The following is a 107,725-nucleotide window of genomic DNA, read 5'->3' as shown; positions in this document are numbered from 1 at the left end:
TTATTTCGTTTTCAAATTGCGTTATTAAATCGCATTTTTAAAATCGCACTTTTTTAAAAAAATTGCGTTTTTAAAATCGCAATCTTTTGTTTTTAAATTGTATTTTTAAATTGTATTTGTTTTTTAATTGCATTTTTAAAATCGCGTTCGTTTGCTTTTTTAAATTGCGTTTTTAACTTGCATTTTTTAAGTTGCCTTTTTTTTTTTTTAAATTGCATCTTTAAAATTGCATCTTTTGGTTTAAGTATAATTTTTAAATCGCATTTTTGTTTTTAATGACATTTTTAATCGCTTTTTAAAATTGCATTTTTAATTGCTTTTTTAAAGCGCATTTTTAAAATTTCATTTCTTAAATTGCATTTTAAAATGCCATTTTTTTAAACTGCATTTTTAATTCTTTTTTTTTAAAAATGGTTTTCTAAAACCACATTTTTAAAACGGTATTTTAAAATTGCATTTTGAAACAATGCAATTAAAAAGATTTATTTATTTATTTATTTATTTATTTTTAAAGAGAGGCATGCCTGTTTCCATCACTCCTCCTTTGGGTCTTCTCCAGGGTGCTACACGTGGTTGTCTCTGGTGACCCCTCCCCGTGCCACCCCGGCTCGTTCTGCTCCATCTCCCACATCTTCCAAACCCGAAGCTTGCCCAAACTGCAGGGCACGTGGGGGAAGAAAAGATGCGAGGCCTGTTTCCAGATGAGGCAGGGAAGCCTTTAGCCCCCGACACCTAGGAAATGGAAATGAAAACCCAGCGGCCCATCTGAGCTAGAAGTGATAAGGGCAGCAAGTGGCTGTCCCTAATTCCAGCTGCAGCTGCTGCAAATCAGCTACTGGGGTTTGCTGGGGCTGGAAACGTAACCGAGCCCAAGTGAAAGCATCAGGATCTGCCTCGCCTCGCTGCTCTGCCAGATTAAACAGGCCTCGTACATAAAAATAGACAAAATGAATGAAGAATTTACAAACATCTATATTTTGTGTTAGGAAATGTGATAAAATTAGGAAAACAGCTGAGGACACTGATTTATACAACTCTGACTATTTCAGGCAATGAGAGGTTTACATAGCACAGTTTAACAAGATAAAAGGTCTCCCACGAAGTACACGGATGACAGACAGCTCATCTGGATTCGACACAACACAGCATCAAGTACACACGTAATGTGATGAACAGTGCCAGGTCATTCCCCAGTTAGGTAACATACAACCTCTTGAATAAGGCAATTCAAATGTAACTCGGAAGTCAAATCACAACATACCCAGGCAGCATGCAGGGAAAAGTCATTTATTTTGTACATCGGAATGACACACCTTGCAACAGGTTCCCATTTTATGCAGTTAGAGCAACAGGATATAAACCATTCAAATAATATATATATGTCAACAGTTGTCTGTACTGGAATAAAGATTATCTGGTTTCCTTTTTTTTTTTTCTTTTTTTTTTTCTTTTTTTTTTTTGGTAAAAATAAAACTATTTGAATTCACTAATTAACAAAATGCACAGTGATCAGAAACCCAATTCTTCTCACGGTTGCCATCCCTGCTTTGCTCACCTGTCTTCACGATGCCGTGGCACCGTAACCCTGGCTTCAGGGGAGCGCTTTGCACGCAGGAGCCAAAAACTTGCAGCTCCCATGGCTGCAGACTGTGCCCGGGGCTTTAATCCCGTGCCTTGGCTCCTGCAACATCCCTGCCTCCCGATGCCCACAGCCTGCATCCCGTTTCCTTATTACCAATCAATTCCTCTGGCTCTTTACCACCAAGAAATATAAGAAACTGTGAATCTGCTCAGAAGCAAAAAAAAAATAATAAACCACCACCAACAAAAAACCCCACACCCAAACGACCAAACAACAGAAACCTGAGCCCAAAGTCTCTCTGATGTGGTGGAGCCTAAAGGATGCAGCCGAGGAGGGATTTCCAGTGCAACAGGTGTAGGGATCACTAAAGATAATGCCTTTTTTTTCTTTTTTTTTCCCAGTGTTAAAAAGTTCTTTCAAGAGGAAACTATGAAGAAGGGAAATAAGACTTTTCCCTACACAAAAATAATAAAATAAAATTCTGTAATTTCTGAACAGACCCATCTGGGCAGCTTCTCCCTGGTAAAGACCACTTGCCTGTGTCCTGCAGTGGCTGGGGCTCCCCTGGGAATCCCCTCCTGGGATTTTGGGGTTGATTTTGGGATCCCCAGGGAATGGCTTTTGGGGGTCCCTGAACTCACTTTCCTCTGCTGGGTCCTGTTCTTCACCTGACCGCTAAAAAGTGATCTCGCGCCTCCCTGCTACGCCATTTACTGCTCCGGTTAAAATAAAATAATTAAAAAAAAAAAAATCATTGGCATCTTTCATTGCCCTTAAATATACAAAAAAAAGCAAATCTTCAAAAGAGAGCGGGGAGAAAGGTGCTTTCACAATGACATTCAGAGCAAAAAGAGAGAAACGACATTGTACAGGTCATTAGAGAGCTATCTTTGGCAGAATATTTCAAATAAATTATTATTACAAACATTTTCTGCAGTCGTATAGTTACTTGGAACATTTCACTTTCAGCTACGGGGTTACTCGTTCACTACTCTCTATCAATAGGAAAACACCACGAATATATAAAAATAGATGAGCTTAGCACGACTTTTCGGGCTACCACGGCCGCCTCCGATGGTCTCGAAGGCAGCAGGGAGTGGGATTTTGGAGCTCACACCGCCGGGTGGCCGAGCAGCGGCCGTGAGCGGGGATGGCAGCAGTGCTGGAGACCCCAATTCGGGCCCTGCCCTGGTTTTGATGCCAGGTCCCCGTCCCCATGTCCCCAATCACCCCATGGGATGACTCAGTCCCGACCATCCCCCCCAACCCCTTCTCCATGAACATTTAGGTTTAAATACTTTGCTTTTTTTTGTTTGTTTGTTTGTTTATACAGCATGTACAGAATATACAGCACCGGGTGATTATCTCCCAGTTCGACTACGAGCGTCTCCCAAGATGGCCTCTTTTATCAACAAATATATATAAATCGACAGTCATAAAAGAGTCGTACCAACAAATAGTATGGCTTTTCAAAGAGTGTAGCTGCATTGTGCCGTTGAGCTCACAAGGAAGAGGAAGAGAGATGGTGGGGAGGGAGGCTGGAAGCGCGAGCCGGGGGGGGAGCCGTCGGCCCCCAAGGGCAGTGCCGGGTGCTGGGGGTGCCGGGCGGCTGTCACGGGAGAGCAGGAAAGCGCCCACCTCGCAGGGTCAGCCCTTCCCCTGGCTTTTTGAGGGCCCCCAAGTCTCTCTGAGCTGTTTCTCCTGCCCTGACATTAGGCCCGAGCCCGCCTCGCTGGTGGAGATGAGAGCGGGATGGAGAAGCCGCTGGCTTGGCTGGGCCTCGGCCGAGAGGGCTGCGCCGCTGTGTCCTCTGCAGGCTCGTGGCAAGAGGCTGCTTTCTGCTTCAGAAAGAGGAGCTGTTGCTTTGCTTTCCCCGTGTTTCGAGTGTGCGGAATGGCTTTTGAGAGCTGGAGTGGTCACTCGAGCATCGAGATAACCGGCCCGCTCCGTTACAAGGGGAAAATCACTCCTAAATCCCTGCTACAGCTGCTTTTCGCCTAGCTCCTGTCTCATTTCCCACTTTGTCAGAACATTGTGGTCATTCCCTCAGGCCTCTCCGGCTGAAATCAGGGCTGATGAGAGCACGGGGAGCCCAGGCCTCACCCTTGGCTCTGCCGGCAGGTACCTCTGTCTGGAGACAGCAAACCTCTGCGCCCTCTTCTTGCTAGGCTAAGAGCAGATTTGGGCCTGGTGGACAACAGGGACCTCTCCAGGCAACCCATGGGCCGTGGGAGGTATGAAGGTGCCCATCGGGAAGTCCTGGTTTTGACAGCACACCTCATGCCACATCTCTTCATCACAAAGACCCAGGAAGCAGAGGGCTGCATCCTACCAAACCCAGCATTTTGTGGCTTTCACCGCCACGCAGCAGCACGCTAGAGTTATGATGTTTAGGAGAATTCGGCAGCTTCCCTGCCCATCCACAAACAAAACTGTTTTGTCAGGTTGCTGAGCCACATCCTCAACGGGCAAGCTTAAAAGCTGGCTTATCTGCAGAGCTGAGCCTCCTGCTCAACAGCTGAGGGCTTAATGCATTGTGGAAAAAAAATAAAATAAATAAAAAAAGACGAGCTGGACAAGCCTTGTCAGAAGCAGAGTTGTCATCAGGGAAAAAATACAGGGAGTTTTCTTTCTCGCTAACGCAGCAGCTATCGTGTCAAAGCGTTATCGCAGCCTTTTGCTCTCTGGAGCTGCTGGAAGGAGGATGAGCAGTGCTCCCGCCTGGCTCGCTGCATGAACGTGTTTGCTCACGAGCTGTGCAGGCAAGGGGAGCCACACGGAGCCAACAAAGGAAGGCACAACGGGTGCCTGTTCATTTCCTTCTGCTTGGGGGGAGTCCAGCCACGGGGCATCTAGTTGTGGCTCTCATTGCTCAGCGAGACCAAGCCAACGCACAGGGCTAGGGCTGAAGGCAAGGAGCGATCCAGTCGTGCACCTCCCTGCATCCCTAGGAGTCACTGAACTAGAAATAGAGAGGAACTAAATCCGGCCTTTACAGAGAGGTCAAGAGGTGCAGGGAGAGAGCCCCGTGGCTTTCCTCCGTGCCCTGGTAGAGTTTAGGAGCTCTAAGTGTGGCCAAGCATCCCAAGTCATCGTGACTGAAGGCTTCACAGCAAGAAGGACATTGTCTCCTGCCTGCGCCCTCCTTTGAACATCCTCATGCCATCACGACACAGCTGGGCAGGGTCTTAATCAAACTCTGCCCACTTTAATGGGGTGAATATTTTTTCAGAGCACTGAGAACAGGCGCTGTTTTGAGGTAAAGGAGTTGAGACGGACCTTGAACCCCCCGTTAAAGCAGTTTGCTCTGAAGTGTAGAGCCAGGCTTGGGTTTGGGGGAACTCGAGCGTCTGTAGGCCTTGATAATGGTGGAAATTCAGCACAAATGATTAATCTTCAGGGCAATAAGAATGAGCAGGAAGGGCTCAGCACGCCCACCCTCTGTCCTCCTCAACCTGGAAACTTGCAGGTTCCTTTGCTTGCACAGCCTTGAGTCTGAGATGCCGGGGGTACGGTGCCGATGCTGCTTCCCACCACCAGCTGCACCAAGACCCACAGCCGCAGCAGCCGGGGCAGGGGTGCCTGCTGTGGCAGCACCTAAAATGGGGTTTCCAGTTCTGTGTGGGACCCCCTGGTGCTCCCCCCATCCCCGTGCTCCCTGATGCTGGACATCCCACCGGCAGCGCCCACCTTGGCAGCTTTCCCGTCCCTCCGCACGAGGGCTGTCGCTGGCTGGCGAGAGGCTCTCGGCACCTCGGCTTCCAAAAGGAGGGAGGCTCAAGTCCTTAAAAGGTGAGGAATCCGGCTGTATTTATTGTCCCCCGGGGGCATTTTGCAAGAATACAGATGCCTCTGGATGCTTTCCTGCGCAAGTCAAGTTTTTACAAGATAAACAGGCTTTCCTGCAGCTGTGCGTGTGCGTGTGGTCGGTCATCGGGAGAGGCCGGAGGGGTTCCTGGTGCTCTGCAAACGTGTTTCCCTGGATGGCGCGGGTGCCAAAGCTTATGGAAAAGCAATGCAAACGCCCTCTGGCATGAAGTTTTCCCTCTTTTCTCTGCCCCTGGCACACCGACACTTTCCCCTCAGTAAGGCAGCTCCTCCCTAGGTATGGATAAGGTCCCCAACACCGCTGCGCACGGTTCTTACCCGAGCACTTAAAAATAACCCTAACAATAACACACGGCCTCTGCTCTTCTCCTCCCCGCCCGCGGCAGAAATAGCACGGCAAGTTTACAGACCGCATCCAGACTTCTGACATATCTGAGGCACGTGGCTACCAGAAAGGGTCCAAAGCCTGCCTCTGCCCTCTTGTCCTTGAAGGAAGCGATGAAAACGGGGAGAAAAACCCACAAATGCCGGCACTGGGGACCTCCAGAGTCAGTGTGTATCGAGGAGGAGTGCAGTTTACAGGCAAACGGGCATCACTCTTTGCATAAGCTCATTGCAGATGCCAAAAGCACGGGGCTGGCGGAGAATAATTGCACAAACAAGGCTGGTGTTAGCCGTGTGATTTAGGCCTTGTCCTGAGCGAGCAGTGCTCCATCAGTCCCGCTGGAAAGCTCTGTGAGCAGAACGCTTATTTACTGCCTGTTAAACCGCGCCGCTACACGCATCCCGTTTGACTACTTAATGACTTCGGCGACTGTGATTCATCCCGGAGAAGCAAAAGGATGATGAGAGTGAAATACCAGCATCACCTTGCGGAAGATGTAATTACCAGATCAGGAGAGGTGCTTCGCTCTCACAATTCACTGCCTGGGAGAGGCACACGGGCGTGACCGACTGCGCTCGGCTGGGGCTTGACAAAGGCTGGCGGCTGAGCTGCACTCGTCCTGGAGGATGCTGAGCAGGGAGAGGGTCAGTGGCTCGGATGGCAAAAGCAGCTTAGTTTTTTTTGGGGAAAAGACCAGGCTCGTGCAGCCCAGCGATTGCATTAAATCCTCCGGCTGTGGGGGAACATCATTTACCTGCTTTGGAGCTCCAAAGCCAGGCGCTGCTGCTGCTGCTGGCCTCACTGTGCAGCCCCATCCTGAGCCTGCAGACCTGAGCCTGGTCCCCTGCAAAGGGACACATTTTAAAGGTGCGGAGGGGACCCGGGCTCTTTGCAGCTCTGAGCATCCCTCTGCAGAGCCCTCCACACATGTGCACTGCCTGGAGGGGGCCCTGCCAGCCGAACCACGAGGCTGGATCAAGACCAGGAGCAGTTCTGTGCAGCTGGGGAGCACGGGCAAAAAGGGCTGCTAAGTTCCTCGCAGGCAGCTGCGTGACTCTCCCTGAGTCTGGGGGCAAACCAGCACTGACGGGGCGCTCAGCACAGGAGCAGCATCTGGCCCCAAATGGGCTTCACTTGCAAGTTTTGTCCTTGGGCGGTTTCCTGCGTCCCTCTGAGAGCCGCCGCTGCACCCCAGCACGCTGAGCCCGAGGCGTGACGGCGATGGAGCAAGAGGAAAGCTGTGAGATGGGGCAGGAAGGTGTGCCCGGAGGCCCCGATGCCCCCACCAGCAGCAGAAACACAACGAAGGCAAAGCGATGGATAAATAAGAGATGGGTGCAACGTAAAGGGAGACAAGGAGAGGGAAGGGGAGTGGTGGGGGTCCATAGAGAATATGCAGGAGCACTACTGGATCCATGAGGAATCATTACAAACTTTATTTGTCTGTGCATTGTGTACCATTGATAAGGATCATCACAATTAGTGGACTCACTGCCTATAGTGGTGGGCAATACACACAAAGAAAAATCAATGAAGCCAAACAAAACGAAAACGAAATCATTGTACATAAAGGTAATCACAGACCTGAACAACCTGCATTCGTGTTCAATTCCTCCCCCAAAACAATGAGAAACCAAAAAGAAAACCCCAAGAACCCTTCCAAAATGAAAAAAAAAAAAAAAAAAAAAAAGCTTTGACAAGGGAAAAAAATATATATATCTTTAGACTCTTGGAGAAAATCTTACAACAGGTTAATTGAAGTTTCCACAGCTTGTTCAAAATGAGTACAGATACCCCAGCCAACTGGTTGTGGTACAGAGGTGCTTCTCAGCCGGGTCGGAGGAGCTCGCCAGTGACGTGCAGGCTGGGGGTTTGCCTGGCTGGGCCACCAGGTGGGTGGTGTGGGGTGAGGAGACGCCCAACACCATGCACAACCTTATCCTGGAGATATGGGGTGGTGCTGAGCGACACCTGCCCCGTCTCACCCTTTCCAGAGGGGAGATGCCCTGCTGGACGCATCCCCTTTGCTCTGCCTCCTCTCTGTCACCCTGGCCAAGGCCACCGGTCCCCACCTCACCTCCATGCCGGGGCTGTGCCCCGCTCGGCACCGAGCTCGCCCTCGCTGCATGCTGAATGATCGATCCCGGAGGCAGTGCCTAGTGCTAAGCGCTGCTGGCGGTGCAAACGTGTCCTTTTTTTTTCCTCAGGGAATGCTTCACGGCTACCTTCAGAGGTGTGGGAGACCTCGTTACGGCCCTTCAGCTCTCACACCCAACTGTTCTGCCTCCAAATGGCTGTGGGGAAGGAGCAGCCCCTGAGGACTGATCCCGATGGCTTAGCACTCAGAAACAGGGGCTGTCTCTTGGCCCCCGAGGACACAGAAACACCCGCGTGGCTGTTATTGCTTCTCAGGGACCCGTGTGCGGAGCAGTGAATGGTGAAAGCTTTCCCTCCTTTCCCCCACCCTCCCCGTGAAGAGGAAACAAACAACCAAATGAAAAAATTAAAAAAAAAAAAAAAGCACACAAAAAAAAAAAAAACAACTATGGGAGAAACTAAACTACCTAAAATAAATAAAACCAGGTGAAAACACTTGTATCTGCAATGCTCAACCCACATGGCTGGAAGGACTATCGCTATAGGATGCTATATACAGGTAGGGTTCGTTTCAGTCATGCAAAATGTTACTAGTACCACGACAGCATGCCCGGGGGGGTGGACGAGGCAGGGGCCATGGGCTGGGCAGAGGACGGGCGCTGCGGGACCTCAGCGTAGGACACCGGACACGAGGCTGCGTCCCCAAAGCACGGAGGGTGGGGGAAAAGGGGAAAATGGGGGGGGGGGGAAGGGAGGAGAAATGCTAATTATACACACATCAAAATGAGAAAAAAAAAATCGGATGACGAAAATGGTTGTGTTCTATCCTTAGAAAGCTCCCAGTTTCCCCTTTTTCTTCAGTCTGGTCTCTCGCTTCTTTCTGCCAGGGCCAGAGGGGACGTTCCCAAGTGGCGAAGGCGGATGGAGGATGCTCGGAGGTTCAGGACCCTCGCTCGCCTCTCCTTCCCTTGCCCACCGGCTCCGTTTCTCACCAGCCGCTCCGGCCTTCCCCGTGCCAACGCGCCCCGGTCGCCTTCGCATCCATCCATCCTCCTGGGGGGGCGGTGAGAGCGATGGGACGGGGCTCGGTCGCTGCCGGCTGCTCTCGCTGGTAGAGTTGCAAAGAGGGGACCCCTGGGAAGGGGGTCCGGCCGGCTTTGGGGTCCCTCCTAGTTCAAAGGACGCTCCAAAGCCGCTTTCCGTCAGCAGGTGTGTGAACATGGCAAATCTCTTTTATTCTTTCTCTGTTCATTATACACAGCGTTATATCTATATCTATACCTATATATTGCTCTATATAGATACATATAGATATATATATATTTACTATCTCTGATTGTTCCTTTAGAAGCCCTTTATGTGGCAGTAGGCTTCCAGAGATGAGAAGAATATGTACAAGAGCCACAGGAGGATAAAGAGTGAGGATGTGAGCAGCTTGGAAGTCCGCGGCCCGCCCAGCTCACCTCCAATTTCGGGTCTCCGCCGATAGAGCAGCACACCCACACTGATAAAAGCAAAAATGGTGAAGAGGGTGACGGAGAAGGCCAGGGTGCCAGGCGAGACTTCAAAGGCTTGTCCGTGTGCCGCGTGGTAGATGGCCGCGATGGACCAGGCCACCCCGATGCCCAAGAAAACGTTCACGGCATTGCTCCCGGTGACGTTCCCGATGGAGGCGTCCGCGTACTGGTCCTGTGTCGCTGCTACTTTGCTGGCAAATGTGTCTGCAAGGGGAAGGCAGAGAGAAAACCTCAGGGAACAGGCAGGTAAGGAGGGATGGTGGCGGGCAGCGTGGGGATAGAAGTCAAAAGCATCACTGGGGGAATGAAGAATTGGGTAAAGGTACCCAAGGCTCTGCCTACAGGCACTCCTGAGGAAGGACAGTCAAGGTACAGGAATGCCCAGGAGGGAAATCTCAAAGTCCAGAAATATGGGGCTTCCCCCAGTATGGCTCGCAGATTCCCCACGGTGCTTCAAGCCAGAGACAGCCCTTCCCAGTACTACAGTGTACTGGCCCCTTCCCCACATCCACTAATATGCTGACTTGTACAAGAAGATTGGGAGAGTTTTGTGGGAGCTGGAACGGTCTGTCTCCATCTATCAGGTCTGCTTAAGTTTTGTATTTTCATTTCTGCGTTTGCTCTAATGATTTCTCTCCAATGCTTTTTGCCTCATTAAAGTCCGATGTCCTTTGAAGACCCTGACACTTTGGGAAAGAAGCACACAACTTTCACCCGTGTAACAGGGGAGAAAAACCAGGCAGGTACGTGCACACTTGCCCAGCTACTCCAACAGCTTCAAGACCAGCAACAAAAGATAAAACTCTGTGATAAAACATGCCTGGACTTTTACACTGCTGATCTTGTGGCTAGTTGACCAGCATGATGCTGTCCTCTGCCATTGAGAAATGTTGGCTTTAGATCCAAACCCAGCAGCTCAGATAATGCCCAGATAACACTACACCATCTGTGAGTGTCTCCCAGTTGAAACAGGAATAGCCAAATATATCCCAAAAGGTTTTCTCTTTTTCTCTTAAACGTTTCCTGAAATGTCAACTTTTGTCAACAAAAACAGAAGGGAAGACTTTGGCTGTCAAGGGTATGAGACAGTGCTACAAAACTTGCACCTAAAAGTTCTAGTGCCAGAAATCTAAAAAATGCCTCTTCTTTTGCCCAAACATGTTCTCCCTTTTAGTTCTGTTGCTTCCTTTTGGGGCTCTGATAGCGTTAGGCCAGTTTCAAGGTCTTTGCGCACCCAAGTGCTGACCACTGGAAGTCTGGGACTGGTGAGAAAATGTGTAACTGAAGCTGGAGGTGGTCTGCTTGGGTTACAGCCCCATCTCCAGGATCTAGACCATGCCTGGTCAGCACAGTGTTGATTGTGCCATTCTTCAGTCTCTACTCTCTTCTGAATCTCGGTGGCCATTTGTTCATGGACACATCTCCAAATATCTGCAGGGTAACAGCCTTCCAGCAGCTCCACAAGTGGCATTTCTAGCAGCTTCCCTGGCTCAATAGCATCTCGATCCACCTGAACCAAAGCTGAATTTGGACTCATACAGAGGTGTCTGTGCTGGGTAGAGCACCCTAAGTGTGAACAAGCTCCTACCTCACCTGGGAGACAATGTCAAAGGAGAAGACTTTCAGAAACTGTCAACACAGGCAGCATTTTAATCAAAGACTTATTTCCTACTCTGAGAGCAAACGCCATGGAGGCTGTCCACAGAAACAGATACAGCACAGTCTGGGCAGAGATGGACCTTTACAACAAACTGCTGTTGCCCTTACCTGGCACCGATGTCCCCAGCGCGACAAACACGACGGCAGTGACCGAGTCCTTCAAGCCAATGGTGCAGCCAAAGTGGGACGCCAGGTCGCCGATGAAAGCTGTCAGGATGCCGATCATGAGGATGGAGACGACGAAGCAAGCCCAGCCATTCCAGTAGTCTGTCGGGGGCACGAAGGCAAAAAGGACCTTCCAGAAGACGGTCAGAAAGTGCATCACGTAGTCAAAGCAGGAGGGCAGCTTCTCCTCCCCACATTCGTCGTCGTCATCGTCTTCCCCTGGAGAAAACCACCAGCGCCTGGTTAGTTGCTCATTCAATTTGGCAAAGCCGTTGTGCTTCCTGCAGCCCCCAAACATCACCTCTCATGGCTTGGGCCCTGCAAAACCTTGACTTCCAAATATCTCATTTTCTGGGCAAAGTACAGGGAGGCACGAGGACCTTTCCTGGCCCCTCTCTGTTGTACAGAGACCCTCCAGAAGCATCAGTCTTGAAAACTGACCTGCACATCAGAAAATACAGAGCCTCATGCCAGCACCTGCGCCTGGGTTTGACCACCAGATGCTTTCTGAGACTTGGCCCCTGCTCAGTAACCCTTTCCCCAAAAGGGGCTTTTTTTCACATCCTCCTCCACAACGCAGATATTTAACTGGATAAGAAAACGTACAAAATCTTCCTCAAGGAGAACAAGTGGTCTTGCTATATACCATGTACCAATCTGTAGGTGTTGATTAATCCCACACTTAAATGGGGGCTCCACGCCGTGACAGTGGAGCTACTGGGGAAAGCTGCTCGAGTGCTGCTTGCTTCGTTATTGCTCTTAACTACAACTGTTTTCTGTCTTGATGCAAAGGTGGCGATGAAAAGCCAAATCGGGGACCAAATGGCATACTTCCTAAGAAGGTGGCCAAACCCTGAGCACTGAAGTTTCATCCCTTTGTGCCCTACCAGAAAGCACACAGCATGTGGGAGAAAGAAAAGGAAAAAGCCCAGATAATTCAGTCCTTCACGAGGGTGTTGGTAACCTGTAAAGGGAGCCAACCTGCTCTTGGTTTGCTCCAGCTCCAGTGCATGTAAACTTTGCTGGCATCCTGGGGGATGCACAGCAGAGATCAAGCTGCAGAGGAGAGGGCATGGAGCCAGAGAAAATGTCTCCTCCAGGAGGGTGGTGAAGCCCTGGGACACCTGGGTGGTGGACATTTCCATCTTTATGTGTTTCCAAAATTTAGCTAAATAAAGCTATGGGAATAAACCTTGTGGAAGTCCTACTCAGCACCCTGCTGGGGTGCAACGTTGCACAAGTATTGTTCGGCTTTGAAGAGCCTTTGCAGATCAAGATGTAGGATGGAGGCAGTGGGAAACTTGGTGTCTGTACAATAACGTGATGGAAAATGATGTGTTGGTTGGCTTTAAGGCATTGCACTCATTATGGCAGAAACAGTAGCTAATCGGAAGCATGGTGTTATTATTTTGGCAGACATAAATGCCCCGTTCCTGTACATTGTGGTGGAGATAAGGAACATTTTTTTCAGCCTGGGAAGCCTAGGCTGGACTTTTGCTTTTTGCACAAAGGCTGGTACTGGCAGGAAACACTGTGCTGACACTGTAATTTTGCGGCAGGTATTTTAATCCTCTTCCCAAGCTACTTGGCAGCAGGACTGCTGTGGATCTAGATCTTTACGGAGATGATAAAATAGACTGAAAAATGAACATGAGCACCACTGTCACAATGCTCATCCACATCTGTCTATCATTTTGTTAAGCAGGAATAATGGCCCTCTTTCCAAGAGCTGGCCAGATAACTGTTAAGGTGAATTGAAATGCAGAGCAAAGTTGGACAGCGACCCATTCAGGTACAAGCTCACAAACTGCAGCAAGTTCTTGCTTGAGGAGCTAAATCCTAGCAAAAACTTAGGTTCAGAGCTCAGAGACAAACTCATCTTCCCCAGCTGCAAGGGACAGCTCACGCCCACCGAATTATGCCACATTTATTAAATGTCTGTTAATCATCCTATTAGCACTGATGGTAGTTGTGTATTCAAGGAGTAGCGGTGATGGGGCTTTCATGTAGCTGCAGTCTTTTACATACTTTGCAGAGATGAAATCCAAGCACCAGTGATTAGCTTTGCTTTAATATGGGATCCAATTAAATAATTGATTCTGGCATAGATTATTTTAGCTGTATTAGCTATGAAACCTGCAGCGAGGATTGTCTTGCTTGATATGTTCATGCTGTATCCGAAATAATGGGAGGCTCTTGGCTGGAGGCTCTAAGAATAACTATGCTACAAAGAGAGGGATGGCAATTTGAGGGCATAGCCGCTGCGCGATGTCCTGTCCTCGTTTTCAGATGCAAAGGGTAAATGGTACAGCCATCACTTTCAATTAACTTGTACTGGGTAGGGGTTGCCATGTACAGAGGAGCTCGAGGTAGGAAGTATGAGTGTTCCCTCATGCATTTCAATGCAAAATTAGCTGGGTGGGCTCCGATTGCCTTCTCCGGTAATTTAATCTAGGCTGGTTGATTTTGCCCTAATGCTTGCAGATGCAGGGCCCAGGCTGAGCTGTAAGGCTGCAACATCTAGCCAGTGAGTTATAACATCTCCAGCTGTTAAAACCACATTTGTGAGAGACCTTATTCTACCTACAACAGAAGTGGGAGTGCTAATACATCCTATACTGGGCATACTGGTAAATGCGGCACTGGTCCCAGTGAGAGCAGTACAGGAGGGTATTTCTGAGGGAAAGGCCAGTTCTTCAGGAGAGGGGGAGATATGATCAGATATGATCTGATATCAGCAGAGATAAGATGTGTGCTGTAGCTACTGGGCAGCTGAGCCATAATCTACTGCTGAACCATAACCACAGAGGGCTGGAAGAGCAGGAGCATTCCTGTCCCGAACACAAGGGGTCAAGGGCAAATTTTGGCTATCTGGGGGGGGCACAGTGACTATCTTCAGGGTTGGGCGCCCTCAGCCTAGCACTGTCCCCACTGCAGGGAGCACCAAAGGTGGTGAGCACTGCCAGTTCCCACCAGCACCTTCCATGCTCTTCTGACTTGAAACACTGCGATTTCCCCCCAGATCTCTCCCGCTGAAATGAATTTTCCCCTCTGCCATCTGGTAGCACCCAGAGCGTTTCTCTGCCGGGCGCTACACACTTACTGCAGGAGGTTTCCCACGCATCAGACAAGGTGATCTCACGAAAAGATTTAATCAGCTGTCTTATTTATGCAGATGCTGTAAATAACTCCACCACCTGTTTTTCCTCCTGCTGCCTCACTACGATCTGTGTTACTGGTACGGCCAAGCCGAGACACGAGCAAGGTTGATCATAATTCACCTGGAGCAGCAGTTTAAACTCACCCGCACTGACAGTAATAGCCTCAATAAACTGCTCCCTCCAGCTGTTTGTGCCAACCACCAGGGCCAGGTTCGTCTTCTTAATGAGCTTGTCCACTGTGTTCTGCAGATGGAGACGCAGAAGAGAGAATTAGGGGCTATCGGACTGGAGATGCTGGGCTAACACCCACTGGCACTGGTGCTTACAGCTGTACGCTTATGGAAAAAGCTTAACAGACACTAAGCTGAGGTCAAGCGTCCCGGCAGTGAAAGCAAATGTAAGTATTTCCAATTCCCCTCATTACCACTCAGAAAAGTCTTTTGAAACGTGCTCACGATGGGAATTTGAGTAGTCTCGATGGAGGTTTAACAGCAAATAGCACCGAGGTGCTGCAGCTCCTGTTTTTCACAATGCCTTGGGAGGAATTTTTACCGGGCTGCTTCAAAGCATTGTAAATAATTGGGACTTGAGCGAGGCTCTGCCTCTGTGCACTGCTCAGGAGCTGAAGCTCAGTGCTAGTGGGGAAGGCACTGTGGCTGCAGCGGGCAGGGGATGCTCCTGGGCAGGCTTCACCACAAAGCCACAATGGCTGCTTACATTTAGGGTATAAGAGCTTTGCCATAGGAATCCCAGGGTCAGGGCTCACTCAAAACTGCCTTTATGTAGGCTATAAAGCATCACTGTGATAGCAAGGTTATATCTGAAAGTAACGTGCAGCATTTTGGAGCCCAGTGAGCTCTCAGGCTCACCTGGTTGCTGTGTGTGTGTAATAACCATAGGCAATGGTCTGAGACCTTGTGATGCCAGTAGCTGCCCCACTTTGCTGCAATGCCGTTAGCCTGTGTTGGCCAATGCTGTGCAAAAAGTGGGTCCCCAAGCAGAGGAGTAGAAGGATGGGGATGCAGGTGGTACCTTGAACTCATAGGATTCCTCAATGATGACTTCGAGCTTGGTGTGCTCCCCCAGGACTGGGCGCCCCATCTCCGCAATTCGTCTTTCTTCCTCCTCCTTGCTGGTCAGTGGCTGCTTCTCCTCGTTCTCCTCTGTAAAGCAAAGAGCCCACCTGTGAGCCAGGTCTGGCCGGTCACTCTCTGGAGTTGGCTTCCCATCGGAGGGGGAGGTCAGGAAGCCTCCAGGCAGGAGCATGAGCGACAGAGCAGAGGAGAAGAAGAAGGAGGTCATGGAGCGATAGACAAGGTGGTTTTGCTGGGGAATGCTGGCAAAAGAGGTCTGCAGCTCGTCCAACTTCAGGAAGAGTCTAATTCACCTTCAGGGCTGGGGAGTATCCCTGGTATCTGCTGCCTCTCCCAGAGGGTTGCTGGGGGGAACAGATCACCACTAAGGCTGCTCCAATTCCCAGCCCTCCAGCTCTGCAGCCAGGTGTGGTTAGGACACTTCCATCACCCCATTACAAGCAGAGAGAGCTGTCAGCAGCCCCAGGGCTGAGGAAGGGACGAGACCCTCCTGAGCAGGGCTTTACCTTTTGGGGAGCGGGCTGGCAGCTGGAGAGCATGGGGCTGGAGGAAAAAGCATGGCCAGGAGCTGTCCCCAGGGCATGGCTTGGCCCCAAACCCTGAGAGAGGAGGCAACAGTAGGACTACAAGAGCCATGGAGCTGCTCTGCACTTCCACCAATGTATGTGCAACCTCAGGGTGGGGGAACATTTTGTCACCCTCTCTTGGTGTGACAGCCCACCCTTGGGGATGAGCAAAGACCATCAAGGTTGAGAGGGGATGGATTTGGTGGATAGAGGAGTTAATTTGCCCGGGTCAGTAGGTAAACACGCTGGTCAGTCCGTGTTAGACCGCCACGACCCATGGGTGCCACGCTGCAGGTACCTCGGATGGTGACCACGGTGCGGGGAAGAGGACGCTCTCTAGCCTGGACCTTCCTGAAGACGGGTTTTCCTATCAGAGCGACCAGCAGGAGATCAGCAGGAGGCACCGCACACCCCATGCACACCCTCGTTGTGCCATTAGTAAACTCTACATCCTACTGCACACGGGGTTAGCGTGGCTCCCGCCCGGCTGCCCCCCTGCCTGAAGAGTTGTCACCACCACGGGGAGCTGCTCAAAGGGTCTGGCCACGTGGCCAGAGCCTCGTCAACCTCAAGGATCGTTTGCAGTGCTCCTGAGAGGCTGCTCTGCGTCCCGTCAGGCCGTGTCATGGCCGCCATGCCCCGCCGAGGGCAGCGGCCATGACGGGTGTGCGGCAGGCTGGGCGTGCTGTGAGAGGACGCGGTGTCAGCGAGGGCGGCCCTGCCGCCTGCTTACCCTTCCAGAGTTTCCCTCCAGGGCGGAACAAAAGCAAAGAGGAAACCGAGAGAGAGGAAAGAGCAGGATGAGCACACGGCCATTAAGAGGAGAAGGGGTGGAGGGGGTGGGCAGGGGGATAGCAGAGATCCATACCTGTGATGGTGAAGCCACCTAGATGAAACCAAAAATGAGAGAAAAAGAGAGAGAGAAAGAGAGAAAGAGAGGGTTAGCATCGTCACAGCAGCCCCCCGCAGCCCCCGGGGACATGGGAGTCCTTGCCTGCCCCACCTGGGGCTGGGGGCTGGTCCCTGACCTGCACCCTAGGGATGGTGTGGGGACACCCTGCCCAAACGTGAGCTCTTCAAGCCACATCAGCCACCCCCCAGCACCTAACATAGGCTGCAGAGCCAACCTGGAGGCTGAGGGTGCTTTGCTTCCCTCCCCGGCCTGAAAACACAGAGGCTGGGTTTGGCTGTAAATGCTGGAGGCACCATTTGCACCACCTCTTCCAGTTGGGTTGGCCATCTGTCCCACCTCTAAGTCACTATCCTGTCCTCTTTTTGCCATGCCAGCAGAAGAGGTGGTGGGTTAATCTGCACAGCATGGTTTTGTAACCCGGCATGTCGGTGGGTTTGCTACGGCTGTAACAACACCACTCCCCAAAAAATGCTCCTCGCCATGGCGGGTTACTTCTTGTTAGCGGTAATGAGTTTGGGGTTTTAATCTGAGGGCTGTTGGGGCATCAGGTACCTGATCTTACTGAAATAGTGCTGACCGCCCTAAAAGAGAACATTGTGAGCAAAGAAAAATGTCAAACAAAATCAATCGTCTTCCAAAAATATGTAGACAAACTGGAAAAATGGAAAAGAAAAAGGAATGCGCGCTTACCAAGCTCATTCAACAACAGGGCTGTGAAGGAGACAGACAGAGACAAACACAGAAGAAGAAAAGTAAATGAATAATGAAATCAAAAGGGATATCCACAGAAAGACTCCAGATCCCAGGGCAGAGATTTCAGATCTGTAAAGCTGCAGGATACCATTAGTGTTGAGAGTGATGCACTAAAAATAAAGGAACAGAAACATTTCATGGGACTGTAGATTTAAAATAAAAATGAGTGCAAACACGGGGTGGATATGAGTTAAAAGGCACACTCCAAAAATTCATTTTTCCCCTTCGAATCATATGTGCAAGATCTTCCATTGGTCTCGGGGGCAGTTCTGCCTCGGGGGAGGACACAATACGTCCCACGTGCAGTGGCTACTGGCTTTGACCTCCTCCAGCTGCCTATTGGGGAGCAAGGACTACACTTGAAGGCTGCACTTCTGACATATGGAATGAGAGAAGAAAAGTCTGGAGCAAGGTTTGGCTCGGGGATCTGGTCACTCAGCATTTTAGGTGTCTGAAACAAAAGAAAAAGGCTCTCCCTTGGTGCATGGTGGGTTTCCTGCCCCTGAGGCACGGACCTCACCTTGGCTATGTGGCCCAAGGGTGACGTTTCAGGGATGCTCCCACCTGCAGGGTGCCGAGTACACAGCTCACCCCACTTTCACAGCCTCTTGTGAAAAACCAAGCACAAAAACCTAACTTAAAAAAAAAAAAAAAGGCGAACACACAAGAAACCCCAGCACGGTCAAGGCAGAAATAGCATCCTTTAAAATCTTGACTTGCCTTCCAGCTACTGAGTTTGCAAGCTGAACATCCCTCAGGTTTTCTAAATTATCTTTGTGACCAGGAGGGTGAGAAACTCTTTTTATTTATTTATTTATTTATTTATTTATTTATTTATTTATTTATTTATTAAGCCTGGCTCCTGCTAGCTATTCATATAACCCAGCAAGTCACAAAAAACACCAGGAAACCTGACAGAGGGGAAGGTGCAGCTGACCTGCATGACACCCGTTCTGAAGGGGAATGTGGCATTGCGGCTGGACGTGATTTGAGGCTGAAATGCAGTGGCACCTCCCTGCTCAGCATGGGGACTGCTGGGGACCCTCTCGGCCCTGCACAAGTAGTATGTGCCAGCCCCATGTCTGCTGAAGGGAGAGCTTTTGTCCCAGAAATGAGAAAGCCAGAACAAATGCTGCTACCAATTTGTTACAAAGGCTTTAATAAGGGGCCGTTGTAGGGCAACTAATTATCTTAAGTAGCTCTAAAACCGCTTCTTGCTCGGCCACCAATAGGGCACAGGATTAGCTGTTGCCATTAATTTTTAGTTAATTTCCTGGGGCAAAAACAAAACAAAACAAAACAAAAAAAAACTCTTGGAAAACTAAGTGAGCCATGCCTTTTTGGGAAGGCTTTCAGTTAGTTTAGAAATGTTTTTATTTTATGTGATGAAAGAGGAAATTGTTTTTATTATTCCTATGAGAAGCTATTATCCAGTGCAGAGCCATGAAACTTTATTTGAGTGTAACCTGATTTCTCCTGGATTGATTGCATCTTACGGCATTACCTGCTTGTGCCGTGATTCTCAGCTATTTCCAGACCCTAGTGCCAGCATAAGAAAGGCTAAAATTACTGCTCTGGCCAGGCATTTTACTTCAAGCAGAGGCTATTTTATCTTCTGATAAAAATGATGCAGTGTCGCTTGCTTCTGGAGACCGAATTTTCTACGAGATTGAATGAAGCTGCGGCTGCGGTGTGCTGAAAACATCCCTAGGAGCTGGCGATGCTCATCATTCCCTGCCTGGGTCTTCCAAGGGGGCCCTCGTGAGCGAGACGGGGTGCCCCCGAAACAAAAGAGAAAAGAAAAACAGAGCAAAAAGCTGCAAGGGGCCAAGCTTCGAAGGAGGGAGGGCAAAACGGCCGGGAGCCAGAGCGCGAGGAGAAAGGAGTGTGAGAGTAGGGAGACACAGAGAAAAGCGGACGGCAGCGTCTCGAGAGCTGGTCTGGTGTTACTCTCACACCTTTCACTCCTCGTCGTAGCCACACCGGGTCCCCAAGCACAAGGAAGAAACTGCACTCTTTCTCATACTCCTCACGGTCAAGTATTCTAAGGGTAATGAATTTCCTGTGGGAACACAAGACAAAGGCAAACACATGATTGGCATCGCACGCGCATGCAGTTCACGTCCGCCGTGGTGCCGAGATGGTCGGGGAGGGAGGGAAGCGGCTGCACATCACCCTGTGGCGGACGGGGAAGGGCAGGAGCGTCCCCACCAGCCGGCCTGGGGTTTTTGGGGGGCCCCTGCTCCTGCCCTTTCCCGCAGGCGCTGGCGATGTGAGCTCGGTGTTGCAGGTGCCAGGCATGAGTGAGCCAGACAGGGACACACAGGCTGGGCTCAGCCCCGGAGCACGTCCCCCACCTTTCTTCTCACTCATCTCCACCAGCCGGGGCTCCCCGATCTCTAGGTAGAAGGTCTTGTTTTTCTCATACTCCTCATCATCTATCACCTTGATTGATATCGTTTTGCTGGAACAGAGAAGAAGAAATAGAGATTCAAGAGTAAGGGGGGAAGAGGGAGGAGGGAGACAGGGAGAGGAGGAGGAGGGTGGAAACGCCAGGAGGAGGTGGCTGCGGAGAGAAAACAGTGGGTTCGGTGCCACAGCCGGAGGGGCAGCACAGCCGAAAGCAAAGGGCAGGAGCCGAGAGGCTGAGACAACGAGCACGGACTGTGGGGTCAGGGTGCCTCCCAAAACCCAAGGTGCAACGCAGCCCCTCGACGACTTGCTCCCGCTTACCCCAGCCCCTGCCGGGGGCTCTGCCTCATCCCGACACCGCACATCCACGCACAACACGCCCCTCGGCTGCTCCCTTTGGGCTTCGCGGGCTCCGACTGGCAAGGGATGCTGCGGTCCCATCCCCAGCTCCTCCGCACGCTGCGTGGCGGAGCCCCTCCGTGCCCTGACAAGTATTTGGCAGCAGAGGCGACATTTTACTCTCACTCGGAGCAAACAGCGCCAAGCACTCAGAGGAACAGCCAGGATGATTCCTTGTGCCATTCGCTATGAGTCAGAGGTGTATTAAGTTTGCCCTTCATGCTCATAATGAAACCGTTTACTCAAGAGCGAGCGATGGCTGTGAAGAGTGCAACAATACAGCGCGGCTCGGTCTAATTGTATTTTATAATGAATATCTGTAATAATTTCTTCGGTTGGTAATTATTGCTGCAACGGGTTTGTACGTAGGAAAAATGGGTACCGAGCGCGCAGCCGATCTTGCTTTGCATTGACGAGTTAGGTGAAATTATTGTGTATTAAAAAACTAATGAAGGATGCAAAAATGCTCACAGCCAAGCTATCCGAGGGCCCGGCAGTATTAACAGAATGGCACGATTTCAAAAATATTACTAACCAAATCAATAATTTTCCTGACAAATCCCATTAAATTGCATCCCGCGCGTCCCCTCCATGTATGAAAAAAAAGCCCTTCTCGGGAAAATTAATTAAAAAAGCTGCGTTCAGCAATACCGAGGGCAGCAGAGGAATCGAGACGCAAACTGCCTATGGGCGTGCTCTGGCTTTCTGTGTGCGGCATTTCTAAGCTCCGCACAATAATCCTCTCTTACAAGAAGGACCCTGGGTGCCCATAAAATACAAAAAGCAGCTCCCGATGCTCAGACTCAACACAAAGAGGACCAGAACAATGGGGCCGCAGGACTGAAAGTGCCCCTGCCAGCAGGTGCTGCTGTAATGCAGCTTTCCAGGTGGTCTTCCCAGGGTGCAAGTGCTCTGTGTTGGGTAGACAGGAGCACTGCTGGTTTTTGGTAAAAGAAAGCGCTGGCATCAGCCCAGCTGGTGCCACGATGTGTCAGGGGCATTTAGTGCGTGGATTCTCCTCCTGCCTGTGTCCAGGCAGGGTGGATGAAATACTGGGGGAATGTGCTCGGTGGCTCCACTCAGAGCTGCCAACCACCCATGGGAACCACCTGGCTCCAGGCACCCCCTTCCCCCCATGTGCTCACACTGACAAAAAGTTGGGCAAAGTGTTGCCAAGGAGAAAGCAGCCAACTGTCTGCATGTCTCTACCAGAAACTGCTCGTCCCCGAGTCCGTAGCCAAGGCAATCGCTGAGGGAATGAGTTTCAGCTCATTTCCATGTACCAGCAATCAAAGAATAAAACAAATCTTGCAGAATTGCAGCTCCAGCTCTTTTCCTCTCACCGACACCCAGCAGCAAGGGAAAGAAGGGGATCTTCCTGAACACGGCGTACAAATTCCTGCCCTTGCTCCAAGCCCCACGCTCTTCGTCGGGGTTAGAGTCTTCGTTTCAAACTACGCCATTTCACTCACAGTGCAAAGACCTTTCAGCAGAGCGTCCCCACACAATCTTTGGCTTCTAGAACCCATGGAGAAATCCCTTTGGTGGGCGATGCTCCAAGGATGGTGCAACGAGGGAACAGCCACCATGCCCGAGGGCCACCCGGCACAGTTTCTGCCAAGTGCCAAGAGCACCTGCCTGTAGGAGGATGTATGAGCAGGACAGGCATACAGACAATATTTCCAACTGAAGCATTCCCAGCCCCCAGATATCCGTGTCTCAGGGTTTCCAGCCAGCCCAGGTTTCTATGTATTTAGCCATGCTCTGCAGGTTTCTCACGTTTCGCTCTGAGCTTGGGTAAACTTCTGGCATTTGCAGTATCCCGGGTGCCTGGGAGAGCAACGTGCTTGCTAACGCCAGCTCGGTGTCACGGGCAGCAAATTGCTGGTCTCGTGGGGTGATGTGTACCTGGTACGAGCATGCCAGCCCACCCACGCTTTCTGAACACATCCCTGGGAAGGGCAAGAGATACCTCAGCCAGACGTTGCTCTCTTGCAGGCTCAGGAAGCACCAGGAGCGACTGGTGGCAACCTACCCAGGCATTTTGTGAAAGGTGGTTTTCATCGCCGTGCCCAGATCACACAGGAGCTGGGGCTGAAATAACCAAGTCCTGCATGCAGCTAGCGAAGGCGTGCCCAGTGGGCCACGAAAATGAACATCTCTAAACACACAACCAGCTGCTACAGCAGTCAGTGAGTTGCTTGCCCATAGCATGCTCTCACTGCCGGGACAGACAAACATTTATTCCTGAATCAATGCAGGGAATAATGCTCTTATGCAGCTTGTCACCCATCCGACTTCCACTGAAGGCCCTGTTCCTTCTCCTAGAGATGCCAAAAAACCCCTAGCTGCTCCTGTGCCTGCCTCTGCAGCACGCAGCTCCTCAGACCCGGGCACCGGGGAGTGCTTTTATGCACTTAGCAGCTTCATTGCTCAAATTTCTGACAGCTACTCGAGGAGGGAAGTTGTCTTGTTGCTGGGAAGGAAAAGGAGGAGACGAGGTTTTTCTTAGACCAGTTGACAAGAAAATTGCACCTGATAGCAGGGAGGTGACAGCGGTGGGAGCCCTCATCCCGGCTGCAGGTGACGTGCGCCTGGCAGGGGGACGAGCGGGAGGGCAACGTGATGCCTGCCCTGCCAGCACAGGGTCACTCCCTCCTCGGGGACAGAAAATGCTCAAACGTGGGCCGGATTGTGCAAACGACCTTGTCACGCACAGTTTTATCTGTTAAACAGCGGGCTCTGAGAGATGAGAGGGTTCAAGAAGATTTCTGTCCCTCCCCATGCTCTCCAGAGGCCTTTACCAGCCAAGGGTATGGGGAAGGCAGCTGGAAAGACACTGGTCTGGGGCCCAGTCTTGGCTCCACTCATGCCAACAGGCTGGAGACGTCTTCTCTGTGGGCATCTCATTTCACTGCCAGCTCCCAGCCAGCGGTTCAGGATGCATAAAGGCCATAAAATGTCTTCTGGGTGACCCTGCAACTCAGAGAGCTCAGATTCAGCCTCTTCTCCGGATGCATAACCATTAAAATCCAATAAAAGACAGGGGGAGATATCCCAACACCCCCAAGCACAAGCAGAAGGGCAGACCAAACCTCCCCAACACAGACACTGAATGGCTGAGCTGTGGGAACCAGAGAAGGTTTCTGGCTTGGTACAGACTTGGCTCTAGCAAATAGGAGCATCGGTGTGCACAGTTTGCAGGTGGTTGTCAGCGTGACATGTACTTCCTTGCAGTTGGTTAATTAGTCCCCCAAACAGCATAAATTGGCACTACTGACACCATGGGCTGGACATGATGGTCAAATGGAAATGGGAGCGTGAGGAGAGATCGTGGTGTTGGCCATCCTTAACCCCATGCCGACGGGGTCCCGTGCTTGTAAGATGCCCCGTGAGTCACCCATAAAGGGCCCTTTGCAGATCCCAGGCTTGCTGACGTTAAATGTCTGTGCTTGATGAAAATTTCGCCTAAAGCATGCTGCCAACATGACATGGAGGGCAAAGGAAAACCTGCCTGAAGCTAAGCCTGACACATGCTTTCGGGAGGGTAAACGTAAGCAGATTTGATGCGGCAGCTCAGTTTGCTGGCCCAGCAGCCCAAATCTGAATGGGGCTGCACAGCCCAATGCCTGCCAAAATGGTGAGCACACCAGCCTGGGCACTGCAAACTGGAAAGGGAGGGGAAATTGTCCTTCTCTCCCCACCACTGGAGCCAAAATTAACGTGGCCACTTTTATTTTCTTGGTTGCCCTCTCCTTCTTTCTCAGAGAAATCAGTCTTGCTGAATCAATCTCTGTGAGAGCACAGGGCCGTGCTGTCATCTCCGTGGCAGCATGAAACAACTGCTCCTCTGGCCTCAGGATGCATTAAGTTTAAATGACAACACACGGCTCAAATACATAACTTTGTCTTGCTTCAGAGCATCGCTACCAGGAGAGCCCTGGAAAAGCCTCGTCTATCCAGCACGCTCCTCCTTGGCCTTGTGGAGAAGCAAGATGTGGGAGGTGGTTTGCAGAGGCAGCAGGACCGAGGGCTGTTGCTGCTTGAATAGCTGGGAGATGACAGGCACAGCTGATGCTCAGTGCCTCAGAAAAGACTTCTGAGGAGCGACAATCGCCAGGTAAGATATTGCACATGCTAGGCTGAATGCTGCTTGACGCTCTCCTTACGAAGGCTGTATTGGGCAGGATTTGTCAGACCAGAGATGATGCTTTTCTGGGGAATCCCTGATGTTTGCTCTGAGCTGAGTGTGAATTTTGCACTCTGGTTAATCCATGCCTTCACTCATCTGCCAATGTCACATTGCACAAAGGGCTGGCTGGCCAAAAAATGCATGGTATTCTCTTGAGGTGCCCCAAAACAGGGCCTGAGCCCTTGGTCATGCTTAAAAGTTTCCCCTTTCCAGGACAGCTGAAGGTGTGACTGACTCTTGGCTCTGGATATGGTAACACCAGGACAAACCAGTGTTTGCTGTTCTCTCCCAGTCCCATTGCCCTGCACACCCAGGTGTGGTGACCCACCACTGAAAGCTCACCGAGTGCCTGCTGGAGGCAGGATCGCGGGGAGGGATCACCCAGGAGTCACTAAGTCTAGATCAGTGTCTGGATCTCCAAGGACAACACGCATAAACAGTGCAATGCAAGCGACGGCTAGGAAGGAAAACACATTTGATGTGAATTTGATCAAAACCACCCCAGCAGCAATTGCTTAAGGCGCCTGGGAAAGCTGACAGAGTAGAAATAACTCATCCCGTGGCTTCACACAAAACTGCCGTTAGTCCCAAAAAATTCAGCCTGTGCTGCAAGCAAGGGGTTTAGTGCCCGGGACTCTTCCCAGCCTGAGACCCTTCCTGCATATAAACCCTTGTAAATGCCATTACGAAGAAGCTGCAGAGTCTGGAGCCAAAATCTGGTATTTCTGCTCTTCCTCTGCCCATCTACTTGGTTGTTCTCATACACATCTTCCCCAAGGGAAAACAACTGGAAACTCATACAATTGCTTCCCACTTCTCCGCGCACCCAAGTACGCACATGGCTTTTCTTCACAGACAGGTTCCCTTTTATGAGAATAATTGCTCCAACCTTTCCAATAAGTACGAGTTGCCCTTCTCTGTGTGCACCTGACATAGTTGCCATGGCAATGCTCCTCAAACAGAACACATCACTCTTATTGAAACGGCTTTGGCACTTCCCAAAACGAACTGCAATAAGCAACTGCCAGCGGAGGGGACGTTTCTGCAGCCTTGTAAATTATTTAGCAAACTTTGCTGAGTTTCAGCTGAGTAAACAAAACAGAGGACAGCATGTGAAACTTAGCAGTGTGCCTTCAGCTTCAGGAATCAGGGTTGAAGGAAGCCCAGAATATGTCTGCTGTGCAATGGCATCAGCTGCTCCAGTGCCTCCCAAAGGAAGACACATTTCAATCTCCCCTGGCACGGGTTTCAGATCAAGAGAGCCTCTCCCTTGTTCAGGAAGATGCTACAATAGGGGTCTTGGCTGTGCCCTGCCCTTCCCTCTATATGGGAAAAGAAGTGCTGGGAGGACGCAGGGATGCTCAGCGACAGCAGAGGGCATGCTGCAGAAATTCAGAGGAAAAACATCCGTACTGAATGTGCAAGCTGCCTTTCAGGAGCAGTATCCTGCCTCATTTTACCTCTGCACTGAGTCAGAGAGATGCATCTGGTGGCCAGCCCCAAAAATCAGCCCCTTTTTTTCAAGATGGGAGGTAGAGACACTCCCCCAAAATCTTGGAATGGAGACTCAAATGTAGGATCAGAGACTTCACAGAAAAAAACACTTCACCATCACTACTTTTATCATCTTTTGTCTAGGGATCAAGTGACTGTCTTTGAGACTAAGAAAGTGCCTGTAGCCGAAACGTTTTCTGCTGTGCTGCTCACACCGGCGTGCTCTGCTGCTCCTGACAATGCTTGACACTTACCAAAACACGTGTGCACATACATGCAAACTGCAGTCAAAGTGCCGAGCAAAACAACATTTGCCTTGACCAGTCGTGTGTGCACTTGTGTGCAGATGTGATCTGTATCTGCAAGTGCAGCACAGAGCACACACCCTGCCTCCTCTCCCTGCTGGGGCCCTGCAGATGCTAATAGGCTCCTAAGCTACGGAAGAACCTTTTGATCTTTTATTAGCTTGTCACTAAGTGTCACATTGAACTTTTATTAGGAGAAGTTGTAAGTAATCATCTGTCAAGGGATGTTCCAGCGCAAAGCTCACATTTTAGCAATTTAAATGGCTGGCTGCAGAGTGTCCCCCTGCTCCAGCCTCTCTTGGGCAAGTCACCTGTGCTGGACCAGCACCAGGGTGCTACCTGGCTACAAAAAACATGAAGCCTCTGGGTGCCAGCATATGGGATGCTGCTGTTGTGCAGGCTCAAAGCATCAGGGATACTCATTTCTTAAGACCAGAACCCAGCTGGTGAGCTACACCCTGGTGCCACGCAATGCCATCGCTTCCCAGCCTTTTTAAACATTTTCAGGACTTTGGGAGCTGCTAAGAATTGATGCTGATCTCCTCACAGGGACCTTTCTGAAACTGTCCCAAGAAGAGCAGAGGATCCTCACGGTCTTCTTGGACTCGAGGTCAGGGGCATGTGGACAATTTCACTTACCACTCACTGACCGACACGCCGTTGATTTGCTGCCAGATAAATTAAATTGTGAAATACAGCCCTCTCCACTGAAACTCAGGGTAGAGAAACCCTTTGAAAGAGACACCGGGGGATCCTGAAATCCCCAAAGATACACGGGGTTAAAATCTGTGGTGGGAGCACAGATGCAAACATGTGTTTGCTAATGAGGACATTTGTTCAGGAGAGCTTTCGTGCTTCCTCCCGGTGCTGAGATAGGCAGGAAACCAGCCCCAGGAGGAGGACGAAAAAATTCTGCTTCTCCCTCCTGTTACCAAGGAGATTGTTTAAACAAAGCTAAAATAAGAGGAACGGAGTGGCCGAGAGGAACGTGAGCGTGGGGAAGCACTTGAGCGCTCAGTGACAGCTTGCTGCTGCACGCTGCGATGGGCCTGACCTCGGCCAGCGGCTCTTACTGGGGGGACACATCCACATTTCGCCTGGGTGAAAGTGGCAAGGAACATCTAAGAACGGCGATAGAGAAAAGTCCTTGCCCACAGAGGCCTCAGCTGTGTGTCAGGGCTGTTTAGAGCAATGGTGGCAGCAGGAGGCATCATTCGGTGCCATTAGCTGAGACCTGTTGGTTGAGGCCCTGGGAGGAGGCCTCGCTGTGGGAGCAGGTTAAATCCAGCTATATCTGCTGCTAAAAAGCCTCCCCTTCGCGGCCATCTCTGCACCTCCAGCCCCCATCCACATGCCCAGAGGGCTGACAGACGTATCAAATGCTGGATGTAAAATCCTACCGCGGAGCCCTGTGGAGGCACACGTGCTGGGTTGGCTCCTGTGCCAACCGCAGGCCCACCACGCTTCGCGTGAAGGCAGGGCTCCTCCAAGCCCCACATCACACCCCCCAGCTCCAGCTGGAAACTGCCGACATGACGTGGGAGCGGCGATTCCCACACAAAAACACCAGAGCCCAGGAGCTGGTTTCCATCCCGCTGCGATCCCCTGCCTCAGACAACAGGAAGGGAACAGTTCCCAGATGCTGTTTCTCCAGATGATCCGCGTATCTTACACGTGCTCATCTGGATTACTGATGCCCTCAGGGCTTGGAATTAAAGGCAGAGCATGCTGAAGTGCCTGTCGTTAAACTGGCCCAGGACTTTCCACGGAAACTTTGCCAGGCTTTAGCTATTGAGATGGAAACTTTCCATGTGGGGTGGCCACTGCAGGGAGAGTTACAAGAAGCCCCCACCATCTGGCTGAGTGGTTCATCCGCCAAAGACTCGGTTTAGGGAAAAAGTATGCTGCCTTGCCCATGATTTTTTTTTTCTTCTTTTCCCCAAACACCATGCTGAGTAATTCTCTCTTCCTTATGCTTTGCTGCAGAGAATGAAACTTAGCAGAAGGATCTCTCCAGCGCTTAGGATGTGCCAATCCCATAAAAATTCGCTTAAATTAGACCAAGTTCTAAGACTCAAAAAACTTGCAAAATGCGTAGGCTCCTTCGAACTGGCAGCTCAAGGTCTTGGAGGATTTCATCTGCTCTGGAAACGCTCCATCCTCTCCCGGTGCCAACCTGACGTTGCAGATGCTGTGCCCTCAGCAGGGCTTTCCCTGTGCCTGGATGCTGCTGAGGAGCTCTGACCGTGACCAGCTCTCCTTTTCTGACTCATTTTTTTTTTCAGCTGTCCTGATCCTGAGCTCAACTCTGTGACAGCCTGGAGTAGGATCGTGCTCCAGCCTGCCCCTGGCAGAAGAGGGCTCATCACACTGGATAGCTGCAGGTGCTACAGAAGGAGCCTGCTGCCTTTGGGAGGGACCCAGGAACATCTGGTCAATTTAAAAGAAGAAGACCTAGAGGTATTTAAAGCAGAGACATCACTAAGGAGTGTCCTTGGGAGCTTCTACCTAGCCTGGGCCAGGTGGGAACCACAGGCATGGTTTGGAAGTTGCTGGGTAGAAGGAGGGCATGTGGGATGCTAAGGGGGTGGCTGCCCAAAGTCCTCCCAGTGTAAAGCCTGGTGGCCAGGCAGGGAGAAACAAAGCTATCCTTAATTGCTTTTGGCACCAGAAGTGATGGCATGCTGGTGATGGCACTTGTATTCACACCAATTCACACCACCTCATCTCGATACCTGCTTTTTGACTGAATATCAGGATCCCAGACTGACTGTATACATGTTTATTTGTTACTGCTAGGTGGGGATCCTCTAATAGCCACGCACACCTGCAGCTCTACTTTCTCGGTGGAGATTACCTTTATAAAGCTATTTAGGCATTTAAGGTTAAATTAAGCCCTAACCACAATCACTGCAGCAGGGCCCAAGCATGGTTGGGATTTCTGGCCACGTGCCTGCAGCCTCCAACCCCAGCATGTATCAAAGAACACACTTTTTTTTTTTTTTAAATAAAAAGAATCCTTAGTAATTGTCCTTATTGTTTTCCAATTGATAGCTGCTGGAGAGCCTGGAGGATTATTTTGCACAGAGCTGTAAATGATGCCCCATGTTAATGATTGCTTTCGCTGATCTTTGCAGGAAAATTCCAGGGTGAATTGTGAAGAAGAGATTTTCCATTTCTATGCTTCAAATAAACAGCTTCATGTCCAAAACCTAGCAGACAGGCTTCAGAAAAGCATGCTTCCAGGCTTCCAGAAAGCCTGAAAGCAGAAATGCCCAAGGTGTATTTATTCCAAGTGGGTGACAACCGATGTGCAGGGGGCCCTGCCAGCGCAGCCGAGAACAAACCCCATCTCCAGCCAGCCAGGTTATGTCCCCGGTACACATATGGTGCCCCACAAATAGCGGGGCCATGTATATTTAATAGGCACTTGCATACACACACACACATACACAAGAGCCCAGAGGCACGCAGGCAAAGCTGCTGCAGACTCGATGCTGGCTCGCATTGAGAGGGTGATGCCGCAAGCAGCGGAAACCTGTTTGCTGACGTGATGGAGCTATATCCACCATGAATTTTGTCCTTTATTAGGCCTCTGTTATTCACTCTATTATTCATGAGCTCAGCCTCGTTTCCTCAAGCCAAGAGCTAATCGGGATGAGTAATTTGGGGATGGCTGCTTTGTCACCGAGCGCTCACGCCAGCTCCCTGCCTGCTGCCTGCTGCTCCCTCAGATAGCGATTGTCTCTGGAGTAGAAGGAGAAGCTCAGTGAGGTTTTCCATCAGGAAAGGGTGATGCTCAAAGCTGGACGTGTGCACACCCCTCAGTTTAGGGCTTTGGCTGCTGATCCAGATGAGGTCCCAGCCCGAATTGCAGTGCCCACGCAGGCACAGCAGTGCCTGGCTGCTCCAGCCCTGACTGCTTTCAGGCGGTCTCAGGGGATACAGGATTTCCATCCCAGGGCTGTAACGAGTGTTAGGAAAATTAGCAATATCCAGGCAAATCAAGACCAGCTGCGAAAGTCACTGGAGCCGTTGGGAAATATTTGACTGGCCCACAGGGCTTCCCTTTTTCTAGCATGTTGATAGCTACAGGAAACAGACACTTTTTAAAGTTTTCACAACTGGGTTTCAGGAGGACTCGTCAGCCTTATTAAATATAGTATTTCACTCTGCGAGCCCTTATTTATTTATTTGTCTTGGCCCTGCCATCCCCATGAAGCTGCCTGGAAGTGAGGAAACATGGCCTCACTGCGTTTCAGGCTGAAGCAGCGCTATGGATCTGCAAGCCAAAGAGGAACAGAAGCCAAGTTAAAAATATACATTCATATATATTTGCAATTATTCTTTGTGGCAAGGGTTTGGGAATTTGTTTTCTTGCTTTCATTGTGTTTATAGACCTTCTTTCCAGATCTGATACTCAGGGAAACATATTTTGCTGCTATATCCAGCAACCATGATGGCATTTTGATTTGCAGTGTGACAGGCTATTCCACAAACTGGGCTCCAGACAGTCCCTGGTAAACAAGAGGAACAAGGCTGGGAAGCGAGCTCTGTGAAAGGCTTGTTCGTGTGGTTTCTAGCTGTTTATTTAACAAAGATCTTTGCACGGGCTGGATTCCATGTATCGCTGCAGCTCAAACTGATGCTGGGCAGCGTGTGCTTCCAGGCGGATTTTGCCCTCGCAGAGGGCACCCTCTCTGTGCTTTGGGGTTCAGCTGCGTGCTCGCATCTCAGGCAGGTTCATCCTGTTCCTCCACACGAGCACGGAAAGAGCCTGAGTGCCTCAGAAAAGAAAAGTCCCCGACTTCAGAGCTGAATGTGCACAGCAGAGCTTTGCACCGATTTGCATGTGATTTGCGTTTCGTCCCTAATCGCTGCACAAATGTGCGGAAAATACCATTTTAATAAGCTGACTGTGGGCCAGCCAAGCAAGCTCACTCACAGTTTGGAGCCAGCCACAGCATCAGCAGTGGTGCAACGTTGCTGCTCAGATAGCCATGGCAAGCCAGGCTGCCATCCCGGGGCCACCAAGACACCATGCCACCCACTCAAGCAAGATTCTCCATGCTGTCCATGAATTTTTTTTTATTTCAGCGATCTACTAGCATCTTCAAGGTCACTCCTGCAAGCAGAAGCTGGAGGCACTGAGGCAAAGAACTCATCCCATACCTGCCCAAACCAAGGGGCTTGCTCTCAGCAGCCCCCCCGTCACCAGAGATACAGACGCCTGCAGAGGCCACAGTTCAGGTCATGGGGAGGCCAGATGCTGTGAAGAACGAACTGTCACAGCTGTGACAGGCAGTTCAACAGCAGCTTCTCCTCCTGACCCATCATTTTACCCTGCCCATGGGCTTTTTGGTGCTTAACCACGTGCAAACTCCATGTGCAGCTCTTTCTGCAGCAGGGTCATGCCTGGTGTCCTGTGTGGGAGAACCAAACCTTATCGATCAGCCGAGTAGCAAACCAGGCCCTGCTCACACCAGCTCTTGCAGAATGGCTGGTTTTCCTCCCCGAACCTCTCAAAACCTGTTTAATTCACCTTTTAAAGGCTGGCTGTTGGGTCAAGACAGAGGATGAGAGGTTCTGACCCACCGAGGAAACCCCCGGGGAAGCCCGTTGCATCTGAGCTTCTGTAAGACAGAAGTGGATGTTCGTGATCCTGAGGCTGAGACATTCAGCAGAGAAATCCCAGCTCCGCTCGTGACCCACCGTGTGAGGTCTCAGGAGGACGAGTTAGGCCAACAATCTCAGCACAGCCTTTGAAGGAGGATACTGAAGTCACCCAGTCAAACTGGCCCAGTGCCCGGTGGCCGGTGTCACCCCAGTGGGCAACTGGCCAGTTCGGCAGCTCTGTAAATAATGCGGCCTTTTTAATGAAAGTACGGAACTGGATTTGGATGCCTGGCCCTAGCAGACCCAGATTAACCATGGGCTTGCTCCACTCTGCTGCTATTTTTATCTCCAAAAAATAGCCTGACCATGGGCTGCCCAGCACCCTCTGCTTGTGAGCCCTTCCAGTGTGGTTTGACTCAGAAACTGGTTCGACACAAGTGGCCTCCAATATGCCCACGGTGCTGGTCTTTCACCCCTTTCCACATCACTCCTGCTTTGGGATGAATTTTGATCCATGACGTGTGGATGTGGCACTGAGGGACATGGTTTAGTGATGGGACTTGGTAGGTCAGGTTGATGGTTGGACTCGATGATCTTGAAGGTCATTTCCAGCCTGGATCATTCTGTGATTCTGTGATTCTCTAAAAATCACTCAGAGGGGAAGAGGGCCAGGCTGGCCAGGTGTCAGGAACGGCTCAGCCACGTTGGATGTGACTGAGCAGCAGTGCTCGTAGGTGCGGGCTGAAACGTCCCAGCCAGACGGTGGCACAGGGAGGGTTGCTTGTGCGTCAGGACGTCCAGATCTGCTGCAAAACTTGTGTCCCGCTGGGTGGAAGCCAAGCAGATATGGCCCCGTCTGCCTTTCTCTCGACACCTCCAGGGCAGCAGTGCCACATACCTCTTCCCAGATAGGCAAGGCACGGAGAAGGCAGAACCTGGCTGATACAGAGGTGTGAAAACCAGCACTGAGCTCATGTTTCGAAACGGAGATCCTTCAGGTCTCCTTATCTCTCCTGCTCCGTGACAGCATCCAGGCGAGGCTCTGGAAAATATGTCACGGGTTTTTTCCCCCCACTTGTGGTCCTCAAAGAAAGACGGAGTCCTTAAACACAAAGGTGGTTATTAGTGCTCTGGCTCTATTGTTCCCCAGATCTCTGGCCATCAGAAGAGGATGATTAAATTTTGATCTGGAAGTCTTTTTTTTTTTTCTTTTTTAGTAAAAAATGAACCACACTGAACTCCCCCACCTCAAATCCCTTGAACGTGAGCTAGAAATCCTGCCAGACAAAGAGCCGCTCCTTTCTAACCACTGGATTTTATACGAAGAAGGAGAAACATTATTCTGCAATTCACTGGGGATTTCTTTTTTATCTTTTCAGTCGGAAGGTGAGAGATGAACACTTATTAAAGGTCAGTATTTCCCGGAACCCAGATGCGGCCTGGTTGTGCAGATGTGAGCGTTAAGCCTTATCTCCATCGCAGTTTCCAGGAAGCTGCCTGCTTTAATTCGCTGGTGAGCCGTAGCACAAAGCCCACATCCCACGGTGTGGACACGGCTGGTGTCATCTGGCTGAGAACTGTGGCCACCAGCGAGGCTCAGCTCTGTCCCTGGCTCAGCTGAGGGACGGAATAACTCAGGGTGGGATTGGTAGCCTAAATCAAGGTGTCCTTATCTCCCCCTTTAAACACACGTTGGTCCAAAAGCCCAGCAGATCACAAAGCTATTTGGACTTCTTCTGGCCCAAACCAGGAAATCCAAATGCCTTTCCCCACGACAAGGCTGAACTGTGGGATTCCCACGAGTGTCACACCGCTCGTCACAGATTTTCCAAGCAGACGGGGTTCAGCTCCACCAGCTAATTGCGGAAAGACTCGGCAACTCCATCCATGGCATGACACCTTCAGAAAGACGTGGGTGACCTTGAGGTGCCCTGGAGGATTTTTATGCTTCAAGCTGCTTCTGCCATGTTGGGAGAACTCACGGAGTGACTTTTCACCAGGTCTCTCTCCTTTTCCCCGTATTTCCCTCACAACTTTAATACTTTTTTGCAGTGAGGGAAGCCTCTTCTCCACTTGCATCCGCTGTCAGCACCCCTGTGAGCAAAATGGGGCTGAAGCTGGGTGCCGGGAGGTTTGGCACAGCGAAACCTGGGGCTCAAGGAGGGATTATCATGCGCCTGTTGCGCGCAGGACCTGATGTCCAGCTAAGTTAATGCCTGCTTAATCGCTTATAAGCCACTCGGTTCGGAAAGAGTAATAACAATAATCGAAAACCCTCTTTAGTCTCTTTGCTTTGTTTTCCTGTTTGTAAATCCCAAGGCCTTCAACCAAATACTGTCACTGCTGCGTGAACTTAACCGTTAACCTACAAAGAGCCGCCGGTGATTATGCCTCTGAAAATAGATTTTATCCCTTCCCTCCACTCTCCTTTGCTGATCGACACACAAAAACGCTTAGTGATTGTTACTTGGCAACCATGGTAAAAATGTACCGAGCCACAAGTGGCTACAAAGGATGAAATCACTGTCATGAAATTTCCAAAATAAGTACCGTAACACCAGAACTCTTATTCGTATGGGGAACAAATACCTCTCTTCCTGCCTTACATGCCTTACATCTTTTTTTTTTTCCCCCAATTCTTTTTTTTTTTTTTTTTTTTTTAAATTAGCAATGCAAAATTTTCCTTCTTGCTTCTCTGTGAAGCAGGGGCTTCATTCAGATGATATTTCTCCACTAACACATACATTTCTACACCTATCTGGGCTGATGGGGTTTGGGAAAGTGCATACACACTCTCTTGAAGTCTGATCACAAATGCACTGTTGTAAAGGGTTTGGGTGGGCAGGGTCCATGCTCGCCTCAAATCCAACCCCAAAGCTAGCTCAGGGTGCTCATGTATGTTCCCATATAGATGTGTGTGCATGCACATCATCTAGGACATTTCTGAGACTTCCAAAAGCAAGCCCAGACAATATAATATAAGGTTAATCCATCTGAGACTGCTTTAAAACAGACATCACCACTGAGAACAAAAGCTGGGATGGATACCAGTTATTGATTTCTCAACTGCCTGAGCCTACAGTTGTCAAAGGTCCAACTCGTGTCTCCCTAAATCCATCCTTTTCCTATGGCTCAGCTCCTGTACTTAATGCCAAGGAACCCCAGGGACTACAAAAGGAAAAAAAGAAAGGGGAAAAAAAAACAAGGAGGAAAAAAAAAAAGAACAGAGATGCAACCTGTGGGAGATACTTTTCTAGGTAATAAATATCTGAGCTTTAATCTTTAATAAAATATTTCACCGCAAGAAGATGTATGTGTCACAGCTCTTGTATGGAAAATGCTGTGCTTTTACATCTGATTGCAAGCAGTCTTGGGTCGCCTTTGATTAATAAATGTTTCTCTGTTGGTGTCTCAATAAAAATGGGGAGGAATTAATGTTTTTATGTCTTGTTCGGAGACAGAAAGTTCAAAATGTTCAGAGGCTGGCCAGCTTCTGGACAGACTGAACTCTGCACAATCGGGGAGATCTAAAAGCAATGTACACCGGGCTTAATTTTTCAAACAGGAGTCTCTTGGAGTTGTCTAACTTCTCACCAGGGAAATATTTAATTCCAGAGATTAAACACTCTGTCTGGAGACTCAGAGGCAAAATGTAATGCTGATTAGCATTTGTCTCAAAGCCTAATTATTCACGCTGTTCCCCGTTTAGGGAACATACTTCTTTCAAGATTGCGCATAAATTTGTGCCCACAGATGTCTTTCCTCCTCTGATCGATACCCATTAGTTGCAGCTTTCCCTAGATCTCAGCAACAAGGGCATCCTTTGCCCTGCAGGCCATTGCTACGTGGGACCAGCCCGGTGAAATCAGCCTCACCCCAGTTTTCAATACACCCCAACCCCAAAGCTCCTGCATACCACATTGGTGCTTCAGGCAAGGACGAGGAGCACGAGGAGGTACCTGTCCTCATGTCCTATCTCTCTCCCTTCTGCCTCCCCTTCCATGCAGAGGAATGTGCTCCCTAGCTCAGAGGGAGATGCTTTCACCAGCATGAATCAACACCAAAGAGGTAGGTGGGAGATCCATGGACACTGGGCATGTTTTTAAGTAACCTGCCTGGACCAGCAAGACAAAACTAGAATAAAAAATAAAATAAAATAAAATAAAATAATAATAATAAAAAAAGCCCTATAAAACTACACACAGCATTTTGCATCTGTTTCCTGGAGCTTGTATTCAGCTGGGCTCTGAACTCCCCCAGGAAATATTCCTGCTGCCTGCAAGCACTTTAGGAATGGCTTTGGCCACTGGCTTTTTAACTGGCGAGAGCTGCCGAACTGCATCACATCTCCCTTACTTAACCGCTGATTTTTCACAAGTGCACATTTAAAAGGCTCTTTCAAAAAATCCCATGGCCGGCTAAATTGCATCTGCTCTCTAAATGCATGGTGCAGACATGCAGAGCTGTGGGTGACTAATAGGTATTTAAGCTCGCTATTATTTTCTTCTGCAAACAGTGGCAAACCACAAACGCTAGTCACACGGGATTTCATTAGCTCACGTGCAGAAGACTTAGCACTCCAGACGGCTGAGGCACGGGGAGAAATTCCAGCTCTGCATCTCCAACACGCGAGCCCTAAATAGGCTGGTGTGGCCTGCAGCCTTCCCATGTGCTGCCCTGCTTCAAGCGAGCACCCTTCCAGCATCACGCCATGTCCTCGGTGGTGTGCTGCACTGAGATGCTGCACGCATGGGGAGCTACGCTTGCACCAAGCTGTGGCCAAGACGAGCTCAGTAATTTATCCTCTGATTTTGGACAACATCCTACAAGAGGTGATGAATCGCCCCCCGCTCCACGGGTGCTCACATGTGAGCACCAGACAAAAGGATGCCTTGCCTCCATGGCTCTGAAACCGCCTGGAGATAAAGAAGGAAAGGCAGGAGACCTCGGGAAAGCAGCAGGAGCTGTCGGAGGAGCCAAGGGACGGATTAGTTTGCATAATTCATTCCCGCACTTCAAGGGGAGGCTCAGGAGCCAAGGTCTCCTCTTGCTGAAGTTGCTCTCCGCCGTCAGCGTGCAGCGGAGACGCGATCAATCACGGCTGCTGCAGCTCCCCGGTGACATTTCTAAGTGCTCCTCTGAGCGGAGATGAATTAGAGACGGTCGCAGCGCAACCGGGGGGTGCCCAGGTCTCCCTCCTGGGCTCCATCCTTGCTCTCCTCCAGACCACGCTTCCCAAGACAGATGGGATCAAGGCGATACGGCTTGTACACGGCGGCACCGATCCTGCTAACAAGCTATTAACAAGAGGTGCTTTCGGACTGCACCACCTTTAACGGGAGACTGACAACGGCAGAGTAAATCACGGAAAGCAGATAAAACCCAAGTGCTTCTCCATCTGCACAAAGCCACGGGGCAGCACTCCGACGGCAAGCCAGATGCTGGAAGATGCAGCCCTGTGGTATGACCCAGCACACACTGCCTCCACCTCCACCTTTGCCTGCCTCAGTTTCCCCTGTCTGCATGATATCAAAGGCTTTGTGAAGCACCTGGGGAGCTCTGGGCTATATAAGACCACAGATATTGCTTTGAATTTCTGAGCTACTGCACATTTACACTGATGGCTTCCTCGGGATGAGTACAGGAGGCAGACAGCAGCATGGCCAGTTGGGATTTGGCCCTCTGAGCCTAAACGTGCCCTGAATTTCCTGCATGCCCATTGCCTCCCTGTCTGTAGCAGCTGCCCTCTGTCAGCAAGGAGAAATCCTCCGCCAGGCTCGTCTCCACACACAGCGAGCTCCCGGGGGCTGCAGCCTCTCGTTGCTCCCTGCTCGCCCAAGCATCTCCATCTCGAGAAGAAAGCCTCCAGCTGCACAGCCTTCCCTCTCAGCTCTCCTCAGAGCCTCAGATCCTGCAACAAAAGGCCTGGAGAGCTGCCTGCGTCCTTCTCTCCCACCGAGGGCAAGGACTGCTCCCTCCTGGAAGTGCCTGCTCGTGGCAATGCTTCCCTGGGGGGGCACAGTCCCCAGTGCCAGGCACAGCTCCTATCTGCAGCTACTTTTTAATTTTATTTTAATTTTTTAAACTGGGTTGCTATTTGTGCCTCCTGCAGATCTCAGGACCTTCCGCTCAGCCCAAGGAGCTGTCAATCTGCCAGGCAGCTGTTGGCACATCTGGGAAGGACGGACGGAGCCCGTGGGCTTGAACAGCCCTGGGATGGTGCAGCTTGGACGCGGTGCCCTCCGTCACCCGCTGCATCCACTCCCCCCGGCAGCTTGAGGGGACCTTTATTTGTCACCAGCGTTACCAGGGCCACAAACCTGGCACACAGCCGCGGCACGGAGAACTAAAAATACACCACTCTCAGCACGGCCCTGGGAAAGAGCGGGATTCCCATGGCACGGCCAAAAAAGCAGGGAGCACAGTGGCACCAGGGCTGCCATGCAAACCTGCCTTCACCCCCAGGGGCATGCAGACAGGAGGCCTATAGGAGTTTGTTTTATAGGGCCAGGGAGGAGCAGCGTGTTTGGGATGGGGGGAAAAGTGGGGAGAGGGAAGCCTTGGGGGTGGCTTCCAGAGGGAACACCCGGCTCTGCTCTCAGCTCAGATCAAGGGGTTTCATTGCCGAGCTGCAGAGCAAGGAAGAGAAAGGGGTGGCATCTATCAAATAGATGGTGATGATGTTGCTAATTGGGGCAGAGGACTTGAGCTGGTCTCTTGAGAGGAGGAAGCAGGGGCAGGGGTCACAGGCGGTGGCGTTTTGGAGAACGCACACTCATTGCCCAGCCGCTGGGTAGGCACGAGGGCGTCTGCGCTGGCCAAGCCTTGCTTTGTTCAGAGGCAATGTTCTTGCCAATCTGAGCAATGCGGGATGATGTAAGTGTATCATCCATTATTGCTATTTTCATTTTTGACACATGGAAAAATTAATTTTCTTTTAAAAAGTGATGTATGAAGAACCCAGATTTGCCTGAATAATATACGAACCTCTAATCTGGCTGTTACCCTTTGTCTGAAGCATTAACATTAGCAAAAGGCAATTTAGGATGATTGCTTTTAAGTTGTAAAGCCAATGTTCAATTAGAGCATGAAATGAAAGACTTATCACTAGTACTGGCACAAAGATTTATTCTCAAAGTATTTCCTTTCAGCCATAAAGATGCTGGTTTTGTTGAAAGTGACACGTTTAGAACAAGCCACTCTTGTCTAATGTTACTATGAAAAATGGTTTGGAATCAAACATTTTTTTTTTTCTATTTAGGATAATGAGAGCGTTTTGTTAAAAATTTCAACATTGCACTTTGAATTTTACCTACAGAGCTGAGTCTGAGGAGAATCCCATTGCCATGGTGGGCGTGCGGGCTGGAGGGGATATTGTTCACCTTCGGCACTGATACCGTTAGTGATTTAATGACCAAACAGAGCCCCCAGCAGACTGCCAGGTGTTTTACAATGGCAATTCCCATTTTGTTTGCTCCTTTGGATGGCCAACATAGCAGGCTTTCTAGTGAGCCCTCACAGGAGGCATGGGGAGGGAGGGATTTGTGAAGATGAAGCAACTTCGGCAGGAAAAACTGCGTGCAACACATGGGGCTCCACTGGGGAAATGAAAGAGAAAGCAGTGACAAACAGCCTGCCGGTATGTCGGGTTGTTACACGTCACACAGGGCTCTGCAAGTGATCACTTTGTCCTGGATGTTGCTGATTTTCTGTCCTGCGAGCCCCCTAGGTATCCATTCAGCCCCATGCTGCCCAAAGGGAAGCAGCACATGGTCGAGCCAGACTTGGGGTTTGTCTTGAGCTAGGCACAGAGAGTGACCACTGCTGAAATAAGAAAAAAAAATAAAAAAAGGAGCATTTTGGTGCTTGCTGTGCCTCGAAATAGCTGGAGGGCGGCGATGGGGACAAGAAAGCCCCAAGCGACATGCTGGGGGGCAGCGGTGATCCGCCCAGTCCCAAGGAAGCTCGCCAGTACGCCTTGTTCCCACTCAGCACGATTAATTTGGCTGAGCAGCCAGAAGTGGTGAGCCGTCTGCGCGGAGCCCTGCGCTGAATAATAAGCCCCAACGTCGAGACGCGAGGCACGGCCAGGGCAAAGCGGCCAGGGATCTCTGCCAGCTGCCCCTCACCGCCCTGCCGTGCTGTGCCAGGGGTTTGGCACCGCCACGCTCCTCTCCCCTCCGAAACGCATCGTGGTCTGCTGGTTTCTTCCATGGAAACAACATGCACGCGAGCGATAACCCACGGGTCAGCTCTCTGCCAGTGTAAAATGGCCAAATTCATCATGCTCAGCGGACAGGCACTGATTTTACGCAAGGCAAGGGCCTCGGACTGAATCGCCACCAGGATCCTTTCCTCTTGGAAGTGAAGTTGGTCCGCTGTGCTTGGGTTGGCAGTGGTTTAGCTTAACGCTATCATACAGCTAGGATTTGGAAAGAGGAGGTGAAGCAAGCCAAGCGGGTATCTGCAATCAATCTGTGCCTGGAATGGACTGAAAATGAGCAACACAGCCCGATTTGGTCTTAGGGTGCTGGTCTGGAAAGCACAGGGAAAAGATTAAAGGAGGACAAGGACATAATATCTCCAAGGGGAATTTATTCCCACAACAGAAATCACTGAGTTCATTTATACAGAACTATTTCTCAAGGCTGCAGCGATTATCACCTCGCTGAGATATTTTCCAGCCGCACTTTTCAGAGGCCTGGATGGATCAGCATTACACCTTGGTTCTGGGCAGCTTCTGGCAAAAGTTTATATTGCATCAAGAAATGGAAAAAAGTACTAGAAAGTTTCTCGCAATGAGAACATTTGTCACTAAGATGTTTCACGGAATAAACCCTGGGCATGGGACCAAGAGAAGTAATTGGACTGGCCTTGCTCCATGTTTAAGATACTTGTCTTGGGCGTTTGAAATATGAAAAGAATATCAGGTCTTTCTTCCAGAGAGCGGGGAAGAGAGGGGCTGATGGCATTTGTTTCTCGGGCTTTGAAGGCTCACATATCCTAAAGCTGCTGAGGACGCAGCGACAAGGAGCTGACAAGCCGGTAGATAAGTGCATGATGTGTAAAGGCAGCTGAAAGCTGACTTCCACGCTGGGAAACAGTTGTTCTTACCTGCCTGCTCTGAGTTACAGCTCACTGTTGAGACAGGCTCACTGCTGTGGTGGAAGGAGATGTTACCAGCAGAGCAGGCTCCCCGCGGTGGCCAATGCATCCTCCTTCCTAACCCCTGCCGTTTAGGGGCTTAGTCTTTTTAATCAGGTTTGGCCTTTTTAACCAGGCTGCCAGATTTGCTCCCCCAGTTGGTTCAGCAGGGCCTCAGGGGGTGACAAACCAGACTCCTGATGGCATGGGGATGAGCCTGGAGATGGGTGGAGCCACCAAATGAGGCCAACGTCACCCCAAGTTGGGCACAGCCCCCGAAAATACTGCAAGCAGCCTGTCCTGCCCCGTCTACCTCCCTGCTGACCATGGATGAGTGGTTTTGAAGAACACCACAGCTTTGCAGGCAGCACTGAACCTTGCCCCCTGCCCTTCAAACTCGGTGTGCGGTCCCAGCTCTGAGAAATGCATCATCACAAGCTCAGCAAAAGTAAGCCTGGACGTTGCAGCCAACGTCACCCTCTCTGGCATGGGAGGGATGAAAACCTGCTGGCCTGAGAGCCCTGAAATGTGTGTTGCTGGAGCAGGCAGGAGCAGCCCAGTGTGCCATGTGGGAGTCACACTGCAGCACGCGGTGATGCTCGCCTGGGAGTCGTGCAAGGACACTGTCTCCAGAGAGGCACCTCTCTGCGTGCCTACAGCCCGGGAGAGACGACAGAGATGTTTCCAGCATGCCTTTTGTTGGCTGCTCCTCTGGGCCATCCATCTGCCAGCTCGGTCCCGGAGGAGCTGCTGAGGCAAGGACAAAGCCCAGCTCTTTACGCACAACCCCCTTCCCGAATTCCTGACGGCTTCCGAGGGATGCTGTAAGGATCAGCATATTAAGGACCGTACCTCGTTGATGTTGCATTGCCAGGTAGGCAAGTCCTCAAGCACAGATTAATTGCCTACCTTCTGGAAGTAATTAAAGAGTATATAAGCCCTGCTTTCAGCCCAGATAGTACAGGCCACAGGCCTCAGCCCATGAGGCTGCAACTGCACAAAGCCTCTGCCTCCTGAACAGTGCCAGCAAGCCGAGGAGGATGGGTTTACACGCTATTTGTTTGCCAACAGAAGGTCCGCCATCAATATTTAAAGCTGAATGAGTCTCAAGAGTAGGGATGAAGAGCCCTTCATAAGGCAGCATCCATCATTTTGGTTTTTAATTTTGCGCTTGCTCACTTGCTGCACAGCATTATATGCACATCGGATAAATGAATAAAGGATAAATAATTCATCAAATTGCTCAACCTCTTGATTCTCCCAATCATCACTGAGCTTGGGCATCCTGCACAGGGATCTTGCCCCCACAATGAGTTTCGGGGGGGCAGTACCTTGCATTATTCACATCGATACATTGCTCAAGGCTTCCGAAATAACCCTGCTAACAGCATAACACTGCAGGTGCCCAGCCGGATCTGCAGAGGCACATCAGTGACACTCGTCCTGTCGATGCCTCTTGGAAGCTCTGAGGACTTCCAGCAGCCCGAGCCACGTCTCTGCTCTCTCAGCCCATGCAGCCAGCCCTGGGCTCCCATCCTGGCATCCCCAGCAGTTACGGGGGATGTCAGCAATAGCAGTAAGGAGGGTTTGGCATGTTACATGGACACAGTCAGAAATGCAGTTTCAATGGCAGGCACCACACACACAAAGGCAATTTCCTCCCTCAGAGGTTTTCTGTGGTTGTTTCTGAAGAGCTGCACTGCTGTGCTGCACATTCGGCGCTGCAGGATCATTTGCTGCAGCACCCAGAGTGCCCTTATCTGCAATAAATCCTTCCCTCCTCTTTCACCCAGACAGCAATAACCTCTCCCGATGCTCAGCTGTGCCCTGATGTCCTGCCTTTGGTTTGAGGGGGGTCTCTCCAGGCTCGGAAAGGCTCCACCTGCCTGAGTTCACTGCGTGCTGCCTTTCCCACAACAGAGCTGCTGAGCTCCTCGGGAGAACCTCGCTCCCAGGTCCCACACCAGGATTTATGTCACCATTTACGGTGACAAATTGTAAACCGCCTTCCTGGTTTTGGTGCAAAGAGCGTAGCACTTTCTGCTGGAAAATGCTGCATGCACAAGAGCTGAGTTTTCCCAGCAGCACTCAGCAGGCCCTGAACCTCTCTCTAAAGCAGCTTGTTTTGTGCTGATGGCTTTACAGCTACGGCAGGACTTCTGCAGCCTCTGTCCCCAGGGGGCTAGGCAGGCAGTGCCACCTGCTCCGGTGCAATCCCAGCCGCTCTCCGCCTGCAGAAGTGCTGATCTGACGTGACAGCCACAATCCAGGTTTGCTCTGGCTTCAGCCCTGGTTTGTGAGATGCCTCCTCACAGCTTTGCACATTCCTGGGTCACTCCAGGCTGCTGAGATGTGGGAGCTCAGCAGCTCCATCTAATCAGGGCCAGCCAGTGATGGCGTGTCTTAAAGCTAAGGAACCAGACCCTGCGCACCCAAGTGGGAAAAACCACCCCAACGGGAAAAATTTTCACCCTCTTCAAGTCCTGGGAGCCAGAACTAGCTCTGATGGTGCCCTATCACTGCAGTTTTGGTGATGGTTTATGCAGAGGTGAAACACCCAAGGGCTCAGTGGTAAGGCGAGGAGCAAGCTGGCATCACAGCAAGAGGGGATGATCTCTCAAACCCTGGTACAGCCTGGCTCTGAAATGCCAATGGTCACACCATCAGGAAGCTCTGTGCAGCCTCAGGGCTTTGCAAGCCTTCTGTTAATTTGACAGAATTTATACTGTCAAATACTGTTTGTACTTCATACTGGAGTACAAGGGGGTACAAGCAGAGATTGGGGCAGTTCACTCCTTTTCCCTATGTCCCCCCCCTCATCCCCAGCTCCACAAAGAGAAAGGAGAGCCCAGCATCAAAGCAAAAGGTGAGCAGATCGCTCTGCCTCTCCAGTTCATTTTGTGATGACCTTTAATAATTGCAGAAGGGGAAATGGGCTGGTCAGTTTGCATTAGAAATGCACTGAAGTGTCTGGTGCTTTCTCTGGCTTATCAAATCCAAGCCGCTTGGATGAGCCCAGTGAGCAATTAGTGCTACAACCTACAGCCAGAAACTTCAGAAGCCTATTTGCATATAGTTAGGAAGGAAAATGTTGATTAATTTGTTCTGATACACTCCAGTAAAAAAAAAAAAAAAAGCTCCAATAGCACCAGGGAGCTCAGGCAGATATAAATTGCTTTGCTCAAGATTGTAAATATTGCATCCATGCCTCCCTGTGTGTTTTAAAGACATCTTCATGGGCTATGCCTGTGTGGAAGAGATTTGTATTAATATTTTACCAAGGAATGCATATTTCATCCGTGAGGTGCTTGCAAGGGAGTGATTTTTTATTTTGAAAAGCTTCTTCAGCTGTGAGATCAAATGTGGATGATACACAGACATGCAACTGCAATAAGCCAGGATGCTGCAGCTGCCCTGAGATTAAAAATTCACAGGACAGGAGGGAAAAAAAAAAAAAAAAAAAACAGAAAAGAAGAAAAGATGGAGCAGACAATGTCTCAGTGATGAAGGAAATAAGGCATAAGCACAGCACCGAGCCTAGAGCTTCTCATCACATCCCCCCAAGGCAGGATGACAGAACTGTAAGGCACCTGGACCAGCTGATGGCCTCTTGTGCAACATTAGCAGCTGATATCACATTTTCTCTTTTCCTCTAAGGCAGGCAGCTTCAAACTTCAATTAAATTTTTGACCCTCAGGGGGTAGATTCAAGCTTCCTGTCCTCACAGAATGATCTTCACAGACCACTGAGAAGTTACCTGTGGGCTGTCCCAAGTTGCAAATGTTTGTGCTCAGCACAGGATTTATTTATTTTTTTTCAGGATTTTGTTTGCAGGACTCTGTGTGGTGCTAGGTAATGATACCCAAAGGTATGGTCTCCTTGAGCTTGGAGGCTATGGTAAAGTTTACATTCTTCTTAAAACATAACCAAGTTTCACACACTTGCAGAAAAACTGAAGGTGTGAACCAGGTACAACCTAACAGCCCCAATGGCCAATACAGGAGAGTCCCTATTTACAGTTCTTGTCATCAAACCAGCTGTCCTGTTAAGGAACACTTGGACCCAGGAAATTTCTTGCAGAACCAGGTCTGCTTGAGTTGATATTCCCACCCTGAGCTGTAAAAGCCAGCTCTCAGGTGGGCTGCAGCGCCATGTGCTCAGCAGCCTGCACAGCCAGCTCACAGGAACACCAACAGCATCTTTTCTCAGGTGACAAGCAATAGGATGAGAGGAAATGGTAATTCTGTGATTCGTTGTTTCTCTGATCATCCATGGTGAGATGACACCCTGGTGCAGGAGGGTGACAAAACCACACGACACCCTCCCATGGCTGCAGCTGTGAGCGCCAGCAAAGCTGCAAACCTGTGCTGCAGGGCTAGGAGACAAAGTGGACGACCCTGTGCAACCAGCAGCATTTTAGGGGGAAAGTCAGGAAGGCAGATTGAAAGCAGTGCCTTGTAAAGATCTGGCAACATTTAAAATCTGTCTTGAAGAATTTCCTCTATTTTTTTTTGTGAGTTGAGCTCTGCTGATCTAAACCCAGTTCAGCTACACTTCCACAAACACGCCTGCTCTGTGTTCAGCTTCATTTAGCTCTGCACAAAACCTGGCCTTGTGTCCTTGGGAAGCATAGCCCGCTATGAAGATGGGAAGAAGCACTTGAAGGATAACAACGCTATGTAAAACACAGGGAGTTCAGTCCAGGAGCTTGAAGGGTGCAAAATCCATGTGCAGAGAGACAGCTGAGAGAGCTGAGGATGTTCTGCCTGGAGAAGAGAAGGCCTTGGGAAGGCCTCATAGCGGCCTTCCAGTACCTAAAGGGGGCTACAGGAAAGCTTGAAGCTTAATGGGGAGTGTACTGATAGGACAAGGGGTAATGGTTTTAAACTAGAAGAGGGTAGGTTTAGATATAAGGAAGAAATTCTTCACTATGACGCTGGTCAGGCTGAGCAGGTTGAATCAGGCTTTGAGCACCCTGGTCTAGTGGGAGGTGTCCCTGCCCATGGCAGGGTGGTGGAAACCTTATGATCTTTAAGGTCCCATCCAACCCAAGCCATCCTAGGATTCTGTGACATCTCAGCACACTGTCTGGAGAGGTTAAAGGGGCTGTGAGCACGAAAGGTCTCACAGGGTACAAGGCCCCCAGGCCAGAGCAGGCAGCTAGGCCACAGCAGGGCCTGGAGGGAGCTGCCCTCACCTCTGTACCACATCACCCCCAGCTTGTCTGGAGCAAAGAAACTCTTCGGCACATCCTGCATCTGTCGGACAGCTCTGCCCCCTCCCCGACGCTGATTTATGGTCTTCTTGTCCAGCTGCCAGAGGAGCCCTTTATACCAGATAACTTTTATCTCAAAATAAGCCCTGGAAAAATACCACAGGCTTTATTTGTCATTTGCTCTGGGAAAGTTTTGAGCTAATAAATAAAGCTAAGTTATTTTAAAGAGCAGCAGCTTTCCTGAAAACTTAGCTCAGGGCTCTGACAGATACAACAATACCTCCATTGCCTAAACACCCGTAACCTCAGTTCCTGCAAAATTAGGTTTCTTAGGCTGCAAAGAACAAAACTTTGCAAATCAAATTGCTTCATATTCATGTAATTAGCAATTATCTCCTTGGTGGAAAATGATTCCCCCACACAATATTTGGGTGAATCATACCCAGTATATTTTTTTTCTTTTTTTTTTTTCTTTTCCTTTTTTTTTTTTTTTTTTTTTTTTGTTGGCATGTGCACTCGCACAAACATAGAGGCACATCGGGATCTTGGCCAAGTTTCCCCCTCCTGTTTTTTAATGTCCTTCATTTCAGTACAATTCAGACCAGACGTCTCAGATCTTAAGCCACAGGACATTTCCAAGTGCTAGTGCTGGTGCTAGCAGTCCCACTGCCTTACTGACACTGAAAGAAAAGTCATGCATCGGTCAGGAATGTGGTCCTGCTCTGTGATGTGGTCAAGCCAGGACTCCTGAGGGCGGCTGAAGAGTTCATGTGCAGTTTTGCAGAGCTGTTTACAGTGCTTGGGCAAAGAGGTGAGAGCATAGCTTCCCTGTGGAGGTATGGACATGCAAAAGGCCACTCCATCATGCAGGATAAGGACCCTTTGCCAGGGTTTTGGACCCTCATTTTTGCACGATAGATCAGAGCTGTCACATCCTCTGCTAGGAGCTGCTTTTGCTTCAACCTTGCTGAAGCAGCTGTTGTGTGAGACTCCCCTGTAGGAACACCTCCATATTTCTCCTTATTCTCCTAGCTTTGTGGCAGCAGATGAAGCCTTTCATCATTCTCCCAGCTGGAGAAGTTGGCAGGATGATTAAAAAAGGAATGGACCTTGGTAAATTTGCCCAGTGGTGTTGGCCAAGGTTAATTGAGTCCCCTTGCTCAGGATGCTAAGACAAACACTCATTGCAGCCATTAGAACAATGTCTATGTATGCACATATCTATACTCTGGTGGCAACCTGTGGAGATTTGGGCTTCAAAGCCATTTAAACTCTTGAATTGGTTCAGCTCCTAAATCATCAAGTAAAACAGAAAAAGCTAGACCATGTGCTAGCATAAAATACACCTGCCTCCACCAGCCTTTGAAATGCATGGCCTCAGGACTTCGCCCTGAAAGTGAGGGTTTATATAGACTTTGGATCTAATCCAGACTCTGTAGTTACCCCTCAAAGACAAAATCCCTATGATCCTGTGAAGCAGCATCGCCTACATGCCCACAAGAGAAACTCAGAGGGGTTCTTATTTTCTTTTTAGACCTGCTGAGACAGGGACCTGTGGGAACAGCTGGAAAACTGCCTGCCACCCAACAGAGAAAGTAAATACAGCTCTGGCAGGCAGGGCTGGAGGGTGCTTGTAGCAGGATCACTTTACATGCAGAGCTGTCCCCAGGCTTCATTTGTCTGCAGACTGCACTGTCCCTTTCCTATGTCACTTCAATACATGGCTTGACCAGCCCAGCTCGCTTTAGGATGCTGCCAGAATTTCTGCTTCCTGAAGTGAATGCTTCACTGAATACCTAGTGCTTTTCAGTGGGACTGGTCTCCCAGTTTGAAGGGAACTGTGACTATACTGAAATGTAGAAATTCCGAATTCCACCCCCAACACACACATTGCAATGCTGCTTTGGGATAAAAAAAGCTTATAGTCTGTTTTTATGTTCTCTTTCCCCTTTACACTATTTAACATTGTTTCAGAATGGCTCAGTGACAGCATGCATGATACACTCCATTTCTCGCAGCATAAAGCAGATTTTTATTTACAGAACCATTAAGAGAGCAGCTCCTCGTGCTGAATGAGATACCAGCCCTTGCTAGAGCAAAACACTCCTCCCCTTGCCTTGTCATCAGATAATTTGTCACAAAGACACTCAGTGAACATGAAGCTAGCTTAGACTTTTTGTGAAATCTTCATAAAATGAAGGAACCTGGATCCTCTCAAGGTAAGTCTAAAGCTGAAAGGCTACAACACAAGGCGAGCAAAGGCAGTAGCCCTCATCATGTTCACTGAAGGGGCTGCCACTTATTTTAATTCAGGTTGTGTAACAGTGGCCAGCCATCTCTGCTGCATCACGTAAAACTTGCTGCTGTTGTTTCTGGCCTCCTTAAGGACTCCCTAATATGCTGTCTACCCTCTGCTGATGGAGGCTGTCTGGATCTGCAGTGGTGGAATCATTTCATGGTCCACCTGGAGAAGTAAGAGCTGGCCCATCAACAGCTTCACTGGCTTCAGTGGGCAGTAATGGTTTACACCCTGAAAGAAGCTGGCTCTTTGCTCCCAGGAGGGTTACCAGAGGAGAATTAGATCTGCTTTCATGTTTGCTTATTTGGGTTTTAGAAAACGTGGCTTCAAGGCTAAGACTTGCCCAGTGCATCAAGCTAGGCAGCTGGTTTGTGGGATGGATGGGCAGCCGATGGTGCAACCTTGAGCCCTGGATCTGCTTAGCCTCATGAGCTCTCTGGCAGAGCGATATCAGGCCTTAGACGTTTTGGCTTCCTCTCCTGCCTCCTTGCACAACAATTTCTAACAATTGCTTTTTCAATGTACAAAGTGGCTTTGTGCAGTAACTGGATTAAGTTTTGAGAGAGGGTGAGCCATCACTGGAGGCGTCTGGTGTCAGAGCAGGAAATTTGAGGATAAACATCTAAGAGCACTCTGTGCAGCCCTATCTGGTGTGTGGCTCAAACAGCTTCAACCTGGTCCAGGCCGTACGAAATGGTGGCAATGACAGGCAGTGATCGATAGTTAAAGAGAGCTGAGAGAGGTCAAGGTTTCAAAAATAGCTTGGAGGCAGAAAAGAAGGGGGAAGAACAAATGGTCAGTGTTCAGGAGGACATGCTCAACAGCAGGGTGCCATACAGTTGCATGGAAGGATGTACAGGGGTTCATAAATTCTTTAAAATTTTAAGAAAAAACAAAACAAAACGTATATACATGTACATATCTCCATATACATGTATGTATACCTACACATGCATATATGCATATATATGCAGATTTGACTTAAGGTCAGAGAAGACTGTGAGAAACTTCAAAGGTACCCACAAAGGGCAAGGAAGTGGAAAGACAAAGTCTGCAGAAATTAATGCAAAGCAATGCACACACTGATGGAAACAAAACAAAACAAAACAAAAACCCTGCACCTTCATGCTCCACATTGCAAATAAGCTGTAACCGCTAGTGAAAAGCAGTCAGCCCAGTGAAGAGCTCCTCTCTGAAAAGAAACCCTTGGACATGGAAACAGTGGATTGAAAAAAAAAATAGCATCAAACCAGCATGATGGCATTTGGTACATCTGCAGGGAGGGCACATATTCACTTTCTGTCATTCTGCCCCAAAAAGGGACAACAGCAGTATCAGGGTGACAGCTAATTAAGGGGTGTAGACATTTCCATAGGAAGACAGGCTGCACAGAGTGGATTTGTTTAGCTTAGAGATAAAGCAATATATAAAAGGTCTGCCTGACACTTCTCATTTATCCTTCCTTAACAGAAGAGCAAGTGATCTCCTGGAAAAATTAAAAAGTGATGGATTTATGAGCAACAAAAGGATTTTTCTATTTTTACTCACAGCATGAAAAAGTGTGGCAATAACTGACAAAGTATTTCTGAGGTCGGCAGATTAGTAGGATTAAACAAAGAATTAGATGTTTAGGTGGAAAATGAAGTTACTTTAAATGCAAGTTTAGAAAAAAGCGTGGCTGTTACAGTGCCCAATAAAAACTGAAAGCAAGTCGAGGTCTGGAAAACTCACCTGGCAGACTGTACCCAGAGGAAGGAGGAATTCCTCTGCTCATTTAGCAGAGGCTGATCTAACCCCAGTGGCCAACAGCTGAATTTGTTCTAAGAGAAGCCTGAGGAATCCAGATGCTGATTGCAATTTGTAAATCCATGCAAATAATTAAGAAAAAAAAAATTGCTATGTCTGCAGACAGAAAAAAAAAAAAAAGAAGTGTTGAATTTGCTGGATAAGGGGAATGACTGAATTTGCTTTCTCTGGTCTGTGTAAGACTCAGCATAACCCTCTGAGGAGGGTTTCCCCTGGCTCCCAGTGGATAGGATTTCAACCATCAGTGTTTTTTATCCTATGGCAGCCCTATTTCCCTATCCTCCCTCCCTGGATTGACTGCTCTCAACCTTGTGCTTTGTGGCTGGGCATTTCAGCCAGAAGCGATGGGTTTGGAAAAGAAATTACTTGCAAGCTGCAGAGGGCAAGCAGGCAGCCCGTGGCATGCTTACAAAGGTCACATCTTCCTGGCCTTTCCTATGGGAAAGTGCTCTCTAAACCTGCTCACACCCATGTCCAGCAGGTTCAGAGCCTGAAGAAACAGCTTGTCATAGCAGGGGAGTGTTTCCAGAGTAAAATAGCCAGGGCTTGGGCAGGGCCATTTCGGTCCAGCCACCCGACTGGGGAAGAAATAATGCCTGTAATATGGCCCTGTGCAGGTCAGTGGGGCCTGGGGAGCCCCCCCTGCGTCTCCTGCCTTTGGGGCAGGAGCATCAGCTCTAACTTTGCATCCCTAAGCACATCAACACGCATCGGCCACGCTCTCCTAGAGCCCCAGCTGCTATTTCTGTCCTCGGGCTTGCAGTTTCTTCCAGCGATGCTGCTGTGGTGTCCAATTAACTCATCAGTCGCAGCTCTCTGAGCTTTGCTGGTGCAAACTCTCAAACGCATAAATAATAAATAGGAAAATTAACATGTTGTCTCTGTTCCTCCGCTCCTTTCAATTGCAAATGCATCTGGTGCAGGCGCCTTGTTGCACACACGCACACGTGTGTGTCCATGCACGCAGGGTAGCTAAGTGCCTGCGCTCCGGTTTGATTAATTCTGTGTTTGGTGAGGAGTTCAGTGGCAAGGCTGCACACACCGCTAGAAAACACTGGCTTTAACAGAACTAATTTTCATTAATCTTGCTGCTTCTCTTTCTGCCTCACCAAAGAAAGAACCGAGGTTAATCAGAAAGAAAAAAAAAAAAGGAGTCTCCTTCGCAGAGATGGTGGGAGTTCACAAAGGCCTGCGTTGGTTATTTTCCATATTCCCCCGGGGCCCATGTAGGAACAGACATTTAGTCCAAACTATATTACTTGGCTAACAAGATTTACAAGCAGTTTGAGATAATGCAATCATTTCCAAAATGAAGGAAAGGCATTCTCTAAAAAGTAAAGCGGGGAGGAGGGAGCCGAGGGCTCATTTTCTCAAAATCCATTATGTGCAGCCTGGGCTTTGCGTTTGTGAGCGTGTGTGTTGCTTTCAGGCTCTGAAGGCTGATTTAAAGACCAGCTCTGTATATTCATCAGTAGCCTTTATCTGCAACGTCATTTTTCATCTTCATCTGGCTTTTTCCCCTCCCTCCTATCTCCCATGAATCTTCCACAAGCAAACAACGAAATCGAATCAGGCTGCCCGGCCTCGCCTCAGCGCTGCTGCGTGTTGCTCCACGCGCTGTCAGCAGCAATGCAAGAGCAGAGGATGCATCAACAGGAACAGAAATGCTTAGCTAATGCAATAACGCCCTGGCAGACGGATGCCTGCTTTGCAGCGTGTCAGATCCCCGGGGATCGTGCCCGCTCCTTATTCACCTGGAACCGCGGAGTAACGCGATTAGCTCTCCAAAATGATCGATGACCATCGAGTCGCAGAAAGCAGAGATGGAAAAGCCAACTGCATCGTCCTGCTGCCCCCCTCCTCGCCTACGTGCGCACTCATGCATGGGCACGCAGTCTGAGCTAGCCGACCAGGTGTCACCCATTGCACTGACAGTGCCTCCATCATCCCTGTCATGCATCCTCCTATGTCCCCTGCCAGAAAGCGACCTTGTCCCAGCTCTGCCAAGCTCTGCACTCTCATCATTTCCGTGTTTTCACTGCTCTCTTCATGCTTGTGCCCCCAGCCAGGGTCTGGCAAAGCCGTGCCCTGAGCTGTCCCCATGTAGGCTGCTGAAGGAGGAGGAGATGGTGGTGGTCGTGGTGCAAGGAGGAGCTCCAGGTCACAGAAAGGATGCAGTCCAGTGCAAGGGAGGATCCAGCGAGGTGTGGCAGAAGGAGCAGAGGGAATAGCAAGGGAGTAAGCCTTGCTTCTTCCCTCTGTCAAAGGAGAGTGGCACACCAGAAATTCTGCCTGGCTTTAAAGACAAACGGCCTTCATGCTCTTCAGATCTCACGTGCTCAGTGAGGCTTGGTAAGCGCAGAGGCTGTTTAATATTAATCTTGCTATTTATTATTTACGCAGCAAAAAAGTGCATGCTAAGGAGTGCCTCTAAGATAAAGACTTGCCTAGCCTGGCCCCAAAAAACCCTCCCTTGCTCCTCCCAGCGAGGCCAAGAGGAACAAACTCTTTAAAAAAGTCTGGGAATACGTCCACCACCGGCGCGGGTGTATGTAGGTCACGGCCATGCAGCGGGGCCCGGGGCCGTGGCCAGGCTGGGTCATGCTGTTTCAGACCAGCACCGTGGCTGTCCTCATCCTCTAAGCTCTTTCTGAACATGCAGGCTTACACTTGCTGATGTGCAAATAGATACCACAGCTCCAGAAAACACACACGAAATCAAACTGCCCCCAAGCACCCTGCAGAGGCTGCACCTCCTCATGACCAAAAAATGTGTGGTTAACCCCCAAAACCAGCAGCAGAAGTCTACCAAGTGGTTTACAAGGGGCTTGGGGAGTAAGCCAGCCGAGCCTCTCGATCACGCACCGGATGGGATCATTTCATTCCTGTGCTCATGCCGCAGCGCATCTGTGCGGAGCCATCCCTGCTCCTCGTGTCTCAGGGGACGCAGATAAAAGGATGAGAATAGCTGCTAAAACCTGGCGACACAAGGCAAAATTTTCACTCACTCCTGAAAGAGAGGAGTTATTCTACGTGCCTGTCGCTGGGGAGCATTAGATATGCGCAGACGTGAAGGACCCTGAGTGGTCACACAACTGTGGATAGTTGTGCCCCCAAATTCGAACACAGACTCAGCCTGAGATGCTGCCCTACTCCTTGTAAAGCCGTGCTGATTTACATCCCGTGCAATGCTGTTGAAATTCAGGGAACAAAACATCTGCAGAGGGGCTCCAGCACTCGTCCCGTGGTGCAACAAGGCCCTGTGTGAACCCACATGCTGTGGGGTGCCGAAGCTGCAAGCACCCCCTCCTCTGACCCCATGCAGCCACCACCCCCAGTCCACCCGTGCTGCTTCCTCAGCAGAGCCTCCCTGGCTGTCCGCCCGGCTTCTCTCATCTCCCAGGATTTTTCCCCAGGCTATCTCCACTCTGGTTTATCTTGAAAGAGCCACAGTCGCAGACGGGTCCCCACGTAACCTGCTCCCTACTTTGAATTGCATGAATTATGCAGACACACGGATAAGCCAACAAAAATCTTGCCTTGTTCTCCCGCGGGATTTGGGTCAGCATCTTTGAAGTGTTTGCTTGCTACGTGGAAACTTCTGCTGCACACGCAGGATCTGCCCCACGTGTGCAGTAAGTCTCAGGCACCTGCTCCCTCGCAGTCTGAGACACCGAGACACCGAACGGAGCGCAGCCACCCCCAAACCTTGCTCATCAAGGCAGTCTTAATTAATGATTTGCATTTCCAGCAAAACGTACGGATGTGTGGAGCTCACCAGGGGAGCTGAGGCTTTCCCGGGGGTGCCATGGCCGGGATGTGTGTGTGACTCAAAGACCAAACAGCCAAGGCGTTTCCATTCTGAGCCACATCTCCCAGGGTCTCCAGCACCCGTCTGCTTTCCCAGAACTTGCTTTAATTTCTCAAGAATGAAGCACGGCTGCAAGGAGACCTCCTTTCTAGGGGCTTCTTTCCGGCACTACAACGGTGGGCTCTCAGCTTCGAGGCAGTCCCAGCAGCAAGGGAGTCAGGGGCACAAGGGCTCCTCCTATTCCTGCACCATCAAACCCCAAACATGTCAGGCTCTCCAGCTCTCTTTATTTCCTAGTTTATTCTCCCAGGCATTGCCTGGTTTGCTCTGGAGTAACTCCTCTCCGAGGCAGGTTGGGAGGCTGTCCCAGCTTCCAGCATCTGGGTGATAAACCAGGATAATAACGTGCTGTGGAACAGCAATTAGAAGGCTGAAAGAAAGGAAAGCAGAGCGAGGGAACGAACATGAATGAAAAGCCCTCGCTTTCCTTGAGACAGGTGTGTGCCGCAGGTCTCTGAAGCACAACTGTGTCCTCACCTTTTGGGTGATCTCCATTTGCACTGGCACCCACAGGCTTGCTCTTGCCTTCTTCCCTGGAAGGTGCCAGCAGCTGACCAAAACCAGCAGTCAAGATAACAGAGAGCTGACATATTTCTGCTCTGTCTGGATGCCCTGCCATCAGGAACAGCGGGAATTGCAGGGGGATGCCAAGGCCATGGAGAAATCAGGCTTCACAAGAGCCCAGGACAGAACCTGCCAGGCCAGGAGCAAACCAACACCACCCTCCTGGAAGGCTTTGTCCTCCTGGAAGGTTTCATCCTGCCTGTGAGGCTGATGCTGGCGTGGCCGTGGGGTCAGCAGGACTGCCCGTTCTCATGGCTGCAACAAGTCCCCAGGCGGTGACTCCAGGCTGACGGCTTGGGATGTTACAGTGGGTTGCACAGCTTCTTGCTCCACTTAGCACACCCCCTGCAGTGCCGCAGAAGAAAGAAGCTTTTGCTACGGTCGGTAATCAACACTTCTTCCAGCTCGCAGGACCTCCTCAGGATGCGGTGCCCATCGTGTCCCCCTGCTCAGCAGCCACACATACCCTGATTGCCTTTCCTGGAGCCGTGCTGCACTCGGCAGTGCTCAAAGTTACGGTGGTAAAAACTTTCTTTCCCATAGAAAACCAAGCTGCTTCAGAGAGGTGCATCCCAAACTCTCCCCAGCTGGAGTCTGAACACCAGCTGGATCTGTTTGTGTGGGAAGCAAAAAAGCAAACAGGGAATTTCTCCCTCTTGCACTGAGGGAGACCGCGAATATCTCCCTTGCAGATGGCAAGCTGCCAATGACTCCCAAACATGCTGTGGTCTGGACCATGCTCAAAAAACCATCCCGTCACATTAATAGCTTCATCAGCTATCAGTCAGCCTTTTTTTTTTTTTTTTTTTTTTTTCCAGTCCTGCCTTTAGGTCATCAAAGTGCTGAGGGCTGGTGCTGCTCATGAGGGACCGATTTCCTCGCACAGCTGTTTTGCACCCATCTCTTCTCCGCACCTTGCTTGTTTCTTCCCCATCCCCAAAGGTTTGTGAGACCTAATTGTCCGATTAGGTCTCACAATGGCCAGAACCAGCAATTTCTGACATCCCACATTTTTGACTCTGAACAGGACACGCTGCAGCAAAACCAAGTGAAGAACCCTGGCTTCACAAGTCAAAATCTTCTTTGGAGCAATGGAAAAACACCTCTTTCCATGCTGGACTAGGGTTTGCGCATCTGTCTTCGGCGCCTCGCAAAAGGAATTATGGCTGCCTCATCGGCAGGATTTAGGGCTGCAGTCAGCTCCGAAAGATCACAAGGCGGAATTTACTTTCTGACAGAGGCACTATTTTATTACACCCTCTGCCTTGAATACATATGCCCTTGAGTATATATGCACCCAACGTCTCCTTGGGCAGAGCTCAGAGAATACAACGGAGAGAAGATCTTGGCCTTTTCCCGAGCAGTTAAGCTTCCTGTCCAAGCACAGTAGGATTGATGGCATAAGACATGCCGGAGAATGAGTTTCCTCAGTTGTGCAATGTACCAATTTGGGTCTAATTTGCCCCGGCTGCCAGCTCCTAATATGACGAGTACTTTAACCAGACATGTTCTTAGAGTGCTTCCCTTGCTCATGCGTGCTGAGCTAAATGGTTGCACACTGTGGTTGTGCATCTGAAATTATGGCAGCTGATAAACTGAAGGCAGAAAAGGAAGTTAGAGCTTGAGCAAAAGTCTGCCAAGTTTCTAACAAAATTCAAAACACAGCAATATTTAAGAGTGTACATGAAGCCAGCATTTGTCTGTGTTTCAGTCTGCCTTGAAATCCCCTGAGCAATCAACCCACGTGGAGGCAGCTTAAGGAATGGAAAAATCAGTCACTTCTATTTCTCATGTCTTTTTTAGTCTGCAAGGTACAATATGCAGTGGGAAAATGAGATCCAAACCACTTACTCGGGAACAAAAGCAATTTTGGTTGTTTTCAACTTGCGAAAACCAATGATGCATCTTCCTAGGGCCTCCCATGACAGAAGCCCCATGGATGCTTGACCAAGCATGCAGGCTCACAGGTAAAATCCCCCATCCTCAAACACAAAGGTTTCTCAGAGGAGTGCAGTTGTTCGCTAGCTCCCCAAATGGTCCCTCATTTCCATTCTCCATGGGCACGCATGTGATCTGGGAGACATATTCACAAGTCTAAGTAATAAAAAAAATCACTTCCTTCCACCATTACAGCTGCAGTTCGAGCTGCTCACTGCTGCGCTCAATTTACGCCCAAGATTTTAGTCAGTTCGTATTAAATATCAAATGGAAGAGGCCCAGTTCTTCGTGGTGGTCTGTGGTTGTGTTCTCCATCTTGTACAGACAAGGTTTGTGAGATCCCAGCTACCAAGGCCCTCGGACCGACCAGTCTTGTCAGAAAAAGTTGGTCTGGTGGGGGAACACATACAAAGACAGCCCAGACAAGTTTGGAAGTGAGGGTTGTATTTATCCCTTGTGTATCACTCTGAACATCCGTGTGCTCTGAGACAGGCCTGCAAATGTGATTTCCTCCTGGTTTCCCATCCTAGAAACATCTCAGTGAGGATGTTTCTCTTCCAAGCAAGGAAGGCAAAGCAGCTCTCTCCAGCACAACCAGTGTCTTTGCAGGTATTGCTGTGGCCTGGAGCAGGGCTGGCATGAGCTAGGGGGTCATCTGCACAACTTGCTGCTGTGCCGTGGACACCTCTGGCATGGCTGCACGAGTCTCCTAAGCAATCAAAACCGGATCAAGAGAGCAATAAGGCCAGTTTTCTACATACACATTTCACATTTCTGCTGCTTGCTTTTATCAGCTGCAGTATCAGCTCGTGTCATCTGAGAAGTAGTGCCCTACAATCAGATACCTCTGCTTGTGACAGTTCTGGCTTTAAATATTCTCTCTGAAGTACTAATTGTCCTTATGGAGGGCGTTTTTCCCAGCTTTCATATTGAATCTAAGGGATCCTGGATCCTTAAGCGAGGCAGAGTAGATCACTGCATTTGTGTCAATCCACTTGCTGCTCTGGCTTAGGGAAAAAATCATTATTTCCTTTAAATGTCCAAAATTTTCTTCAGAGGAATAAGGTTACTATCAGAGCTGTCCAAAAATGTCTTGTTAAAAACTTTTTTTTTTCCCCATGGAAGTTATCTTGAAATTCTTAGCTAAAAATTTCAAGCCCTCACCATCCTTGAAATAAAATGTTTAAGAATCACATTTTAGCTGCCTATTCCATTGCTTTAAGTCCTCATTGTTTCTCTTTCTTACCTATTTCTTTTACTTCCACCTTCTCATTATTTTTTTAAAACTGTCAATAATGGAGAGAAAAAAAAAGGGAAAAAGTGCTCTCTCACTTCTTATAGCTAGAGACCTTCTAAAGCTGAAGAAATTCTGAAACCATATAAAGTTACAACAGAAATGGTTTTACTTTACATTTGCCATATCAGAGATTTCTTCCCACAAACCCAAGGAATTCTGGAACAGATTAAGAGTAGAAAATGAAAAAAAAAAAAGTTTAAGGAAGAATGAGAATAATAAAAAAATAAAATAATAATAAAAAATAAATTTCTTCCCTAACCTTCCCTGTGACTTGACGGTCACCTATCATCCTGTCTGGCAAGATGGAATAATAGCCAGAAAGTGAAAATGTGAAGTATCTAGGTTTTAAGTTGGTTTAGGAATTTTTTTGGGGTTAATCTAGCTTTTTTTTTTTTTTTCCACACTGTGAGGTTTTGTATTTTTTCAATTTTCTTTTCTCCCTTTTCAGCCAGCTCTATCCTTCAGACTGCATAATAATTTTGCCTGTTTAATATTTCTCTAGCTCATCTTGCATTTGCTTCCAAAAATAGTCTCAGCACTAATTATTTCTGGTTCTGGGAATAATTAACTCAGACAAGAGCCCTCCCCATACGCAACCTGCCTTGCTCCTGCCCACACATCGCATTGTGTCTACATTTATCACGTCCGAACACAGTTCCACAATCCTTTGTGCAACGAAAATCGTTAGAAGCAGGGTGCCATCCCCTGCCCTGGTATTTTGGTGGCCCTCAGCTCCAAAAACATCCCAAAGCCTCCACCCTGGTGAACTTGTGCCTCTCGGGACACACTACCTTATATAAATATAAGAAGGAAGTCTAGTGGTGGGCAGTTTCCTAGTTACATGCTATTTGTCTTCCGCACCAAGCATCCATTTACCGCTGGTGAGATACGGAGAACGAAGGCTCTGGGGCATTATCAGCCTAAGTCAACACACACTATTAATAATCATTACTTCTGCACTGCCTATTGCTCGGCACCCCCAGCTGGATTAGCTCTGGTTTTTGCATCCCAGCTGCACACATGCTTATTAGCACACCGTCTTTACAACCAATGCAATTACTTGGCAGATTAGTAAATGCTGCATATACGGCAAAAAGACTTTTCTTATCTCGTGAACCATCACAAAACCTCCAGGGCTAGAAAACAATAATAAAGTAATTGTCACGGAGATTAACTAATTTTTTCCTCCGTACGTGCTTGAGTGTTTGCTTTTTTTCCGGTTTGCACATGGAATTGCCCCGATTGTTCTCGCAGCACCAGTGCCAGGCACTGTTTTGTATGGCAAGAGGAGCAGCAGGCGAGTGACTGCCTGGGGACAGATCCTATATGCAGGCACGGACATTCAGGGAAGGACTGGAGAAAAGTGCATGAGCTCAGATAGGGATGGATGCAGCCCCAGAATCGCCAACTCCTGGCTATTTTCAGAACTTGACGGAATAAGTTTGTCTGCTTTTAATTCTGAAGCATAATATTTACGAGTCCTTTAAGCTCTCTGAATTAAGAAGGAAAATAGAAAGAAAGGGAAACCTGGAATAAGGACAAAGCAAACAAAAAAGGTTTCCACAGAAGCCTCCTGATACCTCTTAATGTCCCATGCCAGACAGAAAGATAAAAGCTAAAATCTTAACGCTTCCTACTTCCAGCTGCCCAGGGAGGTGGTGGAGTCCCCACCCCTGGAGGTACTTAAGAGACGTGTGGACCTGGCACTAAGGGACATAATTTAGTGATGGGACTCAGTGGGTCAGGTTGATGGTTGGACTTGATGATAAAGAAGGTCTTCTCTACCCTAGATCATTCTGTGATTCTGTGGGCAGAAAATCCTGGCTTTGAAAGGAGACACCAGGGGTCCCCACTGCTGTGGGCCACTGTTTCTGTTGCCCAGTGCCCTGGCTGTCCCGTCTGATGAAGACGGATCCTTGTGAGGCTCAGCAAACAAACATCCACAAGTTTCTGGAAAGCCCCATATCTCCTGGGTGCATGGTTTGGGGTCACCAAGCTCCTGAGACTGGAGGCTGCCTTGTTTTTCTCTTTATAATGCACATTAAGATATGGGCTGACCAGAAAGAGGCATGATACGGCTGTTGTTTCTCTCCTCTTTTGTGACAGCACCACCAGTGGGGAGCTGAAAGGCAGAGGGCCAACCCCAAAGCCCCCCAGCTGGTGCAACGATGCACACCAGGATCTTCCCATGGGCTGGTCCCAGATCCCTGTGCCTCAATTTCCACCCTGTAAGATCAGGAAGGCAGGATCTGTTTTTATGTTTAGGCAACACACAGAGGGACACTTTTGGGGCAGGAGCCCCCCATACACTCAGGTTCATTCCCATTCACAGAGCATCAGGCAAATGGGATATGCTGAATGCTGTCTTGAGCTACACACAGCAGGGCAATGATTTTCCTCACTACCCTGACATCTATTTTTAAACTATTGCATATGTTTCCTTTCATTACCAGTCACACTCATTTGCTTTGAAAGGAGGTTACAAATAAGGAGAAAGCCCCTCGTTAATTAAGTGACTGGATGGGTCCATGCCTTTGGCTGAAGTGATTTATTGCCTCCTCCCTCTCTCAGCAGCCACACAGACTTAAAGGCTGCACGAGGAAGAGCTGCTCAGCTCTGGTTTTGGAACAAACTGGGCAAACACCAGTGTTTAAGAGACAGGATTAACCCAAGCTGTTGGCTCTCTGCCTTTTAACCTCTTGGTTCCTTGGAATTGGACAATCCCAGAATAGCTGAGGTAGGAAGGGACCTCTGAGGCCCTCTGCTTGAGGCCCCTGCTCAAGCAGGGCCACCCAGAGCTGCTCGCCCAGGACCACATCCAAATCCCCAAGGAGGAGACCCCACAGCCTCCGTGGCACCCTGTGCCAGGGCTCCGTCACCCACACAGTTAAGAAGAGCTGCCTGATGCTCAGGGGGAACCTCGTGTTCCAGTTTGTGCTCACTGCCTCTTGTCCTGGCACTGGACAGTGCTGCACAGAGCCTGGCTCTGCCCTCTGTGCACCCTCCCTTCAGGGATTTACACACACTGATGAGATCCCCCCAAGCCTCCTTTGCTCCAGGCTGAAGAGCCCCAGCTCACTCAGGCTCCCCCCATAGGAGAGGTGCTCCAGCCCCTTCATCGCTTGGTAGCCATGGACACAGGCAGAACAAAGGCACCGACGTTTCCTAAAATCTCATTCTACAGGCATAGAAAATCACGGAAATTACCCCATCTTCTGCTAACCCAGACGATAATGTCTGCCATCCTCAGAGTCAGCCCCAGCAGCTGACTTACAGACAGGTCTCTGGCTGCTTCCAGGGAGAAGGCCAGAAAGTGCCACCAGGAGAAAAACAATATAAAGGAATAACGCAATGGAAAAAAAAAAAAAAAGTTTTAAACAAGCTTCAACAGCCATCATGGAAGCAGAAAATAAGATCCTGGCCTCCAACAAGGTGTTCAAATGCCTTGGTTCTGCGCATCAGAAGAGCTCAGGCAGGCAACCAGAAGGATGTTATTTGGAGCAGCTTGCTGGCTTTCCCTGGAGTTTAATAATAGCAACTGTATTTATAAGACTAAAATGTTTTTGTTAAAAGGCTAAGTAGTGGTATGTCACGCTAGTCACTTTAATTTAAAATAAATTCTAAAAGTTCTCACTGGAAAGGCTTGCAGCAAACTATAAATACATGCAATATGCAGATGGAGTTTTTTGAAAGCAGATTTATTCTTCTTCAGAGACACTAAATTGCACAAGAGCACGGCATTTCTGTGGCACAAATTTCCAGAGGCCCCGGGAGTCAGGATTTCTAACTGATCTCGCTGCAGTTATATTCTTTTTAGCCCTTCTGCGTGGAGTAGCCACGAATCCCTGGATTCCCATCGCACGGACAGAACCCGTCCCCAGCTTCGGGAGAAGCCAGTGAAGGATGCATGCGACCCTTTTCATCGCATGCGTCCATCTCCTTCGCAAGCCTGGAATTTTGGATCCCAGTGGCTTCCCCTCTCCTGGTGCTCGCAGGGAGCCTCGCAGCGCTGCTGATGGTCTCTCTTTGGCTCCTGAGCGCTGCTGGAGCGCGTGATGCCAGACGTGTGTGTTGCCCTAGCAGCAGTCCCACAGCAAAGCAACAGAGCTGCGGCATGGCACGGAGGGCAGAGGTCCTCCACGGCCATGTGGGGCCTCAGCCCCCATCCCTCCAGCACACCCTGGGGATAAGCAGCTCCGAGGCACGCTCCCCTCGAAAGCCCTTTGCCAGGGGCAGCAGTTGTAAAAGACAATGCCAGTGAATTCCTTAGAAGGGGCTGAAGTTAGCCTGCTACCAGATAGCGGGAAATATTTATAATGATCACTTCCAACTGCAGCCTTTCATCTAAAATCTAAACAGAAAGCTGAAATCCCCAGGCCTGTAAGTTGATACCTTGGCTATATATGGTCAAAGAAAAGGATGCTAAGTTCCTAGCAATGAGATCCATTAACCTCTGTTAAAATTAACAAGCCCGCATCGTCAATCAGCTTTGAGGCATGATTGCCACGCGGCGTGCGCGAAGAGCTCTGCTTTCCCGGGGATGTCTCAGCGTGCTGCGCTCACCACCATATCTGCAACAGCGCCTGGAAATGCACAGAGACGCCCCCCTGCCTCATGCTGTCCTGAATTATCAAGCTCTATTAACTATTGCAAAGTCATCGGGGGACCCACAGGGCTCTGGAAGAGCAGCACCGCTGGGCAGAGGCAGGGCATTTTGCATGATGCTCACTGGCAAGGAGCGGTGGTGTTGTTTTTTTTTCCTTTTTCTTTTTTTTTTTCTTTTTTTTTTTTTTCTGGTGCTCAGGTTTGCAGAAACAGGATGGAGGTGTTTCTTGCTGCTGCCCTCCTCTGCTCCTAGCTGAGGCTTTGCTAATGTAACACCCCAGATGTCAGCATTGTCTTCCCTTCCTTTGGCTGGCCAATTTTTGCCTACCTCCCAGCTTTTAGGTTTAGTGTGAGACTGAAAGAGGTGCTGATTCTGGCTGTGCTGTGCCACTGGGAGGGCAAGGCCATCACCTCTTGGGTGAACCACAGGGTAGGGATGCGTGCTCAGGTAGGACTGCAGACACATGGGCTTGAAAACCAGCGTGGCAGATATGGGGGAAGAGAATGGGTCCATAGCCCTTGAAGAATCATTAGCTTTGGCCTGAGATATATCAGCAGCTTTCCCCGTCACGCTGCTGAGCCCATGCACACCATCACAGAGATGGTTTTGTGCTCAGAAGCTGGCACCCCTGCTCTCAGTCCGCTACGTGGAGGCTTCCAACAGCTCGCCCATAACGTTAATGGTAAACCAGTCAAGTGGGCTTGCCAGCGTGCATTCGTCTGGAGCTGGAGCCCACGACACTTGGTTCTCATTGAGAGATCAGTGACTGCGCAGGGCGTCCCACAAGGCAGCCCGACAGGCAGATGAGCTCCAGTCCCGCCGGGGCAGGCTGCTGCTTTTTCACTGCGGCTGGATGCCTCCCCTGCTACCAATTAACTTCGTGTAACTCCGTTTTGAGAAAACAGCAGTGAACATCTGAATTTCTGAAACAGAGATTATAAAAGAAAATGCATGCTTCCTTTTCTGAGACCTAACGTGCTGCCTCAACCTGCTTATTGTTACCGGGCAAACAGCAGCAAATTCATTTCTGCATATGTCCTGCCATATGCGGTGACAAAACCACGAGAACCGTTTCTATTTAAACACAAGCCCTCTTTTGTTTCTCTTTCTGTAACTCACGCTGCATCTCAGCAGAGCACAGTCACAAAACCACCAACCACCCAGGTTTTGCTCTCAATCAATGCCAAAGTGCCGCTAAAATCAACTGGCTTTGCCACAGCAAACGGCGAGCTCGCGGGGCAGAAGCAACCATCAAACATGACGAGCCTCTCTGCAGTGACGGCGAGGGAGAAGAGGCTGGCTTGAGAGCTGCAGTTTAAAATAACAATAAAAAAAAATTAAAAATAAACCACCACAGCTTTTGCTGGTAATGATTATGTGGGATGTATCTCGCAGTGCATATTTGGCCACAGAAACATCTTGAGATGATGAAGGTGAAGACAGTAATTCTGATATGCTGCTTTTTGTCTAGTTCTGAGCATGAGAGTGGAGCTCTGGGGCAGCCCCTTACATCCTCCCCAGAATACTATAGAGGGGTCATGCAGGGTGCAAAGCACCCGACAGTGGCCCCAGGCTGCTCCCAGCTCCTGCAATATGACAATGTCCCTGTGAGGTCCCCTGCTTGCAGGGTTCTGCATTTATCCTGGCACCTCGCAGCAGATCTTCCAGGAAACCACCTGGTCAGGGTGCACAGCCTTCAAGTGCTGGCATCTCCACCGCACCTCGAGACAGGCTGTCTGCAAGTCACTTCTTGCTGCTAAAAATACCCTTATTCTATATATCCACAGGTTTGCAGATGAGAGCTTATGGTTTGGCAGCTCCCCCCTCACCTTACCCTGCTTCTCCAGGACCTGGGAGGGGCACAAGGCCATGAAACTCCGAAAATGAGCAAGGGAAATGGGGGTGGGGGGGACAGAGGGGAAGCTGGGTTTGGACACAAGGTCAATAGGAGGAAAAGCAAGAGATGACTATGGGAAGAAGGTTGAATAGTGTTTTCCAACCCCAGAGGAGCAAAAATAGGGTTATGGCGTGGTGACACCCTGATGCCTGCTGACCCTTCCCAGCTTCCCCACTTGCTCCAGAGCCATTTTGCTGTCAGATGTGATCTTTTCTGCACTCCTCTGAAGCCTGGTTACCTCTGGTCACTGGTTGGATTAGTAACTGTTGGATTTTCTCTCTGAAATTTCAGCAGATAAAACCCGGGGGTTTAGCTACAGGGGAAAGCAAAATCCCCAGGTTTCTCTTCTTTTATACTCAACTAGAGTTTAAAAAACGAGCTGCCTTTGTCTGCAGCCGATAGCTTTGAGATTTCCAAAGAGCTCCTTTGCTGAAGGAGCAGCTGTGGAGCCTACAAATGAGAACAGCCACAAGACAAGCCACAAGCCTTCCTGCTTGAAGGCATTTCCAGCTCTGGCAGTCGCTGAGCTGGCTGGCCCCTGCCAGGCTGCACCACCCTCACACCTCTTCTGCCAGGGATGGGAATTCATCACCTGCCAGGAGCTGAAACCCTGGCACCCCCGTGTACAGGGCAAAGAGCGAGCAGGCTCCCGTTCCCCTGCCGATATGTTCTCCTTCCTCCACTCTGCTCCCAGCTGACAAGATAATGAGGAAGAAGAAGTACAAGGCTGAAAAAAAACACATCTCTGGTGAGAGCATTTCAAAAGGCAGCCAGCTTCCAGCAGGCAAGAACTATTTGCCACCACATCAATTACGTACGGAGATGAGAGAAGGTGGTTGACAATGAGGAATTAGATAATGAAAGCTCTGACATAACTCATACCTCCTCCTCCACCACATTTGAACCCCAGCCGGTGTGACTTCACCTCTACAGCGGGACCCTGGCACGGGGCCTGCCCAGCTCAGGAAATTCCTACAAGTCACTGTGTGTTTCTGCCACTGAGAACAGGAGTAGACATTTTATTTTGCCCCAGATGTCTTCTCTAAAAACAAATCAAATACCCCCATAAAATCTCTGTGATTCCTCTTTCTCTAGATTTTTATAATGAAAAACAAGCGAACTTCTGTGATAAGTTTCCAGTTTTCCTCATTTTCACTGAGAGGAGAAATTGTAGTGAGGAATCTCTGAGGAAATACCCACAGTCAAACATTTCCCCAGGCCCAGCTGTTGTAGGACTGAAAACCTACATGCCTGTACAATGCCTGTCCCCCAGGGACGTAACTGAAATGACCTGTGCAGGCCACCTCGAGCAGCCTCCACACACGGAGCTGTGACACGTTCGTGGCTTAGATCAGCTGTGAGATGAAGCCTTTCTTCGCAGGCTGTCACTGGCTTTAAAAAACTGATGGCCTCCATCTCGACACGGCCTGCCTGCAGCCAGCAGCCTGATCCCACCGTGAAGAATTAAACCTCGCTCAGGTGTCACTTGGTCTGCTTGGACACACCAGCAGGCAGAGGAGATCCTCAGGAGACACGAGGTGGGCTTCCCTGGGGGATTTACCAGCGAAAGGAGAGAAATCTCACAGGCAAGGGGAAAGCTCACAACCTGCTCGGTCCCTGCTTGCCTGTTTCATGCAGTAGGCTCACACCACCCTACCGCATTAATGCCACTCGTCTCTTTCCGTGTTAGCAGTCATTAGTGCCGTGGTGCCGGGGAGCTAACTGCTGCCAAATCAAGGCCCCCGCTCACAGCAGCTGGTGCAAAGAGAACATCATTTTTGCTTCATTTTTAATGATCCAAATGCAAGCCTAAAGCTACCCGCGCTCAAATGCGTTAGCAGAGCTCACCAGTTCCCCTCTAATTAGTACATGTGCCGAGGCTCAAGAAGAGATAAACGAATAAAGCTCATGCCACAAACCAAAGGGCTCTGTGCCCTGCTCCCCGCAGCTGCTGCTGGACATCACCACACTCAGCTCTGGATGCAAAGCAGCTCTGCAACTCCTCCACGCTCCTTTGCAGGATTTTCTGTCACGTAACGAGGGTGCTAGAAGCAACTCACTGCTTGCAAGGAGCTGTCGCACAAGCTGCATGACATATATACCTTTCAACCTGCTTTTTTTTTTTTTTTTTTAAAGACATTGTAATCCTGAAGTGTTACTGCTTTGACTTTTGCCATTTTTTTTTTTTTGTTTGTTTGTTTTTTCTTTAAAGCATTTGCCTGAAATTCAGACCCCGCTTAAGTTTCCAGAGTCAGTGAATGAAAGCTTGGTGCAAGCCGTAACTTGAATTTTCTGTGAAGCAATAAATTAAAAATAAATAAATAAATCACAACTCCTACTTCAGTTGGTCTCTCCAGACTGCCAAACTAATTTATGCACTTGCAACTTTCCTCAAAAGTGGAGCTTTCTTCCCTAAGTAAATACTATTCGCAAAAATCAGTATTTTTTCCCTGATTTACAGCAAAGTAATTTTAAACCTCTGCTCTCATTGGGACAGAAGGCATCGACACAATGACAAATACGGAGCTTTTCACGCTACCTTTCTCCTTTCTGTCTCTTACGGGTACATGGACCTAGCCACCCACACAAAGTGTTGCTACCTTGGCACCAAAATGCTGATCACTAACAGGACAGTTCAGACCACTTTAGCTCTCCCTTCTCCATGCACCATTTGAAATCGAGTTGGCCTTGACGGTGATTTTTCTTGGCAAGGCCCGAAGAATTCTCTTTTCCTTGTTGCTTTTACTGTGGCTGCCTAGTGCCAAGCCAGGGCTCTCCCTGCAAGCACACTGAAGCTGAAACTCGTGCAATACCGGCTCAGTGAATTTAAGACATGGATGTCAAATTCATGCTGTAGCAAGAGCCCAGCAGCTTTTCACAACTGGCCATCGCAAACACCAGCAGCCCAGCCTTGCTCTTGGCTTCAGTGGGACGAGGGGCTTTTGGACATGAACCCAAACATATTGCAGCTCTGCAAGCACTCGCTTGCAGCTGTGGGGGAAGCACTCATACAAATGCGATTTTTCCTTTTTTATCATGTCTTTTCCAGGTCTCTGCTTTGTACCAAGCGTGTGGCAAAGGGTCCAGGTAGGCTGCTGTGGTGCTGCCTTCACCCTGGTGCGAGACTCTCCTCTCCTCCACTGAGCACCCAAGACCCTGCCATAGATGGTCCCAGCGTGGTATCAGCATGCAATTAGCCTGGCCATGAGGTTATGATGATCAGGGCTGAGAATCAAAGCCGCCCTCACCAGCACAGCCTGGCACGGAGGCAATCGATGTCTGCTCTCACAGGTCTCCTCCCTGTGCTGCCAAAGCTCTCCAGCAGCTTCCCAGGATCTCCACTAAAAATGCACTGCTTCAGCAGCGTAACGAGCTCCCCAGGTTAAGTCTTTTACTGACTCCCTGCAAATCACTGAGAGGACAAACTGCTGTTTCAGTTCATTAGCAAGTGCTTTGTAGAAATCTGTTTGTATATTCGCAAGAGACCAAGGCACTCATTCATTCTAGGCCCAGGAAAACTGGCACTGAGGAGCCTCTCACCTTCCCTTTCAGCTCTGCAGGGTGGAGAATAGAGAGCAATTCTCCCCCAAGAAACACAGCAAATTCTCCCCTGGCACAGCAAGGGCCAGACAGGGCTCTCTGGAATCTATTCAGCATTTTTCTTAAAACCCCAACCCTGGGAGCTCTGGGATTCAACAAGAAATTTAATTTTCACCTAAAACACAATGAGTGAAGAACCCCCTGAGGGTTTAGCTCTTGGCACTGCAAAGGAAAACAGCACCAGAAACACTCAGACAAATAAAATAAACCTCATGGCATTGGCATCGCTTGCAGCTCTTGTGAGATTTAAGCAACCAAACCACCAGGGAAGCTGTCTGTGACAGCACTGCAAATGTGACCCACAGGTTCTGCACATGGACCTGGAAGAAACTGGGGATAAAGACCAGGCCAGAGAGAGGAATACCAGGAGACGAGGATGCAGGAAAATGAGCTCAAGGCTTTTGCTTGTGCTTTTCAAACTTACTGCCTTCAGGCACTTTATATTTGCTAATTAAAGCAGGCACCACCTCCTTTCACACCCAAGGCTGAGCTAAAGCCTTTCTTAAGGGTTTGTACGTAGTTGCTGAGGGAGAGGATTTTTAGAAAACTTCAGGTTGCCTCTGCAGTTCTCTGCTAGATGATACAGATCCATCCAAGCTTTCCGTCCTCATCTTTTTTTACTACATTAATACCCAGAAGCACCTTTGGGATAAAAGCTACTCTTGACGCCCACAAAGCTTGCAGGCTCTGCTAGCCCAGAGCACAACAAAAAACGTCTGAACACAAGGCAGGCACTTTGCAGGGAATGCAAACTGCCTCCCTAGCATGGAGAGGGCAAGGTAAAGGATCAGAGGTCAGGGGCTATTTGTGCTCTGAAGGCGAAGGAGCAGGGAGGGGAAGGAGCTGTGTTAGTGGCTACAGCAAGCTCGTGGGAAAATAACCTCAGAGAACCTTGCAGAACTGTGGAGCAAAGGGAAATGTCAGCATGGAGCTCCCTGGAGATGCCAGGAGGCCCTGGCTGGCAGGCACAGGGGCAGGAGCTTTGTCTCCTGCAGTTTGGTTTCTCCTGGGCATTGGGAGAAAAGGCCACAAAGGCTGTTTCTCTGCCTCAGGCCAAGTATACCTGTGATCTTCTCCAATTTCCATTATGTTTTTAGAATAGCCTTGTCTCCTGTTCATCACGTTTCCATCGCTCAGTGTTTAGGTGTCAGAGGAGCAGAGCAATCCCCACATTTAGCCCCCCAAAGGGATCAGGTTCCCATTACCCACTATGGCAAAGGGAGTACACCACGCAGAAATAAGGAGCTGGTATCCCAGTGGAATTTTCCAAGGTCTTCTAATCAGATATGCTTGCCAGGTGAAGTTTCAAATGCGTAGCCCCTCATCCACCACCACCACCTTCAGATCTGTTCATTAGCACCTTCGGGAAGGGCTCTCCAAGACCGCCAGTTCTCAGGGGGCTGACACGCGGTGCTTTAATTGTATATAATTAAATACTGCTCCCTTATCTAGATTTCAAAGTTGGCTGTTGGGGCTTCAGCACCAATGCTCTCTTTCCTGCTAATTAGCTTCCTTAATCCGTGCAGCCTTGCTTCTTCCCCCACGGGGACAGGGCTCTCCTGCAGGGAAGCCTGGATTGCGACTAATTATTAGCAAAGGAGAGAGCCGGCAGGCGAGCACCAGCCCTGTCCCAGATAGTTGTTGTGAGCAAAGGGCCCAGATGGGGTGGCCACAGGGAAGCTCTGAAGGTTGCGTGTGTGTGGACGCGTTCGGTCTTTGCTCCATCTGTAGGTTGCTTTGCATGTTACCCCACCACCCATTCACAGCAGAAGATCACGCAGGATGGAAGCCACCTGCCTGAAGTGCAGCTCACACCATGGTTGCTTTTGCCTGGCTATCACAGGAAAACAGGATAGAGAGAGAGTTCCCAAGACCTCGTCTGACCCAATCCTGTCCTAAAAGAGACAACACGCTGAGCATCTCTAGTAAATCTTCAACCAGTGCCTCTATGTTGACCTCTGCTGTTGACAGAGGTTACCCACTCCCCCAAGCCACGCCTGGGTGGACCCGTATGTACTCGGAGGAAATTCCTTCCTGTCTGATTTGAATCGTCTCCACTGCTGCCTCAAGACCCTGCAGACATGGATTGCCCTTTACATAGCTCAAGGCTTAGCTCTTCCCTAGGCTGCTGTCTAAATTAAACAGTCTGAGTTCTCGCAGCCTCTCTCTGTGGGTCACATTTCTCAGACCACCAGTCATTTTCTGCACTTTCCTCTGGACTCTCCCCAGCTTCTTCTGGAGTCGGTGAATATCTCCGGGATGACGTCGGCCTCATTCATTGCAAAAGCATGACATGGTGAGCTCAGATTTGGCTGCTGGGTCACGATGGCAGCCCCTGCCTCACTCACTCCCCTCCCACTTAAATTTGTGCTTGGGGCAGTTCTTGCACAAGCGCTTGTCTTCACAGCATCCTGCTTCCTCTCGGCCCATCTCTCTAAATCCTCATGCTGGCTTTGATAATGCTTCCAACCTGTCCACGCCACCTGCACACTTCAACAACAAACATTTCCTTTCTGCTCCCAACAAGTTCCAGTTCAGGACGAGCACCTGCTGAACGCCTTTTCACTCCCATCCAGTGCCATGTTTCTCTTTTCAGGCAGGTTTGACCCCATCACCCTAGTGGCCCATTTAGCCAGCACTTCTTCCCAGCAGCACTAAGCTAGGAAACATGAAAAGCCCTTCTGAAGCTGAGTTACGTGACAACTGCTGCTTCTCCTGCACCCAAAAACCTGGCATAAAAGGAAATTAGGTTGGCTTGATAAGATTTGTTCTTGACAAATCTCTGCTGGCTGTTATTCATCTCCTCGTTATCTTCAAGGTACTTACAAATAATGTGTTGATTTATTCGAAGCTCCTCCAGGTACAGAAGCAGACATAATCTGGCTGAACTGCTGCTGAAGGCAGCTCTGGAGCTTGCCCACAGATCTCACCTCTCACCCAGGAAAACTTTCAAGGGGACAGCAAGCAGCTCTCCCTTGGGCATTTCCTGACCAACACAAGGCTTAATGTCAGTATCCACACTCACTCTGGGGACAGGTGGGTTAAATTATCTCCATCCTCCACCTGTGGGCTTCCTGGAGGTTGTCTCCTGATGCCTCCATGAGCACAGACCGAAGCACATCCAAGCAGAATTATGCTTCTCAGTGGGGTGTGATGTTCAGCTCCCTTCCCCTCCTCCCTCTGCACTAAGGTGTGGGCAGGACATCTTCTCCTCTAATTCTCGGCCGGTTCCTGCCCAACCTGACTCTAACCTGACACACCCACGCTGCTCCGTTACACTCTTCCCTGCTCAGCCGACCTATTTTCTGTGGTTTTTATTTTTTTTTTGGTATGATTCTTTCCACGTTCCAGGTCACTGGAGAGCTCGTGAGTCAGGTAAATCTCCCGTTACACTTCCCTCCCTTTCCCCTGTGGTAGGATCATTTGTGCCTGGGCCATTAATACTGACTTTGTTTATATTATTCTTTCCCCGTGTAGGAGTGATAGCTTATCCCCCTAGGTCCCATCACACATCCAGTCACTAAGGAGGAACATAAATTTCAACAAGCAGGCCTGAAGTGTGAATGCAGATCTCCTGAACTAAGCGAATGCAAAGCCCTCTGCAGGCTCTGGTGCCAGGCGAGCCCTGCTCCCCACCTGCATGAGCCAAAGACATCTCATCTCAGATCTTCATCGTTCCCAATGAAACCAGTGCACCTTGGAGCACAGCATCTGCAATCTCCAGGCACGTTTCTTGCCCTTATCTCTTATGTGCTCAGGGGGCAGGTGCTGGGGAGAAAAGGCAGGCATAAACTCAAGGGCTGAGAGCATCTGCACTGGGAAGACATCCTCTGGAAAGGGCTTTGCTCTGATCGCGGGGATTCCAGTCCATGCCCTGGTTCTTCATCAGGGCTCTGTTTCCCACTGCCAGGCGCATTTAATTGTCACTCGGATTGTGTAGGAAGGCATCCAGACACTATGGAAATGGAGCCATATAGGGACTGGACGGCGGCGGCACATGCTGGTCACCCTCTCACTCGCACAGCAGTGGGAATACTTTTTCCCTTACACTGGGATATTTTTAAAGCGGAGAATGCCGTTATTATTTGTTGTCGCCCAGCATCCAGCATCGCCATTCTTGGAAGCCAGCACAGAGCCACCGATGTCAGTGTCAGAAGCGTTATTAGCAGATTTTTTGATATCTCCCCAGATGCCTTCAGGCTCAGTGGTGTTTGACGTGGAGAGGGCTGACCTTCACTGCAACCATGCCCGTGACAAAACAGAGAGCATACCCACCACTTCCAGCGCAGAGAGACCTTCACCAACACCGTGGCTGTGAAAGACTAACCTTTAGTCAAAGCTCCTGCTTTTTGTTCTGTCAGTCTTGCTTCAAGCCCACAAAACTACTTCAGTGCCATCAGCTGAGGTCAGGCCTGGAGGCAAGGTATCAGGGGGAAGAAGGCTGATTCCCAAGCACAACTTGAACTCAGAGCTTGTGTTGGGGTCCTGCACACTTTTTTTGGGTTGCATTTACCTTTCGTTGCTCGAGGACTTGCCATGTGTGCACAGGAGGGAGAGGGATGGGTCCCTGCTCTGTCGATAAAACCTGCGTGCCACAGCTGGTGCAGTGCCACTGCCAGCAGCACTCAGGCATGAGCCAGGGAAGGAAAGGAGACTGCAGAGAGGGACAGGGCTTCTCCTGCCCCCTGCTCTCACCTCCCCGGCAAGGAGCTAAGGAGCTGTGCTGTTCTCCAGGATAACTCTTTCCCACGCCAACAGGTTTTGGTGGGATTGCTGCTTTAATTTCTTAAAACAAGCCTAGATCCTGCGTTTTATAAATTACTACAATGCATTTAATAGGTAGCCTTTTCATAAAGGAGCACAGCGGATGTGTACGCAAGCCCTGATGAAGCTAATAACTGCCTCTCAATGGCTTTCAGAGAGTTATTACATATTTAAGATCCAAGCTCCCTTAATCAACCACAGAGATGCAGCTGGCAGCGGTAAATTGCCAACAACAGCTCATTACAAATAAGGAAACATTGTTTTTTCAAGGACAAAAACCCTATCAGTTCTACAGCTAACCACTCCTGTCCTCACCCCTCTTCCCCCATGTCCCCCCAAGTGACGTGCTGGCACAACTTGCTTCATCCAGTAACATAGCCTCGCTGCCTAATCCCCTCCACAGGGGACGCCATCAAATCAAGTTCCTAGATCTCATGCACACGCAGAATGACTTATTTGGGCAAGCAGCACAGACTGCATCCCGCGCTCACCCTCCCCAGGCAAGCCACAGGCAGGGCTTGTCCTACAAGGCTGTGATGTCTTGCCGCAGGAGCACACCCACTGGCTTTACTCTGGGGAGGACCAGATCAGCTCATAAGACACATAGACACACAGTTCTGAGAATGTACATTGCAGGCTTGAGACGTGGGAATGTTTTTTTTATCAGCCCGTGCATATACACATGGTGTCCACATCACTCCATGCCTGCATGCACAGGACAAGCTGGGTCCAAACGTGGCCATCCAGTGTGCGGCTGGAGGCTCACCACTGCACGTGCAGTTTCCAAGCTCAGACCTTTAGTGGTTCTCCTGAGGCATCTGAGAAACTGAAATCCAGCACCCAGCCCTGTACATCACAAGGTTTCAGCTGCAGGCAGCATCTCCTGATCCTTGAGGCCCCAAGCAGCATTTCTTTGTCCGTCCTCTCTGCGACGCGCAGTAGAGGAGTTGCTACCCTCAGGGATTTTCCATCCTCAGACCAGACCAGGCTTCCTGATTGATGAAGCTGTAGGTAGTGTGGGCACTCACATTTTCATCTTGTGATAGTGAATTTCCTTTTTTTTTTTTTCTTTTCTTTTCTTTTTCTTTTTTTTCTTTTTTTTCCATGCCAAACAACCTAGCCCCAAACTGCTTTGCTTTTCTGCTTGATGTTGGAAGGCTCAGAATGCCCTAAACACAAAGGGAAGCCAAAATTCAGGTCAATCCCCCTGAAGAAAATAATTCAGGCCTGTTTGATTTCTTCCTCATGCATTGAGGTATCAACCATAAGGTGCAAAGCAGCGAACACCACAGCGTGGGGTCACCATTTGTGGTTATTCTTCAGTTATGCACCCAAGAATTAGCCTTTAAGCACTTGCAGGCGGCTGGGAGCAGGGGAAGGCCTTATTTCCCTGGATGCAACTGAGACAAGAGCACAGCAGTTTAAAAGAGACACCCATGGGTGGAAGACATTAAGACTAATTAAGAAAGTTTAGGAGTGCCCAGGAAAGACTAAACATTGTGTGAACAGAGAGGAGAAATAGCAGTGAGAGCGCACCCCATTACAGCTGCATCTTTCCCTCCTGGGACAACCAGCTCTTGGTGGAAGGGGAATGCTTGCTTGCTTCACCTTCAGCCTAGTTTACACCAGTCTCTCTGCCACATTGGGATGCTCCCCTCTCCTCCACCGAGTCCTAATACAAGGCTGGCTGTGCTGGAGGTTTCATTTTTCCTTTGAAGCTGCAAGCCATGGATGCAAAACCGAGCTAGAGAGGTCCCAGGGCTGAGTCAGGATTTTATTTTTTGCTATTTCTGTAGAAATACCTCACCCAACTTCTTCTGGAAAAGAAAAAGGGAACTTAAAAAAGCAGTACTGCTTGGTTCCCCCCGCCACAATCTATATTTATTGACATCGACATTTTTAAAGAGCTCTTGGGAGGGAGGCTGTGTGATCTCCGGGGACATTTTCCATAAAAAACATACGATTTAGCTGGTGTTTGTGTCACTGCTAGCATTTGACTCCTAGAACTATGCTTCCTGAGAAATGCCAAAGCTGGCTCGGACGAGTCATATGTGACGGGCCAACAATTTCACTCCCTAAACCTGCAGCAGACACCTTGTATAAAAACAGCTAAACTATGTGTTTTATGTATTAATACGACAAGATGGATTAACGTAAGATTGACGATGCATTTACAAGTGTAACCTTATAGGTGAAGTAACAATACAATTTGTTAGCTGTATGATTTTACATAACACCTTCCTCACTGACTTTTTCATGCGGTAAAAACTTTTCTGCTCGTGGTGTGTGGGGGCAGACATCCAGAGTGCAGGTTGTAATAGCTCGCTAGCTGCGATGTCAGCTCGAGGGAAGCTGCTATTTCTTGACCACGAAAGAACACACAGTTTTCATACCTCTTTGCAGTCATCTCTGTAAGAGATGCACCTCCTGATGTTTCAAGACAGCAAGGAGAAGAGATACCATCAGCTGGGGTAAAGATTGCTTCCTCCTCCGAGACAGGAGGATGGACTCCTTTTGAGCTATTTGGCGTTCGATCAGGAGACAAAAACACACTGGCCAGACAAACCACTGACCTCTTTTATGATTACGGCACCTGGGGCAGATGGGTGGGCAGGAAGCACCTGTAACATCTTAGTAGTTCATCTTCTCATCAAGAAATCTGTAATCATTAACAGAGATGCAAGGCAAAGCCAGAATCACCTTGCTAAGGATGGTCCCAGAGGAGAGGGTCTCTCTTAAACTTACATTGTAGCACCTATAGATGTCTTGGAGCCCCAGGTGCCTATGCAGCATCACCAATATGCTGGCCTTGCTGGGACACAATTTGGATATCTATAGCTTTCCCACATAGCTGTCAGGATAGAGTATTCCACAGGGGGACCAACATCTTCTCCACTGTACATCTCTGTTTGGACATCTCTACAGCACTTACATTGCTATTTTGTGTATTCAGGGAAAGGAGACATCAACAGATTGATTGCAAAATGGGAAACTCTCTCTGGACTCTGTGAACAAATAGCATGTTATGTAATTGGGCCTTTTAGGAAGTGGAAGAAGGACTCCAGAAGATCAGCGTCCTCCCAGCAGTTCCTAATTTTACTGGGTCTTACCAGCAAACAAGCCCTCTAATAATAGAGACTTGCACAGTTTTCTTTCATCTTTCTGTCCTCCTGCACTTGCCCTACCTTCATTGTTAGAGTCCCAGAGAAACATATCTTGCTCAATTTTATAGAGCTGATCAATACAGCCTAGAATGGCAGAGCTGAAGAGTCATTGAAGACCTTTAGAAAGGGCAGCAAGGCAATCTCTTGGCCACCACAGCACGGGAAATATTGAAGTTTTAGAACTTTATTGAGTCAAAGATGCTGCAGAATTGCACAATTCTACATAGCTAAGATTTAGCTGAAGCACAACACTAACAATGACGTGGCAAACAGGCTTTAACTCTATAGTCCACATATTGTGCTAGCATATCTTTATTCCTATCAGGAACAGGAGGCAGTTGCAGGGAGGCAAGTGAGGATGCCCCTAAGCAGCACCTCAGCTTCAGGACCACCCTGCCTTTGTGCTGCAGGGCTGTCCTGAACTTGCACCCTGGCAGATGTGGACTTGTGGGAACTCTTCTGCAAGTCAGCCCACACCATCCAACACCTGAACAGGGTCTGTAGCAGCTACCCGTTAAATGGGTGCCTACTACCTGCCGGACACGTGGGCAGATGGAAAATTGTAAAATCACTGCCATCCTTCTCCCAAAGTACTAAGGCACGTGTGTGTCTTCTCCCACCTGAATCGAACAAGCCCCTCGGTAAACACATGGTCCTGCAGCTGCCACCTCCTCTCACTCCATCCACCGATCTCTCTTCTCATCCAGGCTGCCAAGTCCTAAAGTGCACGCTGGTGCTTCCCATGTACTGTCCCTCCCTCCCAGCAGTACCAGGGGGAGATGGTTTAAAGACAGTAGAGATATGATGGCAATGCCCTGGCATCTGCACGCAAAAAACCATGCTCAGTTTTCTAAGAAAGCTGTTTTCCCCATATCTCGCTTGGCGTGCACATGCAGATAGCTGGCTAGAAAAGGAAGGGAGAGGCTTGCAGCGGGGAGAGCACACCAGCACTCCCCGAGAGGCCAGGGCACAGCCCTGACAGGATGTGGCCAGCCCAATTCCAGCACACCCCCTGCTTACTACGCTGCTGACAAACATTGACAGCAAAGAGTTCAGTGGAGGAAAGTCCACCAGCAGCAGCACGGCGGGACCCGGCGCCGTGCCGGCAGAGTGAAAGCAGCACCGACGCACAGCCCAGCCCCACATCAGATATCTCAGATATCTCAGCAAGAGTGCTGGCTGCAGGACAAGGGGGAAGCCCGAGCCCCACTGAGTACTGCCTCAAAGCCACGTAATCACGTCACATCTCGGGGGAACTGAAATCAAACATCAAGGTCTTCCTGACGGCAGCCCAGTTTTGCTAGCAGCGAGTGACCTGGTTAAAAAGTAAAGAGCCTTCGGGGGATGTCCTTATAGCCTAGTTCATTGCAACTCTACAGACACCTTCCTGCTTCCCTCACAAGGAAAAAAAAATTCAAATCAAATCAAATAACTGAGTTCCTGTCTACTACAGTTATCGTTCAGGAGTGCAGACCAGGAATAATAGCACATTGTGTGCTCTTGACCCTAGCAAGAGCAACATGCACGTTCTGGTCTCCAAAATGCCGGAGCTGTGAAGTTGTTGCTCAATTATTTCCGAGAATCTGAAGCACCGAGTGGTCTAATACCCTGCCTAAGAATTACATCTTGCTGCTTCCAGGAGTTTTGTGTTTCTCCCTGTTCACGTGGAGCAGGTACAAATAATGGAAAGAACATCAGGCCCACTCTCCACCCCCATCTTTGGTTTGCTCTGGCTCCTGAGAGACCAGCTGTAAAAGATGCAACAGCCAAGCCACCTTTTAGGTCTCTTGACACAGACTGACCTTTATCAGGGACTGCTCGAAGTCCTACTCAGCGTTTTTTTGCTACCAAGTCTACAGTTGGCAGGGCCTGGTCTGTAGGCACAGACCTCACTGCAGGAAGAGCCTGAGGCTGAAGCAACACAAGTCCCAGCTTTTGCTCTTGCAGAGCCACAACTGAGCAAGAAAATATCTTTAAAACATAGCCAAGGATAGATGTTTTTAACTGTGATTTACTGGGCTGATTGACATTCTCCACATAATGTGATAAACAAAGCTACAGCACAGTTTTTCCACCTGCTGCCTAGCAATACTCAGGACTAGCCTCCAACAGCTTTCATCCCCCCTTTTTAAAAATTATTATTATTTTTTATTTACAAACAGACAGACATGGCTCCACTTCCATTCTAACCATGAAGTTTCTTTGCATGACAATAGTTTATCAGCGCATGCCTTAGAAAGTCACCCAGGCCCTTAGAAAAGGAGAAGGAAGAGGCGGCTTTCTCCAAAGCCAACTGAAAGCGAGTATCAGTGGAACAGACTGCGTTCCAGTCCCAAGTGAGCTCAGTCAAGGGGAAGTGGTTACCACAATTCACACACTTGATTTAGACAGGTGACTGCCTGGGGATGGAGGTAACAGCCAGCTCAGTGGTGTTTCCTCCTATGATGTAGATTCAAGGCTACAGAGATCTGCTCAGGTCCTGGGTAGAAGGTGGGAGGCTGGCCTCACAAACCAGTTCCATCTCCCAGCTGCTGGAAGGGTGGAGTGCCCCCAAGCAGCTGCCACTCTCTGATCTGCTAACAAGGCAGGAACACAGCACTTCAGGCTCCCTAAAGCACACAAGACCATTCACAGCTTGCTGCTACTCACTGGCACCCACACACCTCCAGTGCAGCTCTGGTAGCCACGTGCATTTAATTTCAGGAGAATGACAGACTGGAAGTAACAAATGAAAGCTTCACTTACACTATCTCATCGTTCTGGAATTCCAGCTCCCCGCAGGTGTCTTCAAAATCCTCTCCTCCACCTTTGGCTGAGCCTTCAATGGTTTTATAGGGCACAATAACATTTCCTCGCGCGCCGGAGGTTCGCAACACTTTCACTTCCATGGTCCCCACGCTCTCGCTGACATGCGTTACTGGTTCCTCAAAGGTGAAGATGCCAGCATGGTCATCGTCAAAGATGGTGACAGTGGCAGTAGACGGTGAGCCCAGGCAGGCAAGCGTTGAGACACGAGTGGCCTCAAGAATGCCCTCGTCTGAGGCCTCAGTGCTCACGCGGACATTGCTGAGATGGACCAGGAAATTCTCATCCTCCTCAAATATGTCATCATCGATTATGCCAACACGGATCTCCTTCTGGGTCTCTCCAGGCTTGAAGACCACAGTCCCTTCAGTGAATTCATAGTCAGAGCCAGCATTGGCCGTCCCATCCTCTGTCCTGAAGTCAACGTACACCGTGTTGGTCAAGTCGCCACCCCGGCGAATGATGGTCAGGGCGACGGTGCCACAGTTCTCCAGACACTGGTAGGTGCCCTGCTCAAAGTAGAGCTTGCTGATGGGATCGTTTTCTGCCACCTCACTGTTGACCTCATGCATGCTGACGGCTTTGCGGGCCTGGTCTGCAGCATGTCTCTTCAAGATGTTGCCAGCTCCAGTCATGAGCCGAGTGGCCTGGATGCGGTAAAAGGCCCTGCTCTTCTGCTGCTGACTTAGGACCTGGTAGTTGGCCAACTCTATAAGCTGCTCAATTTCCTTGTCGGGGTGTTTTTGTTTCAGCTCTTTCAGGATCCGCGCCATTTCTCTCCTGGCTTCCTCATCATCCTGGTCCTTTTCATCCACCTCCAACACCAGTGTCCCATCCAAAAAGTTCTCCACATGAGAATTAGCAACCTTTCCGTCCATCTCAATATCAGCTTTGGAGGAGGGTCGGTCACCCTCATGCTCAATAATCATGCCTCTCTGCTTGCCAGCTCGATATTTCTTGTAGACATACTTGTAAAATAAAAGTCTCCTGTCAGCTATCCAGGCAAACACCACACAGATAGGGAAGAAGAAGAAGGTGAGCAAGCCTTCCCAAACCTCCACAACACCAGGAGAAGACACAGATAAAATAATGTAAAGCCAAGTGTAGGCAAAGATGCTCCAGGCCGCTGTAACAAAAAACACTCGCAAGTGCTTGATCTTCCTTATCTCTCCATCCGGAACAACATAAACACAGATCGCAATGATGACAAACATGTTAAATGCAGCACTTCCAACAATTGTGCTTGGCCCCAAGTCCCCTGCTGTGAAGCCGTGACCACACACTTCGATAACAGACAGAAGGATCTCGGGAGCGGATGAGCCCAAGGCCATCAACGTGAGGTTGGAAACGGTCTCATTCCAGATCCTCACTGTGGTTTTGCTGGTCTCGCCGTTGGGCTTCTTGATGGTTATTTCCCGCTCTTGGGATGTAATGACTTCGATGGAGGACATGAAGCGGTCGGCTATGATGGATACTCCCAGGAACATGTACACCATCGCTACAAAATACACTGTTGCCCGAGCTATTTTGTCACCGAATGAGGGGTCTTGGGGTTCCCATATTGGTAAAATCACACCCTTTTTGCAGATGTACGAGCCCGTGCACTCCTCAGACTTGTTCGCAGGCACTTCACTGGGGCTTTCTGCATATATGCCATCTGCATGGACGAGCAGCACCACCACAACACTCAGGAGTTGGAAGTTCACCAGAAAGGTGGGTGGGTGAGTTGCTTGCGACATGGCCGCTTCCACCGAACAGGTCCCAGACGTCCTCAACCTGCGGAGACAAAAGGAAAGATGCACTGAGGCTGGCCAGAGACAACAGATCTTCTTTTCCACACAATTTATTTCTCACCTTTCCCAAATGTATAATCAAATTACCCCGTTCCTCAAGAAGACCCATCTAATGAGCCCTAACCGTGTTATGACCACTGCAGCTTTCCACGTACAAATCTTTAGTTCAGCTATCCGAGCAAGGACTGAGTCAGATGATACCAGCGGGCTAGCACCTACCCCTTTCAGCTACATGGATGTTTAATGCCATTTTCTCTCTCTTTGCTGAAAGCTTATTTCTTCAGTTGTATTTTCCTGTTTCTCATCTAATTAAAACTCGTTATTTTGCTTCATGGCTGGCAGAAGTGTTTCATGTTTCAAAATGATGGAGCACTCCTGCACTGGAATTCAGGGAAGAGCAGGAAGGGACAGGGAAATCTACTATAGTCCAATCATTTTTTGGAATATTTTTATTCACTGTAAAGGACATATTTTATAGCCTTTTCTTGCTCACAGTCCTTCCCAAGCATCTACTCCATATCTGCGCGAAGCAAGCTCAAGCCTTGGCAAAACCTTGCTCTTAACGGCACCTCGGTCATACGGCGCACCAGAAGGGCAGTCTTTAATTAATGATTTTGGAGCCATTTCTTCCACAGTGCATCACTTTGCACCTTCCCAAAACTGGAAAGAGCCCCATATGCATCCAAGCATGGCTCTCTTGGCATGCTTCGAGAGGAAGCCTGTCCCTACGCTCTTTTCCCACTAGGTCAGCTTTGCCGGCTTCCCCTGCAAGGGCCTTTCTCACTCCATTTACAACATCAGTCATCAGGCATGACAGCAGTACTTGCCCTTGTCCTGCCTCAGGATTTTCCAGCAGTGTCGGGGAGCTGTTAAAGAGGTTTGCAGTTAGTTAACAGTGCATAAACCTACAGAGCAGATGCCTTAAATTACATAGAGATGCTTAGTGCAAAAACCTGAGCATGCTCAGTGTTAAATTCTCAATTTTACTAGGCAATAAAAGCCAGATTCCTAGTTATTAAAGCTATATTTTCTCCTCAAGGAGAGCCTTTGCCATACTACATTTCTCCATTCCAAGTTAATTTAATCACACAGTACTTAAAAACGCTTCTATGAAGAGAGGAAAATGAGCATGTTGATACCTTTACCTTGCTGAAGCCTACAGAAGGCTGAACAGGTTTTGCTCGTAAAAAGAAAACAACAGCCCAGAAACAAAACCAAGAGCCTAGTCATGAAAGATTTCAGCTTTTAAGGGAGGGGTAATATTCTCAGGTCCATACCAGAGATGCAGACATGAGCAGGAGGTACAGACGACATCTCTATAATACCTGGCAGGTCTCACCCCACCGTTTGCCACCTGCCTGCCCCCCAGTAAACACAGCGCCGGGCCCAACAGATCATAGACTCACAGAATCATCTGGGTTGGAAACGACCTTCAGGATCATCAAGTCCAGCCACCAACCTGACCGACGAAGTCCCATCACTAAACCCTGTCCCTCAGTGCCACGACTGTCCCTCAGTGCCAGATGCTTAGCCGCACGCGCTTGGAGCTGCAGACCAGCCCATCTGTGCTAAAGGCTGCATCCAGTGACAGCATCCCAGCTGTCACCTGTGCTTAGATGTGACCCCAGCGGGGTGGCAAAGCTCACCTTCCCTCTTCCTTCTCAGAGAGGGCTTGTTTCTCAGCACAGCCAGCACTGCTGACTGCAAGCGTACAGCCAGGAGTTCCCAGGGAGAAGCATTTACCCTCCAACAGGGACACACCAACGCCTCCTCGAAAAGGAGCGCCTGATCACCACCACCCCTCTCCTTATGATGCAGAAATCACCCCTCCTCATCAGGGCAGGGGCTCGTTATGCAGGGACAGCCTGCGTGCGAAGGAAGAAGTGTCTGGAGGAGTGAGTACCATCTCGCACCCACGTTACGGGATCTACTCCTTACAGAGATGTTGTAACGACGGATGAACGCCCTCCGCTCGATTTGCTTTTATTGAAGCATGCTGTAGTGGGATTATTGGGAGGGAAGAATAATACTGAAAATATATTAAGACAGTTATATGTAAATGGCATCTCCTCACCGGGAATTGTTGTTCTCTGCCGCAGCCCCCTCCCAATTTTCTAATTAAGTAAGGCAAAAGATACACCGAGCAGGAAGTGAGCAATTCAGAGAGCTGGGTGATAAGAACAGATAAGAGGAACAAGAAAAAGCGTGTCTCCTGTATGAAGCTCAATTTAAAATACAGGAATTGTTTGCATTGGAAATCCTGCTAACGTTACGAGAAGCTCTTGCTGCTGGAGTCAGAAACCCCAAACATTTCTCCCCAAGTCACAGTCCCCAGACACCTTCTGCTTCCCAATAATGCAGGCTCTAGTCGTCGCTTACAGATCTTAAGTAAAAAATAAATGAAAACATGATGTTTACAAAGAAGTGTACCTTGTTGTATGCCATTTTGCAGATAGCTAAGTTGAAACAGATGTGCATTCATGGTCATTGAAGTTTAGCCGAAACATTAATTAGTCACCCAACATCTGTAATCCTGACCGTGTTTCACCCTGCTTCAAACCGACTCTTGGAGATGCTTGATAAAGGGGCTGTCAAAACACAAGCTGGCTTGGTATCTACTCTATTTATCCCAGATAACTCCTAAGCATTTAATTAATTAATTAATTTCCAAAATATGTAGGCTTAAGGAAAATTTGGTGTGGGCATGAAATATTACTCAGCTCTGTTGTTCTTCACCCTCTCTTTCTAAAGGGTAGTATAGTTTCAATCAATAGAAAACTCAAAGCATCCACCTGCCCTTGTTCAGTTAATTTTCTCCCTGTGGCAAGTCATATCCTTGCACATGTACAATTATTCAGAGCAACCAGGCATTGTGAAATCCCCTTGGCAAGAGGAGAAAACAGATGGTTCTAGAGAAAATATTATGCTTTGGGTCACTGATTTAGGTCATAAAGAATAGAAGAGTCCCATCATACTTTGGACCAACTCTGCAGTCTTAAAAGGATTTGAGCACTGGAAGTCTCAGCCAGAAAAAAAAAAACTACTCACTAAATCAGATTAATAAGTCACTTGAACTTTATTTGCCATGTTCTTCCCTTTCAAACATTCTAACACAAATATATATTTTTTTAATCAAGTCCCATATTTCGTTAAACAGGAGGAACAAAGCCTAGAGGCTTGCATTTGAGCAATCCATCTTTCTGGCCTTTCCATGCAGCTCTCCATGTACAAACAACATTTTTCCCTGAGACAGCAGGAGACAGGAGACGTGGAGCTTTTCTTTAGAGCCCAGATGGGTGGAGAAGGGCTGGAGCTTAATAAGGAGAAACACACCAGCCTTGGCAACGTGCAGGCAACCTTCTTTGAGTGGCCATAGCATCCAGCAACCCTATGTTGGACTTCCTCCAACATTCTGCAGTGCGGTTATCAAAAAGGATTTGGGTACCCCCCACCCTTCCTACTGGAACCAATTCATAATCAGCGTTATTAGCAGCAGGCTCAGGAATTATGGAGGGTTAGAAAATGCTTGGTCACAACATGCTGGCTACACATACACAACCAGAGCCTGACAATCCAAATCTCTCTGAGAAGCAGCTGCTGTAAAATTAGCAGCGTTTCTTTATTTGCACAGTCCAAAATAAACAACTCGGTCCCTGGAGACCCTCTTGCTTGGCATTTGCATGGGGTCTCGGCCCATGGTCAGCAGGCTGCTGCAAACCCAGCAGTAGGAATATTCCCAGACAAATCATTCATATTATTCTCTAACGAGAAGCAAGGCTACCAGAATGCCAGCCTTCCCTTCAAAGCCAACTTTGTTAGCTTTTCATTAAGGTGTCTCAATTGCATTTCCCAGCCAGGCCATCAACAAGAAAAGCAAACACACGAGCTGGCTGTACACGTGTGGTGACGAACCACAAGCTACCACCCTGGATCAGCACAGCCCTGCCCGTAAGCATCAACCCTACACCACAGGGCAGACCCAAAGCTCATTTTTTCCCCCTGATCCGGCTGCCTGGAGGCTTTCAGGTAGAGCTGGAGCTAGCCAGCAGAGCCAGCCCCCAGCTCACTCCCCAGAAGCTCCCCGAAGTGCCAGCAGCTGCTTTTGCAGTCACAGGAGAAAGCCTGCAAGGGGCCGCATGGTCCCTTTGAGGCAAGCTCGGTTTAGATCCAGACCCCATCCAAGGGACATTTGGCCAGCCTTCCTTCCAGCCTTCAGTGCTGTAAAACCCCAGTTTTTGCCCGCAGCAAGGCTAAGAGGGTTGCAGAGATGTTTGCCTTCTGTCTGGAGAAGGGAGCTCGAGGCTTTCCCCTAGTCCTGGGCTTTACAAGCTGGTAGGAGAGAGCTCCTGCTGCCAGCTCGTGCTCTGGCCCCCCAGCTCCGGAGCTGCCAGATGGGGAGAGAGCAGCCTTTTAGCCTCTGCTCTGCCACGAGCTCCTCCAGGCTGAAGGTAGGCTCCTCCAGGCTGGCTGCGTGCTGCGAGCAAAGCCAGCCTGAGAGCTGCTCTGCACTTCAGCAGCACAGAGCTTTTCCTTTGCAGCAGCCTCCCAAAAGTCCCGCTCCCATCTGGGCACGGCACCCGGGCCGTATCCACTTTTAGACCCTTCCCGCTGCTTTCCTGCACCTTTGCGCGATGAAGTTCGCAGCCGTCTGCAACAGGCTGGTAGCAGCATCGCTGTTCAGAGCGCCGAAAAAAAAAATAGCTCTAGCCTGGCTGCCTTTGTTACAGGGCTTGGGCAGGAAAGGTTGGGCTCGCGAGGAAGGAGTGGCCACAAAAAAAAAGAGAGACTTTCCGTGGGGAATTCTCTCTCCATCACTTGACAGCGAGCACTCTGCAACGCTGTAACACAGCAGCTGTAACACAGCAGCCTTCACACCGTCACAGCCACCCGGCTGTGCCTACCCCACTGCGACATCAGCTCCACAATAAGCATCGTTACGGTGAATTTACTGCCAGCCTGTATGGGAAAGTGTCCCCACGGCTGTGTCACCGGTGTGCGGGAGGTGGGAGCAGCATCCTCTGAGACCTGAGGTCTCCGAATCCCTGCACCCCTTTCCCAGGTTCTCTCGGAGGAGAGCAGCACCTAAGAGTTAAATGCGAGCAGTTTTCCTGCAGAAAGCTTTGCACGCCTCGTCTGCAGGACTGTACTTGTACCCAAAGCCCTGTCTCCAGAGGGCTAACACCTCTCCACCTCCTCCTGACCCTTCCCGGCCATGCAGGAGCCGGTACACCTGCGCCTCGTTGAAAGCAGCAATCTGCCTCACAGCAGGGCGGCTTGAGCAAACCCTGCGCTGGGGAAAGATGTGATGACTGTAGGAAAAAAAAAAAAAAAAGCCCCAACAAATCAACTGGTCTCTGACCATCAGTCAGGAAATCGGCCAAGAGTCTAGGTGCAGCTTCCTGCAGCTGAGGCACACAAGGAGGGTGCCAACAGCCCTGATCTGGGCACTGCTGCGTGGCGCAGCTTTGGTAAAAAGTAGCTCCTGCCAGCTGTGATTTTTACCCATGAAAGCAAGAGAAGAGCCAAAAGCCACGCTGGCTGGACCTCTGAATCCGTGGAGGAAAGCTGCAGTGTCCAAAAGCCACGTTGCCACGCAGGGCTGTGGAGCACGATGGCACTTTAAAGGCAGCTTGGAAAGCCCTTGGCTCGCAGCCCTGCTCCTTCTCCCTTCCACCCAGCTCTGTCACTCCGAAACTGTTGGCATCCCCTGCCCGTGACCCTCCGGATCTCCACATCGGGAAAATGATTTCCAGGCCGTCAGCATCCTGATTGCATCAGTACAAAACCCATCAAAACCTTTCCAAATATAGTCAGAGGCATGAGCCCTCCATGAAGCCAATCGAGTAAAATACGCACCAGGCCACACTGTTTTCTGCAAGGGACATTAAAAAGTTAGAACAATTATCAGTCCGCAACTGATTTTTCCAAGTATCCTATCTATCTCTTGCATGCAGCATCCAATCCCCTCCCACAATCTCCCCAGCAACTTTCCAAAATAAACAGATAAATAGAGAAAATAAATCAGCCCCCATAAAAAATTTCAGCCAGATTGGTTGAATTTGGGGGCAGCTTGTAAAGATTGAGCTTGGAATTGTATTTTTTTTTTTTTTTCAGGGAGTCTCCAGCTTTGCTTTTTAATGCATCGAGGCTGAGCGGCAAGTTGTCTCTTTTCCCTGCGATACACGAGCTCAGAGACGAAAATGCCAGGAAACGAGAAGCAAGGGAGAAATTCTTAATTCTTAATTCTTTGTGCTGTATTTTTTTAAACATCTCTCCTCCTTGTTGCTGCTGTCTCCAGATCATTTCTCTATCCCTACCACCTGTTTTTTTTTTTTTTTTTTTTTTGCCTTGTCTTTATTGAGAAGCATCCAATTCTTCTGTAAAATGACTGTTGGGAGGATAAAACACCGCTAACAATCCTTGCACTCCCAAGTAGGCTGGGAAGGAAGAATTTGCCCAGATCCAAGGGTTTCTGTAGGACAGGGCTTGCTCTCCTCCCTGCCTGCCTGTTCCCATTTGTCCCCTGGGCTGGTAGCTCTGTGGGGGTCACCTACATGGTGGGATGTGCTCCTGGGCTCTACGGGGGGAAGGAGCAGAAGGCTTCAAGAGAGCAGCTCCCCCCTTCCCCAGCTCCCCGCACCCATCCGGGGATGGAGAGGTGGGAGAAGTCCTTGGGCACGTGCATGGGGAAAGGGCTGGGGCAGCTTAATTTGGGCTGGAGGCCACCTCGGTGCGCTCCATCCATCAGCTGGGGGTCTCCATCCCTCAGCTGGGTGTCCAGCCCGGGTTGGTGGAGGGTGGTCATCGCCCAGAGGCTCACACCGCTGACTCTAGAGGGAGCCGGACGCCGGTGCCGAGCAGACACACAGGATTTTAGACCGCCAGATCTCAGGAAAGAAAGTCTGAGCCCCCCCGGGCATGCAGGGCCTGGGCCACCTGCCTGCAGAGCAGGGTTAGCCACCCCTCCAGCCCCCACCTCATCCGCCTCCTGCGGCTCCCCAGCAGCTCTTCGCAGCAGCAAATCTCACTTCTATTTGCAGCCAGGTTTCCTTAGGAAGCCAGGCGTATGAAATCACACTTTCCATGTCTGTCTGTCTGTCTGTTCGCTCCCCTCACCTCCCCCCAATTCCAGCTAAACTTGCCAGAGGGGTAGAGATAGTGGAGAAGGCCAAGTCCCTACGAGCTTCCTGAAAAGAGCTGGAGAGATACCATTCATGCATCGGCCAGGAGCTCAGCCCATGTGGGATGCCACAGTCCCAAACAGCACCCTGAGCACCCTGCTGCAGACCCAGGCACAGCCAGGACATCTGTGAGCTAGGAACACGTGTGGATCATGGCATCCAGCACTTGGACTGCTCCAGGTTATCCACAGTGCCCATATCACACGCCATTTGTGTTGTCCAAGAGGAATAGGTTGGTCCTCCAGAGATGCCCAAACTTTGGAGGACACTGGGCTTTGTTACAAGGCGTGAGTTTTGTTAGGATGCTGGAGAAGAGGGGCTTTTCCCCCAGAAGCCAGCAGGGCTGTATGGACCCAGCAACAAAACGGAAAACCAACTTCTGTCCTAGGTGCGATGCCAGGAAACTGCAACCCTGAAGGTCCTGAGCAGAGAAAGAAAGGTTTGGACAGTCAGAGAAATGGTTGTACCTCTGTGGCATCATCATCATGATGCTGTGGGGACTCCTGAGAGCAAGGACACGAGCCAAGTCCATGCTGTGCTGGGTACAGCAGTGCCAAGAGAGCAGACCTGCTGCAGCCTGGCCAGACCCAGATCAGACATCTCAGGAGCAATTTACAACCAAAGACCTCAAAGAGCTCAGTGAGAGTTGGGTAAAGAAGAAGCAGGCAAAATTTCCTCGGCTGATCACTGCTGGTTGGTGTTGGCATTCAGGGATGCGAGGATAGAGTGAGCGCATCCCCAAACATCTTGAATGCAAACCCTGGCTCAGGGCAAGCTCTGAGCTCCCCAGCTCCCCAGCATTGGCTTTGGAGCTGTTTATGCTTCCAGAGAAACAGGGCTGGTGGGTATGAGAGGGTTCAACTTTCCTGGGGAGGTGCTGGGGGGGGGGGGGATTCATGGCTTGACCGGTGGGTTCTGGCTCTAGAAATGCTTGGCTGCGCCCCCATTTGGTTTAACTGCTGGAAAAGGGGCAAAGCTGCTCTTGAAGAACCAGCTGGAAGGAAAAGGTGAGAAGGAGACGTGTATCAGACGCACCCAAGCCAGCACAGCTGCCTCTCTTTGGCGATGCCCACTGCCCCAGCCACGCAGCCCAGCTGTTTTCTCCCGGCTGCCACCACCACTCCAACGTGCGGGCGTCCCAGCGTCCCCTTTCCGAACAAAAGCACACCTCTTCTCTTCGGGGCAGCGAGAAAGAGCCCGAGAACACCACCGGGAGAGCACCCAGAGGACCCCAGCCTCCTTCAGACCCCGTTTCCATCGCCTGCCTCCCGGTTTTCCAGGGATGAGAGGAACGGCTTCAAGAGAAGCGCCAGCGAGAGGAGCCCCCGAAATCAGCCGCTCGCACCCACACGCCCGTGACCTTGTGGTTTTACTACGGCTTTCCTTTCCAGGCTCGGGTCCTCTCCCTGGTGCTTGCTGCATTTCTCCAACGCCTCGGCCGCTCGCTTTTCGCCCCGGAGCCGGAGCCGAGCGGCGGGCACGGCTACGGCTGGGGGGGGTGGGGGGGGGAAGCAACAAGGCTACGATGAAAGAATTAAACTCGCGATGACGGAAGAGCCCCAGCCATGCTTCCACCTAGACAAAGCCTACGTGATGAGCGCTGCCGAGCGCCAGCCCTTCGGGGAAAGGCACAGCCGCTCGGGGAAAAGCAAACGGGGATTTGGGGATTTTCGGCGAGGGCTGCAGGTGCCTCCGGCCACTCGCCTCGGGACCCCTATCAAGGCAGAACCCCCCCCCCCCCCATCCCCGGGGCTGGAGGCGAGGCAGCCCGGCTGCAGGCACCGCCACCCCGCCGGGCGGAGGCACGGCTCCCCCCGGGGGACGATGCCCGTAAGACCCCCGGCTTGGGGGGGGGCTCTCTCCGGCCCCCTCCCCGCTCCCGCACGCTCGACCCTCGGGGCGAAAGGAGGCACCCCCCCTCCCCGCGGGCGCGCCTCCCGTCGCGACATGTCGCGACTGGCCGGCGGGGGAGGGAGGGAGGCGAGCCCCAAGCGCCTCGCCTAAAGGTACCGCGGCTGGCTTGCAAAAAGCATTCCCGGCCCGGGGAAGATGGGGGGGGGACAGCAGCATCCCCCAGCGGCTCCCCATCCCCATCCCACCTCCCCCCATCCCGGGGACCCCCCCAATACAGCTCCCCCCCCCCGATGCCGGGGAGGGCAGGGCGAGGGCCGGGGGGTCGCGGACCTACCTGTCGGGGGGTTTGGGGAGGGGAAGAAGGGAGGGGGGGGGGAGAGCAGCAGCCGGAGCCGGTTCAGCAGCGGCGGGGCATCGCGGCGGGGCGCGGGGTGGCGGAGCCCCGGTGCGCGGCTGCGGCGGCGGGAGGGCGGGCGGGAGGAGGAGGAGGAGGAGGAGGAAGGGAGGGAGGGAGGGTGGATGAAGGGAGGGAGGGAGAGAGGGAGGGATGGAGGGAGCGCACACACGCACAGCCCCCGGGATGCGCTCAGCCAGCCCGCCCCGCAGGCAGCCTCCTCTCCCTCCGCATCCCTCCGGGGGCTGGGAGAAAACCGCCGGCCCTCCTCCTCCTCCTCCTCCTCCTCCTCCTCTTCTTCCTCCTCCTCCTCCTGCTGCTGCTGTTGCTGCTGCTGCTGGAAATATTTCCCGATTTCCTCCTCGGAGCGAGGGACTTTGAAAGGCAGGGCTGGCTGCGGACCCACCCCCGGCCGCCCTGCCCGCCCTGCCTGGGGCAGCCCCCAGCCCTGCCCCGCTTGACCCCGGGTCCCGATCCTGTCCCCTTGCAGCTTCCCGGGGTGAGCCCGACCCAGTTTGCACCCTGCAGGACAGAGGGAGCTGCTGGCAGGCGCTGCCCCCCCCCGTACACCCTCTCCTTCCCCCAGCCCTGGGTTAGGAAGCCCCAGGAAGGATGGTGCAAGGGGTGCCCGTGTTGTTCCCATTGCTGTTGTGGGGAGGCAGCAGGTTTGGGGTGTCCCAAAGGGCCCTGGTTTGGGATTCAGCCCCCCCTTCACATCCCCAGCATCATGGTGTTTGCACAGGGCTGTGGGTGCCATGGGGCTGTGGGGTGACAGGCTAGGGACCTGTGGGTCATTTAGCATCCTCCCAAGACCTGTTTCTGGCCACCTCCAGGCCAGCCCCTGAACTTTCCAAGCGTCCTGTCCCCACAAGAGGGTCAGTGGGTTTGGGAGGCCCTGCGGGAAGCCGGCAGCCCCAGCCAGCCCGGAGGAGATGGACTTGGTGCACCTCAGGTTGGCCCAAGCGCCCTTCCTGTGGGCAATTCCCCTGCCGCCGCGCCTGAGCGGCTCCTCCACCCTCCGCTGGCTCCGGCGAGGAGCAGATGAACCCGTTGTCCTGCCCTCCAGGCAAAACTGTGGGTTTAGGAACTTAAAATAGGACCAAAGCTAATAACCCTTGCACTGGTAGCCCCAAGTACCCGGTGACCTTGCGTGGCCCTCCTGCTCAGGTGCAACATGAACCCGGGAGAAGCAGAGCCACTACTGCAGCTCCTGCCCCGTCCTACACCTTCTCCTCCTCATCCAATCCACATTGCAATTTATGGCTTGTTTGTGGACTTCATTTGTGCTTTTATTTCTTTCCTTTTTTAATTTTTTATTCTAGTCTTTTCTGGTGGGGAGGGTGACATTTCCACATCACTGTTTTCTGCCAGTGGGGATGGGAAACTGCGTTTCTTTGGTTGGGATCTGGTGTCGGACACGGATAACATCCCGACACCCTCTTTTAAAGCTCTTTGTGATGAGGTGACGAACCAGCAAGCCAGCTAGCTGTTATTGGCCTTACAGCTGCGATTGGTATGTAGCTCTGGTCTCACTTTAAGAGCTTATTGCCTACACGCTGGATGAACATAATTTCCAAATCACTTGGCTTAGAGAAGACACTTTTTTGTGTCCAACAGCTAACTCTGACTGTCAGCCTCACCTCTTTTAAACTCTTCAGGGGAAGAGCACAGCTGCATCTGGCCACGCGTGGTGATCGGATGGGACTTGATTCTCCCACCAGGGTGACTGATGTAGAGGGAGCACAACTAAACGGGGCACCAGACCCGGCTCCGGACCTGGCTGTGTCTCCCTGGTGCTTGGTTTGGCAGCGGCTGCGGGACGCAGGGCGCTGCACAAGGAAAGCGGCTCGCCCGCAGCAAACACAATCCCTGCTGATGCTCCTCGCCCCGCACGCTGAAATCTAATCGCTGCAACGGTAAGCAGTGCGGCTCAGATTTTAATTAGCTGTCAGCCGTGAAGCTCTCCCGAAAGCTCCCCGTTTCCCTCGGTTGTGTTGCTGACCTACTTCCCAGCTGTCTCGCTGAACACGGCGCACAACTCCTCGGGAGCACCAGGACGCCAGCTCTGCTAGCTGGTGAGCTGCTCCCCAAAAAGCCAGGCACTTCCCCAGCTCACCTCTCCCTGCCTGCCCCCAGGCATGCTCCTCTCTCCCAGTGCCTCCTGCCCAGACCCTCAGGAAGGCTGCTCCATCCTAAGGTTGTTTTGGGACATCTGTGGAACAGGGGTTGAAGAAAACCAAAGTCTGTCAGCATTCATGGTGGTGCTCGCTAGCCCATGCCTTGTATCACCCAGCTTTAACCACATGGGACAGAAAAGGTGAAAGGAGATGTGGCGTTATCCCACCCATACCAGACAGCTGCCTTCATCTGCTTGGAAAGATCTTGATTAGGAGGGATGTGAGGCTGAGAGGCTGGCAGAAGGTGTCTCCCCACTCTCCAGACCCTCACACACATCTTTCCAGGCGCATTCAGACCTTTGTTTTTCAAAGCCCCCAAGTGAAAGGTGGAGCCGGGCTGTGAAAGAAAGAGTCTAACTCAGGGAGTATCTCCCTTTCCTTCCCTGTCTCTCTTTGCAGCCATGCAAGTGAACACCTACCATTGCAAACACACTTACAACCACTAATTAGCAGTCACAAAATCATGGAGCTTCTCCTGCCGGTGCTAACGAATGGTTCATTCATTCATTCATTCATGCACACCCACAGCTCTCTCCGACAGCAGCCCGCATCTCTCTGCAGTCGCTGGAGGAGGTTTCTGGGTATTGTCTACATACGCAGAGCAGAAAGACGATCCCTCCCTGTGAATACAGGAGTCACTGGGCTGTGGAACCTACAGGACAGAGTGGTGCAGGCCAACTCTCCACTCAATACTTTGTGAAGACGCATGAACTCCTGCATGCTTTAGAGGAGGGGGACACAACCCCCCAGGTACTCCTTGTGTGAGAAATTCCTGCCTTAAATTCCCTGTAAAAGAGTTGAGTGGCCAGGGAAAGGGCAGTCTTTGGCCCAAACACAGCACAATCATCCGTCCCACCACTCTTTCTTGGCCTTATCTGGAGCATCCCCTCAGTGGAATGCTTGGGTTTCTGCTCCGGCTTTTCTGGGTTTGGATAATGCTGGAGGATAACCAGCGAGCCCTCGTCGGTTAGTGCTTAGTCATTTCCATCCTTGCTTTCCTTGAGTCCCTCAGGAGATGCCAGGGAGATCCTGCAGGAGCAGATGGGATGTCACCTCTGGCTTGCCATCCATCTGTCACCGCTCCTCGCTGCAGCAGTCCTGAGCGCGCGCCCGCTGAACCTTCGCTGGCTCCTCTCTGCATGTTCTTGGCAGGGACCTGGAGATCCCTGCGAGTTGTATTTCCAAAAAAGATGTTCCTAAACATAGTTTCCAGCAGTCTGAGCATTCACTTTCACTGTCACCTTCACACCTGCCTTTGCTGGCTGGAGGATAAATCAGGCACTTGGAAATGTGAGGGGCGGCGTGGGACACGGTGGTGAGTAGGAAGGGCAGCTCTGTGCTGTACATCTTCTGTTTCTCTTTAAGCTCTCCAGCTTTTTCACCGTATTTGGTACAGTCTGAGGTCTGACGATCCCGGGGAGCTCTGAACACACAGCAGTGGTCCACTGGCCAGGCAGAGGGCTTAGATGTTGAAGGTGTCTTTTACCCCTGGAAAGCTGAGTGCTAAGACCCAGGGAGAAAGCAATATTCAGCGAGAGCATTTGGGTAAGTCTGTGAAAAATTGGCAGCTTATGCTTTGCTCTCACTGCGATGCTCTGGGAGGCTGCAGAGGTAACTTGAGAAACTCTGCTAGTGCCACTCTCCAGCTTTCCCTTGAGCGCTCTACTCCGTGTTTCACAGAGGTTTAAATAAAAAATCCAGAGCATCCATCGGTGGGCAGAGCACTCAGCAGCTTGGGAGAGCTTTTTCCTGGAGGAAGGGTTGACGTGTGGCAGACCAAGGAAGGTCTTTGCACGAGAAACCTCCTGGCTGGGTTGAAAGCAGAACTAGCTGTAGGGTCTGGGGATGGATTTAGAGAGCCTGGGAACAGGCAGGGCTGCAAGTATTTTGCAAACGTCTAGTGCACAAAACAAGACACACGCTTTGAACGCAGCCCCAGAATCCCACTTCTCCTTTGAGTAGAAACTCAAAAGCCTTCTGGCAGCTGTCATTTGTGTCAGCAGCACCAACATCTCACTCCCGTCCCTGATCCACAGGCCAAAACCGCCTCCTAGCCTGAGTCACTGGAAAACGAAGGACCAGATGTCCCCTGCTTGACTGCCTGTCCCTTAACATCTTTTCCCACCAAAAATAAAAAAAAATAAAAAATAAATCTTTAGCTGTTACAAAACTGCAGAATACAGAAACTAGAAATGCAGATGCAAGGTCAATTAATTGAAATAAATTTCCCAGTGAAAGCAATAGCCTGGGGACTCAGCTGCCTCCAGAAGAGCATCCTGCAAGGGGCCCTGGAGGAGCAGTGTGCCAGCTCTGGGACACCACTACAAAGGAGCAGGCACGAGCACTCCCTGGTTTTAAAGCACCAGCTCTTTCCACAGCCACCCCAAGCCTGCCCTGGCCTGGAGAGAACCTGGCTGAACAACAAGAAAAAAAAAAAATCCCCTCCTCTCCCCCAAATAAAATAAAACCATGATTAAAATGTAACTGATTGGTGTGTTCTCCAGGTTTGCCTTCTGTTTTTGAAACCCCAAGTTTTGGTGTTTTCCAGTTTACTTGGTAACCAGAAGGGAGTTAAAAAAATAATAATGAGAGAGATGAAATATTGGCATGTAACCCTGTGCCTCTAGGAGCTGGGACTCGAAGAAAAAAAACAAAGCACGAATACCACGGTGATGTGGCAAGACCTGGAAAGCTGTGCATTGCCAGCTGAAGACTGCGTGATGTTTCCTCGGCGTCTCCAGTGTCGCATGAGGCCACCACACCCCTCATTTGATTTTAATGCCACGTTCCCATGGCTATCAGCTGGCAACCAGGGGTAAATCAGATGTGGAGCACGGCTCTGGCTGCGGCCCCTGGCCGTGCAGGTAATTTGGCCTCCTCTGCACCATCTGCCTGCCAGCCCCGAGCCAGGCTGGGTGCTCCAGGGAGAAGAGACCTTTTCATTAAAAGCGAGAAGGGATTGACCTCAGCTGCGTCGGAGCACCTTATTTATATTTTATTTATATATTCCGAGCTGAGAAAGCAGCTGGAGCACCTTGCAAAAAACCCATCCCATTAGACAAGAGGATGTGAAATGACTTCTCTTAAAGGGAAGCTGGCTGGTCTTCCCTCTAAGGGGCTGTAACGGGTGCTGCGCTGCCAGGGCGGCCTGAAATCTGCCTTTCCTCCTTGCTGCTCCAGCTCTGCCTTCCTCTGCCTCAGCCCTGCCTCGTCTCAAAGAGGGGAGAAAGAGAAGAAGAGCAGATTTAACTTCCAGATAACCTAATGGCTATGTTTTTTTTTTTTTTTTTTTTTTTTTTTTTTTGTTTGTTTGTTTGTTTGTTTTGGGGTGGGGTGGGGATAAAGCCGGGATTTTGGAGAAATGAAACCGCACTGTTTGTGAGGCTGTGTTCTCCGTTCAAACCCCACTTGCCAGCCCTGCTCCCCACCTGGAATTTCAAACCTGGCCTCTTCCTAAGCTGTTCAGAGCCCAAAGGCTTTCGCACAGCTTTCCAGATTGCGCGGTGCCTCACCACAACAGCAGCTGGTACTTTGCCACCCACCTCTTGGTCAGAAACCCCCAGGTCTCTTGCGAAAATCTGCTGCTCGTGTGGGGAGCCGTGCTCCTGATGAAATGGCCTGGGTTGTGAGGCTGTGCTCCCGGGTTTGTGATCGCAGAAGGGACACGGGGGTGTGTGTGTGTGTGTGAGCATGCGCATGCGTGCAGATGTTTCCTAACGCAGATTGTGCAAGCCCCAACTTCTTCCCTCTGCGCTTCTGCTTACTCAGATGAACTCTTGCTCTCCTGCGAGCGCTCCCCATCTCCTCAGAGGGTGAGACAGTTTCCTGCATGTAGCTGTCAGCCCGGGAACGTGGGCTGCTGCGGTGCTCGTGCATGTGCAGGCTGGAGAGCAGGGAGCAGAACAGAGCAGGGACCTGGGGATTCACACGTGCCCCGGCTCTGAACCCGTGCTGCTGCCGCACCTCCTGCCCCACCAGGGCTTTCCTCCTTCATTTAGCTCCTTTCCACGTACATCACACACACTAAGAAATCTTCTGGATGCTGCTCCTTCAAGACACCAGTGTGCTATTTCTTGTCAATTTGAGCCAGGGCTGTTGACAGTGTCTGGCATTTTCCTTGCCATCAGTAGACTCCAGAGTTAACAGCTGTGTTTATATGAGCAGAGGCATCAGGAAGGAGGGCAGCAGCTGCAGGGCCACCAGTGGGAAGAAATAAGAGACGTGAGAGATCTAGAAGACCTGATCCAAGAGGAAACATTGCAGGAACTCAGACTGTAACATCAAGAGAAGACATATCCTCACAAAACTGAGGGAATAGGTGTTTCCCACTCCTACTATCTATAAGATAAGAAGTCAGGAGGTTAAATGACAACCAGGGAGTGTGAAGTTTGACATGAGGGTAGGTTAATCAGTAATGGCATGGCCAGCTGGATTGTCTGCAGAGAGGGAGAAGTCACAGGAAGACTTTAAGACCTGGATGAGCAAACCTCTTTCCAGATCAAGTGTCAGTGGCCCAGCTCCCAGCATCATCTCCTCAGGAAGGTGTGTCGGACAGGTGAACAAGCATATGATGTGCGTCATTAACTCACTTAGCAACCTCTTCTGATAGCCTTTTGTGTGCACACAGACATCTTGAAGCTTACCCAGATGCTCCCAGGATCTAGTGGCGCAGGAAGGCTTGTGTTGGGAACATTTGTCCGGCCACAGCGGTCCTTCTCAAATCCTTCACTCTCTGTCCTGTCCCACTGCCAGTTACAAGCTGAGGAATGCACACAAATGGCCTGTCCCTGCCCAAACTGCAGCACCAGGACATTTCCCAGAGCAAGGACTAAGTGACATCCATGCAGGTGACTAACCCTGGCTTAGGGCTACCTAAGATGCATCACGATGAAATGGTGTGAGAAGCCACCAGACACTGCTGATAACAAACAGAGGGGTAATGTATATGAAGCTGACTGTCCCTGGACAGTTACAATCCTAACCAGATAACAGCATGAAAAATGGCAGAAAAGAGAAACATTGGATATAAGAAAAGCAGGGGACTAGCTTGATTGCTGGCCAAAGTAGAAATTACCAAGGCAACCATATGCTGAGTAAGAAATAAGTGTATACAGACAGCAAACTTGGGGCCAGTGAGGAAAGTGTAAATATAGGTGGATGGCTTGTCTGGAAGGAGATGAACTTGGTAAAGAAGCAGGACCTGGGAAGAGTAGAAGGGACAAAGACAGAATATAAAGTAAAGCAAGTACCATACTCAGGACCTATTGGGCCAGGGCTGTTGTTCAGCCCTGTGCTTAGTTGTGGCAGCGAAACATCAGCTTTATTAAGGTTGGAGTGAAGCCTGTCTTGTTCTGTAAGTTTCCATAGGCCGCACACTTCAAGGCACATTTCAAGATAATCACACTATCTGTTTTAAAGAGAAGAATGTTAAAGTCGGGTATGTTTTTATCAACAGGGACAGAAAACGACTAGCAAACACAAGCAGCGGCACAGCTCAAAATGCTTACAGACTTGTCCTGGTTTGTAGCATTCCTCTTTGTGCATCAAAACACGCTTAAAAACAGCCTGCTTGGCTATTTTTAAAGTACAAAGATTTAAACTAGGTATCTCTACATCTGGAAGGTCCAGAGGTTTTGTAGTGCCCCACCATGGAGGTACATTTTCAGGCATTTTAACACATTGAGGCTCATACCAGGCACACGTGGCACAAGGTGCACAAGGTGACAGGTGGCAAAAAAAAGTGGTTCTCTCTTTCAAAACGAGAGCAACTTTTAAAATCCATTTCCTTTCCAAGCTGTGCTGTGGACTAGGTCGAGCACAGCAGCAACAGAAGCGCAGGGCATCATGCAAGGGTCTGCTGTGGTGCTGGGGCTCATTTCTTTGGTGCTAAGCCTCTGGGTAAAGTAGCCAGAAAGTTCGAGGAGAACATCTTTCACAGCTGTATATCTGTCTTTTTACAGCATGAATTGACACTACCAAGAAGATTTGGAAGGCCTGCTAGAATGTTTTCACAAAGACTTGGCTGAGCTGCAATTTTGAAAGACATAAAAGGGAGGTAAATTCTGGAAGTTAAACCTATATCAACCCCTTAGTCAGGGTGGGGTTTCTGCCGTGTGCCAGAACATGGGTATAACACGTGGCTGACATCTGAAAGCTCTCACAGCAGGCAGCAGAGCAGCAGTAAACATGGTTATTATGGACAGTCGGTAGGAATGAAGACCTACTTATCCAGCTCAAGATGGGGCAATCCATAACATCTGTCTTGCTCCTGAATTGGGCATTCACCCTGGACAGGAGATGCTTTCAGAGCCTCGCTTCAAATAGCTATGCTCTGAAGAGCTGGCTAAATCCAGGAGGTCATCTTAGAATAATATTTGGCGGGCCGAAGTGACTTAACATTTAACATGCTTTAAAGGACCATATGGAATAAGTTACGCCAGAGTAAAACAAACACTTGTCTCTCACATCCAGTGTTATTGTTAGCAACTTATTTGACTGTGTGTATTTCTCAGCAGCGACAATGACTCACTAAATAACAGGATAATACCACGGATCGCTCGCATGTTGCGGTCTGCGGCCACAGGAAGGGTTTTACTTTTGCTGTGTACATGTTGGCAGCCCCGGCGCACTAGCAGCAAATCTAAATGTTTATTGCCGCATCCAGTGCAGAAGCACAAGGCCTCTCTGCTTGGAGCCGTTCTGTAAGCCAAAGGGAAAACGCGGGACATTTTTAATGTCACGCTTACCAAACTGCAGCCAAAGCAATAGGCTGTGAATTGGACACCAGGAGAGGAGATGTCACCTTTATTTTGCTTTCTTGTTCCAAAATGTGGATATGGTGATTGCCAATGCTGGCGGTCAGCATGGGAGCAGGCTGTTCCAGAGGGATGGGCCTTGTGTTCCCTGTCTAAGGCCCAAACCTTGCTGCGGGTTGCTAATTTTGGACACGGGCATCAAAGCACGCTGACTTGGAAGGGTGAAGAGGTTGCAGGGCAAGAGATAAGAGTGGTCCCTCAAAACCTAGGCCTGTGCAGAAAGCCGAGAGAGGCCAGAGCTGCCTCAGATGGCCAACCACATCCCCTTGGCTGCTCCAGAAATCATGCAGGCTTCTGCCTGAGGCCTGACACCATGAGCCCCTGCTTGAAACACGGTGGATTAGCCCCCTCCATCCCCTCCACCAGGCTCCTGCCCTGCCCCTGGCTTCCTAATGCTTGTTGGATCTCTCAGACCAAATTCGGTGTCCGTCAGATCTCCCTGCAGCCTGGGGGACCTCCCAGCCTGGAGGAACACTTTCAGATGGGTTTCACTGGAAGATCCAACCCCACCTGCCATGGGGTTGAGGGCTGTACAGGTAGCCCAGGAGGGCAGCAATGCCCTTTCTTTCCCTGGGCATTGCTGCAGGGATCTATCTAGCTGACAAAGATGGCACCATGACCCCAGACCGGTCATGTTGCAGAAGAAGGGTATCCAATACACCACAAAGAAGAGAAGAAAGCAAAAAGGGAGCATCCGATGTGTAAAGGTTCCCAACAGGGACTCAGGTAAGCCTTGGTGGTGGGGATAGAAAGGGGATAGATGTAGCTGTGCAGGCCACATTCCTGCCTTTAATGCGTGTCGTTATTTTTCCATTTTCACATTTTCCTCCAGCTCCCTGCTTTTGCTTATGTAAGAGGAAAAGAAAGACAAGCCAAGTCGATGTTCCAGTGAAAGGAAGGACAACTCTGCGAGAGAGCAGGAAATGGTGTGTGCTGGTGTCATACGGGATTAGTCTGCAACCTCCAGGGCATGCTGCGGTCTGCAGGACAACCTGGGAAACATCCCAGGGACAAAAATGATGAAACTCATCCTGAACAGGATGAAGGGCTTGAAAGCACTGGGAGACTGGGGGGCAGGAAAAAGGCTTTACACCTCGTTCTTTATAACCTATTCCCATGGGGATTAAAACAACCCAAGCACTGAAAAAGTCTATACCCAAACAGCACTCCTTGGCAGAAGAAGCTCTGGAGTGTTTGTCTTCTTTGGGTATTCACAGATGAGCCATTAATCACTGTTAAGTGAGGGGCACGTGTCTTCATGCTGTATTTTTCCTGAAATCCAGGCATTTTCTGGAATCCCAGTTCTGTGAGTGTCTCCCTCCTACCTCTGCCCACCTTCCTGCAGAAGGAAACACGCGGAGTTTTCTGGAGTGCAGCGCGTGGCTCTTCTCTGCTCACACATTTGGAAAAGGCCCAGCTAGAGACATCAGAAACTGAAACCTGCACTTCATGTTAGCAGTGTCAGAGTTCAGCATTCCAGGGATTTGGGAAAGATCCTAAAAGCAAACATCCCAAACTCAGGAGGAAGTTGAGCATTAAATGCAAAAGAAATCCAAATATGTTAAAGTATGGAAACCAAAACAACTTCTTCTTTGCCCTGCAGTGACCCTATGCAATAAGAATACAATTGTGATTAGATCACAGCAATGGTTGGAGCCCTAGATAAGAATAAACTCAGTTTTGAAGACCTCCAGACTTACTGCATTGTTTTGCCATGTTTTTCCCCCATGCGTTGCCAGAAAAATACTGAGTTCCTTAAAGAATGAATTCAAAAATGAATGTCAACTCATAAATTGCCTGATTTGCTTGTATATTGGCAGAAAACACCAGCACTGCGTAAAGCTGTCATTTTGCTGCCTCCTACCACAGCAGTACATGGAAGATCAGAGGATGAGAGGGGGCGATAATGAAACCTCCTTCTGTTCATAGGATTAAATGCTGGGTGACAGCAAGGTCCTCTCCAAAGCGTGTGACCTCACCACCTGTAGTCAAAGCCCTGCCACCATGCAGGTGTCTGTGCATGGTTTCTTCTGGCTTTTCATTCCTCTTAACTGAGAGTTCTCCCACCCCTTTCTCTAGAAAAATCCACTTGTGCATCTTAGATGGAAAAACTCTGACCCCAAATGCCTTAACCTCAGCCAAAACCTTGTTGTGTAGCAGAGGAGGACCTAGAAATGCAATTGTTTTACCAGGTGGCATCCTTCATCCACACACGTAACACTATGGCTCAGTTTGCTGGTGAGATCCTCAGTACCTAAAAGCTCAGTGTCACTCAAATGCATTAAAGGCAACTCATGTTATGGGATGGAAGGTTAGGAGTAATTCATGTCTCTAAGTGACCAAAACAGACAACTGGATTTAGACCAGATGAGGTTGATTTACTCACTTCTTCATACTGTGCAGTCAACTATTTTATACCAAAGTTTTACAAAGAGGAAAAAGCTTGTGAAGCTGAATGGCTCACGGTTTAGCACTGTGACACCAAAAAAATAAAAATAAAATAAAAAAAACAGCAGTGCAGTTTCTCTAAAGCACAGATATGTAGAGGCATTCTCATTTTCCACATGAAATTCTGCTGTTATGCAAAAGGATTGTGGCCACATGTGCATAAAAGATGCTGGGTGGATTTGTGCAGCCATGCATGAGATGGCAAGCAGTGAGTGCCATGGGACACACGGCAATATTCACAGCCTGCAAACTCAAACTTTTCCTAAAATACCTTTCCTTCTGGAGGAGTGCCTGGGTTTTTGAGTCCCCTAGCAAAACCCTCCCCAGGCTGATCATTGTCCCTTATCCTGAAGATGAAGAAGAGAGAAAAGTGAGGTAGTGTTTTGGGAACAAGAAAGACAAATAAGACAGCTGCCCATTTTCATGGGCTGTTTTTTGCAACATTACATTCTTTCAGGCCTCCGTTCCTCAGGCAAACCAGATTTGAATTGGCAAATGGGTCTGCAAGTGTCAAGGCTGGGAACAGGCAGGGCTATCCTATAAACCCTTTGTCCTAGAACAAAGGCAATAAAATGTATCTGGCCAGGGAAGTGGATCGGTCTGTCAATGTGTCCCCAGAACCTGCTCCAATCTTCTGACTCATTAGAGAAAAGACAGAGGTGGTTTCCAGATTCCATCCTTCAAGGAATCACCATAAAAACGTTGAATTCATTGGAGGGGGGAGAACGCACACTGGGATCGCTGCGAGTCAGAGCCAGTTTGTAATATCTTTGCCAAATGACTTCACGTTGTAGCCCTCCTCTGCGTGATTTACGCCGAGGACTGTCTCTCCTCAGGCATACCTCACACCACAAGCACGACTTTCCCCCTCTCACAAGAAACTGTGCTCAGGCACCAGGACAGCACGTCCTTGCTCACTCCAAGTGCCCTGATGGCCGAGGCAGCTTCCCCTTGCCTGCGGCCTGCAAGGACGAGCACTGAGCTGGGCCTGGTGGTGAGGAAGAGGAGGGCTCCCCCTTCCTCCTCCACTTGCTCCGGCGAGGAGCGCTGTGTGGGAGGACCTCGTGGCGGATGCTCGGAGGCTGCAGCGCTCGTCGTGACTAGTTGCTTGCAAAAAACACGCTAGTGATACTACTGCGAGCACTCGATTTGACTATTTATATTCGTGCCTAGTGCCTCGGAGTGAGATCCTGTCAGCTTCACACGAGGGACCAAATGAATAGCAGCAATACCCACGACTAATCAACAGCAAATATTAATAACAGCTAGTGTGCTGATAACAGTAATAAACCTTAGGGATAACACAGCCCGCCTGATATTGATTTTCACAGAGGGGCACACAAAGGAAGGGTCATTTGCAAGGCTCTTGGGCAGCTCTGCCAAACAGAAAATGGAAGCAATCCCAGTAAGCAAGGAAGGCAGAAGCGCCCTTTTATTGTAATAGCAGAAAGATATATATTAAAAAAAATCGTTTTCTATTGGCTTAGTAGCAATTATTGGCCACAATTAGTTGAGGATTCATTTCTGTACGCGCATGTCAATAGAGAAATGATATGTACTTGTCATAAAAAAATAAAAGTTAGCCTGGCACAGAAAAATCTCAGCCTAATTGCATTTCCTTTCTACCGCATGAGAAGACACCAGGCAAAGGGAAGATGTGCAGCTCAGTGAGTGTGAAAACAAGGATTGTGGGAATATCCATGGAAAAGCTTGCTAAATAAGGGGGAAAAGGGGAAAGAAAAAAAAAAGTATGCACAGACTACTACGGAGTTACAAGCAAACGCTCCCATTATGTTCGCCTTATGTAATGACAAGAGAAAGCATTTTCATTCATGAATGGAAATGCTTATGACATTTGTGGTCTAGTAATTTCCCTTTACAATCATCCGTCATCATATCTCTGGAAATCTCTGACAATTTCAGTCGTATTCCTGATATTATGTTCAGTTCTTTCTGTGTAATTTCACTTCACCTGCTCTACTGTTTTTTCCAGTCTATTAACCACCTGAAAAATGAGAAAGCTTTACCTAACACTTTGCAGTGGGAGTATGAGTACTGTGTTATAACACCTGAAAGCACACAAACTGATATGCAAGTGCCATGCTGTAGTGTTTAAAGAAAAATCTCGTGTTTGACTGCACCATCCAAAAGCAACACGATTTGGAGCCAAGGCTACAAAAAGGGTTTGCAATGTGTGTGTGTGTGTTCTGTGTGACAAAATGCTTTAGTGAAGAAAACCTTTCTGCCAAGGGTATACTTTGTTTTTTTTTTTTGTCGGTGCCCGGCTCACAGACCGAACATATTTCCCTGTGAGTTCGAAGGAGAGCGATTACTTCTGTGCTTTGGAAATATTCACAATAGCACACAGCTGTTTTCACCGGGGTCGACTTTCACAACACTGTAATGACGGTTAAAACCGTACCAAAAATCCTTGCACAGGATGTAATCAACCTCAAATCTGCAGAGAAACATTGAGAAACTGCCTCCGAGTGCCAAGAAAAACAACAGCCGTTTACAACAGGCTCTTCCCGATGTCCACTCAGCTCAAGCCACATGTCAAGCAGGACATCTCAAAGCGAAAGTAGGGCAGACCAGAGAAGAAAAGCCCCTTGACTATTTTTAAGATTTTTCTAAGTAGTGACACAAAAAGGCTCAGGCGCTGGGCGCCACCACCGATCCCTCCTGCCCCTCTGTGCACCAAGGCTCCAGCATGGGTCAGCCCGCGAACCCGCGTCACGAGCGATAAAACACCCGTTTTCCAAGATTTTTTTTTTTTTCTTGACTCTTTCAGACACTTGGAAAGTTTCTGTCCCTCCAGCGGCAAAGCTGTTATATGTCATGTTCCTCGCTCCGAGAGCTCGACTGCTACGCCGCTGTTAGAGCCAGCCCATAGCCCCAGATTTACGGGGTTTTTGCAGGACGCCTTTCTAACCAAAAAACCTAGGTGTTCCTGAGAAAAGCTTGAATTGATTTTCACTTACCCCAGCCGCGTCTCAGCCGTTGTGGGTAAAGCAGAATGGAAAAAAGCCCTCATATGATAGTGTCTCTAAATTTACCAGAAAGAAAGGAGCTGGGGTGCTTGTCCTTTAAGTGTCTCTAAAGATGGTTTGCATAGCTGGATCTCAGCTTATCTGTGCTTTTCTGCTTTTGCTTCCATACATGGATCTGTTCCCAACAGTAACTTCAAGCTGTCGAAAAGAAGCTATCTGGCAGCTTTCAGCTTCATCCAACACATAAATGAGCAGAAATAAATAAATAACGATCTTTTTCTGCTTCGATTTGCACCTCAGAACCCCTTTTTCTTCTTTTTTTCTCCCCAGATTAACTTTTTGCTGTTTTTTTCCAAAGTAATTCCTAGGTGGAGGCAAATAGATATGACCAAGTCCGATTTTTCTCCTCCCTTTCCTACAAGCTCACATAATTTTATTCTCAGAAATATCTTTTTTGTTGCTGTTGTTGCTTTGCTTATAGGTCAGGGTTCTGTGCGTTTATGACTTGGAAGCATTTCAATGGAATATACATCATGTCTGCAGCAAGGGAAGGTTAAGAGTCAAATTTTTGGAGAGAGAGAGATTATGGAAGAGCCACGTGACTGCTCCCGGATTAGCAGCAGTAGCAGAAGGAAGCATTCCTCTGATATTACAGTAGCCACCGTGGGACGTGCCTGAAACACTGAAGAGTGGAAGCTGCAGTTTGGAAACTCCTCACAGATGTGTTTGGGAATAAATCACTCCTCATTCTCCTTTCCACCCCTCCATTCTCTCTAGGTTTCAGTTTCAGAAAGGGCTGATATTGGGCAAAATTAGTATTATTATTTTTTTTGCACAGGGAGCCCTGTGTCACAGGTCAGGAAACTAGTCAGATAATTAACCTTAACTCTGCCCTTTATTACCTCTGCTGTACAAACCGGAATGTTAAGGACTCCACTGAAAGAGCTGGACTGAATATATATATAATTATTATTGTGCATTATGGTGACAACTGGGAGCAAAGAAGATTATGGGGGACCTAACTGACTGCTTCAGACAAGACTCTTTGGGTGACAGAAAATGAGTGAAAGACATATTCAGGCACTTAGATATTGAAGTTTGAACACATATGTCCACAACCAGGCCATTTGTATTGATAATGTCACCCTTGAATCTGGTGGGTTTGATTAATTGCAGAAGGAAATACCTGATATGTTCCCCCATATGAATGACCTTATTTCTTTGGGATTTTGCCTCAACATTTGTTGAACACTTAGCAGAATAAAAGTTTTGATAAGGTCTCAGAAGCTCCGCCTCCACAATTACTGATAAGCGTTGAGTTATGTTACAAATTTCCTGATTGAAGGTGATGCTAACCTAAGTGTTAGGGCTAACCAAAATGAGATAAGAAAATCAAGACTGTTGGTTTCAATTCATTGCAGAAGTGTCATCCTTATCATAAAGGCAACGTTGAAAACCGCAGGTATACATAACTTAGGAAAAACACATGTGGCTTTGGGTACTTGTAAAAAAAAAAGATGATAATGCAGCACTCCGAGTTTGGGTAACCACAAGGCCAAGGGGGACAGGCTGTTTTCTGGCTTTGATCTGCCCTTCTGCACAGCCACTGCATGTCACCCTCCGGATGAACAGCACCACCCTCTTTGAACTCAGCCCTCCACAAGATTGGCCAAAGAGCTTTTCATATTTTCCATCGAGAGCTTTTCCATTTGTCCCTGCTAGGAGAGGTGAAGTTTGCGTCAGGGCATGCGGGTGATAAGGTGAAAGACATTTTCCTAAAGCAAAAGAAAAAATGGATGGTGGTGTTACCATGTACCCAGCGGAGCACAGGGAGGTGGAAATAAAACCCCACTGCCCTCGGTGCCCGTTGACTTGTCTTCTCCTCCCTGGTCCCCCTATATCAACCCTCCATCCACCCTGGGTCCCCAGCGCCAACCCGACCCTGCCTCTGCTGCAGTTTTAAGCCACCGAAGAGGTGTTGAAGCCTCTCTTCTGAATATCAATGTGAATTTCACAAGCGTGGTTTAAATATAGCTGCTTGCTTTCCTGGGAGACCCTGTAGCGGTATTCTTGCTGCAGCAAAAGCTGCACCATATGCCCAGCATTCGCAGCCGCTTCCCAGAGACCGCCAGGGACTTGTTATTCCGTGCTTGGCTCGCACGCTGTTCCAAAAGAAAGGCTTGCCGGGGAGAAAGGATGGAGGGACAGACTGCAGCTGACGTATTTCACACATTCAGATGTGCTGCTCAGGTGCGCCTATGCAGCGTTACACGCTGTGAGGGCCGGACACAGCTCTGAGCAACCTGATCTAACGTGGAAGGCAGCCTAGCTCCGAGCAGGGGCTGGACCTCCAGAGGTCTCTCACCACCTAAATTATCCTGTGATTCAGCGAGAAGCTCGGCTTAAAATACAGACATATGGCAGAGGCATAGTAAAGAAATATGAACACTTAAGGCACCTGGGTCAATTTCTGTCTTCCTCTTTTTTCTTTTTTTTTTTTTTTATTCTTTTCTTGTTTTGTTACCATTTCTCTTACAAACTCTTTGAGCGTGGTCCATCTCTCATGTCATACACAGGGCTTGTCTCCAACGTCGCTTGGACTTTCCTGCCCTGCAAGTGAAAAATCTCCCTTTTTCCTACGGCAAACTGATTAAAACGCAGTTGGGCCCGTGCCCAGGTAAAGCAGAAGAAAGTCAGGCAGCCGTTCTTTCCTTGTGTTAAGTATGTAAAGCTCTGCAAGTGAGTAAGCCTTTTTCTGTTTTAGGGTAAGCAAGGATGCCTCAAACCTGGGGAGTGTCCAACTCTTAGCCATCATTAAGTGATTGTGTTTCACCAAGGCATAAATTACGGCGCCTTCAGGACAAAGCTAATAGAAAAAATGCTAATTAGTGCTAGTCAGAAATGTTCCAGTGGAACATTTCCCTGTCAGAAACTCTCCCGATTAGTCAAAGTTGAAAAGTTCCAG

General features: G+C 49.7%; 1 protein-coding gene and 1 long non-coding RNA gene across 10 annotated transcripts; both read right to left on the bottom strand.

The window, feature by feature from the left end:
• Nucleotides 1-1,418: 1,418 nt before the first annotated feature.
• Nucleotides 1,419-104,890, bottom strand: SLC8A1 (solute carrier family 8 member A1). Of its 9 annotated transcripts, none has more exons than XM_068675482.1 (11): nucleotides 104,752-104,890; nucleotides 79,049-80,884; nucleotides 20,078-20,184; nucleotides 17,658-17,678; nucleotides 16,923-16,940; nucleotides 16,788-16,802; nucleotides 16,353-16,421; nucleotides 15,427-15,557; nucleotides 14,538-14,637; nucleotides 11,177-11,452; nucleotides 1,419-9,613 (listed from the first exon to the last, which is right to left on the bottom strand). In XM_068675482.1, exons 1-11 carry the CDS (start codon nucleotides 104,802-104,804, stop codon nucleotides 9,237-9,239), a joined length of 3,003 nt encoding a protein of 1,000 aa, XP_068531583.1. In that variant the 5' UTR covers nucleotides 104,805-104,890; the 3' UTR covers nucleotides 1,419-9,236. The 9 variants fall into 9 exon arrangements, with proteins under 9 accessions (XP_068531583.1, XP_068531591.1, XP_068531584.1 ...); XM_068675490.1 differs by lacking the exon at nucleotides 104,752-104,890 and adding an exon at nucleotides 96,050-96,185; XM_068675483.1 differs by lacking the exon at nucleotides 104,752-104,890 and adding an exon at nucleotides 90,271-90,676.
• LOC137853287 (uncharacterized) lies at nucleotides 62,554-75,957 on the bottom strand. Its single transcript, XR_011094369.1, has 3 exons — nucleotides 75,533-75,957; nucleotides 71,202-74,956; nucleotides 62,554-71,104 (listed from the first exon to the last, which is right to left on the bottom strand). It is a non-coding gene; the product is annotated as an uncharacterized lncRNA (long non-coding RNA).
• Nucleotides 104,891-107,725: the final 2,835 nt, after the last annotated feature.

Source organism: Anas acuta, chromosome 3 (assembly GCF_963932015.1).
Source record: "Anas acuta chromosome 3, bAnaAcu1.1, whole genome shotgun sequence".
NCBI classification, from domain to species: Eukaryota; Metazoa; Chordata; class Aves; order Anseriformes; family Anatidae; genus Anas; species Anas acuta.
This window is presented reverse-complemented; position numbering and strand designations above follow the sequence as displayed.

What these genes read in the sequence shown, in the direction of transcription:
- SLC8A1 (XM_068675482.1), bottom strand. Translation starts at nt 104,804, where the DNA reads ATGAGGGCTTTTTTCCATTCTGCTTTACCCACAACGGCTGAGACGCGG. An exon ending in TTCCAGAACGATGAGATAGT is followed by an intron (nt 20,185 to 79,048) that starts GTAAGTGAAGCT and finishes TCTCTGTTCCAG; the next exon opens with CAAAACGATATCAATCAAGG. An exon ending in GGAGATGAGTGAGAAGAAAG is followed by an intron (nt 17,679 to 20,077) that starts GTGGGGGACGTG and finishes TCTCCTTCACAG; the next exon opens with CCCTGTTGTTGAATGAGCTT.